Source organism: Nomascus leucogenys, chromosome 22a (assembly GCF_006542625.1).
Source record: "Nomascus leucogenys isolate Asia chromosome 22a, Asia_NLE_v1, whole genome shotgun sequence".
NCBI lineage: Eukaryota > Metazoa > Chordata > Mammalia > Primates > Hylobatidae > Nomascus > Nomascus leucogenys.
Window position 1 is genome coordinate 96,960,176 of NC_044402.1, and position 102,514 is coordinate 97,062,689.

The 102,514-nt window shown below is 38.2% G+C and overlaps 1 protein-coding gene, 1 non-coding gene and 1 pseudogene across 2 annotated transcripts; 2 read left to right on the forward strand and 1 right to left on the reverse strand.

Annotated features, from left to right (window-relative positions):
- Positions 1-578: 578 nt before the first annotated feature.
- On the forward strand, positions 579-10,842 carry LOC115832292 (annotated as a pseudogene).
- A 5,528-nt stretch (positions 10,843-16,370) lies between these two features.
- Positions 16,371-69,209, forward strand: LOC100580749 (coiled-coil domain-containing protein 150). The gene is given in 20 exon segments (XM_012510794.2): positions 16,371-16,403; positions 18,184-18,291; positions 20,113-20,237; positions 20,524-20,701; positions 21,263-21,331; positions 36,531-36,644; positions 42,632-42,715; positions 49,788-49,895; positions 53,863-53,991; positions 54,863-55,032; positions 55,943-56,036; positions 56,878-57,047; positions 61,290-61,416; positions 65,666-65,860; positions 66,266-66,334; positions 66,430-66,591; positions 67,335-67,421; positions 68,487-68,606; positions 68,898-68,967; positions 68,970-69,209. Coding segments are annotated over 20 exon segments (2,256 nt in total). The 3' UTR covers positions 69,014-69,209.
- LOC115832670 lies at positions 30,094-30,276 on the reverse strand. Its single transcript, XR_004028189.1, has one exon.
- Positions 69,210-102,514: the final 33,305 nt, after the last annotated feature.

Below are 102,514 nucleotides of genomic sequence, written 5' to 3' on the forward strand. Positions count from 1 at the left end.
TGTTTGTCAGCCCAGTTAATTCCCTGATGCAGGCCTGTATGAAGCTCAACTGGTAACAGCAGCAGTTGACAGAGTACATTGGCAACCCCTTCCAGGCAGAAACTGGGAGCTTTGAGTTGTAGGCCCTTCTCTACCCTGATCCTGGGGGATGAAGCCTCTGTAAGTGCTTACACACCCATGTATAATCACCTCTTTGTTCTGTGGTCTAGGGAGACTTGTGTATGCCTAATCCCTTCTGCTTCTAGAGGCAGGTGAATTAAAAGCCACACTGTGGGGAATCTTGGAGTTAGGGTGCTAAATATGAGGTCCAAACCCTTCTCTCCTCAGAGACAGGATAGGTGTTGGGGATACCTTCTTAACTGGATGGCACAGTGCCTGGGGTGGGGTTTGGACCTGAGTGTGCCTCAGCTTCTCCTACCTAGTCAATGTGGGTATTTTCTCGGTTGCCAGATACAGAAGAGTCTCTCAACTTGTTTGTGACTTTCTCTCAGAGGGAATTGATCTGTGTGTCAATTAATCAATTCTCAGAGGGAATTGATTAGTGTGTCCCTATGTGGAGGAAGAGTCAGAAGCCTGCCATGTTGGTGATGTCACTCTGCAATTATTATTCTTACTGGAAATGTTATATTGACTCAGTTTTTGGGATTACCGTAGTAGAAATTGCATTGCATAAAATTGTTATATTGCTGTCTTTGTCCAGAGGCTATTTGGAAGCTCCAAACTGTTTAGAAGACCTGGACAGCCAGAAAGTCATTAGTCCTATCCAAAATGAAGCAATTTGTGCAGGAAAAACAGATATTTTATGGAAGAACTGTGAGTTTCTGGTAAATCGAATGTGCCGTCTTGAAAGCCTCATTCAGTCCTTGAAGATGAACATCTTTCGGCTGCAAACTGAAAAGGATTTGAATCCTCAGAAAACAAGTATAGAGATAAGAATCATCAGAAATGTGGTCCTGTATAGGTGCTTGATTTTCTTTACTGACCTTCTTTCTGCTGCTTGATGCCCCTCCTGTGCGGTCTGGTAGCTTTTCTGAAAGATCGACTGAATACAATACAGAAAGACCATTCTAAGGACCTGAAGCTGTTGCATCTCGAAGTTATGAATTTGCGCCAGCAACTGAGAGCTGTAAAAGAGGAAGAAGACAAGGCACAAGATGAGGTGCAAAGGTTGACTGCCACTCTGGAGACTGCCTCGCAAACAAAGGTTTGAGTCTAAGTTCTGAAGTATAAACACACTGTTATGTGTTAGCTGGAGGAGGCAACAGACCTATGACACTGACTTTTAAAAATAGGTGATGTTGATATGAGGATTCTTGGCATTTGACATTTGGCGTGTTGATTTGAGGATTCTTGGCCTATGACATTTGCACTGATAACCTAAACCACTGTGTGCTATCCGTGATTGATTATTTGTACAACCCTTACCCCATACAAGTGATGGTGTGGGTCCAGAGGTATGAGACAGAGCCTGTGCTCTTCAGGAATTCAGATGCTAGTTGGGAGAATAAGCTACAGCATGAGAAATTAAATAAGGAAAAAATAAGAATATAGGAAATGTTGCAGGGTAGTATAGGACAAAAAATGAATATTGCCGAGTAAGGGCTTTGTGTTCAGACATGTTTGAGAGGGTGAGGATGCGCTATCTAGAATAGATTAGGCAGGCTTCAGGGAAGGGATAGGACCTTTAGAAGCAAAGTGTAGGGCTGAGGACATTTCAAGGAGCACACGCAGAGGCAGCAAAGAATATGGACTACTTGGAAAAGAAACTAACAATGTTGTTCTCCCTTCATGGGCTAGGCAATGTAATAGATGTTGAACGTGTTATTTTGTTTAATCTTTGCAAAATCTTGTGAAGTAGGATATTACTATCCCCATTTTTTAACAATGATAATACTGGGTCCCTGGGATAAATCACTTGTCCAAGATCACACATACCTGTTGTCTTCTTGTTACCCAGGTTTGAACCTGGATCTTTCTACTGGGTACAGCTAGGAGAAATATGTAAACTAGAGTTACAAGAGTGAGGATTTGTTTGTGGGAAATAAGTTGGATATTAGCTAGCAATGACATTATAGAGCATCTGAAAATCAGGAATAATTAGTAGTTGGGATTGATCCTATGGGGAGTGATTGAGATTTTTGATATGGAAGTGACATAATGAAAACAGGAAAACAAATTTAGCAGTATTATGGGGTATTGAAAATAGGGAGAGAAGTTGGAGGCAGGGAAACCAATTAGGAATCTATTGCATTATTTGAGTCATGAGTCAGATTAGGTCTGATCTAGGGTTGTGGCATTTTGAAAGGAAAGAGGAATGTTCTGTAAAAAAAAAAAAGATATGCTTGAATATGGTACTGGGAGGGACTGAAGGCAGTAAAGAAGGGAAAGATGGCGCTGAGGTTTTACATCTGAGATTGTGGTGCCATTTATCATAATAAGAAAGAGAATAGGGAAAGCTGTGTTTTTCATCCTCAACTTGTAAGCATGAATAATATTTGAAGCTGGGAAAAATAGAGTTCTTTAAAAAATTAAGAATATACCCTGTTAATAAAATGTCTGTCAATTACCAGATTGACCTCTAATTATTAAATTTTATATAGGAGGTGAGTGCAATTAATCAGTTTATGATATAAAAGAGGAAATTATAGAAATCATGTATCAAAGTAATAAAATAACTTTCCTGTTAAGTAACTCCTGGTATTAATTACTTCAGACTTAAGGAGTATTTATAACCATATTAAAAATAGCATTTATAGGTTGCCAGAAAAAAACCTGATTTGATCTGATATACCTATAGATAATTTCTTCCTGTCATTTTAGATTATTTAGAATCTTTTCTCCTACTTTTAGAAGAATGCAGCCATTATTGAAGAGGAACTGAAGACCACAAAACATAAAATGAACCTTAAAATTTAAGAGGTAAGACAAAAAGATGGAGGGTGGAGGAGGTGTTGGAATTGCAGAGGGGAAATCAAGAAAGCAGAAAGAATGAAAAGAAACCTTTGAAGAAGAAAATATGTGACTATGTAGTAGGAAGACTTTAAAAATATGCCACATTGAATTCAAGTGAAAGTTCCTGCCCTTACATGACATTAAGACTTCCTTTTACCTCAATACTGGCATAAAACTAGAAATAAAAAATAAATGCTTTGTGAGCCAGGAAGGAATAGTTACCACTCTTGGCTGCCCATAAACTATAGTTAAGTGGACACTTTCTTGCAAAGTCCTTTTAATCTAAAGTTGTGTTTAAAATAAAAAGCTATTAATAAGTCTGTTCATCTAATTTTACCTTAAACTTTCATTTCAGCTTGTTTTAGTAGATAGCAGATTGGGAAATATGAAGTAGGTGGCTGCTAAAAGCTGTTGGACTAAAAATTTGCAGCTGAAAACAGTGGAAGAATCAGTAGAATTGCTAACTCAATATACTCTGGCAGTGGCCTGAAACCTCAATATTCCCTGACGTAATAGTGTTAATAATTGATAGTTCAAATCTAATGGGTCAAATTATATTTAAAAGATTCTGTTAATACAAAATAGAGAAGTAGACGTACTTTTTAGGAAAATTCTTAGGCAAAACTATTTTTAAGATTATAAATTTTAGTGCTTAGGTGGTAAGCATAGGTATTTGGAAAATTGTCTTATATTGAGTACTTCATTTGCCAGTAATTACTGATAAAAGCTTGATTGCTCATAGTTAGAATGTATTCAGTTTATTTTTAAGATATTGTACTAGACTATTTTTAGGGCAGTTTTAGGTTTACAGAAAAATTATGCAGAAAACACAGAGTCCTGTATACCTCTCTCTCCACTCCTGCAGTTTCACTATTATTAACGTCTTGCATTAGTATGATACTTTTGTAACATTTGATGAGCCAATATTGAGCCATCATTTAGTGAAATAAGATTCACTATTCATCATGCTGTAAAGGTCTGTGGGTTTGACAAATGCATAATGCCATGTATTTATCATTACAGGATCACACAGAATAGTTGCCCTGCCCTAAAAATGCCCTGTGCTCCACCTACCCATCCCTCCTCATGTCTTCCCCTGAGCCCCTGACAACCACTGATCTTTTTATTGTCTCTCTAGTTCTGTTATTGTTGGAATCATAGAGTATGTATGTAGTCTTTTTGTACTGGCTTCTTTAATAGCATATGCGCTTAAAGTTCATTTCTTTATATAGCTGAACAATATTGTATGTACCACAATTTGTTTATCCATTCACCTATTGAAGGACATATTGGTTGCTTCCAATTTTTGGCAATTATGAATAAAGCTGCTATAAACATTGTGTGCAGGTTCTTACATAGACATACGTTGCCAACTCATTTGGGTAAATATAATACATAGGAGTGCAATTGCTGGTTCATCTGGTAAGCCTATATTTAGCTTTGTATGAAGCTGCCAACCTGTCTTGCAAAATGACTGTATCGCTTGCATGCCCATCAGCAAGGAATAAGAGTTATGGTTGCTGCACATCCTCACCAGCATTTGGTCTTATCAGTGTTTTGAATTTTTGCCATTCCAATGGGTGTGTAGTGGTATCCTGTTTTGATTTGCAATCCCTAATGATATAATGACACTGAGAATCTTCTCATGTGTTTATTTGCCATCTGTATATCTCCTTTGGTGAGTTATCTGTTAGACTTTTACCCCATTTTGTAACTGGGTTATTTCTTATTGTTATGTTTTAAGACTTCTTTGTATATTTTGAATACCAGTCCTTTATCAAAGATGTGTTATGCAATTATTTTCTCCTGCTCTATAGCTTATCTTTTTATGCTCTTAGCTGTCTTTCACAGAGAAGGAACTTTTAATGAAGTCCAATATATCAATTTTTTTCTTTCATGGATTGTAATGTTAGAATTACATCTAAAAAGTTGACAAACCCAAGTCACTAAGATTTTCTCTTGCATCATTTTCTAAGAGATTTTATAGGTTTTCATTTTACATTTAGGTCTTTGATCTATTTTGAGCTAATTTTCATGAAAGGTATGAGATCTGTATCTAGATGAATTTCTTCTTGGCATGTGGATGTCCAGTGTTTCCAGCACCACTTGTTGAAAAGACAATCCTTTCTCCTTTGGATTGCCATTTAACATTATTTTTTACTGGGGAAGTTTTATTCTTAATTCTTGTTCTATGGTAAAGTCTTGAATTTTGATTAAGCTCTGTCAAAGACTTGCAGAAGTACTATGCTAGTCAAACATGGGCATTCTGAGGGTATGTGAAAGAGAAAGGGTGTATTAGTTTGCCGGGCTGCCATAACAAAATCCTAAAGACTTGGTGGTATAAACAGAAATGTATTTGTTGAAGTTCCGGAGGCATGAAGTCCAAGATCAAGTTGTTAGCAGATTTTGTGTCTTCTGAGGCCTTTCTCCTTGGCTTGCAGGTATGTCTGCCTTCTAACTGGGTCCTCACATGCTCTTTTATTTGTGTGTACCCATCCCTGGTGTCTCTGTGTGTCCAAATCTCTTCTAATCAGGATATAGTCAGATTGCATTAGGGCCCACCCCAATGGCTTCATTTTAATTTAATCACCTGTTGAAAGGCCCTGTCTCCAAATAGAGTCTCATTGTGAGGCAGCAGATGTTGAGCCTCAGCATAAGAATTTTGGAAGACAATTCAGCCTATGACAGAGGGTTATATACAGATAGAAGAAGTGTAGTATTTATCTTCCTAAGAGATAATAAATATATATAAAATAGATACAAAGTCTGGATGTGATAAACATTAAATGGCTTAACTGATTGCCCTTAATAGTACTTTAGAAACAAATACTTCATTAGTAAAGGATTCTCTTTGTAATGTGCTTTTGTACAGCACATTGTAGGTATATCATGTATAAAAGAGGAAAATGTCTCTTTTTAAAAGTGGCCGTTCTTTTAAAAGGTGGCCAGCTGAATGTTTTCAAGCCTACATAATGGGGGTGATTAAAACAATTTAAAAGAGTGAAATATTTAATTCTGAATGAACTAGAGATTGAATCACATTTGACAGTGATGCAACTAAAATTTAAATGAGATGATTTCCTGGGTATTTTGAAACTTTCAAGGAATAAATTATATGTTGAACAAATTATAGTACCTAATTTGATACAAAGTTTAGAAAACTATATTAAGCTACTCTATATGATAAAGTAATTATAATCTGATACTAAAATCTGAAAAAAAAACCCACAAATAAAATGGCTCATTCTTACATAAGATTGTAATATTTAACTTATCATTGGATAAGTAAGCAATTTCTAAGCTTAAAAAGAACAAAATTATAAAATGGTCAATAGATTTGACCACATAAGAATACTTCTATATATAAAAAGCAAAACTAATAAAGCAGCAGTCCCTAACCTTTTTGGCATTAGGGACCAGTTTCTTGGAAGACAGTTTTTCCATGGGGTTGTGAGGGTTGAGGGGAATGGTTTTGGGATGAAACCGTTCCACCTCAAATCATCAGGCGTTAGTTAGATTCTCGTAAGAAGCGCGCAACCTAGATCCCTTGCATGCATAGTTCACAATAGGGTTCACGGTCCTATGAGAATCTAATGCTGCCACTAATCTGACAGGAGGCGGAGTTCACCAGCTGCCCACCTCCTGCTCTGTGGCCTGGTTCCTAACAAGCCATGGAGTAGTACCAGTCTGTGGCCCCAGGGGTCGGCGACCCCTGTAATAAGGTATTATAACACAAATAGGCAAAGTGTTAATAATTTTCCCTTTTAAAGAATTTAACAGTCTGGGCAACATGGCAAAACCCCATTTCTTAAAAAAAAAAAAAAAAAAAAGAAAAGAAAAGAAAAAAAGCCAGGCACAGTGGTGTACACCTGTGGTCCCAGCTACTTAGGAGGCTGAGGTGGGAGGATCACTTGAGCCTGGGAGGTCGATGCTGCAGTGATCATGCCACTGCAATCCAGCCTGGGCCACAGAGTGAGATCCTGTCTCCAAAACCCACCCCACAAAAACTTAAAACTTCCAGGCACGGTGGCTCATACCTGTAATCTCAGCACTTTAGGAGGCTGAGGCAAGAGGATTGCCTGAGCTCAGGAGTTTGAGACCAGCCTTGGTAACAAAGCGAAACCCTGGCTCGACAACAAATTTTTTAAATTAGCTGGGCATGGTGGCACACTCCTTTAGTACCAGGTACTCAGGAGGCTGAGGCGGGAGGATCACTTGAGTCGGGGGAGGTCAAGACTGCAGTGAGCCATGGTTGCACCATTGCACTCAGCCCGGCTGACACAGTGAGACCCAGTCTGAAAAACAAAAACAAAAAAACATAAAATTGTCTAAAAATGCCCAAAAAACAATGGACAAAGGATAAGTATGACAGTTTATTACATAAATATATATAGAGTTGATAACTATATTAGAAGATATTTAATCTCACAGTAACCAAAGAAATCCAAAATTATTAAGATGTTAGTTTTCATTTATTAGATCAGAAGAGATTTAAGAAAATTTTAATACATAGTACTGATGAGATTTATTCAAATACTATTGATAAGAAGGTAATAATTGGAAAATTATGAAGGTAATGATTGGAAGAAAATGATTCTTATAGAATTTGTCTTAATGAAATAATCAGAAATGTAAGGAAAGATCTACTCACAAGTATGTTCAGGAGAGCAGTATTTACAATAGTGAAAAATTGGAAAAACTCTCATGTCAAATATCAAGGATATGATTTAAAAAGTTATAGAGCATTTCCAAAATGAGCAATCTTGTAACAGTTATATCCCAACACATTTTTTACCTCTTTTAACCTTTAAAAAATGTTTTAAAAATTATAAATATATTATCCATAGAGAAAAAAATGTGTACAATTTAGAAAACAGGGATAGTGTACTCTTAATGTCATCTACACTGGGGTTTTAAAATAGAATTTCTTTCAGTTTCACATCACTTCTTAAAAGGAATAGCATTCTCTGCAATTCCCATTTCAATTGGAAAGGATCTCTTAATAATAAAAGAGACTTTTACCTAATAATAAAAGAGACTCTTATTATTGGAAGGGATCTCTTTACCTAATAATAAAAGAGAGTCTTAACCTTCTTTATATTTTATGTGATTCTTTTTATAGTCACTTATTGACAGAAATAAGGTCAGTGTGCCTCCAAAACAGGGAAGAAAAAAAAAATGTGTTTTTCTACTCTCACATACCTCGCAGCAGAACACTTCTGACACCCGACGACACACCAAGAAATTCTGTTCTTCAGTGGACACCAGTTGAGTGTCCTGTAATTCAATTCAATCCTGACACTATCTACCTGAAGACAGGTGAGGACTCAGTCTCACAAGATTGCCCCCCACTTTAGACGCCAGTTGCAAGCCCCAAGTTGTCCTTCTGACTGACTTGCAAAAAATCAGTGTTACCATGATGCCGCTCTGCAAGTTTAAATAATTTGCTAGAACAGCTCAGAGAATTCAGAGAAACACATCACTTGCATTTACCCATTTGTTATAGAGGATATTACAAAAGATACACTTGAGCAGCCAGATGGAAGAGATGCATAGGGCAAGGCATGTGGGAAGGGGTGCAGGCCCTTTCTGGGGCTCACCACTTTCCAAGCACCTCCATGTGTTCAGCTGTCTAGAAGCACTCTGAATGAACCCAGTTCTTTTGGATTTTTATGGAGGCCTCATTACATAGGCATGACTAAATCATTTGCCATTGATGATCAACTTACCTTCTAGCCCTTCTCCCCTCATTAGAGGTTGAGAGGAGGGGCTAGAAGTCCCAGTCCTCTAGTCATGCCTTGATCTTTCTGGGGACCAGCCCCCATCCACAGCTACCTACCTTCCCCCACCCCCAGCCAATCAGTCATTAGCACACAAAAGATACTCTTATGAGGTGATTCCAAGTTTTTTATGAGCTATGTGCCAGGAACCAGGGTCAGAGATGAAATATGTATTTCTTATTATATCACAATAGCACAGTACCCAAATTCTTTGAGTGTCGGTTTGGTCTGCTGCTTAATGGTTACTTCATTATTTGTTTAGACCTCTAAATTCCAAAATAGAATGAAAACAGTTTTCAGAGTGATGTGTATAATACTGCAGGATAAAAAATATATAGATAAATCAAAATACAGGAAAACGAGTTGAAAATAAAGTCAGAAAATACACACTAAGGTAAAATACCAGTGGTTTTCGAACTTTTTTTGGCAATCCATTGTTGGACATATATTTTACACTGCAACACACATACATATACACAAACATTTCCCAAAGCAGCCCTTACCTTTACTACTTGCGTACACTCTGATATTTTCTTTCTACTCTTTTATTTTTTCCTTTTTCTGAGTGCTTCTTTCAATTTACTAAGGGATTTTGACCTCCAGTTTAGAAAACAGACCTAAATTATAGGAGGATGGGTGCAATAAATTTGATCTACATTCCTTAGGAGGTAATCCTAGGCAATCTAGGGAGATACAAACGCATGTTTCTGAGTAGTCATAAATGAATTAAGACTGTTTGGGGGTGAGATGGCATGTCTGATAAACTTCTCAGGTAACTGATCTTTGTTAAACTAGTAGGATGTTCAATTGGCCTTGCCTAACTGCAGTGTTGCTTTGTAGCTAAGGAGACAACTGGCTCAGGAGAAGTACCTTAGGGAATCTTTAGAGAAATCAGCATCAGCCATGCTCCTCAAAATACAAGAAATGGGATCAACAGTGGAGGTAGAACGAAAACAGGTAGAAAGATTTCTTCTCCTTATGTGGTTTGGGAAGTGAAACCAAACAAAAACTGATATTTTACTTATAAACTTAAAATTTTACTAATTTCCTCTAGATTTATTAAAATACTTACTTTTTGTTAGCAATATGTTAACAATCTTACTACAGTTTTTTTTTTAAGTTAGTGCAAAATAAGAAAGACCCTAATGTCATTATTCAACACTCTTAATTTATGAATCAGAGAGCTAAGGACTGGAGAGGTTAATTTACCTCAGGCTTCATAGAAGTGAACTCTTAGCTCCTAAGAGAAAGATAAAGTATTTTTCCCTTATACCATACAATCTCTGTCATAGACATTGATTTTGGAAGGCATTGCCCTGGTCTCATGCTATGTATGTCTGACTTGGATAGAAAATAAAGTCTAAAGCGATCTAACACTGGAAGCATATCAATAAGTAAAACAATCAGGACCATATTTACACTGCTGTTTTCAATTATCATTATTTTAACATGATATTTTGCCTTCATATTTGTTATTTGAAGTACCTACAAATAATTTAGAATACTTTAAATTCTAACCAAGTCAATTCATATTTTCATATTTTAATATAATTGGATGACATAATCTTAACCAATGGAAAAAGTTTCCCTTCATAACTGAATTATAACAAGGATTCTACTTTAGGAATTTGCAAATGATCCTTTGTTGCTGTAACTTGCACTGCCAATATGGTAGCCATTAGCCACATATGGCTATTTAAATTAGTTAAATAAAAGATTTATTTCTTCACACACTAGCCACATTCAAGTGCTCAGTAGCCACTTGTGGCTAGTGGATTGTTGCATTGGAGAGTGCACAGAAGGTTCTATTGGATGGCACTGCCCCAAGACCACATTCTGTTGAGATTTTAACTGTAACATAGACTAACTTCTCGTTGCTTCTCCGTGACATTAAGGTTGGAATGTTGCCTTATACATGTGCTGTAAGGCAGCTTATTTGAAGTCTTTATCTTACAGAAAAGGGTTTTTTCTTATACAATTTCAGGTGCACATTTGCAGCAAAACTGTGTTGCTCTACGTGATTCTATACAGAGCACTCAACTACTGGCCTAGGAACAAAAAAATAAAGAAGAGTTGGAGGTTGCTACTTCACAGCTCAAATCTGATCTAAGTATGAAAATAGATGCTAGAAATCACCCTCTTGTTAGTTTTTTGAGATTTCATGGAAAAACTCTTAAGATCCCAAATTCTTGAAGTGGCCAGTGTTACTGGTATTTCCCACAGTGCTGTATGTAAAAAATTGCAGATTTCCCTTCTACCTATAGTACTGAGACAGAGAAGGAATGTTGTTAATAATATATTTGACCCTCTTAATTGTAAACTATTCCTTATTTGTTTTTCTCCAGCTTGTTTGTGGACCTGGGAATATTTGGTTTCTAGACATCTGGCTTGAATATTGGGCAAAAAAGTAAAACAATAGATTGAATATTTGATAATAAAATATTAGTAAGGAAGTAAGGCCATGAATCCTTGATAACTTATGGATTCTGTCAGTTCATCATGTCAGATTCTCCATTCTTCATGTTATCAATCTATTTTGGATAACCTATATTTGTAGAGATGGATAGTTGTAAGGTACCTTAAAGAGAGTTTAGCTTAATCTCCTCTTTTTATAGGTGAGTCCTCAAAGATGACAGGGCTAGGAAATGAAAGAGCCTAGACTTGATCCCAAGGTGTTCGGTCATATTTCTTCTAACCCATCAGCCTTTTATCATACTACTGTTGCTAGTACTTCATTATAAAGCAGTTTCCAGATAGTCTCAATGACAGAGGTCACAGAGTTACAGGGCAGTGCTTTGTGTGATTAATACATCATGGTTTACAACGAACTTTCACATAAATTATTTCATTCAATACTCCAAGCTATTCTTCCAGAGTTACAAAAGGAAAAAATGGCAAAGTAAGACCTAGACCTGGATCTTCTAACTCCAAGCCCAGTTCACCTTTTGCCCTCTGTGGCTGTAATAGGGGCAGAGAATACCAAAAAGGAAATGGAAATTATAAAAAATATAGAGCAAGAGTAATCTATTCAATGTTTTGACTTACTGCTTTTAGCAGAAAGTATTCCCTTTTCTTATAGTAGTGAATTACTCTGTGAAGTTCTCACCGACAATGCCCTTGGATAATTTTCTGTCTTTCTGTAATTGTGTGCCTACAAAAATACATGTATATTTTATGGTGCTGCCACATTATCTCATTTGAGCACTGCAACAACCTGTCAGAAAGATAAGAAAATACACACATTCTATAGAAGACACAAAAGGGGCTGGATGCGGTGGCTCACGCCTGTAATTCCAGCACTTGGGGAGGCCAAGGCAGGCGGATCATGAGGTCAGGAGATCGAGACCATCCTGGCTAACACGGTGAAACCCCATCTCTACTGAAAATACAAAAAATTAGCCAAGTGTGGTGGCATGCGCCTGTAGTCCCAGCTACTTGGGAGGCTGAAGCAGAGAATCGCTGGAACCCAGGAGGCTGAGGTTGCAGTGAGCTGAGATCATGCCATTGCACTCCAGCCTGGGTGACAGAGCAAGACTCCATCTACCAAAAAAAAAAAAAAAAGAAGATATAAAAGGATCCACACTGACTATACCCAAAGACCCACAGCAAGTAGAATAGCTGGGCCTAAACAGGTATCTATTATATTGGTTGGCCCTCTGAATTTTTGTTACTTTCTTGTTGGATTAATGCTGTATTTTTGAATTATTAAAGAGTTTGTGCAACACTATTAAAAAATGAAGATTAAAACAACAATAATTCAAACTGACGTGAGGAAAAGGAAGCCTGTCTGAATGCCAACTAGGTGCATAATATTGAATTATAGACTTGACATATATGCAATTTTATTACTTTAAGGTACAAGTAGTTGTTCGGGCTACATTAATAAAAGGAATGCCTTTAAATATTTGCTTCAATGAATTAAAACATGTAATTGTTTATCAACAATAAGCATTTATATACAGATTTATAGTACTTAAGATGAGTAAATTGTTCTTCAAAGTAAGATAAACACTCCCCTTTCATTCTTAACTTTGATTAGTAGAATTTTCCCAAAGTCATATAGTTTATCTTTTTTACCTTTCATGTATTTTAAATTAGAGTTTATTCTGATGAACTGTGGATTCATATGTTCAAAAAGTATAGTTTTTCTAAGGTATATCCTATATAAAATATCAGTTTTTATGTGTTTTATAATTTCTGGCTTTAGAATATTTAAGTGAAACAAGACTGATAGATTGCTATGAATTTTTCTGTGAAGGCAAAACATCACTCTCAGATAAGTTTACACTTTATGGCTACTAGTATATAATGCCAGACTGTTCCACAATTTTCTTTCTTTGGTTTTCTTTTCACTGTACATGCTCTGAGTGGTTTCAAATCTTTTTTTCCATACAAAATCATCCTCCTGAGTTCTAGACCAGTATCTTACTGTGAACTAAATATCTACATTTGCATGCCTTGCAGATATGTCAACACACATAGAAAACTTAAGTGTTTCACTCATTCTATCCCCGAAACCTTCTCCATGCTCTGTATTCCCTATTTAGCCGAAGAGTCCACTGTTCACCCTGCTGCCCAAGTCTGAATGCCAGATGTTCTCCTTGTCTCATCTGTTGTTTTACCCCACCAGTAAGCCACCAAGTCCAAAAGTGCTCTCTGTTTACTGTTTCACACATCTGTTTTTCCTCTGTGTCTCTGTTGTCATGACCAGTGAGAGTCGGTCCTCATTGTCATTACTTTATTGAATTGTCATTTACTCATATGTCAGTTACTTTAACAGCTACTAAATTCATCTCCTTGCCTTTATTGTACCTTTGTTAGAGTGATCTCTGTAACAAAAATCTTTTGATCATGCCCCTCCTCAGCTTAAAATCCTTCAGAGACCTCATTTACCATTGCAAATGACTGTGGATAGTTTCTTGATAATTCCATAACAGTTTCTAGTCTATAAAAATATAGAAATAGTTGGGTTCTCCTTATCTCTACAAAAAATAGACATAAAATATTTAAAGCTTCTCACTATGTGATTTTAATGTAGCAAGTTACTATTATCATAGTTATGTGGAATTTTTGTTTTTAGCTTCTGGAGATGACCTCATTTCCAAGTTGGTTGAAGAAAATAAGGTGAGTTTTGAAGTTGTGGAGTACAGAGGTGGTCTTTCCTCTCTTCACTAAGTCCTATTTCCTCTTCCATGTTGGCTTACAGTGGTTCTTATTCTCATAAAAGTTTTATTAAAAAAGTTTCATGTAAATGAGTAGTAAATTTAGGATAATAGTATTAGGAACTAATCATTTCGTGAAGGTTATTAGAGTTTGAAAAATGTCATTTGGCAAAAATAATAACACTTATTTGTGTTTTTTGCCTACTGCAAACTAATTGTTATAAAACAATGAAATGTAAGAAATATAACTACTTTTTGGCATTGGTGGTTGCACAACAGTGTGAATGTGTTTAATGACACTATACACTTACAGTGGTTTGAATGATAAATTTTGTCATGTATATTTTGCCACCATTTTTAAAATTAAAAACATAATGACTTTATATCTTACTACATTTCTAAGTCTCTTGATGTGTGGATTCTATTTCTTTTGGATGCTGTCTCATCCTGTGTTATATGATGCTTGTTTTTCTTGAGATGCTTCTCCTGGGAAAATAGAAGCGTCGTTCTTCCTCTGTAGGAAGAAGATTTATATTTTGTCCTTCCCCATTCTACTAAGTACCTTTTAGGGAAAGCCCCACCTACAATGCACATCTGTATCACTTCTCTCAAAGAAAACTAGCTTTTTTTTTTTTTTTTCTATAATCGCAGAACAAAGGTGTTTTCTTCTGCTCCACCCTTGGGTCCTTGTTTTTGAAAATATCTTCACTTATAACTTTAAAAAATCCTTGAATGTGTTCCTTTGAAGTCATAAGATCTTACTGCTAATAGGAAAAAATGTGTATGTATAATAATATAACAAATATTTAATCTTAGGGAGTAGAACTGTGATATAAAGATACTAGGTATATTTAGGTTATGGTTTTAGGCAAATTCTAACTGGTATCTCAATATAAGAATAGATTTAATAAACAGTTTTCAAAAAATAGGCTTTATTTTTAAAAGCAGTTTTAAGTTCACAACAAAATTGAACAGAAGGTAAAGAGATTTCCCGAATACTCTCTGCCCCTATTCATGCATAGCTTTCCTCATTAGCCATTTGATGGATGTCCATTTAAAAAATTGATGCACCATTTTACATCCCCCACCAGAGTGGTACATTATTACAGTTGATGAACCTATATTGACACATTATCACTCAGAGTCCATAGTTTACATTAGGGTTCACTCTTGGTGTTGTGCATTCTGTGGATTTAAACAAACGTATAATGACATATATCTACCATTATAGTAGATATGTTTTATAGTATCATTCAGAGTAGTTTCATTGCTCTAAAAATCTTCTGTGCTTTGCCTATTCATCCTTCCCTCCGCTTCTAATCCCTGGCAACCATTGATCTTTTTACTGTCTCTATAGATTTGCCTTTTCCAGAATGCCATATAGTTGGAATCATATAGTCTATAGCCTTTCAGACTGGCTTCTTTCACTTAGTAATAAGTATTTGTTTCCTCCATGTCTTTTCATGGCTTGATAGCACATTTTTCTTTCTTTCCTCTTTTTTTTTTTTTTTTTTTTTTTTTGAGACGGAGCCTCTCTCTGTCACCCAGGCTGGAGTGCATTGGCACTATCAGCTCACTGCAACCTCCACCTCCTGGGTTCAAGCGATTCTCCTGTCTCAGCCTCCCAAGTAGTTGGGATTACAAGTGCCCTCCACCATGCCTGGCTAATTTTTGTATTTTTAGTAGAGATGGGGTTTCACCATGTTAGCCAGCTGGTCTCAAACTCCTGACCTCAGGTGATCTGCCTGCCTCAGCCTACCAAAGTGCTGGGATTACAGGGATGAGCCATTGTGCCTGGCTGAAAGCTCATTTATTTTTAGTGCTGAATAATATTCCTTTGTCTGGATATACCACAAGTTATCCATTCACTTACTCATGGACATCTTCATTGCTCTAAGCTTTGGCAATTATGATTAAAGCTGCTATAAGTATCTGTGTGCAGATTTTTGTCTGGGCATAGGTATTCAGCTCCTTTGGGTAAATCCCAAGGAGCATGATTACTGGATCATATGGTAAGAATATGTTTAGTTTTGTAAGAAATCACCAAACTGTCTTCCAAAGTGGCTGTACCGTTTTACATTCCCACCAGCAATGAATGAGAGTCCCTGTTGCTCCACATCCTTGACACCAGTTGGTGTTGTCAGTGTTCTAGATTTTGGCCATTGTAATAGGTGTGTAGTGGTATCTCATTATTGTTTTAAATAAACAGTTTTGATAAATAGTTTTGAAATAAACAGAAGTTTAGGAGTTGAAGATACCAATATTTTTATACATTCTTTATAAGACATTTATAAAGTTCCAGTGTATGTCATTGGAACTTGAACTTGTACTGGCTGAAATACAAAACAGTTATTTTTATAGAGGTGCACATAGTATCTCTTATATGTGAAAAAGAGAGTAATTTTTTTTCTTATAGAACCTGCAGATATCTTTCAACAAGGAACATGAAGAAAATGCATATTTGAGGTCCGAAATAATGTCTCTTCTTGAAGCATCAGAAAAAGCACAAGTAAATGCTCATGATTTTGCTAGTTTTTAGATGTTATTTGATTTTGTTCAGTTAAATAACCAAGAAACAAAATTAGTCTTGATTATATAAATTCATACCATCTCCATCACCCAACTTTTCATTTCCATAAGATTTATTTCATCTTTGAAACATTATCAAATTAACTAAATTTCTCATTTCACTCTCCAAATTCCTATGATATATAAGTATACAAGATGTACCACTAAAATTATGCACTAGTTTACACTTTGCCTTTGCTTGCTTTCTAATTTGCTCATTAAATATATGTATTTCCGCCTCCAAAGTGAACTTCTGAATAATTCCATGGCAAGGGCTATGTCTTATACTTTCTTTGTATCTTCTATAGTAAATAATTATACAGTAGGAACCTAACAAGTGCTTGCTGGATTTTGAAGTTAGATGTAATCATTTCTGGGATGGTGATTCCCAAATTTAGCTGACGTTTTATATATATGTGCATCTGCAACAAGAAGTCACCAGATTTGCAGGCAAATTGGAGTTACTTATCACAGAGCCGAAAGAAATGTTTATCATTTAAAATAACTTTTCTCTTGGTACAATTTGATTGTCTCAATATTAGGATCATAGTGTTGCTGGGGTCTCTGTATAATAAAAATAATAAAGTACAAAATGAATGTGTTTTTAAATATAACATCAACTACTATTACTCTTCCTATACTAATAGTAGGTAACATTTTTACTGAGCCCATTCCACATTCCAGGCACCTTATATTAGTAACAAGTTGTAATCCTCACAATAGCCCTATGAAATGGAAACTATTATTCACATTTTAAAGATAAGGAAGCTGATGTACAGAGAAGTTCAGGAACATAGATAATAGGTGGCAGAGTTGGAATTTGAACTCAGGTAACCTGGCTCCAAAGAAAAGTAGCTATTTCTTTTCAAAGAGCAAGGGTTGTCTGATTTGTCCCCAGGTATTCTTTGATGAATAGCTTGTACATCTGCATCTGGTGTGACTTTATGCCCCTGAATTTGTTTCTAACTACTGTACTGCCCATACCACTTGTGATGTTTGCCAGATAATCTTTTATTTATCTTTTACTCCATTTTATTTTTTTGTGTTTTTTTCCTAGTGCCCCTTCAAAGTTGCTTGTTCTTGAAGAACTTGTTTAAAACATAAGATCTTTGCCAAATCTACCTTGCAAAAATAACTGATAATTGGGATAAATGTTTTTCTCAATAATACAAATTTCAAATTATGAAAAGAGAATTATTAACTACCTCCATATATGATAGATCTGTGTAGCTCAAATGATTTTTGTTTTATTTTGAAAGATTAATCTCGTGATGGTAAAATCATCTATATTTTGCTTTTATGAATATTGTCAGCTGGTGGTGAAAGAGCTTAGATATTTTGTGTTACCAGCTAAATAATTCTGAATGCTCATGGATTTCTATAATATTGGCTAGGTACTGACATTGTAAATTCCATTTTGCAGATGTCTTGCTCTAATGAACCAGTGTTCAAAGTTGTGAAGAATAGAAGATCAGTAAAATGCCATATGCTTCAGTTGCTCTACCAAATCAACAAGTCTCTTAATTTAGAATTATTTAGGGTATAGACTTTTAATATTTGAAAGTATTTTTTAAACTAATGACATGTGAATTGAGGATAGGTTAAATAGATTAGGTTCGTATATAAAGTGAGATACTATGCAGTCATTAAAAATAATAATACATAAGTAAAAATAATTCTTTATTGGAGAGACCAATGACTTGCTGTGTGTGTTTTCTTAGGTTTTGAATGACCAATTGACTAAAAAGTCTTCAGAGTTGAGCTGCATGCTTCAGACTGTTATTATGGAAAAAGCCAGAATCATTGCTGACCATCAGACCATTCTGCAGGTATTCGTTTAACACTAGTGAATGTGTCAAATTTAATAGAGTTCACCAGGTGGCAGAAAGCCAGCCTGGTTGATAGATAGGAAATGTTTATGGCCAACTGGAGAAATAAAATATTTTAACAATAAATTTCAAAAAATCTACTGAATTATCTTATTTCTATTAGTGCTTTTCAATTTTCATCAGAGGGGTGATTTGGCCTTACACTCAGGGCTTTTCATGATTTCTTCTCAAATATCATCACTTGAGGAAAAATAATTATTTGTCCCATTGTTTATAGAATCATGGAGAACATGTATGACTAACCCTAAAGTACTTAACCTTTTCCTCAAACACCTTGCGATTTCTCATTTTGCTTATGCCATTTTCTCTGCTGAAAATGCTTTTTACTTCATCTTCAATATCTGAAATTCTGTTTATTTTTTAAGAGTCACTTTCATCAGGCAGCTTGATCATCCCAACAAGAAGGGATAAGTTTTCCCTTTCAACTTCTATTCCTGGGACACTAAACAGACCATCATAATAACAGATCACTTTCTCTTTTTGTAAGCATACTTACTATATATACCAAGCATTGTGCTAAGGATTTTACACATATTACCTCCTTTAATTGTAGCAGCCATTATGGAAATTTATTATCCTCATTTTACAAATAAGAAAATGAGGGTTGGAGAAGTTCACTTGCCCAAATTCACCTAACTAGTAAGAAGTAGAGTTGCGTTTTAACCTAGGGTGACTCCAGAGTCAATGTATATAATCATTATGTTATGCTGCATCCCTATTCTGCATTCTCTAGTAGTAATTTATGTGCTGGTTCATTTCCTGGATTACACTATGAGCTCTCTAGAGGCAAGGACATTATCTTATATATCTTTATTTTTCACAGTGCTAAGCATGCTTTTCACATAACATATACTCAATAAATATTTAGTTTTTAACTCTGTGCAAGTATAATGCTATATCTAGATAGGATTATAGTGGTGAACAAGACAAAATTCCTACTTTCATGGACTTATAATTCAGTGGACTGAATATATAGTGAAATATTTATTACAAATATTTCAAAATTTTGGAATATAACCCAATTGGGATCTCATTACCAGTGTGAAGACTTGCTTTGCAATCAAATATTGTTAAAATAGAAGTTTTTAAAAAAGTATTTATAAAACTAATTGTCGATATGTACTATATTTGCAAAAACTTTATGGATTATGTGTAGGGGTATATGGTACATAAAAATGTCATGTTTTGATAATTCCAAAATGGTGAGCCAAAGAAAATAAATTATGTAAAACAGTTATAGTGCTTCTGCTGTAACATTATCTGAGTGCAATTTAAGATAGTCTCAAAAGAATTCACAGCAAACTGTTAAACATGATAATCCTTAGAATGTGGGATTATTTGGAGGGGAAGTGCAGATAGAGAGGAAAGGATCTTTTCACTTTATATACATTTATATTGTTTTACTTTTAAAAATAAAGTACCATATTGAAATTTTAAAATACCAAAAATACTTGTAATATAATTTTCTATATTTAAAAATTTGTTGGTATTAGGAGTTTTATAATTTTTCAGCAGGCTGGGTAAATAATGCATCTTGATTATTGGCTAGTAGAGCTATAAAGAGATAGAACTGTAGTCAACTCAGAGGAGGACAAAGAGAAACTGGGCATTGAAATAAATTGTTTTAAAAAGAGGTTTTATTTATGTAAATAAAACTTGTTTTTTTAAGTTAGTTCAGTGTTTTTGATCAGTTACTCCAAATGATACCCTATCAAAAGACTTTCTGGAGCTTCAACTTCTAATATTGCTTTTAACACTCAGGTAGAGCAGAAAATGATAACGCAGACATTTCAAGAATAAAACTTATTGCTGGATGCAGCCCATGCCAATATCACAAGTGAACTACAGACTGTTCAGAATGAGAAAACCCAACTCCAAGCACATCTGTAAGTAAATTATGGGCAACTTCTTATACATCTTTTGTTCTTGCATTTGTGTTTCTTATCATGAGTCTGTCTCAGTCTTATCGTCAATGAAAACATTTGATTCTGCATTTTTTGGGCCAGCCACAGAGCTAAAATAAAGACTCTGCCCTCAAGAAACTAGTTTTGTTAGAACATTTTGGTAACTACTCTCAGTCAGGAAATATGTTCTATAAGAACATTTAATTGCTCTTTCTGTTAAATTAGAACTCTCATTTAGCTTTCATATGTTCTTGTTCTCTTCCTGCAGGGATCATTTAATCCTTGAGCATAACCAGTGTATCCAGAAAGCACAGGATGCTGAAAAGAGAACAGCTGTGCAAAAAGAGCTGCTAGAATCAACTATTGCAAGATTGCGAGGTGAATTGGAAGCATCAATGCAAGAGAAGAAGTCTCTGCTAGAGGAGAAAGAAAGATTTCAGAGGGAGGTAGGTAGAAGCAAGTTTACATTATCTTCTCGTTGTGGTGTGATGATGTTTTAAAATTGCATTCTAAATGCAAAAGACAAGAAAAGAAATAAAACCCAGATGCAGTTTGTCTGAGTTGCCCAATAAAGAATCTTTAGGTGGCTAACCTATGCCTTTTAGCATGTGAAGTAGTCTGTGCCAAATAGAACAGTATATCCTTATCCAGCATTAGTGAATGTTAACTAGTAATTCACACATTCTTGTGTTAGTTAAGGGGTCAGATTTTAAAAATTGATTTCCCCTGAAGGAGTGGGACAGTGAAGGTTAAGGGGGAACAGCCCTGTCTTCCTACTTAGGAAGGAACCAGCAGAGTCTGACATGCAGATGTGTCTTTCTAATTTCAGGGCTATTTGTGAAGTCTGCTCTGCCTCAGAGACTCCCTGATTGGCCCCTTTTCTGAGAGGATGTGCTATCTCTGCAGTGTAGGTATTAATTGACATGCAGGATATGTCTGCTACAGTGGAGCCTGTCAGCTGCTATAAAATTGACCTATTTCTTTTTTTTCCCATCCCCCTTGGGTAGGTTAATAAAACAGAAAAAGAAAGAGTGCAAGAAAGATGCAATTTGGAAAAGGAATTAGCTAAAAACCAGGTATTCTACATTTTACTTACTGATATTTCACTGTATTTCCTTCTGTATTGCTGACTACTGTATCAGCCTGTCTTAATGAGGAGATGGGTGATGAATACCAAGCTGCAGGGAAAGGAGAGCTATGAAGCTGGATGCCACTCAGAGCACACCAGTCACTGCAGCAGAAGGTTGTTTCTGGGGAGCATTTTCTTATTGAGCATCTGATGTTTGCCAGTGAGTCATCACTGCCTCTGGCCCTAGTGTTAACTGAGGATTCTAGCCAAGAAGTCACCTGAGAGTTAGCTAATGGGCCTGTGAGAGGCAAAGAGATGATTGCTGACTAGGCTGTTTTTAAATAAAAAACTAATGACTGGGCGAGGTGGCTCGCGCCTGTAATCCCAGCACTTTGGGAGCCCAAGATGGGTGGATCATTTGAGGTCAGGAGTTCGAGACCAGCTCGACCTACATAGTGAAACCCCATCTCTACTAAAATACAAAAATTAGCTGGGCGTGGTGGTGGGTGCCTGTAATCCCAGCTACTCGGGAGGCTGAGGCAGGAGAATCGCCTGAACCCAGGAGGCAGAGGTTGCAGTGAGCTGAGGTGATTGCGCCACCGCACTCCATCCTGGGCGACAGAGCAAGACTCCCTCTCAAAAAAAAAAAAAAACTAAGGCTGCCAAGTACCTATCAGCACCTGCCACTTTATCTTCGAGGTACCATTTTCTGGGTTCTAAAACAGTAGAATGTCCAGAGAAACAAATGAAATCCTTATTAAAATTAAACAAGAACCAATCTTTAAAACATTGCTGTTTGCGTTTCAAATTTTGAAGAGAGTAAAGCTTACATATCACTGTCATCTAGAGAATATATCTGGAGCAGCAAGGAGTATTAGCTTACTTAGACAAGAAATCCAGCAATAGGTATTGGGTATAGTCGTCAAGCCTTGACTGTTTCTTTGCTTCTGGTTTGCCCAAGTAGCATTTGTATTACCATATATACATGTAAACTTTTAATTTAAGGATTGGAGAGAGGAGAAATGCTAGAGTTTCAGCCTGAGCTCAAATGCGGTTACCACCAAGCTAGCAGGTACCTTCTCTGGTTCTAGTGATATGAAAATAGTCCACCCTAAAAATCCTCAAATGAGGCTGACTTCCTGTGGCACGGACTTTGGTGGTATCAATTTGATCTCAACCATGCTTTCTAAAATTGGGAAAATTGGTGACTACTATTAAATTCAGTAATGCTTTTTGCTTAAAAATGTTCGTGAATGAGGGCAGGCATGGTGGCTCACACCTGTAATCCCAGCACTTTGGGAGGCTGAGGTGGGCAGATCACTTGAGGCCAGGAGTTTGAGACCAGCCTGGCCAACAAGGCAAAACCCTGTGTCTGCTAAAAATACAAAAAAACCAGGTGCAGTGGCGCACACCTGTAATCCCAGCTACTCGGGTGACTGAGGCATGAGAATTGCTTGAACCTCATAGGTGGAGGTTGCAGTGAGCCAAGATTGCACCACTGTATTTCAGCCTGGGTGACAGAGTGAGACTCTGTCTCATAAAAAAGTTAGTGAATGTTACATGGCCAGGGTAAATGCTGTGAATATGTTTGGGATAAAAACAGCATTATTATTTTGCTTGTCTGATTTCATTCGTCTTAATGTAGACTAAGTGTAAGTTCATGGTGCTGAGAGATACTTGCTCATTAGAGACATTCTATGAAGCCAAATGATAATGCTTATAGAGAATCTCATTTTGTGGTATAAATTGTTTTTTTTTTTTTGAGACAGAGTCTCACTCTGTCGCCCAGGCTGGAATGCAGTGGCGCAATCTCCGCTCACTGCAAGCTCCACCTCCCGGGTTCACGCCATTCTCCTGCCTCAGCCTCCCGAGTAGCTGGGACTACAGGCACCCGCCACCACGCCCGGCTAATTTTTTTGCATTTTTAGTAGAGAGGGGGCTTCACCGTGATCTCGATCTCCTGACCTCGTGATCCACCCGCCTTGGCCTCCCAAAGTGCTGGGATTACAAGCGTGAGCCACCGCGCCCAGCCGAATTGATTTTTAAAATATGTGTTCTTTTAATGCTATGCTTTTTTAAAAAGTCAGGTTAATTGTTATAATTTACATACAGTGAAATTCACCCTTTTTTAGTGTATAGTTCTATGAATTTTGACACATACAATCATGTAACCACCACCACAGTCAAAATATAGAACATTTTTGTCACCCTGAGAAAGTTCCCTTGTGCCCTTTTGTAATCAATGCCTTCTTCCACCTCCTTCCCCTGGCAACCACAGATCTGCTTTTTTGTCCCGAGAGTTATAAATTATCCAGAGTGTCATATAAATAGAATCATACAGTATGTAGCATTTTAAATTTAGTTTCTTTCATTTAGCATAAGGCATTTGAGATTAATCCATGTTGTGTGTCAGTAATCTGCTCCATTGCCTGGATGTATCAGTTTCTTTATCCATTCACCAGCTGAAGGACATTTGGGTTGTTTCCTGATTTTGGCAATTAATAAAGCCTCTATAAATATTCAAATATGCACATATGTATTTCTGTTGGGTAAATATCAAGAGTTGGATTTCTGGTTCCTATGATAAATATATGTTTAACATAATAACAAACTGCTCAACTGTTTTTCAAACAATCTGTACCATCTTACATTTCTATCAGTAATTCATGAGTTCCAGTTTCTCTACATTCTCACCAGCACTTGGTTGTCAGTTTTTTAGTTTTATCTATTAGAATTTGTGTGTAGCAGCGTATCACTGTGGTTGTAATTTGCATTTCTCCAATGACTAATAATACTGAGCTTCTTTTCATGCACTTATTTGCCATTACAAATTGAAGTATCTCATCAAATCTTTTAACCATTTTAAATTCAGTTGTTTTTCTGGAGTTTTCAGAGGTTTTAAAATATATTCTTATAATCTTAAAAATATTTTTACTGTTTGTATATATACAAGTCTTTTGTCAGATATGTGTTTTACAGATCTCTTCTTCCATTTTATGACTTGTCTTTTCATTTTCTTTCAAAGAGCAGAAGTTTTAAATTTTAATGAAGACTAATGATCAATTTTAAAAATTTTGTGAATCATACTTTTTGAATTTTTGCCTAACCTAGGATCACCACAATTTTCTTTTTTGTTGTCCTCTAGAAGTCTTAGAGTTTTAGGTTTTATAGTAAGTCTATGATCCATTTCAAGTTAATTTTTAAGTATCATGCAAGGTATTGTTCAGGGTTCATTTCATTTTTTTTTTTTTTCAGGGTCTCACTTTGTCACCCAGGCTGCAGGACGGTGACACAATCACAGCTCACTGCAGCCTCGACCTCCCCAGGCTCAGGTGATCCTCCCACCCACCTCAGCCTCCTGAGTAGCTGGGACTGCAGACGCATGCCACCATACTCAACTATTTTTTTTATTTTTTGTAGAGACGGAGTTTTGTTATGTTGCCTGGCCACTCTCGAACTCCTGGGCTCAAGCAATCTGCCCAGATATCTCAGCCTCCCAAATTGCTGGGATTACAGTCGTGAGCCACCATGCCCAGCCTAGTACCTTTTTAAATTTCTCCATTGGTGGGCTTTCAGGTTGTTTCAACTTTTTGGGTATTAATGATTCTGTGAGCATTTGTATACAATTTTTTTGTGTAAACATATGTTTTCAATTGTCTGAGGTATAACCTAGGAGTGGAACTACTGGGTCATATGATTACTCCATGTTTATAATTTTGAGAAACTGCCAAACTCTTTTCCAAAGTGGCTACACCATTTTACAATCCCACCGGCAATGTTTGAGAGTTCCAGTGTCTCCACATCCTTACTAACACTTGTTCACATTTTAAAAATACCCATCCTAGTGGGTGTGAAATATCTCACTGTTGTTTTTTAATTGAGGTGAAATTCACATAATATAAAATTAGCCAGTTTAAAGTGAACAATTCAGTGGTATTCAGTACATTTGCAGTGTGGTGCCACCACCGCCTCTGTCTAGATTCAAAATATTTTCATCACCCCAAAAGGAAACCCTGTACTAGTTAAGCAGTCACTCCCCATTCCCTCCTTCTCCCAGCCCCTGACAACCACTAATCGGCATTCTGTCTCTATGGATTTACCTATTCTGAATATTTTATGTAAATATAATCATACAGTATTTGATCTTTTGTGTGTGGCTTCTTTTACTTAGCATGATGCTTTTGGGGTTCTTCAACATTGTAGTATGTATCAGTACTTCATTTTATGGCTGAGTAGTGGTGATTGTATGTATATATGTGCACGCACACACACACACACTCACACACCAAATTTGTTTATCTGTCCATCTGTCAAAGAACATTTGCACTGTTTTTACCTTTTGGCTATTGTGACTAGTGCTGCTATGAACCTGTATATATGTATATTTCAGTACCTCTTTTCAATTCTTTGTGATATATATATCTAACAGTGGAATTTCTGGGTCACATGGTAATTTTACGTTTAACTCTGAGGAATCACCAGTTTTCCACAGCACTAAACCATTTTACATTCTCACCAGCGATGTACAAAAGTTCCAGTTTCTCCACATCCTCACAAACACTTATTTTGTGTTTGATTATAGCCATCCTAATGGGTGTGAAGTGGTACCTCATTATGGTTTTGATTTGCATTTCCATAATAACTAATGATGTTAAGCATCTTCTTGTGTGCTTACTGGCCATTTGTATATCTTCTTTGGAGAAATGTCTATTCAGATCCTTTGCCTATTTTTAAAAAGGATTATCTTTTAATTATCAACTTATACGAGTTCTTTACACATTCTAGATGCTACACCCTTATCAGATAAGTGATTTGCAGGTATTTTCTCCCATTCCGTGGGTTGTATTTTTACATTGATAATGTGCTTTGATGCATAAAAGTTTAAAAAATTTTAAGTTTGGTTTATCTGTGTTTCCTTGGATTGTTTGTGTTTGAGTATTATATTTGAGAAATTCTTGCCTAACTCAAGATCATATAGATTTATACCTATTTTATATTTTAAAATTTTTTATAGTTTTATGTATTAATTTAGGTCTTTGATCCACTTTGAGTTAATTTTATATGTGCTGTGAGGTAAGCGTTTGACTTCATTATTTTGGCTATAGATATATAATTGTCCCAGTACCGTTCATTGAAAAGATCATTCATTCTTTCTATGGAATAGTTTTCACTCCCCTGTCAAAAATCAATTAATCATAGATATGTAAGTTTATTTGTAGACTCTTAATTCTCTTGCATTGATCTATATGTCTATCGTTATGCCAATACCACACAGTCTTGATTACTATTGTTGGAAGTTTTGATGTCTAAATGTGAATCTTACAACTTTTGTTGTTGTTGTTGTTGTTGTTTTTTAAAGATTGTTTTAGCCATTCTGGGTCATTGCATTTCTATATGAATTTTAGGACCAGACTTTCCATTTCTGTAAAAAAGAACAGCTGGAATTTTGGTAAGGTTTACATTGAATCTGTAGATCAATTTGAAGAGTATTACAATCTCAGTAATACAATTTGTTGTATATTTTTTGTATAAAGTTATGTCCTCACTTAATGTCATCAATAGGTTCTTAGGTTTCAACTTCAAGTGAAACGACATACAGCAGGTCTTTGAATAACATCATTTCATTCAATGTTGTGTTATGATGTTGATAAGAAAAAAATGGATTTTGTTATACGTTATCATTTCACTTAAAGTTGCAGTCTCCAAGAACCTATCAATGACAGTGAGGACTACTGTATAAGATAGTGTCATCTCTATAACTATCTCTATAAACTATATCTCTCTTTGTAATAGAGATAGTTATTTTTTGTAGAGACGGAGTTTTGTTCTGTTGCCTGGCTGGTCTTGAACTCCTGGGCTCTCTATTTGCTATGTCTGTTTGTAATAGAGATAGTTTCACTTCTTCCTTTCCAATTTGGCTGCCTTTTATTTCGTTTTCGTATATAATTGCCTGATAGAATCTCCAGTGCAATATTGAATAGAATTGGTGAGAGCAGACATCTCTGTCTTGTTTCTGATCTTCGGGGGAAAGCTTTTAGTTTGTCCCCATTAAGTATGATGTCAAATGTGGGGTTTTTTCAATGCTCTTCATCAGGATTAGAAAATTCCCTTCTATTCCTAGTTTGTTGGGAATTTTTGTCATGAAAATATGTTGAATTTTGTTAAATGCTTTTGCTATATGCTTTTGCTATGTCTATTGAGATGATCTTGGGGGTTTTGTTCTTTGTTCTATTACTGTGGTGTATTACAGTGATTGACTTCAAATGCAAAACTAAGCTTGCATTCCTTGGATAAATTTTACTTGGTCATGTTGTCCTTTATATGTTGTTGCATTAGGCTTGCTAGTATTTTGTTAAGATTTTTTGCATCTATATTCATAAGGGATACTGTTCTGTAGTTGTATTTTCTTGTAATCTTTTTGGTTTTGGTATCAAGATAATATTGGTCTCTTAAAATGATTTGGTAAGTATTCCCTCCATTTCTGTTGTTGGGAAGAGTTTGTGAGGGATTGGGGTTAATTCTTCTTTAAATATTTTGTAGCATTTACCAGTGAAGCCATCTGGTTCTGGGCTTTCTTGTATGTAGAAGGTTTTGTTTCTTTGTTTGGTTTATTATTTTTATTCTTATAGGTCTATGCAGATTTTCTACCTTTATTTGAGTCAGTTTCAGTAGTTTGGTTCTTTCTAGGAATTTGCCCATTTCATCTAGGATATCTAATTTGTTAGCATACTATTTTCAGAGTAGCCCCTTGTCTTTCTTTCTGTAAGGTCAGTAGCAGAGTTCTCTCTTTGATTCCTAATTTTAATTATTTGTGTCTCTTGTATTTTGTTCTTGTTTAGTCCAGCTAAATGTTTGTCAGTTTTGTTGATCTTTCTAGAGAACCAACTTGTGGAAGTTTTTTATAGATTTTTCTCTATTATTTTTCTCTATCTCATTTCTGTGTGAATCCTTACTGTTATCTTCTTTATGTTTGCTTGGGGTTTAATTTGCTTTTCTTTGTCTAGTTTCTAAAGATAAGCTTAGGTTATTGATTGAGAAATATTTCATTTTTTAAATGTAAGTGCCTATAGGAGTCACTCTGAACCTATTCTGGTTCAGGGGAGTGCCCATAAAAAAATAAAAAAGTGTCTGCAGCTATAAATTTCCCTCTCTGCACTGCTTTAGCTGCATATAGGATGTTTTGTTATTTTGTGTTTTCATTTTTGTTTATCTCAAACTGTTCTTTAATTTCCCTTGAGATTTCTTTTTTGACGCATTGGTTGTTTAGAAGTGACATGTTTAGTTTATTCACATATGTGAATTCCCCAAATATTGTTTTATTGATTTCTAATTTTATTCCATTGTAGTTGGAGAACATACTTTGCATGATATCAGTCCTTTCAGATTTACTGAGAGTTGTTTTATGGTATAACAGGGATATACCCTGAAGAATGTTCCATGTGCACTTGAGAAAAATGTGTATTTTGCTATTATTGGAAGGATTGTTCTATAGGTGTCCGTTAGGTCTACTTGGTTTATAGTGTTGTTCATGTCTTCTGTTTCCTCATTAATCTTCTGTCCAGTTGTTCTGTTGATTAATGAAAATGGGGTATTGAAGTTCCAACTATTACTGTTAAATTATTTATTTGTTCCTTCAATACTGTCATTTTTTGCTTCATATATTTGTGGCCTCTGTTAGGTGCATATATATTTATAAATGATACATCTTCTTGATGGGTAAACACTTTTTCAATGTGTAATGCTCTTTATCTCACCAGTTTTTTCTTAATGTCTATTTTATCTAATATTAGTACAGTCATTCTAGCTCTTTTTAGATTACTGTTTAATTTATATGGTATATATTTTCCATCCTTTTGCTTTCAACCCCATTTGTGCCTTTGGATCTAAAGTGTACATTTTATAAACAGCATACAGTTGGTTTTTTAAAAACTAATTTTGCCTATCTCTGCTTTGTAATTGCAGTGGTTTAATCTATTTGTATTTAATATAATTACTGTTAAGGTAGGATTTATATCTGCCATTTTGCTTTTTTTTTGTTTCGTTTTTTGCTTTTTCTTCCTCTATTTCTCAATTAGTGCCACCTTTTATGTTTAATATATATTTCTAGTTCACCATTTTAACTCCCTTATCATTTCTTTTATTCTATATTTTGGTTTATAGGTAACAAAAATAATTACAAACAAAAATATATACTACCTTTTATATATACCTATGTTGCTACCTTTACTGTTACCTTTTATTTCTTATGTGGATTCCAGATATTGTCTAGTGCCTTTTTATTTTAGCCTAAAGAACTTCCTTTAGTATTTCTTACAGCGTATGCTTTCTAGCTTCACAATCCAAACCCCACCAAAAATGGGGACCTGGAGAAATTATTCCACATTTTAGGTGAAGTCTGAAGAACCACATTCTCAAGAGTGTGTTTAAACTAGAAGAAAAGTTCTTGTATGAATTATTTCAGTTTTTATTTATCTGGGAATGTCTTAATTTCTTTGTTGTTTTTGAAGGATAGGTTTGCTGAATTTAGAATTCATGGTTGAGTGTTTTTCTTTCAGCATTTTGAATATGTCATCCCACTGCCTTCTGGCCTCAACTTTCTGATGAGAAATCAGCTGTTAATCTTGTTGAGATTGTCTTGTACATCAGGAGCCACTCCTCTCTTGATACTTTGAAGATTTTGTGTCTCTTGCTCTCAACAGTTTACTTATGTATGTATGTTTTGGGGCATGTCTTTTACGCTCATTCCCACAGTTGGCAACTCTCTAGCTTTCATTTCTGATTTCACATGACCAACAAACTGCTGCTAGAATGCTCACACCTGTTACTGCAAATTCAAAACCCAGGAAAGACTTCTTCTGGGAATTTACTTTATGTCAGGCTTGGGCTGCCCAGTACATGGCTGCACCCACAACTGGGCAAGTTCAACAACACAGGAGCCTTTCCACAGACTGTGATTATTGTAGCTTTATAAGAAATCATGAAATTAGGTAGAGTCCTCCAACAGTGTTATTTTCCTAAAGTGTTTTAGCTATTTTAGTTCGTTTGCTTTTTCATGTATGTTTTAGAATGACCTTAATGATGTTTTATGGGGATTTCAAATGAGAGTTAACATCTCAGCAATATTGAATCTTCTAATACAGTTAGGTTGTCACTTAATGATGGAGATACATTCTCAGAAATGCATCTCTGGGCAGTTTTGTTGTTGTACAATAGAGAGTACTTACACAAACCTCAGTGGTCACACCTAGGTTATTTTTTTTAAGTTCACTGTACATGTGCAGGTTTGTTACATAGGTAAATGTGTGTTACGGGGATTTGTTATGCAGATTATTTCATCACCCTGATATTATTTTTCGTGATCCTCTCCCTCCACCCACCCTCCACCCTCTGACACACCCAGTATGTGTTGTTCTCCTCTATGTGTCCATATATTCTCATCATTTAGCTCCCACTTATGAGAGAACACGCAACATTTGGTTTTCTGTTCCAGTGTTAGTTTGCTAAGGATAATGGCCCCCAGCTCCATCCATGATCACAAGGACATGATCTCATTCTTTTTTATGGCTGCATAGTATTCCATGGTGTATATGTACCACATTTGCTTTATCCAGTCTATCATTGATGAGCATTTAGGTTGATTCCATGTATTTGCTGTTGTGAATAGTGCTCCAGTGAACATACACACATGCATGTGTCTTTATAATAGAATGATGTATATTCCTTTGGGTATATACCCAGTAATGCGATTGCTGGGTCAAATGGTATTTCTGTCTTCAGGACTTTGAGGAATCGCCACACTGTCTTCCACAAGGGTTGAACTAATTTACACTCCCACCAACAGTGTGCAAGTATTCCTTTTTCTCCACAACCTCACCAGCGTCTGTTACTTTTTGATTTTTTGACTTTTTAATAGTAGTCATTCTGACTGGTGTGAGATGGTATCTCATCATGGTTTTGATTTACATTTCTCTAATGTTCAGTGATGTTGAGCTTTCTTCATATGATTGTTGGCCACATTTGTGTCTTCTTTTAAGAAGTGTCTGTTTATGCTTTTTGCCCACTGTTTAATGAGGTTGTCTTTTTCTTGTAAATTTAAGTTCCTTATAGATGCTGGATATTAGACCTTTGTCAGATGCATAGTCTTCCATTCTGTAGACTGTCTGTTTACTCTGTTGATAGTTTCTTTTGCTATGCAGAAGCTCTTTAGTTTAATTAGACCCTATTTGTCAATTTTTGCTTTTGTTGCGATTGCTTTTGACGTCTTTGTCATGAAATCTTTGCTCATGCCTATGTTCTGAATAGTATTACCTAGGTTGTCTTCCAGGGTTTTTATAGTTTTGGGTTTTATATTTAAGTCCTTAATCTATTTTGAGTTAATTTTTGTATATGGTATAGGGAAGGGGTCCAGTTTCCATCTTCTGCATATAGCCAGCCAGTTATCCCAGTCCCATTTATTTAACAGGGAATCCTTTCACCATTGCTTGTTTTTGTCAGGTTTGTCGAAGGTCAGATTGCTGAAGGTGTGTGGTCTTATTTCTCGGTTCTCTATTCTGTTCCATTGGTCTATGTGTCTGTTCTTGTACCAGTACCATGCATGCTGTTTTGGTTACTGTAGTCCTGTAGTATAATTTGAAGTTGTGTAGCATGGTACCTCCAGCTTTGTTCTTTTTGGTTAGGATTTTCTTAGCTGTTCAGGCTCTTTTTTGGTTCCATATAAATTTTAAAATAGTTTTTTCTAGTTCTGTGAAGAATGTCAATGGTAGTTTAATGGGAATAGCATTGAATCTGTAAATTGCTTTGGGCATTATGGCCATTTTAATGACATGATTCTTCTTATCCATGAGCATGGAATGTTTTTCCATTTGTTAGTGTCATCTCTCATTTCTTTGAGCAGTGTTTTGTAGTTCTTCTTGTAGAGACCTTTCACCTACCTAGTTAGCTGTATTCCTAGGTATTTTATTCTTTTTGTGGCAACTGCAAATGGGAGTTCATTCATGATTTGGCTCTCAGCTTTACTGTTGTTGGTGTATGGGAATGCTAACGATTTTTGCATATTGATTTTGTATCCTGAGACTGCTGAAGTTGCTTATCAGCTTAAGAAGCTTTGGGGCTGAGGTTATAGGGTTTTTGAGATATAGGATCACGTCATCTGCAAACAGGGATAGTTTGACTTCCTCTTTTTCTGTTTGAATGCCCTTCATTTCTTTCTCTTTCCTTATTGCTTTGGCCAGAACTTCCAATATTATGTTGAATAGGAGTAGTGAGAGAGGGCATGCTTGTCTTGTGCCGGTTTTCAAGGGAAATGGTTCTACCTTTTGCCAATTCAGTATGATGTTGGCTGTGAGTTTGTCATAGATGGCTCTTACTATTTTGTGGTATGTTCCTTCAATACCTAGTTTATTGAGAGTTTTTAACATGAAAGGATGTTGAATTTTATTGAAGGCCTTTTCTGCATCTATTGAGAAATCGTGGTTTTTCTCTTTAGTTCTGTTTATGTGATGAATCACATTTATTGATTTGCATATGTTGAACTAACCTTGCATCCCAGGGATGTAGCCTACTTGATCATGGCAGATAAGCTTTTCGATATGCTGCTGGATTCAGTTTGCCAGTATTTCATTGAGGATTTTTGCATCAATGTTCATCAAGGATATTGGCCTGAAGTTTTCTTTTTTTGTTGTTGTATCTCCACCAGATTTTGGTATCAGGATGCTGCTGGCCTCATAGAATAAGTTAGAGAGTAGTCACTCCTTTTCAATTTTTTGGAATCATTTCAGTAGAAATGGTACCAGCTCTTCTTTGTACCTATGATAGAATTCATCTGTGAATCTGTCTGATGCTGGGCTTTTTCTGGTTGCTAGGCTATTTATTACTGCCTCAACTTCTGAACTCGTTATTAGTCTGTTCAGGGATTCAATTTCTTCTTCCTGGTTAAGTCTTGGGAGGCTGTATATATCTAGGAATTTGTCTGTTTCTTCTATATTTTCTAGTTTGTGTGCATAGAGATGTTTTTAATATTCTCTGATGGTTGTTTGTATTTCTGTGGGGTCAGTGGTAATATCTCCCTTATCATTTCTGATCCTGTTTATTTGAAACTTCTCTCTTTTCTTCCTTATTAGTCTAGCTAGAAGTCTATTTTATTTTATTTTTTTTTAAAACAGCTCCTGGGCTGGGCACGGTGTCTCACGCCTGTAATCCCAGCACTTTGGGAGGCCAAGGCGGGTGGATCACGAGGTCTGGAGTTCGAGATCAGCCTGGCCAAAATGGTGAAACCTCGTCCTACTAAAAATACAAAAATTAGCCAGGTGTGGTGGCACGGGCCTGTAGTCCCAGCTACTTGGGAGACTGAGGCAGAAGAATTGCTTGAACCTGGGAGGTGGAGGTTGTAGTGAGCTGAGATCGCGCCGCTGTACTCCAGCCTGAGCAACAGAGCAAGACTCCATCTCAAAAACAAAACAAAACAAAAACAGCTCCTGGATTTGTTGATCTCTTGAATGGTTTTTGTGTCTCTATCTCCTTCAGTTCACCTCTGATTTTGATTATTTCTTGTCTTCTGCTAGCTTTGTTTGCTCTTTGTTCTCTAGTTCCTTTAGTTGTGAAGTTAGGTTGTAAACTTGAGATCTGATTTTTTGATGTGGGCATTTAGTGCTATACATTTTCCTCTTCATAGTGCCTTAGCTGTGTCCCAGAGATTCAGGTATGCTATCTCTTTTTTCTCATTAGTTTCAAATAACTTACTGAATTTTGCCTTAATGTCATTATTTACCCAGGAGTCATTCAGGAGCAGGTTGTTCAATTTCCATGTAGTTGTGTGGTTTTGAATGAATTTCTTAGTCTTGAATTCTGATTTGGTTGTGTCGTGGTCCGAGAGACTGTTATAATTTCAGTTCTTTTACATTTGCTGAGGAGTGTTTTGCTTCCAATTATGTGATCAATTTTAGAGTAAGTGCCATGTGGCAATAAGAAGAATGTATGTTTGTTGTTTTGGGGTGGGGAGATCTGTAAATATCTGTCAGTTCCATTTGATCTAGTGCTGAGTTCAGATCCTGAATATCTTTGTTACTTTTGTGTCTCCATGATCTAATATTGTCAGTGGAATGCTAAAATCTCCCACTGTTATTGTGTGGGAGTCTAAGTCTCTTTGAAGGTCTCTAAGAACTTGCTTTGTGAATCTGGGTGCTCCTATGTTGGGTGCATATATATTTAAGATATAATGTTGAACCCTCTACCATTATGTAATACCCTTCTTTGTCTTTTTTTGTCTTTATTGGTTTAAAGTCTGTTTTTTCAGAAACTAGGATTGCAACCCCTGCTTTTTTCTGTTTTCCATTTGCTTGGTAGATTCTCCTTCATCCCTTTATTTTGAGCCTGTGACATGCCTAGGTTATATGGTGTAGCTTGTTGCTACAACCATTGTTGTATATGTGGTCCGTCATTGATTGAAACATTGTTATGCAACACATTTCGGTACATGAACATGATGTATCTCTCTGTTTTATTTTGGTTTTTTATTTCTCTCAGTATTTCATAATTTTCAGCACATCATACCTTAGACATATTTTGTTAGATTTGTACTTAAAGAATTTCATAGTATTAGTACTGTTTTAAATGGCATTTTAATGAAACGTGAATTTCCAATTGTGCATTGTTAATATATAGAAATACAATAGATTTGCCCTTATATCCTTCAGCCTTGACACACTCACTTATTCTAGCATCTTTCTTGGAGGTTCTTTGGGATTTCCTTTTTGACAATCATATGTCTCAAGTAGAGACAGTTTTATTTCTCCTTTTCCAATCTTAATGCCTTTTATTATGTTTTCTTGCCTTACTGCACCAGCTATGGCCTCTTATATGATGTGGAATAGGAGCAGTGAAAGTGGATACCTTTGCCTTTTCCCAGTTTTAGGGGGAAAGTTTTTTCACTATTAATATTGACATTAGTGGTAGAATTTTTATATATACATTTTTAATCAACTAGAGGTGGTTCCCTTTCATTTCTAGTTTGCTGAGTTTTTATAATGAATTGATGTTGAATTTTATGAAATTCTTTTACTGTGAGTATTAAGATGGTTATATGGGTTTTCCTCTATAGTCTTTTGAAATGGTGCATTATACTGATTTATTTTGAATGTTCAACAAGCTTTGCATTACTGAGATAAGCTTCACTTAGTCCTAATTTGTTATCTTTTTATATATTGCTGGGCTAATATTTTGTGGAAGATTTTTTTTTTTTTTTGAGATGGAGTTTCGCTCTTGTTACCCAGGCTGAAGTGCAGTGGTGTGATCTTAGCTCACCGCAACCTCTGCCTCCCGAGTTCAAGTGATTCTCCTGCCTCAGCCTCCCAAGTAGCTGGGATTATAGGCATGTGCCACCACACCCGGCTAATTTTGTATTTTTAGTAGTGATGAGGTTTCTCCATGTTGGTCAGGCTGGTCTTGAACTCTTGACCTCAGGTGATCCACCTGCCTTGGCCTCCCAAAGTGCTGGGATTACAGGCGTGAGCCACTGCTCCTGGCCGGAAGATTTTTGCATCTGTATTCATAAGCTTGAATTGACTTTGAGTAAATACCAGAAGGACTTTAACTTATAGTAAAGGGGAACTATGTAATTTACAATATCCCTTTTGCTGAGGGCAGCTAGAAAAACTCAAAAAATGGAAAAGAGAGAAAAAGGGTTCTTTTTAAAAAAATTTTTAGACCCACAAACCACACAGAGAAAAGGGTTCTTAAAAACATAGAGCAGCTGGACGCTGTGGCTCATGTCTGTAATCCCAGCACTTTGCAGGGCTGAGGCGGGCAGATCACAAGGTCAGGAGTTCGAGACCAGTCTGACCAACATGATGAAACCCCGTTTCGACTAAAAATACAAAAATTAGCCAGGCATGGTGATGCATGCCTGTAATCCTAGCTACTCAGGAGGCTGAGGCAGGAGAATCGTTTGAACCCGGGAGGCAGAGGTTGCAGTGAGCCGAGATCACACCACTGCACTCCAGCCTGGGTGACAGAGCGAGACTCTGTCTCAAAAAAGTAAAAAATAAAATATCATAGAGCTATCAGACTGATTGGTCATATCTCCACATTTAGAGGCAAGGAAACATGGAAGATATTGTCCATTTTACAGTTGGAATTGTCATTTTAAAAATAAGATAATACTTTTTGGATCTGGTGTAAATAGTTTCTTTTTTACTTTTGTTTCTTTAAAGGTAGACATAAATACATTAACTCATAACCTGCAGACTCTTGAAGAAGAGAATAAGCACCTGGCAGATCAAATGGCTTCGCTAGAAATTCAGCAAGTCACTTCTGATTACCATGGGGTGGGTATAAAAAGGTCAGTCTAAATAGCAATTAATGACTAATGAGTTCAGAAATAACAACAACCAGAGGTCAGGAGATGGGTTTTCTTTGTGTTTTCATAATTATTAAAAATCTTGAATAATTCGGAATAAATATAGCAGAGATTCTTACAGTATTCAAACAATAGTGATTTGAGAAACCAAGAATTTAAGGGATTTATTAAACATTTGCCTTCACAAATAATCTGTGTTACTGAAAAGTACAAATATATCTGATGTTTTAAAATAGTTCCTCTTCCATAAATTATGAGGAAGAAACTTGTATTTTTTTCTCATCAGACAGTTTCCTCCATTAGGCAATCAGTAATAAGTCTGATTTCTGAAGGCTATTTGACAAGGTCAGTGCATTACAAATAAATGGTACAGTTCTTAAAATATCTTCTCTAGGCGGGGCACGGTGGCTCACACCTGTAATCCCAGCACTTTGGGAGGCCGAGGCAGGCGGATCACGAGGAAAGGAGATTGAGACCATCCTGGCTAACATGGTGAAACCCTGTCACTACTAAAAATAGAAAAAATTAGCCGGGCATGGTGGCGGATGCCTGCAGTTCCAGCTACTCAGGAGGTGGAACTTGCAGTGAGCCAAGATCACGCCACTGCACTCCAGCCTGGGCAACAGAGCGAGACTCTGTCTCAAAAAAAAAAAAAAAAAAAAAAATCTTCTCCAAGTAAAGGGGATTTAAAGATAAGGTCATTCTGTTAAGTAGCTAATAATTTTCCTGTGTGCTTTCAAATACATGAAAAAGTATTACTGCTTTTAAGCATGCAAATAATCTTTGAAAATTCCTAGAAGACCCCGACGTGAGTCTGTTTTAACCTGAGCTAAAGTCTTTCAAACTGTTATAAGCTGCTCATTACTTCAACTATGAAAAATTATACAGACTAAGTCTAAATCTTCTTATATGGTCATGGTTTTCAAGCCAGATTTCCTACTTTTCAGTTTTGGCTGTGACCTCAGGTATGATCCTTAACTTCTCTGAGCCTCAGTTTCTTAATCTGTCAAAATGAGGATAATAATGCTATAACTGTGTGGATGTTTGAGCTTAAGTAAATTAATACACACAGAACGTTTAGCAGATAGCTAACATTTATTGAATTCTTAGTATCTGAACTGTCTCAGAGAAAAAAAAAAAAAAGCCTGTAAGTGCCTGTTGGAATGACAAGATCCATTAGCTGTAATCCCTGGTACCATTTCAGACCAGCCCTCTCTCTCCACAGAATTAAAGATTCAGCCATGTCCTTCGCTGGTTGGCCAGCCTTAGCTGGGTTCCTTTGGGAGACCACATTCTCAGTCTGACTGATTCTTTCCTGAATCCATTGCCAGTGAGCAGGCCTAGCCTTACCCTATTAATGACTTTGACAGATCTTGCCAGTGATTTGGTCAGTGTTGATTTTTGCCTGCCTACCATGTCTTGATTACAGGTTCTCAGTGATAACTCATAGATAACGCAATTCTAGCTTGCAGTTCTGTCTCCACCCAGAAGCGTCTCTGACCATGCTTGCCTGAAAATGCTTCGGTTGGCTATATGAGTTTGAGGAATGAGCTAGGGATTTCAGGATTTGTTTTTGAATCTTAGCAATATCATTAAATCTATTGTCATTCAATGCTGGCAGTGTATTTTTGTTCTTTGAGAGTTAAAACTTGAAATTCTTTATAAAGAGTACCATCTGGTCTAACCCCTCATTGATTTTTGGAGATGCACATGACTGTGTTGTGTGTGTAACATCACAAACTTGAATTCAGATAGACCTGGTTTCAACCTCCATTTACTGTGTGACCTGGGCAGGTTCTTAACCTCTCATGGCCTGCAATGCCAAGAGGATCTCTCCTAGTGTAGGTATCCCACAGTATACTCTGCACACCCATATCAGAATAATTACTACATTGATTAGAAATTGACCTGTTTATGCATCTGCATTCACTCTCTTCTAATGCAAGAACAGTAGTTACTCATCTTTATATTCTCTTGCCTAGCATAATGCTTAATACATAATAGGTGCTTTAAAAACATTGATTGACTAGAGTACAAAGAAGGTCATGTCTGTTTTGCCAGGCAATAAGGATTAATGTCATATTGCAATAATAATATTCTCTCTGCTATTTCTTTCATATTTCCTAATTTCAGGGTTTTTTTTTTGTTTTGTTTTGTTTTGTTTTTGCCATTTTAGCCTGTAGTGATAGTGCAATTTAATTCCATTACCACTGGCAGTCATGCAGGGAACCACGGTGAGAAAAGATCCAAATGTAGGAAGGTTACCATGCCTGAGTTCAGTTTGAATGATTTTCCTCTCCACTTCTCTTTTGGGGTTTAAACATATATTTTAAAATTGTAGCACCAGACAGAAATATAATTCCCTGTACAACTGGGACTTTAATGACTTGAAATTTAAAAATGAACTAAAATATATTATTTCTTAAAACCAGGATGACGTTGTCAGTGTACACTCATGCAGATGTCTAAGTTGGTTTGATTTGCTGGGGCTCATGTCATACTGTTGTTAAATATTTTGAATAAAAAATTCAAAATAATCAAAAACTTTAAAAAATGCCCACAATCTGCTTATAAAATAGCTTTACCAAGATGCCAGTATCCTACTGGTTTTGTGTATTCTTCTAACAGCTTCTGCTAACTTGTACAGCTCACCTAGATTTAAAAAATGATTTTAGAAATAATTTTGTGGCTTACCGTTGATCTTTGGCAACCTGTCTTTCATATCTTAAGATAATTCTTCCTATTTTTACTTCCTGCTTTTCCAAAGAGTGGTATCTTTGTGTTTCTGAGTTAAAATGGATATTCTAATGTTTGGTATCTTTCTCTGTATGATGTTTCTCAAGTGATTCCCCAGTTTCTGTTTTGCTCTGTATGCTAATAATGTTTATAGTATATTACCAAGCGTATTTAAGCAAAAGTTAATTTCAATTCAGTCTTCTATAACTCAGAACCTGAGATATTCACTCATTTAAGTGGTTTCTAATTTCTTGTCTCCTGTTGATGAAAGTACAGGGCCTATTTAAATCTGTAAACAGTAATTTAAGTAACTGCCTTAACATCCAGTTTCCCTTAGCAACTTGGAACAATTATTTTTTGTGTGTGTCATAATATTTAAATAAGTGACCATTTGTCAAATATTATCACATTTTGATTTTGCCCAATTTTCATTTAGTACATTAGCATTCTCTTTGGTGGCAAAATGGGAAAATTATTGTTTTAAAAGTATATTTAAAAGATTAATGGAATTTCTTTATGCCTTTGCCTGAAAGAGGGAATTGTATTGATAGGGAAAAAGAGCCATTATGTTTTAAATTTCTGGTCACTTTTTATAGAAGACCCAGATAATTTAAGTTATTCTTTAAAAAAAACTCTCCCCATTTCAAGAAGATAGTTATATTTGAGTGTTTAGTATTTGTTAGAGCTAGCATATTTTAGGTTAACTCTGGTTCTTGGTTTTTTATATGTTCTTACCTATGCTTTACAGCACACTGAGACATCTTAATTTGTAAAAGTTTGAATCGAATTTTAAATAATTAAGCTTTTATTTTTTTATCATACTTTAAGTTTTAGGGTACATGTACACAACATGCAGGTTTGTTACATATGTATACGTGTGCCACGTTGGTGTACTGCACCCATTAACTCGTCATTTAACATTAGGTATGTCTCCTAATGCTATCCCTCCCCGCTCTCCCCACTCCACAACAGGCCCCGGTGTGTGATGTTCCCCTTCCTGTGTCCATGTGTTCTCATTGTTCAATTCTTGTAGCTTTGCTTTCGTGGTATTATTGACCATCCTTACAATTTATTTGCTGCTGAAGACTTTGTCAACATAATCCTAAATTGTAATGTTACATTCATGGAATGATTTTGTATCATAGTTCCCAAAATAGATAATATTTTGGCAAAGAGCACTGTGTTTTCCACAAAAATTAATCGATGATGAACTAATTTTGTGATATTTATCATCATGAGTTTCCTATTTATTGATAGCAGTATACATTTTCCTCAGGTTATTTTGAAACCAATACTCTACTGGTCTAAATGCTTTTTAAAACATATTTTCCTTTGCCTTAGTGGGAGCAACACAGTGATTTTTAAAACTTTTAAAAACTGAATTATGAATATGTATAATAATGTATGAAATAAATATTAATTCTGACAGGAAAAATACTTGGTCTAATAGTTAATAATCCACCGAAGCTAATATTGGGTATAAGTTTTTATATTAAAGGTGTATGATTTTGCGGTAGGTGGTATACAAGGGCTTTTCCATAGATTTTTATCAAGTGTTGAACGTCAAAAATGAAAATTCTTCTAGCCAAGGCAACTACTAAAGAGAAAACAATGCTCCAGACTACTGTGCCTTTTTTTTTTTTCTTTTTTTTTTTGAAATGGGGGTCTTGCTCTGTCTTCCAGACTAGAGTGCAATGGCATCATCACGGCTCACTGTAGCCTCGACCAGCTGGGTTCAAGCAATTCTCCTGCCTCAGCCTCTCAAGTAACTAGGACTACAGGCATGCACCACTATGCCCAGCTAATTTTTTAATTTTTTGTAGAGACAGGGTCTTGCTATGTTGACCAGACTGGTCTTGAATTCCTGGCCTCAAGTGATTCTCCCACCTCAGCCACCTAAAGTGCTGGGATTACAGGTGTGAGCCACTGTGCCCAGCTTAGTGTGCCTTCTCATAGAAAATATTTTGAACAGAGGAAAATACGAGTTACAGATTACAGTAATCTAGTTTGGAATGTGTTTTTGCTTTTATTTAGAAGCAGGTGTGGTAGGTTCACACACTTAAAGGATATTACAAAGTGGTGACTAAAGAATAGCTGTAATCATGTTGGAGATAGTGAGGAATATCTCTTATGTAAATTAGTACATGGGTTTTATCTTTATCAGCTCCTAAAATTGAACATAAAACAAAAGTCTAAAATTCTGTGGCTTAAAATGCCTAAAAGGCACTCTGTTCTGTTATTCACAGAATAAGCAAATATAAACCAGAAATAGTGAATAATGTCAATATGAGATACTTACCAACATTAATAAGACTTTGAACTTAAGATTTACTGCAAATGATCCACAGTGCAGCCAGTTAGCTTGTGAGTGATTAAGAGTTTGTGTCTTCAGTCACATTTGCTTTGTGTGCATTATCTCCACATTTGGTTTATGAAGATGATTTTGACATATGGCAATATTTCCTGTTATGAAGATGTAACACTGGCATTGATTGTGAAGAGTGAAAATTTCCGTGTTCAATTACTTAATGGTGCTCCTCATATAAAGAAAATACCAATATGCCCCAAAATTTAAATTTTATACTTATTTTTTCTGATATAGTCTGAGAACAACAGGATATGAAAAAATAACTCATTATTAAAGGCTGTTTGAATAATGAAAATATGTAATTTCGTGAAATATGAAACCTTTGGTAATATTTGCCCCAGATAATACTGTGTTGAGTATTTGATCAAACAGTGAGTTTGAGTCTCCAATAAACATTTATTTTGTTTTTGAGATTTTTCTAAACTGCTTTTTACCGTGGTAAGTGAGGTGCCTTCTGCTGTCAGTGGTCCTGGTCATTTGCAGCTGCTGTTTCCGTAAAGAACTGTGTAATGCTCCACAGACTACCTGCAGTCACTGATACAACCACACCACATCCGTGTTGGATCACAACTACAAAGGAATAACTGACATAACAAAAAAAGTTCATATACAAAACCAAAAAACTCTGGTACTCTTAAGGCTTCATGCTTTTATTAGCAGTCTCTGTACATGTTGCATATTAGCCCTGTGATCAACTATGTAGGGAAAGACTAAAAGCAGCAGTAGCAAATAAATAGGAATCTTGATCTTATGATGATAGAAATGGTAAGGATGTAAATACTTGTTTAAAAATGAAAATGGTTGTTCCTTTCTATGCCTAGAGGTTCTGATGCCTGTGTTTGCCTTATCAGCTTGCCCAACAGCAGGTGGAAAAAGTCTTGGGAAAAATTACTGAAAGTAAAAATAAACTGGCCTATGAAAAGGGAAAACTCCAGGTATGAGATTCATTTTCTGATTTTTCTTGTCTGAATTTTAAAAATACCAATTATCAAATTAAATATTTCTAGATTTTGAGAATACCTAACTCTGTTATTTACTAGTCTATAGTCTCTGAACATCCTTAAGTTTGTGGCCTCATTAATAGCCAGGTGACTTCTATTTACACACCGTAGTTGCTGAAACCTAAAATTGTGAAGCCAAAACCCATTCTGTAACTATTTGAAACTTTATTATAATCATTTTATGCATGGTCATTCACTGAGAATGTAGAAAGCCTATGCCTCTTTTTGCTGAATTTTTATAACACATTTCTAAAAAGAAATAAATCTGGAAACATACTCAGAGGCAATTGAGTGAATGTGATACTGTTCTTTTGCTGCCTGTGGGTTTTGTCTCTGTGGTACCCCAGAGCAGGAAGCCTGCAACTGATATAGGTAAGCCTGACTTAAACTAACTCCAGTGGAAACACTGAAATCCAAATCAGTGGTGCTAAGTCTTAGCTACACATTAGAATCACTGGGCAGTTTTTAAAATTCCTCATGCTGGGAAGTGTATGATATCTGCCATTTACTTTGAAATGCAGCATAGAAAAAATAGGTTGATGGATGGATAGAGGAAATGATAAATGGATAGATATGTGATAAGCAAATAAAAGAATATTAATGGTAGAATTTTGATGGGATGGTTGGTGTATGCATGTCACAGTAAAATTCTTGCCGTTTTTCTATACATTTAAAACATTTTATAAAATGTTGGGGGAGGCTGTGCATGGTGGTTCATACCTAATCCCAACACTTTGGGAGGCTGAGGCAGGAGAATGGCTTGAGGCCAAGAGTTTGAGACCAGCCTGGGCAATATAGCAAGACTCTGTCTCTACAAAAAATTAAATAAATAAAAATTAGGCAAGCATGATGGCAAGCCCCTGTAATCCTAGCTACTTGGGAGGCTCAGGTGGGAGCCCCAAGTGGGAGGATCACTTCAGCCCAGGAGTTGGAGCCTATGGTGAGTTATGATCATGCCATTGCATTCCTGCCTAGGTGATAGAGTGAGACCCTGTCTCTAGAAAAAAATGTAGGGGGAAAATTCTCATGACTAGAATTGCATCCCAGAGCAATTAAATCAAAATCTCTGGGGATAGTTCCTCGACTGAAGTGCTGTGTTTGTGTGTGTGTGTGTGTGTGTGTGTGTGTGTGTGTGTGTGGGATGAGGTCTCACTCTGTCATCCAGGCTGGAGTGCAGTGGTGCAATATCTGGGCTTGCTGCAGCCTCCACCTTCCAGGCTCAAATGTTCCTCCCACCTCAGTCACTCAAGTAGCTGGGATTCAGGTGTGCAGCACCATACCCAGCTAAGTTTTTTCATATTTTTGGTTTTTCCGTGGAGATAGGGTTTCTCCATGGAGATAGGGTTTCTCCATGTAGCCCAGGCTGGTCTCGAACTCCTGAGCTCAAGCAATCTGCCTGCCTTGGCCACTCAAAGTGCTGGGATTACAAGAGACTTCAGTACTTTTTAAAGCTCCTCAGATGATTCCAATGTTGCAACCATAGTTGAGGCCCACTAGACTAAATAGTATGGAGTGAAGCCCAGTTAGGCTTGGCAACTGTCTTAGTCTGTTTTCTGTTGCTGTAACAGAGTATCTGAGACTGGGTAATTGGTAAATTAAAGAAGTTTATTTGGCTCATGATTCTGGAGGCTGGGAAGTCCAGGATCATACAACCTATCTGTGAACACCTCATGCTGCCTCATGTCATGGCAGAAAGCAGATGCGAGAGTGGGTGTTTGCAAAGAGACCAAACACAAGAGGCAGCCTCACTTTATAACAACCCAAGAGCAAGAACTTATTCACCCCTGTAAGACTGCATTAACCCTTCATGAGAGCAGATCCCTCATTACCCAAATACCTCTTAAAGGTCCCACTATCTCTCAACATTTAATTACATCAACAGTTAAATTGCAGCATGAGTTTTGGCAGGGTCAAATCACATCCAAACCATAGCAGCAACTATGGAGCTGATTTGATAAGTAATCTCACTAGAGGCTTGCCAAACACATCAGCATTAACCTCATCCTCATCTACTCAAAGGGTTTACCATAGGGTTAGCAGACAGGATGGGGCCCAGAAATAGGCCATCTAAAAGGTAGTCGATAAGCCATGCTTGCAGAACAGTACATTACTAGAACAATACAAAGACCTACAATAAAAAGAATTACTAGAACACCTATTAATATTAATATTTTGCAGAGGTAGTGATGCATTTAAATATTATCTACATTTGTGTGACCGTGGAAAGCTCTTAATTTTCTTGAGTTTCATCTTAATCATCTATAAAATGAGGAGGATAAGCACAGCTCTCTTACCTACTTCTCATAGGGAAAAATAGGCTACATTACAGGCTAGGTGTATACATCTTTACAGGCATAAAATAACTTTCCCCTTTCTGAAATGAATGATCTCATAAGAGGCTATGACCCATGACTTTAACCTTTTTTTAGTTTTTCCAAGAAAAATGAAATATATTATGAAATATATAAGACAAATCCCAGGCCCTCATGACAGACTTAAAGCCAAATTTTGACTGGGAATGAAATATATTTTATAATTTATGAATGGGTCTGATGTTATCTGTCTGACCTTTTAAACCTCAAATATGCAATCTTAGAAATTATCCAGATTCTGTGTAATCATAAAGGAAATACGTGCCTTTCTGCTGTTCATATTCCTATAATAAGAGTTTAAGATTTTTGATAGTTTTTGAAGAAACACTTTTTGAACTATTGTGAACTATCGATTCATTGGTGCTTTTATGTCAGGTCTTGGGCCGCCACATTCCAAAAGCACTGACTTCATCAGCTCTAGGGAAAGTGCTCTTGGAGCACATAACTCCTACAAGACAATTTAAAGGAAGAGCTCTATGCTAAACATAGTCAAAACAGTAGTCTGCTTTGTGTTCTCTCTCAACTGGATTAGAATGGATTAAAAATATACATAGGAATTGTATTTGGTAAAAGACTACATTTTCAGAATCAACTTGTTAATGAATGATATACATACTGGATTTTGTGTGTTAATGTAAACTGTATTGGAAACTGCTGCCTCATGTTCAAACATGGTTTGAACTTCCTTTTCAGTGCTGTATAGTATTCCATTATGTAAATATGCCACAATGTATTTATTCTTCTGTTGATGGATAATCAGCTAGTTCTTAAGTGCTTGCAAACAATAACAATGATGATATGATGAATTTTTGTACCTGTCTCCTTATATACAGAAGATTCTCTCAGCTAAATATAATTCTTAGGAGTAGAATTACTGGGTTTTAGGATGTGCATATCCTAAATTTTACTAGATTTTGTTATATTTCCCCTTACTAAAAGTAGTTATGCCAGTTTTAAAATCAGTATTTTTTTTATTATACTTTAAGCTCTAGGGTACATGTGCACAACACGCAGGTTTGTTACATAGGTGTACATGTGCCATGTTGGTTTGCTGCACCCATTAACTCATCATTTACATTAGGTATTTCTCCTAATGCTATCCCTCCCCCTACTCCCCACCCCACGACAGGCCCCGGGGTGTGATGTTCCCTGCCCTGTGTCCAGGTGTTCATGTTGTTCAAGTCCCACCTATGAGTGAGAACATGGGGTGTTTGGTTTTCTGTCCTTGGGGTAGTTTGCTGAGAATGATGGTTTCCAGCTGTATCCATGTCCCTGCAAAGGACATGAACTCATCATTTTTTATGGCTGCATAGTATTGAATGGTGTATATGTGCCACATTTTCTTAATCCAGTCTATCATCTGTGAACATTTTGGGTTGGTTGCAAGTCTTTGCTATTGTGAATAGTGCCACAATAAACATACATGTGCATGTGTCTTTATAGTAGCATGATTTATAATCCACTGGGTATATACCCAGTAATGGGATAGCTGGGTCAAATGGTATTTCTAGTTCTAGATCCTTGAGGAATCACCACACTGTCTTCCACAATGGTTGAACTAGTTTACACTTCCACCAACAGTGTAAAAGCATTTCTGTTTCTCCACATCCTCTCCAGCATCTGCTGTTTCCTGACGTTTTAATGATCCCCATTCTAACTGGTGTGAGATGGTATCTCATTGTGGTTTTGATTTGCATTTCTCTGATGGCCAGTGATGATGAGCATTTTTTCATGTGTCTATTGGCTGCATAAATGTCTTCTTTTGAAAAGTGTCTGTTCATATCCTTTGCCCACTTTTTGATGGGGTTGTTGTTTTCTTGTAAATTTGTTTAAGTTCTTTGTAGATTCAGGATATTAGCCCTTTGTCAGATGAGTAGATTGCAAAATTTTTCTCCCATTCTGCAGGTTGCCTCTTCACTCTGATGGTAGTTTCTTTTGCTGTGCAGAAGCTCTTTAGTTTAATTAGATCCCATTTGTCTATTTTGGCTTTTGTTGCCATTGCTTTTGGTGTTTTAGTCATGAAGTCCTTGCCCAGGCTCATGTCCTGAATGGTATTGCTTAGGTTTTCTTCTAAGGCTTTTATGGTTTTAGGTCTAACATTTAAGTCTTTAATCCATCTTGAATTAATTTTTCTATAAGGTGTAAGGAAGGGATCCAGTTTCAGCTTTCTACATATGGCTAGCCAGTTTTCCCAGCACCATTTATTAAATAGCAAATCCTTTCCCCATTGCTTGTTTTTGTCAGGTTTGTCAAAGATCAGATGGTTGTAGATGTGTTGTGTTATTTCTGAGGGCTCTGTTCTGTTCCATTGGTCTGTATATCTGTTTTGGTGCCAGTACCATGCTGTTTTGGTTACTGCAGCCTTGTAGTATAGTTTGAAGTCAGGTAGCATGATGCCTCCAGCTTTGTTCTTTTGGCTTAGGATTGACTTGACGATGTGGGCTCCTTTTTGGTTCCATATGAACTTTAAAGTAGTTTTTTCCAATTCCGTTAAGAAAGTCGTTGGTAGTTTGATGGGGATGGCCTTGAATCTATAAATTACCTTGGGCAATATGGCCATATGGCATTATGGAAGAACAAATGTTCTTCCATTTGTTTGTGTCCTCTTTTATTTTGTTGAGCAGTGGTTTGTAGTTCTCCTTGAAGAGGTCCTTCACATCCCTTGTAAGTTGGATTCCTAGGTATTTTATTCTCTTTGAAGCAATTGTGAATGGGAGTTCACTCATGATTTGGCTGTTTGTCTGTTATTGGTGTATAGGAATGCTTGCGATTTTTGCACATTGATTTTGTATCCTGAGATTTTGCTGAAGTAGCTTATCAGCTTAAGGAGATTTTGGGCTGAGACGATGGGGTTTTCTAAATATACAGTCATGTCATCTGCAAACAGGGACAATTTGACTTCCTCTTTTCCTAATTGAATACCCTTTATTTCTTTCTCTTGCCTGATTGCCCTGGCTAGAACTTACAATACTATGTTGAATAGGAGTGGTAAGAGAGGGCATCCCTGTCTTATGCCAGTTTTCAAAGGAAATACTTCCAGTTTTTGCCCATTCAGTATGATATTGGCTGTGAGTTTTTCATAAATAGCTCTTAATATTTTGAGATAACATTCCATCATTACCTAGCTTATCGAGAGTTTTTAGCATGAAGGTTGTTGAATTTTGTCAAAGGCCTTTTGTGCATCTATTGAGATAATCATGTGGTTTTTTCGTTGGTTCTGTTTATGTGATGAATTATGTTTATTGGTTTGCATATGTTGAACCAGTCTTGCATCCCAGAGATGAAGCTGACTTGACTGTGGTGGATAAGCTTTTGATGTGCTGCTGGATTTGGTTTGCCAATATTTTATTGAGGATTTTCACATTAATTTTCATCAGGGATATTGGTCTAAAATTCTCCTTTTTGGTTGTGTCTCTGCCAGGCTTTGGTATCAGGACGATGCTGGCCTCATAAAATGAGTTAGGGAGGATTCCCTCTTTTTCTATTGATTGGGATAGTTTCAGCTCCTCTTTGTACCTCTAGTAGAATTTGCCTGTGAATCTGTCTGGTCCTGGACACTTTTTGGTTGGTAGGCTATTATTGCCTCAATTTCAGAGCCTGTTATTGGTCTATTTAGAGATTCAACTTCTTCCTCGTTTAGTCTTGGGAGAGTGTATGTGTCCAGCAATTTATCCATTTCTTCTTTTTTTTTTTTATTATACTTTTAGGGTACATGTGCACAATGTGCAGGTTTGTTACATATGTATCCATGTGCCATGTTGGTGTGCTGCACCCATTCACTCGTCATTTAGCATTAGATATATCTCCTAATGCTGTCCCTCCCCCCTCCCCCAACCCCACAACAGTCCCCAGAGTGTGATGTTCCCCTTCCTGTGTCCATGAGTTCTCATTGTTCAATTCCCACCTATGAGTGAGAACATGCGGTGTTTGGCTTTTTGTCCTGGCGATAGTTTACTGAGAATGATGTTTTCCAGTTTCATCCATGTCCCTACAAAGGACATGAACTCATCATTTTTTATGGCTGCATAGTATTCCATGGTGTATATGTGCCACATTTTCTTAATCCAGTCTATCGTTGTTGGACATTTGGGTTGGTTCCAACTCTTTGCTATTGTGAATAGTGCCGCAGTAAACATACGTGTGCATGTATCTTTATAGCAGCATGATTTATAGTCCTTTGGGTATATACCCAGTAATGGGATGGCTGGGTCAAATGGTATTTCTAGTTCTAGATCCCTGAGGAATCGCCACACTGACTTCTACAATGGTTGAACTAGTTTACAGTCTCACCAACAGTGTAAAAGTGTTCCTATTTCTCCACATCCTCTCCAGCACCTGTTGTTTCCTGACTTTTTAATGATGGCCATTCTAACTGGTGTGAGATGGTGTCTCACTGTGGTTTTGATTTGCATTTCTCTGATGGCCAGTGATGATGAGCATTTTTTCATGTGTTTTTTGGCTGCATAAATGTCTTCTTTTGAGAAGTGTCTGTTCATGTCCTTCTGCCACTTTTTGATGGGGTTATTTTTTTCTTGTAAATTTGTTTGAGTTCATTGTAGATTCTGGATATTAGCCCTTTGTCAGATGAGTCTTTATTTTTAAAAAATTTTTTTGTATTTTTGTTTTTCCTCTAGATAAAAGTTAAACAGCTAGAGGAACAAGTACAATCTTTCACTGACACCAGCTTACAGAATGATCATCTATGCAAGATGAATAAGTCTCTACAGACTAAATATGCTCAGGTGTGATTAATATCTATGAAAGCAGATTGCTGCTATATTTCGTTTTTAAGAAATTGTTTGATGTCTTTTTCCCCACTTTACCATACAATCCCAGAAAGATAAATATGCTGTCACTTGACTCAATTCAACAAACTTTTTTTCAAGCACCTAGTACATACAAGGTTCTGCTAAGCCTCAGAAATTGTAAAGGTACCTGAAGCAGGATTGAGACATTCAACTTGCTTATTATAGTTAGGAAATGTACTCCATAAACTTTATTAGAGAATAGAAAGTTATGCTTTTCCGAAAAATAGATTGTATTACTGAACATTCATAGGGAGCATTATTATGAGTGGAAGCAGTGAGAAATGCTTTCATAAAGGCAGTGCTTTTTAAACTTGAGCCTTACAAATTTTGGCAGTTGTGAGGAACAAATATCTTTGTTTTTTGAATTAAAGGCAAACTCAGAACTCAGTGCCAAGAGGGTACACCTGCAACAGGCAGATACTCACCTGAAAGAAGTATTGGTAATGAAAGTGCTTACTTGTCAGCATGGTGGCTCTTGAAGCTAAAAAACCTTTCATAGGTCACATAATATTTTAACGAATGAATAGAAAAAGTTAAGCAAGATAACAAAAACATTTAGTGAAGAACATACCCCAGGAAGGTGTTACCAGAAGAAAGTGACTCATTTCAATTGTTTACAAATTTAGCATGCATATCATTAGGTTATTTTTTAAATTGTTAACTCTTAATAAAAGCATATGTAACTTCTGTGTCTATGATATTTGTGTATCTATACCCCTGGTAACCAAGGAACTAAAATATGTTTTCAAATGGAATACTCATAGAGTTCTAACCACTTGACTCTGCTGATGAGTGATGAGGTCACAGAGTTGTTAAAGGATGCCTCATTAGATGCGCTCTCTGACAGGGAAGTTGGCATAAGGTCTGTTTCTTTGCTGGGTCATATTTTACAGTGTGATCTCTTCACTCTGAAAGCAAAGAAACACATTTTCAATATATTTTCCATTACGGCTCCTTCTAGAACACTGTGTTGTTTCTCCTAGTAAAGGGGCTATTCCTTGAAAAATAACTCTAGGTTTAGCTGATTTTATTGTTTTTATTAATAACTGATGATGCCTCTAAGAAAAAGGAAATCTCCAGAGAGGCCTACATCTTCAAAATCCCCCGAAATCTCTAGGCGCCATGTAAACTGTATAAAGGAAAGAACATCATCAGTTGGTTTGCCTAGTGTTATTCCAAACGCTACACGCCATGTGAGCTTTGCACCTAACCTGCCTTGTAGGAAAACATCTCAGGATATTGAAGACTCTAGGATCTCTCTAAAGACTCTTTTGAATGCTATTAAAACCACGGAGGGAAGACTGGAAGGCAAACTAGAATCAAGACCTTTAATAAATGATGAATCACCAAATTTTCTTAAACGGGACTCGGTAAGTGAAGACCACAAATGAAATCTTAAGGAAGTTTTAAATTTATACAAGAATGAAGTATTAATCCAGAAAGATAATGCTTGAAGATACGAGTAACAAGGAAATAAGGTTCGTCACAAATAGAAAAAAGACTAATATAGATTGAAACCATTATCCTAGCCATCACATAATTAGTTTTAGACATAGAACTAACTTCCTTCCTTGCTTCCTTCCTTCCTTCCTTCCTTTCTGTCTTTCTTTCTTCTTTTCCCTCTGTGGCCACGCTGCAATCTACTCGGCTCACTGCTGCCCCTCACCATGGACTGCCTCGGACTGCCGCCGCGCGCCACCACCGCTGCCTGCTTTTTCTCGGTTTCGCCATCTTGGCCACACTGCTCTCCAGCTCCTGATCCCGAGTGCTCTGCCCGCCTCGGCCTCCCGAGGTGCTGGGACTGCAGACGGACGCTCACTCGGTGCTCGGTGTTGCACGGGCTGGAGTGCGGTGGCGTGGTCTTGGCTCGCGGCAGCCTCCGCCTCCCAACTGCCTGCCTTGGCCTACCAGGGTGCTGGGATTGCAGCCCCTGCCCGGCCGCCGCCCCGTCTGGGAGGTGGGGAGCGTCTCTGCTCGGCCGCCCCTCTGCCCGGCCTCCCCATCTGGGAAGTGAGGAGCGCCTCTGCCCTGCCGCCCCGTCTGGGAGGTGAGGAGCGCCTCTGCCCGGCCGCCCCGTCCGGGAAGAAGTGAGGAGTGCCTCTGCCCGGCCGCCCCGTCCGGGAAGAAGTGAGGAGCGCCTCTGCCTGGCCACCCATCGTCTGGGAAGTGAGGAGCGCCTCTGCCCGGCCACCCATCGTCTGGGAAGTGAGGAGCGCCTCTGCCCGGCCCCCCATCGTCTGGGAAGTGAGGAGCGCCTCTGCCCGGCCGCCCCGTCTGGGAAGTGAATAACATTTTTTTTTTTGAGACAGAGAGTCTCGCTGTGTCACCAGGCTGGAGTACAGTGGCGCGATCTCGGCTCAGCTCACTGCAACCTCTGCCTCCTGGGTTCAAGCGATTCTCGTGCCTCAGCCTCCCAAGTGGCTGGGATTACAGGCACCCGCCACCACGCCCAGCTAATTTATTTTTTATTTTTATTTATTTTTTTTTTTGTATTTTTAGTAGAGACGAGGTTTCACCACGTTGGCTAGGATGGTCTCCATCTCCTGACCTCATGATCCACCTGCCTTGGACTCCCAAAGTGCTGGGATTACAGGGGTGAGCCACCACGCCCAGCCTAAAGTAACATTCTTGACAGAACTGTAGAAATAGAGAACAAATTACTGTACATCAGTGTAGTATGGGAAAGAAAAGAGAACAAATCAGTGGTTGCCAGAGGACAGGATGAATTTTTGGAGGGAAGAGCAAATACAGAGATAGCACAAGGGAATTCTTTTCTGGTGATGGAAGTTTTGTGTCTTGACTGTGGTGGTGGCAGTCATGTGAATATGTAAATAGGATCAAATTGCATGGAACTGTGTGCATGCATATATACACATGCATACACACATAGATGAATGAAGGTTGAAAAAAATGGCAAAAATGTAGTAAATTAATCTAGTTAACAATAATGTATGCATGTCAATTTTCTGGTTTTGATGTTGAACTATAGCAATATAAGATGTCAGCAAAAGAAGCAGGATGAAGGGACCGGGCGAGGTTGCTCACGCCTATAATCCCATCACTTTGGGAGGCCAAGGCGGGCAGATCACCTGAGGTTAGGAGTTCGAGACCAGCCTGACAAACATGGTGAAACCCCTTCTCTACTAACTACAAAAATTAGCTTGGTGTTGATGGTGCACACCTGTAATCCCAGCTACTTGGGAGGCTGAGGCAGGAGAATCGCTTGATCCCGGGAGGCGGAGGTTGCAGTGAGCCCAGATCATGCCATTGCACTCCAGCCTGGATGACAGAGCGAAATTCAGTCTCCAAAAAAAAAAAAAAAAAAAAAAAAGGATGAAGGGTACATCGGACTCTGCACTATTTTTGCAACATCCTGTGAGCCTAAAATTATGAAGTAAAAAGTTTAAAAAGAGTAATATTTAAAATAGTATGATTATCTGAACTGATGGTGTGGCTCTACCAAAACTTTCAAGGATATGAGGTTCTAATACTGTACTTCTAATTAGGATTCATTCTGCTGTAACACTGTTTTCTTGACCTATTTAGTATTTATACATCTTTGCTTTTATAATATTAATTTGTGCATTTTTAAAATATTTTCAAAAGGAAGCTAGTCTCATAATAATTTCTCTCCCATTTTACATCTCAGCTTCATAGATAGTCTTATTCTCCCTATTCTTGTGTTTTCATGGAGATTAATGTATTAAATTTGTCTATGTTTATTAATACAGATATTTTTGTTGTTTAAAGGAATAAGCAGCTAATAAAGATGGGTTTTATTTATAGTAGTGAATAAATATATTTAAACATTTAAAATTTGGTTTCTAAATTTCTAAATTTCTATGTCTTATTCTAATCACTGATTTGTAATGTTATTTATTGTTTCTTTTTCCCTACTTAGGTGAAATCTATTCTTGAAAGAAGTAAAGAGGCGCTGTCCCAAACAGTGAAGTATCATGATGCGGCCCTGAAGGAGAGTCAGAAGTTGAAAGAAAACCTCAAGGCTGTGGAGGACAGGGAAAACAAGAAGGCAAGGAATCAGTCCCTCCTGACCGTCTGTCACTGAGAAGAAGCACTTAGGAAATCTTTCATGAGCCATATGTTTCGCTTTCTTGCTTCCATTAGTAAGAATAAGGATGGATCGGGGGGAGGATTTCTTTTTCCAGAGAAAAGATAATTTTAGAATAGTTTAAAATTTTTCCCTTAAAAATACATTATATATATATAACTCCCAGTGTTTTTTTTTTTAACTTTCTGTCTTAAATACTCAAAAGAGAAAGTTCTAATTTTTTCTGTTGAAACACATCTGATCTTGGTAATAATAACCTTTATAGTTATGTTTTATTAATGTGATAGAAGATTTCTGTGATGCTTTCTCCTTAACAGTGTGTGTGTGCTTAGTGGGAATAGAGGTCACATCCCAAACTTCTCTTTGTCAGCAAGTGCTAGATTTTGTCTCTCTGAGGAGGGCTGTGAGTTACCTCATTCTTCAGCAGCTTCCACTTTCTCTTACAGTCTTTTTTTCTCAGATAATTCTAATGCATTTCAGATGTATTATTCTCATCTGACCCCATCAGAAGACAGCTGAGAGGCCAGCCTGGCACCACCTCTGGACGCAGGTTGTGCTGAGTCAGGCCTCTCTGGTTAATGTGTATGCTGTAACATGACCACAGTTGGGAAGCTGCAGAGTTTACCATAGGATCTGGGGGTCAGCTTTTCTTTTTCTCAACAATAACTTAAGAAACCACCTAAAAATAAAATATACTTTAATTATTCCCGCTAGCATCCTACTGTGTCTGCTTGTCTGCTTTCCATACTCTTTCCTGGGAGTAATGAGATCCACAAGCAGAAGAGTAACCAGAAAGGATCAAATGTCTTTGTGTTGTTTCATTTTCTGTTAGGTGGGAAACTTTCAGCAACAATTGGCAGAAGCTAAAGAAGACAACTGCAAAGTCACAGTCATGTTGGAGAATGTGCTGGCTTCTCACATTAAGATGCAAGGTGCTCTGGAGAAAGTACAAATAGAGCTTGGGCGGAGGGATTCAGAGATTGCAGGCCTCAAGAAAGAAAGGTACCTGTGGTTTTTTTTTCCTGTCATTGGTATTGCTGCATTGTACTAAGGAGCAGTGTCAAGTCAATAAATGAAGTCACTTTATGTAGCTTCTTTAAAAAAAAAAAAAAAATTGTAAAATGATACGTTTAAGGAATTCCTAAGTTAGAGAAAATTTAGAATTAGAAATAAATATTATTTCCAAAAATTCAAAATGCCCCTGTTGTGTAGTGATGTGAAGGAATTTCTAGACTATATATCCTAGAAATTCATTAGCTGTACTGTTGTTTTACCCTTGCTTTCTGCACCATGTAAACCTAATTCTTTCCTTGCTTCTACAGAATAGTAATTGTCAAGATAATTGAAACTAAGTACACACTTTAGTTTGAATTAATTATCCATTTATTACTATCCTGTTTCAAGATTAATAATTATTTTAGGTGAATCATTCTGAGAACCGCTTCTAGCCATGTTTTATAAGTAAGTTCCTTCATAGAATGTTTCAAAAATTAAATAAAATTTCCTTTTAGGTTAAAGAATAAATGGTCTGAGTTTAATAGGGCATATTCCCTCTATGTTATGAGAGAACAAGTGAGTTTTCTTTTTTCTTTTTTTACATTACATATTGTTTATCTTTTTTACATAGTATGAAAGTATATTGCCTTTGCATTTTTAAAAGGTCAAGGGAATGGTATTAAAAATATTATTCACAATAAATTTATCAGTGGCTGTTATATGTAGATGCAGAAATCTCAACAGCAAGTCAATCTTTGTAAAGGCAATATATTTTTTACTAGTGATATTTACTAGTGATATATAAGTATGATGCTATTTGAGCTTCTTAGAAGAAAAGTGTTCTGTAACTCCCAAATGGTATCATTCCTACGTGATTCTTTTCTGTAGTCACTCTTTTTGTGCTTTTTATTTTTAGGGATCTCAATCAACAGTGGATACAGAAACTGGAAGCTGAAGTGGACCAGTGGCAGGCCAGGATGCTTGTCATGGAGGACCAGCACAGCAGTGAGGTTGGGGCCAGGCTTTAAAAAATGATAACATTGATATTTTTAGTTTTATTGGGATATTACTGTTTTGGGGAAAATGAAGTGAAACTATCAGGTAAATGTTTTTTTCAATCAAGTCTGAGTTTTGGACAGTGACATATCTACAAATGGGAAATTGACCTATCTTACAATGAGTCACTTATTGGCAAACCAGCACCACAATAATGATTAATCTCTTTGTCTTATATGGTCTTATATGGTCTACATTTTTATTCATTTATTAATGCACAAAAAATTTCAGAAGTTAATAGGCTTAGAAAATACAGTCTGTCAGAAACAGCTGGAGTGATCCCACTATTAATAAGGAGTCACCTACACACACATGTGCTCACAGGTATATATGTACTTACATGCATACGTGTGTATATGCACATATATAAAATACGGATATTTCATAAATGAGGTTTTGTTTCAGTAACAGTCTATAAGGAACAGTGGACAGGTTTTTTTCTTCAAGGGAATGAGACCAGAAGGTCATAGGATCAGGAAGGGGAATTTAGTTTAAAATTTTAAAAATTAGGATAAATTAAGCTGGGTCTGTTTTCCAAAGCTCTCTTGTGACCAGTGGAGCATGCCCTTCCCATTGCCTTCTAAGTGTTTCCTGAGCAATGTCTCTAATGAATTCTCATTCATATATGTATATATATTCATTCCAGGCACCTGGAATCTTTGCTTCTGGTTCCAACTAATTATTGTTTCAGTGGCACTTGATGATAGAATGTGAGGAGTGATTGATTACACAGTGTTATGGACTTCTTGCATCTGTCCATTACAGTGGAATTGAAAATATGCTTCTCTCTTTTAGATTGAAGCTCTACAAAAAGCTCTAGATGTAGCTAGAGAAGACAACAGGAAACTTGCTATGAGTCTGCAACAAGCTCTGCAGACAAATAATCATCTGCAAACAAAGCTAGATCACATTCAAGAGCAACTGGAAAGCAAAGAACTTGAGCGACGGAATTTGGAAACCTTCAAGTAAGAGCATTATAGTCGCAGTAAAATTAGGGAAGCGCCTCTGGAGGAGTAAGTCACATTCACATAAATGGCTCATTCACATAAATCAGTTAAACTCTTCTCCTACTTTGCCCTAGTACTTCCAGCAGAGCCATGTTAAGAACCAGGCATAGCTGAGCACCAGCAGGGAATAGCTGGCTAGAGCATGATCATTTGACTGTCCTTCTCAGCTCTTCCTTTATCCACTATCTAGCTGCTGCTTTACTCAAAGGTTAAATCAAAACTTAAAGAATATTTATTAGAAGGGACATTCGCATGTTTCTATGAAGGCTTTTCTATTAATAGCTTATATGTCCTTTAAAGGCAGATTTAGACAAGAAAAAACATCAGCCTGGGTGGAATGACTCCATCTAAGCAGATGTTAAGCCGTTAAATGTTTTCAGTTTTGACCTGAGATTACTTAGATCAGACCTATCCAGTTCATGTCAAATGACTAAAGTTTTGCCTTAAATTATACCCAGGTAAATATTTAGATGATAATAGCATCCCATGAAAATTTATACTTAAGGGAAATGCAGTGTGCACGTAGATCTTTATTCTTTTTATTTATTTATTTATCTGAGACTGGGTCTCACCCTGTTGCCCAGGCTGGAGTTCAGTGGTGTGATCATGGCTCACTGCAGCCTCTACTTCCTGGGCTCATGCAGTTCTCCCACCTGAGCCTCCTGAGTAGCTGGAACTACAGGCATGCATCACCACACCTGGCTAATTTTTTTTTTTTTTTAAGAGATAGGGTTTCTCCATGTTTCCCAGGCTGGTCTCAAACTCCTGGGCTCAAACAATCCACCTGCCTCCGCCTCCCAAAGTGCTGGGATTAAAGGCATGAACCACTGTTCTCAGCCTAGATATTTATTATTTTCAATTAGTGAGCATGCTGATACATGGAAAGAGGTACAAGCTAAAGCAGAGATGGTATTTTCCAGATACATGATCTCTGCAAATTTTATATTCAGCTGAAATGTTACTGCCTTAAGACTGTTCCATATTGTGTTTATGTAGTCGTTGGCAGCAACATTTAAAACTCTCCAATGTCAGTTTAGGTAATTATGATTTAAAGGGCTAGTAATTGTTTCAAAGCCTGAAAATTTTTAAAATGTAGTTCCTGCCACTACTGCTTAAAACAAACAAACAAAACCAAAGGAAAAAAAAAATGGTTAGGTCACTTACAGGAAAAGGATGAGGTGAGAGTTAGAGGTCTCCTTGCAGCATTTGCTTCAGGATTTACCCTTATGCCACTGCTTATGATAATAGTTTGTATTTTCATCAAAGGTGAATCAACCTTCTTTTGAGATATTTGAACCTCCTGAAATCATATGCAGAACTGTATTTATCAGTGCACATGGTTAGGAAGACAGAGCAGGTTTTGGAGAACTTGTTGGGTTTCAGGTACAGTTACTTAATTTAGACTTAGAAATGCAGGCTTAGTTCTAAGAAGAGGCTACTAGTTGGAATTCATCTCCATAAAGGTAAAAGCTAAACGCCAGGCACGGTGGCTCACATCTCTAATCCCAGTACTTTGGGAGGCCAAGGTGGGCGGATCACGAGGTCAGGAGATCGAGACCATCCTGGCCAACATGGTGAAACCCCATCTCTACTAAAAATACAAACCTGGGTGTGGTGGTGTGTGCCTGTAGTCCCAGCTACTCAGGAGGCTAAGGCAGGAGAATCGCTTGAACCTGGGAGGCAGAGGTTGCAGTGAGCCGAGATCACGCCACTGCACTCCAGCCTGGGTGACAGAGTGAGACTCCATCTCAAAAAAATAAAAAGATAAATGCTAAAGCTTTGGTGTGGGTTAGACTGCCATGGGAAGAGTATAGAGAGAGAACCAAGGTCAGAACTTGGAGATGTGCTGCATTTCAGGTAGAAGGCGAACAGAGGCCACAGAAGGATCCAGAGAAGGAGCATTTAGTGGAGGTAAGGAAAGAGTTGGTAGAATGTAGTATCACCAGAGTCAAACACAAGTGAGTCAGATGCTGCAGAGTCAAAGAGACCAGAGAGGAAGCCACTTGGTTTTGCAACAGGTATCTACCAATCATCCTCCAGATGGCCAGTTTCTGTAGATATAGAAGATCACAAAGAGTAAGTGATTGATGAGGAAAGGCAGGCAAAGAGGACAATGGTGAAGACAAAGAAGATCAGATAGCAGCTCAAGAGCATAACATGAAGAAAAGTTATTCTGCTGCTGTCCTGTTTTTAGAATGGGAGGAACTGGACCATGATTAAAGATTATGGGAAAGAACTCAATCGAACTGGAGAAAAACAAGAGAGAGTATAAGCGGAAGGGTTATCTTTAAAGATGAGGTTGGACATTTCTTGCTTTGGGACTAGAGGGAAGCAGAAGCTGGGTGAGTCTTCAGAAGACTGTTAAGGAGGCTGATTGGTAGATGGTCTGCGATTTTCCTTAGAAGAAAAAAGAGCAAGATGAATACATTCTAGAGATCTGCTATATAACATAGGGCTATAATGAACAACACTATATTGTATGCTTAAAATTTGTTAAGAGGGTAGATCTCATGTTAAATGTTCTTACCTCAGTAAAAAGAAAGTAAGAGTTGAAGTTGAAGTGCTATGTAGGGGCTCAGGGCAGAGGTAGAGACTTGAGATAAATTTTAAAATTAAAAATTAAAGTTAATAAAAAATCTAAAATTTAGAATTTGAATTTTTAGAGCTAGATGATGATGATGACAGTAGCTAACATTTGTTACATGCTCATGATATGTTGGGTAATATGCTAAGGGCTTCACATGCATTATTTCCTTTAGTACAAACTATTATCCTATGATGGTGGTTACTGTTATTATTCCCATTTTGAAGATAAGGAAACAAGCAGGAGAAGGTGGTGTACGATACTCAAGGTCAGACATCATCTTACTAGAGCTGGGATTAGATCCAGGCAGCAGCAGGCTGACCCCAAAACTTATCGTCTTAATCATTTTGATATAATCACAATAAATTTAAAGGCAATTTAGAAAGTTATAAGAAAATCAAAATACAGCACTGTAAAAATGATGGTTTTCTCTTTCTATATCTCCATGAATTTTTTGCTCATTTTTCAGATTGAGGTGGGTATGGGGAGGAGTGTGGGAATATAAGAAATAACCATAATTATATCCAATAACTTCAGGATCTCCATCCCTTTATGCTGTGCCTTGAGGACAAGTGTCAGCAACTTTTTAGATGTGATGTACCAAAGTATATTGATACATTCCTGCCTGGGGTACTGGAGGGACAGTTGCAGTTACCACCTGCAAGTCTCATGTATAGACTAAGCCACTGAATGCTGCCAGGTGGAGAAACTGAATCCATTAGTAGATGTGCTTTTAGAGACACGTGGAGAACATAGATATATTATACAAATAAGAGCAAGAGATGGTCAGGAGGAAAGAGAGGGAAAATAAAGATGATTTCATGGCAGGGCAGGCTCCTCCTATCCTTTGAGAAAGAACCAATAACTCGAGTAATCATACAGTAAGTCATTATCAGCTAGATCAGAGAATGTTAAAGCTGGAATAAGCCTAGTAATTGTTTAAATCAATTCAGTCCTTTTTGGAGTCACTTATCCTTTTAAAAGTCAGAAGCTATGGACTCAGCTACACTCCCTCACACACACACATTTTGCATATTATTTCAGGGAATTCCAGCATCCTCAGAAGATTAATCATGGGTCTTGACCAAGGAGTTCAAGTTAGGAATGCTGATCTAATTTAAGGCTCTCAGTTTAAAGATAAGGAAACAATATTATTACAAGTTAAAACTTAAGTAGTAAATAGCTGCTGGCAAAAAGACATCATCTTACTAGAGCTGAGATTACCATCCAGGCAGCAGCAGGCTGACTCCAAAACCCATAGTCTTAATCACTTTGCTATAATAATAGTTTTGTTTGAAAAGACAAAGGCAAGAAAAAAGGCAAAAGCAAATATCTCTTAAAGTGTTTCTTCCTCCAGTATTTTTCTTCGATGTGAGTTTTTTACTCGTTTGGTTGGATCTCTTTATATAGAATTAATGTTTTTTAATGCTACAGGTAAATTCACTTCTTTTTTCTTCTGTAATGAGCTCCAAATTAGTGAGGTTCACAAGGCTACTGATAGGCTGCTTGTTTATAAATCACACACCTTTTGGAGAGTTGCACACTCCCCTCCAAAACTTTCTTACCTCCTAAAATGATTTCTAAAGGTGACTTATCACCTCTCTTCTTCAAAACAGAGACCGGATGACTGAAGAGTCCAAAGTGGAAGCAGAATTCCATGTTGAACACATAGAAGCTCTAAGAAAGCAGTTTCAAACCGAGAGAGAAACTGCAAAGAAAGTGGCACAACGGGAAGTGGCTGAGGTATAGAGTCATGAGAAAAGTTTCTCTTTTGGTAAATGCCTCTTACGATAAGCAGCTCAAGGATTTCAGAGAATGGCTACAGTTGTTCTTTGACTCCTCTCGTCCCCCTTTGATCAGCAGGCCAGATGTAATTAAGACCTCTCTGTAAAGCAACACACAAGAAAAAAGTTTCTGACATAATTCTCTGCCCAACAAATGTGTGCCTTGATGGGAGATTTTCCATCAGAGAGTGATAAGCAAGAGGGATAGAGGAATAAGGAGACTGCCATTTGATAGACAGAAGAGAAATCATCTGTCTTCTCAGTTCACTTAACTGGCACCTATTCTGCATCTACCATTTCCTGAGAGACACAGAGAAAACAGTAGAAGATATGGTCCATGCCCTAGTGTGTGCCAAATGACCCGTGTTTAGGATCTCCACTCCGGACATGAGACATACAGGGAAAACATCAGAGAACTTTCTTGGGTAGCAGAGGCTGTGTACAACTTTGAAGAAATTCAGAGTAAGAGAAAGTGTATTTTAGGACATTTGGTTGATAGAAGAAGGGAAGCTTAATGAGAGTACAGGATTGAGACTAGCAGAAATGGCAGGGCTGGACACCTTATGAAACAGCATAGGCCAAGCTTACTTACAAAAATGAACAGGATGTGAGCAGATGAAAAGTAGCCTCTCTTGATTAGAGCAGACTTTGGAAAATGTTAGAGAAAGAGTGTTCGCTTAAATGGGACCACCTGATGGATGGCCTTAGTTATAGAAATGTTGGATGTGAACTCTTAGGTAGAAACGGAGCACTATGGGTTTCTGAGCAGGAGGTGGTATGATAGAAGCATAAGTTTAGGAAGGTTAATGTAACAGCAGAGGACAGTAGAGGATAATGAAGAGAAACTGGAGGCATGGAGGCTTGAGAAAACTATAACAGTTACTTTGAGTGTTAGATGATTTTTTTTATTATTATACTTTTTTAGGGTACATGTGCACAATGTGCAGGTTTGTTACATATGTATCCATGTGCCATGTTGGTGTGCTGCACCCATTAACTCGTCATTTAGCATTAGGTATATCTTCCTAAAGCTGTCCCTCCCCCCTCCCCCCACCGCAAAACAGTCCCAGGAGTGTGATGTTCCCCTTCCTGTGTCCATGTGTTCTCATTGCTCAATTCCCACCTATGAGTGAGAACATGCGGTGTTTGGTTTTTTGTCCTTGCGATAGTTTACTGAGAATGATGGTTTCCAGTTTCATCCATGTCCCTACAAAGGACGTGAACTCATCATTTTTTATGGCTGCATAGTATTCCATGGTGTATATGTGTCACATTTTCTTAATCCAGTCTATCGTTGTTGGACATTTGGGTTGGTTACAAGTCTTTGTTATTGTGAATAGTGCTGCAATAAACATACGTGTGCATGTGTCTTTATAGCAGCATGATTTATAGTCCTTTGGGTATATACCCAGTAATGGGATGGCTGGGTCCAATGGTATTTCTAGTTCTAGATCCCTGAGGAATCGCCACACTGACTTCCACAATGGTTGAACTAGTTTACAGTCCCACCAACAGTGTAAAAGTGTTCCTATTTCTCCACATCCTCTCCAGCACCTGTTGTTTCCTGACTTTTTAATGATGGCCATTCTAACTGGTGTGAGATGGTATCTCATTGTGGTTTTGATTTGCATTTCTCTGATGGCCAGTGATGATGAGCATTTTTTCATGTGTTTTTTGGCTGCATAAATGTCTTCTTTTGAGAAGTATCTGTTCATGTCCTTCGCCCACTTCTTGATGGGGTTGTTTGTTTTTTCTTGTAAATTTGTTTGAGTTCATTGTAGATTCTGGATATTAGCCCTTTGTCAGATGAGTAGGTTGTGAAAATTTTCTCCCATTTTGTAGGTTGCCTCTTCACTCTGATGGTAGTTTCTTTTAGGGCCAAGCAAAGTAGTTCAGTTGAAAATAGAAAACATAGGGTTGTCCTGAGATGTGAATGAGATAGTGCACATTTAAAATGTGCAATAAATTATGTATGTTCAGTAAATTAAAAAAAAAAATAGAAAATAGAAAACAAGTCAGCCCATTTTAATAGAAAAATCATCAAACAGGCTGGGCGAGGTGGCTTATGCTTGTAATCCCAGCACTTTGGGAGGCTGAGGCAGGTGGATCACCTGAGATCAGAAGTTTGAGGCCAGTCTGGCCAACATGGTGAAACTCCATCTCTACTAAAAATACAAAAATTAGCTGGGTATGGTGGCGGGCGCCCGTAATCCCAGCTATTCAGGAGGCTGAGGCACAAAAATCGCTTGAACCTGGGAGGCAGAGAGCTTGCAGTGAGCCGAGATGGCGCCACTGCACTCCAGCCTGGGCGACAGAGTGAGACTCCATCTCAAAAAAAAAGAAAAAAATTATCAGACAGACATTAAATGTTGTATGCTGGAGAGGGAGGGATTAAAATAATTCCCTGGTTGGCATGGCTGGTCTGTGTTTCACCAAATTTGTTACATTTAGTAGTTGCAATTGACAGACCATTCACAAAATCAAACTCAAATAATGGTATATAAAACAATTTTGTGAATTGCAAAGCACTATATAAATACAAATGTTATAAAAAGCAAATTCTGCTTTTTATAGAAGAATTAGGAAACATAAAGGTGTGCTAAATGTAGAAATGTACCTTTAGTTGGAGATCATTGTTAAGAATACTTACAGCCAAGCTTAGTGGCTCACGCCTGTAATCCCAGCACTTTGGGAGGCTGAGGCAGGGGTATCAGGAGGTCAGGAGATCGAGACCATCCTGGCTAACCAGTGAAACCCTGTCTCTACTAAAAATACAAAAAATTAGCCGGGGGTGGTGGTGGGTGCCTGTAATCCCAGCTACTCGGAGGCTGAGGCAGGAGAGTGGCATGAACCCAGGAGGCGGAGCTTGCAGTGAGCTGAGATCATGCCACTGCACTCTAGCCTGGGCTATAGAGCACGACTCTGTCTTAAAAAAGAAAAAAAAGAATACTTACAAAATGAAATCCTTTGAAGAAGGATCAGTGACAGTGGAGAACAGTGAGAGAGTGACAGCAGTGAGAAGTTGGCAGCAGCAATGGGCTCAGGGAGCACTGCCTGAGTCCCAGCTCTGCCTCTTATTAGCTACGTGTTAATTTACTAAGTAAGTGACTTAATTTCTGAGTTTCAGTTTCCTCAGTCATAAAATGGAAACCATCACAACTACTTTTCAAGTTTGTCTTGAGAATTAAATTGGAAAGCATTTGTAAAGTAATTATCACAGTGCCCGAACATAATAATCAGTACAAAGTAAATGATAGTTGTTAGTGCTTATCCAGTTTTAGAAAGGCTGTGATTGAGGTAACTGGAATATCTAACAGGAAGTTAGTTGGGTAGTAATAAAAGACTGTAGTGTAAAGTTAGGATCTAAAAGAAGGAACTAGTATAGAGAGAAAAGGTACAGATATCCTTGACTTCACTCTTTGCTGTGTTAAACGCTACCATCCGTAGAGAATACCACCTTCCTGTCTTCTCCATTCTCAGCTACCTCCTCCTCTTAAAGTTTTCAAGTGGCAATGGTTTAAGGGCATATTAGAAGGCGTGAACTCTGTAAAATTATTTAAGTAACTACTATGCAGTTTTTTTTCACGAGAGAAGTTTATTAAAATCCTTAAGAACAAAAAGCAAAATTATAAAAATATATGCCATGGCAGTCAATACCTGACAGATATTTATATAAACTGCCATATAATTCATTTTCATTTCTTCAGACATGAGGTTGCAAGTGACAGAGAAGAGCTTATAGCACGATAATCACAGAGTAATTGTGTGTGCCAGACTCTACTTCTTTCTCTATATGATCTTATTTAATTTAATCGTTATTTGTATTCTGTGAAGTAGGCTATACACACACTGTTCAGATGATGAACCTGAGGCTTAAGGTAGTTAATTGCCCCAGATCATTTAGCTAGTAAGTGCTGAAGCTGATACTTTGACAGAGGCCTGACTCCAAAGTCATGCTCTTAAAATGCAAATGATGAATATACATTTGCATTCTTTATTCCAAGAAAGATTTTGTTCTTTAGTGATAAAAATTATGAAAACCACTTGGTCTATTGCTCCATAAATCTGCTTAATCAGACATTATTATTGCCTCACTAACTCTCCTTTTTAAAAGAAGATCCAAAGATAACAAAATATAAGGACAAAACTAAGTAAGCTTCTCTTAATGGAAAGTAAAAATGTTTCAATTTTCTCCCTTGTGTTTTAAGCTGAAGAAAGCCCTTGATGAAGCTAACTTCAGATCAGTGGAAGTGTCCCGGACCAACCGAGAGCTGCGACAGAAACTTGCAGAGCTAGAAAAAATACTAGAAAGTAACAAGGAGAAAATAAAGAATCAAAAGACCCAAATTAAGCTCCACTTGTCAGCTAAGGCGAATAATGCTCAGAATATAGAAAGGATGAAGGTTGTATGAGAAACCTTTTCTCACTTCCTGGATACCCTGTGAGGATGTAGTCAGTCAATGGTGTCTGGGGAAGACAGGTTTTAGAACCCTACCAGCCCCATGTATTCTCTGGGAATTATAGCCAGTTGTCTTTGGGGAGACTTTTGCAGTGGAGACGCTGCTGTGTAAATGTTTGATTTCTCATTTGCTGCCAGTGTCACATTCTGGCTCCCCATCTGTCCCTTCCGTGTTGATTGTACTGGACTTTGCCCTTTTGGGATCAGTGGGCTAGATGGGAAAGAAAGCTCAGCAGGAACTGGTAACTTTGGGTCTCATATTGGATTCTTTCTGTCATCCTATAGGCAAAAAGAGCAAGCCAGTTTTTCCACTGATCATCTTTTTATGTTATTTTCCAATTACTTTTAGCAAATAGAAAAAGAATTGAAGCAACTAGAGCTAATTAAGGATCAATATCAGAAAAAAAACTATGAACAGGTAGATGATTTCCATACACTCTGTGTTTACCTTTCATGCAAAATCTCAAACTTGGAGGGGGTTCACCAAATGTCTCTGTCTTTGTATCCTTCCAGTCTTTGAGTATCCAGAGATTTGTGTGTGAAATGACTAACCTGAAGAAAGAGATGCAGATGTTGGCCAAGAGCCAATATGATGCCTCAGTGTGGAATAAACAGCAAGAGCTGCAATTAGAAGCAGAGCGGAAAACAAGGCAGGAGCTAAAGAATCGGTGCCAGGTAAAAGGTTTCCTAAGATTCATCTTAAAGATGGTCAGCAAATGACATGTGCCAAAGCCCAGCAGTATTGCCCCTAGACTTTCTAGAGTCTACAGAAGACAACACACATTTACAAATTGTTTATCTTAGCTAAGTCCTTAGAATAATAGTATCTAGGAAGAAGGCTGTAGTTTGAATATGGCAAATGTTCTCCATTTTCAGTTTAATAAAGGTAATGTCAATTTTTAAAGAACATCTAGAGCTTACATATGCAAAGTATCAGTTACTAAGTAAGGCTTCTGAACTGAATTTCATAGCCTTTCAGGAACTTTGTACACCTCGTTTCTTCTCCTAGCACAGATACACCTGTTGCTGTTACAGGACTCTTAGGTATTCCTAAATGAATAAAAAGCATAACGTCTTATCACTGAAAAGGGACTTCAAGAGATCACTGAGCTCTTGTCTTTCAGTCGGGTTTGTCATGAGAAGTATCTCTCCTGTTCTGAAAAGAGATATTAATCACTTTCCTCAACAGACTCCATAAATAAAAAATCAAAATGTGTAATCATATCCACATATGTAGATATGTAGACTATAGGTTAAGCTGAAAATAACAGTTTTTATCTCATATGTCGGTAGCACCTGAAGTTAGAAGGCACTCCATCCTATTTTCATATTTAGTTGCCCACTTATTATAACAGTGAAGCATTTGGTTTCTTATGGTATGTTGGAAGTTTATAAAAATCTTTGTATCACATTTTCAGGAATTGGAAGAAACTATCAGACACCTGAAGAAATATGAAGAGGCAACAGAGAATAAGCTGAAAGAAGCCAGTGTGGAATCAGAACAGGTGAGCCAGACCCATGGACATAAAGAATTAGATGTTTCCTTCAACGTAACAACCCTGAAGCAACCCAAGTCAATGTGAAATCCTTCATTAACATAGTTGTCAGGAATGCAGCAGGGAAGAACGAGTAACTTCCTAAGTGTGGTCTCTATTGTAGAGAAGAAGCGATTTTTAGATTGAGTCTGTGTCCAGATGACAGATGATATGTAACAGAATGCTAAAATATTAAACCTGAAGTCCAAATCTCCCTACTAAATATAAGGAAAGACCAGCATGTGTGTGGATTTTAATGCATTATTATTTGACATGACCCTACTGAAAGTGGATGCTCTTTGTTCAATCAATCAATAACTAAAAAAGTAATTTAACTAATTTGTGAATTTGCTTTCTCTATTCTAAACTTAAATTAGCCTTTTGGGGGGTATTTCAAATCATACTGGTTTTTTTTTTGTTTTTTTTTTCCGAGACAGGGTCTCACTCTGTCACCAGGCTGGAGTGCATGGCACAAACTCGGCTCACTGCAACCTCCACCTCCCAGGCTCAAACGATCCTCCCACCTGAGCCTCCTAAGTAGCCAAGTAGCTGGGCATGGTGGTGCACCATGCCCAGCTAATTTTTGGTAGAGATGAGGTTCCATTATGTTGCCAGGCTGGTCTCAAACTCCTGGACTCAAGTGATCTACCAGCCTTGGCCTCCCAAAGTGCTGTGATTCCAGGTGTGAACCACCACACCTGGCCCATGAACTGCTACATTCTTAAGAGTCATTTTCAAAGCCATCTTATACCTTCATTCTTAATTTTCTCCTGGGTCCTCTCTTACAGTACTTCACATCCAGGAGACATTAACAAATGCATGAAAAGCAGGAAGTCTGCACACATTCTTTAACCCCTCACTCAGAAATTACTCTCATGTATAGGATGTTAAGTATATTGTGCAAATAGGTTGCGAAGAACAAGCAGTCAGAATTTGGGTCTTTTAATTTCTAAGTAAAAAATCTCAGCAACTAATACACAAAAAAACTTGTAACTCTTTCTTTGTGTCTTTTAATGGTGATATTTATATGTTCAGCTAACAGCTAATCTGGAAGAAGCCCATCGCTGGTTTAAGCACAGGTTTGATGGTGTACAACTTAAGCTGACGGAAAACCGGTTGCAGAGGCCTTCTGGGGAAGACAGGTGGCAGGAAAAGGTAAGATTAAGACATGGATGTCTTAAGCAATTTTCTACTTGTTGCTTCTCAGATTTCTAATTACTGAAGTTCTCTCATCATCTTGATACTCTCTTTTAATCTTTAGTTTCTTTAGACTAATGCTAGGAAACCAATTAATTTCTTTTTCTTACAAAGTTCCACCTGTCACAAACTTTTTAGATTAGTATCACTTGTCTTCATGAATACATGACATGTATAGAGGCAAAACAGGTGCAGATTGCTGCAGTTAGCTCTGAACAGTCAGTGCTAGGTGTGTTTTCTTTGCAACAGGACCAAGATGTAAAACATGATGTCATGTCCAACCAATCTCTTCTGCATCGATGGGAGAAAAAACAGAATCTTGGCCCATGCCCAAGAAGTATCATTCTGAGGTACAGAGGAAGTGATGTCCTTGACAAGGGAGCTTCTTTATGTGTAGCTACACTCCATGATTCCAAAAACCCCAGCAGCCAGGGCTGGCCTGTTTCTGGAGTCATAAGAACATGAAGTCTTTGATGTGGGCTGAAGATTTTGGACCTGAGTTTATCACTTTATGAACTCTTATATCAGTACAAAACTACCCCTTTTTTTGTCCCTTTTCACATTTTCCACCCAATAAATTTATGTTAATTTGTTGTATGATAGGAGATGGTGTTGCATAATTCTTGTCTGTTTTTCTAATAAGTATATTTTATGAAAAAGCTTCTAGCAAGGTTCTAAATGATATTGCTACTAAACGATGTATTTTGTTTCAATGAAATGTCCTACTCTAACATGCAGTAGATAATCCCTGGTAATAGAATTGTGTGAAAAATGGTAAAGACTCCTCTACTGTCTTGTAAACTTACACACTTCTACGTTGGGTAATTACCAGCATATCTTTTAAAAGGCTAATATCTCTATTCTCAAGGCATTTCAGAGATTATATTTACAGCTTCCTTGGTCATTAAAAAAGTTATAGAATGCAGCAGTGTGTTCTCAGGGAGACTATGCCTGACCCACATAGCTCTTCCTTACTATAGTTAAGGAATAAGCTCATCTTCGTCTTTTTATTTCAGATGTTGAGTGGTGGATTAGGTAATCCAGATTTAACATACGTAAATGGCTGGCATAAGACCTGACTTAATACTCAAGTAATCATAGCTGCTGCTGATATTATCAGGACCTAAATCAAGTAAGCAATCATGAAATTGGAAATAATATCAAATATAAGGCTGTCAAAGGTTGATGAGCCTACTACTCAATATCTGATAGAAAAAAACAAAGCTGAATTTATCGCTTACTATGTAGTAAGGGAGAAGTGTTGTTCAGGCATAGTCCTCCTTGAGCAGAGCAAACTGTTAATCTCATGTAGGTTTTTGGGGAATACGAAATTCATATTGACACCTGTAGAACTGTAGTTACTGGAGTGAGACTATTGTTCATTGATTCACATTCAGAAGCATGTTAATTGGAGTGGGTCCATTTCTCTTTAACTTTAGGAATAAAGGACTCTTGCTAGTTTTCAGGCTTGTAAAAGCATGTACAAAAAGGCAAGTTGGCCGGGTGAGGTGGCTCATGCCTGTAATCCCAGCACTTTGGGAGGCCAAGGCAGGCAGATCACCTGAGGCCAGGAGTTCGAGACCAGCCTGGCCAACATGGGGAAACCCTATCTCTACCAAAAATACAAAAGTTAGCTGGGTGTAGTGGTACACACCTGTAGTCCCAGCTACTTGGGAGGCTGAGGCACAAGAATCGCTTGAACCCAGGAGGTGGAGGTGGTAGTGAGCCAAGATCATGCCACTGCACTCCAGCCTGGGCAACAGAGTGAAACTGTCTCAAAAAAAAAAAAAAAAAAAAAAAGTTGTCACTGAGCTAATGGACAAGTTAAAAACTGGTAAAAACTGGTAGTTAAAAACTAGCCACTTGTTCTTGTGGCTTCCAAACAATCAATCTCAATCTGTTTTTGGGAGGATGTAAACATTTTATTCTTTGTGTCCCCTTTTGGTCCTCTCTCATGTGTTAGGACAGTGGCTCTGTAGAAGCATTTGAGACTGAACAATAGACATCAACTATTTTGTTAACCCAGGTACAATATGAAGTATTAGCACTGGTGCACACACCTCTCTGGTTGGGAAAAGAAAATAATTCATTGCTATTTTATTACCTATAACTACTTTGGTTCTATGGTTTGAATGTGTCCCCTCCAAACTTCATGTTGAAACTTAATTCTTACTGTGGTAGTATTAAGTGGGGGGCCTTCAGGGCCTCGGGGGAAGTGATATTAAGTTGGGGCCTTTGGGGCTCTGCCCTCATGAATGGAGTAGTGCCTCATTAAAGGGCTGGAGGGAACTAGCTTGGGCCATTTTGCCCTTCTGCCTTCCACCATGTGAGGACACAGCATTCAGCCCCTCTGGAGGAAACAGCAACAAGGTGCCATCTTAGAAAAAGAGAACGGGGTCCTCACTTGACATAAAATCTGCAAGCACCTTGATCTTGGACTTCCCAGCCTCCCAAACTGTAAGAAGTAGATGTCTGTTCTTTATAAATTATTCAGTCTCAACTGGTTTGTTATAGCAGCAGAAACAGACTAAGAAGACGCCTGGTTATGAAAAATTTAAGTTGTTTGCTGTGTCTCCAAGGGTTGGGCTGTGTTATTTACTGGGTCAGCTAAAGTAAAAGAACACATTTTTTATGGTCTCCTCAAGTTGTCAAACTCCTATGGGATAGGTCACTATCCATAGGAGTTGATATGGTTTGGCTCTGTGTGCCCACCCAAATCTCATGTTGAATTGTAATTCCCAGTGTTGGAGGAGGAGGGGCTTAGTGGAAGGTGATTGGATTATGGGGGCAGTTTTCCCCCTTGCTGTTCTTATGATAGTGAGTGACTTCTCACAAGATCTGGTTGTTTAAAAGTGTGTAGTATCTCCCTGCTCACTTGCTCTCTCCTGCTGCCATGTGAAGATGTGCTTGCTTCCCCTTTGCCCTTCCGCCATGATTATAAGTTTCCTGAGGCCTCCCCAGCCATGCCTACTGTACAGCCTGTGGAACTGTGAGGCAATTAAGCCTCTTTATAAATTACCCAGTCTCAGGTAGTTCTGTATAGCAGTGTGAGAATGGACTAACACAGGAGTCTCCCCAAAAAGGGATTCACCCCTTTGGGCTCTTTATAAAGATATGTAGTCAATTGAGGGTATTGGGGAATTATAACCTTAAAACAGCCTAACAAGAAGCCCCCCAGAATAATTAACCTTGATCCAGGGTTGGCACTGAAAACTTCGGTGCTGAATTCCACAAAGGAAAAAGATCCCAGTTACTACACAAGGGAGATGATCAACCTTAACGGATTGTAAATGTATGACCGCTTATGTTGTCATGACAGTCACAGTTATATGCCAAGAATATTTATATCCTCCTTTTCCAGAACAAGGACGTTTTTCTTCACTTGTGTATTGTCCTCAAAGGGTATCATTATTGATAAAGTTAATATAACATACCTTTATGTTATTTTTATATTGGCTATACTAGATTGGGAGAAAGACGTAGTTAGATTGATGATCATTTCTAGTAAAGCTTATATTTGTTATAAGAGGCATATGATAGCTAAATCACAACTATATAAGCTTAAACCAGTAAAGAGAGGAGTATGATCAACAGAATAACAGACAAAGGTATGTTAAGAGAATGTGACAAAAGAATCTTGTTTGGATGGTCTTAGGCCGAAGCTGCCTGTTTTGTGTGGTTATCTGCTTGTTCTGAGGCTTTTAGGTTGGCAGTCAATTTCTGCAGATCATTTGCTTCTGAAAGCCCTTCAGAGAACTTTGGAATCTCTAATGGGTATAACTTTCTGATTCTATTAAGACCTTTTCTGTTTTTCCAGAGGATTGAAGTGATATGAGCAATAAAAAGCAAAGCTTGTATAATTCAAATCATGAAAAACCATTCCAGCTTAATGTGTCCCTGTATTATTAGATAGATGTAATATCCTTGGTGGGAAACACAAACTCGAATCCTTTTTTAGCCATTTTAAGTGCTAGCTTTTTGACAAAGGAATGTTTCCACTCATCCAGAAAATAAATATACCATTATTACTATATATAACACACATAGAATCAAGTAGTTATATACAATCCATTTGGATGTACTCAAAGAGTCTTTTAGGGTATGGTTCTAGTTCATACCCCACCTTTATAATTTTTCCAAATTAATTTCATTACAGTTGAAACATTATCTGTCTGGCCACATCCTTTGCCATGCTAAAAAAGTTTCTATCAGTGATTAATATTGTGGCAATTTTTTTCGTTCTGTGATAGGTTGTTTTATAGAGGATTTTAGCAAGTGTCTATTTGAAGGTGTTTTTTTTGTCTCTTATTTTAAGTTCGGGGGTACATGTGCAGAGTGTGCAGGTTTGTTAACATAGGTAAACATGTGCCATGGTGGTTTGCTGCACAGATCATCCCATCACCTAGGTATTAAGCCCAGCATCCATGAGCTATTCTTCCCTGATGCTGTTTCTGCCCCCTATAGGTCCCAGTGTGTGTTGTTGCCACTCATGTGTCTATGTGTTCTTATCATTCAGCTCCCACTTATAAGTGAGAACACATGGTGTTTGGTTTTCTGTTTCTGTGTCAGTTTGCCGAGGATAATGGCTTCCAACTTCATCCGTGTCCCCACAAAGGACATGATCTTATTCCTTTTCATGGCTGCATAGTATTCCATGGTGTATATGTACCACATTTTCTTTATAGTATAGATTGGCTATACTAGATTGGGAGAGAGACATAATTAGATTGATGATCATTTCTAGTAAAGCTTATATTTGTTATAAGAGGCATATGATAGCTAAATCACAACCATATAAGCTTAAACCAGTAAAGAGAGGAGTTTACTCCTCTCTTTGATGGGCATTTAGGGTTAATTCCATGTATTTGATATTGTGAATAGTGTTGCAGTGAACATACATGTGCATGAATCTTTATGACAGAATGATTTATATTCCTTTAGATATGTTTCCAGTAATGGGATTGCTGGGTCAAATGGTATTTCTGCCTCTAGGTCTTTAAGGAATTGCCACACTCTCTTCCACAGTGGTTGAACTATTTACATTCCCACCAACAGTGTAAATGCTTTCCTTTTTCTCCACCACCTTGCCAGCATCTGTTGTTGTTTTTTTTTTTTTGACTTTTTCATAATAGCCATTCTGACTGGCATGAGATGATATCTCATTGTAGTCTGGATTTCCTTTTTTTTTTTTTGAGATGGAGTCTCGCTTTGTGGCCCAGGCTGGAGTGCAGTGGCGCAAACTTGGCTCACTGCAGGCTCCACCTCCCGGGTTCATGCCATTCTCCTGCCTCAGCCTCCCGAGTAGCTGGGACTACAGGTGCCCGCCACCACGCCTGGCTAATTTTTTTGTATTTTTTTAGTAGAGACGGGGTTTCACTGTGTTAGCCAGGATGGTCTCAATCTTCTGACCTCATGGTCTGCCCGCCTCAGCCTCCCAATTCATTTCTTTAATGATCAGTGATGTTGAGCTTTTTTTCATACATTTGTTGGCCACATGTATGTCTTCTTTTGAAGTGTCTGTTCATGTCCTTTGCCCACTTTTTAATGGGGTTGTTTGTGTTTTTTCTTGTAAATTTAAGTTCCTTGTAGACTCTGGATATTAAACCTTTGTTAGAAGGATTAGACAGTAAAAATTTTCTCCCATTCTGTAGATTGTCTGTTCACTCTGATGATAGTTTCTTTTGCTGTGCAAAAGCTCTTTGGTTTAATTAGATCCCATTTGTTAATTTTTGCTTTTGTTGCAGTTGCTTTTGGCGTTTTTGTTATGAAAACTTTGCCCATGCCTGTGTCCTAAACAATAATTGCCCAGATTTTCTGCTAGAATTTTTATAGTTTTGGGCTTTACATTTAAGTCTTTAATCCATTATGAGTTAATTTTGGTATATGGCTTAAGGAAGGGGTCCAGTTTCTGTTTTTTACATATGGCTAGCCAGTTATCCCAGCACCATTTATTGAATAGGGAATCCTTTCCCCATTGCTTGTTTTTGTCAGGTTTGTCAAAGATCAAATGGTTATAGGTGTGCGGTCTTACTTCTGAGTTCTCTATTCTATTCTATTGGTCTATGTGTCTGTTCTGGTACCAGTACCATGCTGTTTTGATTACTGTAACTTTGCAGTATAGATGGAAGTTAGGTAGTGTGATGGTCCAGCATTGTTGTTGTTGCTTAGGATTATCTTGGCTATTCAGGCTCTTTTTTTGGTCCCATATGAATTTTAAAATAGTTTTTTCTAATTCTGTGAAGACCATCAATGGTAGTTTAATGAGCATAGCATTGAATCTATAAATTACTTTGGGCAGTATGGCCATTTTCACAATGTTGATTCTTCCTATCCATGAGCATGGAATGTTTTTCTGTTTGTGTCTTCTCTGATTTCTTTGAGCAGTGGTTTGTAGTTCTACTTGAAGAGGTCCTTCACTTCCCTTGTCAGCAGTATTCCTAGGTATTTTATTCCTTTTATAGCAATTGTGAATGGGAGTTTATTCATGATTTGGCTCTCTGCCTGCCTGTTGGTGGGGTATAGGAATCCTAGTGATTTTTGCACATTAATTTTGTATTCTGAGACTGCTGATGTTGCTTATCAGCTTAAAAAGCTTTTGGGCTGAGACGATGGGGTTTTCTAGATATAGAATCATGTCATCTTCAAACAAAGATAATTTGACTTCCTCTCTTCGTATTTCTTTCTCTTGCCTGATTGCCCTGGCCACAACTTCCAACATTGTGTGGAATGGGGGTGGTAAGAGAGGGCATTCCTGTCTTGTGGCAGTTTTCAAGGGGAATTCTTCCAGCTTCTGCCCATTCACTATCATGTTGCCTGTGGGTTTGTCATAGATGGCTCTTATTATTTCAAGATGTGTTCCTTCAATACCTTGTTTATTGAGGGTTTTTAACATGAAGCAATGTTGAATTTCATTGAAGGCCATTTCTGCATCAATTTTTTTTAAGATGTGCATATAACTCTTCCTTTTATTATTATACTTTAAGTTTTAGGGTACATGTGCACAATGTGCAGGTTTGTTACATATGTATCCATGTGCCATGTTGGTGTGCTGCACCCATTAACTCGTCATGTAGCATTAGGTATATCTTCCTAAAGCTGTCCCTCCCCCCTCCTCCCACCCCACAACAGTCCCCAGAGTGTGATGTTCCCCTTCCTGTGTCCATGTGTTCTCATTGTTCAATTCCCACCTATGAGTGAGAACATGCGGTGTTTGGTTTTTTGTCCTTGCGATAGTTTACTGAGAATGATGGTTTCCAGTTTCATCCATGTCCCTACAAAGGACATGAACTCATCATTTTTTATGGCTGCATAGTATTCCATGGTGTATATGTGCCACATTTTCTTAATCCAGTCTATCGTTGTTGGACATTTGGGTTGGTTCCAAGTCTTTGCTATTGTGAATAGTGCCACAATAAACATACATGAGCATGTGTCTTTATAGCAGCATGATTTATAGTCCTTTGGGTATATACCCAGTAATGGGATGGCTGGGTCAAATGGTATTTCTAGTTCTAGATCCCTGAGGAATCACCACACTGACTTCTACAATGGTTGAACTAGTTTACAGTCCCACCAACAGTGTAAAAGTGTTCCTATTTCTCCACATCCTCTCCAGCACCTGTTGTTCCCTGACTTTTTAATGATGGCCATTCTAACTGGTGTGAGATGGTATCTCATTGTGGTTTTGATTTGCATTTCTCTGATGGCCAGTGATGATGAGCATTTTTTCATGTGTTTTTTTGGCTGCATAAATGTCTTCTTTTGAGAAGTATCTGTTCATGTACTTCGCCCACTTCTTGATGGGGTTGTTTGTTTTTTTCTTGTAAATTTGTTTGAGTTCATTGTAGATTCTGGATATTAGCCCTTTGTCAGATGAGTAGGTTGTGAAAATTTTCTCCCATTTTGTAGGTTGCCTCTTCACTCTGATGGTAGTTTCTTTTGCTGTGCAGAAGCTCTTTAGTTTAATTAGATCCCATTTGTCAATTTTGGCTTTTGTTGCCATTGCTTTTGGTGTTTTAGACATGAAGTCCTTGCCCATGCCTATGTCCTGAGTGGTATTGCCTAGGTTTTCTTCTAGGGTTCTTATGGTTTTAGGTCTAACATGTAAGTCTTTAATCCATCTTGAATTAATTTTTGTGTAAGGTGTAAGGAAGGGATCCAGTTTCAGCTTTCTACATATGGCTAGCCAGTTTTCCCAGCACCATTTATTAAATAGGGAATCCTTATCCCATTCCTTGTTTTTGTCAGGTTTGTCAAAGATCAGATAGTTGTAGATATGTGGCATTATTTCTGAGCCCTCTGTTCTGTTCCATTGATCTATCTCTCTGTTTTGGTACCAGTACCAAGCTGTTTTGGTTACTGTAGCCTTGTAGTATAGTTTGAAGTCAGGTAGCGTGATGCCTCCAGCTTTGTTCTTTTGGCTTAGGATTGACTTGGCGATGCGGGCTCTTTTTTGATTCCATATGAACTTTAAAGTAGTTTTTTCCAATTCTGTGAAGAAAGTCATTGGTAGCTTGATGGGGATGGCATTGAATCTATAAATTACCTTGGGCAGTATGGCCATTTTCATGATATTGATTCTTCCAACCCATGAGCATGGAATGTTCTTCCATTTGTTTGTATCCTCTTTTATTTCCTTGAGCAGTGGTTTGTAGTTCTCCTTGAAGAGGTCCTTCACATCCCTTGTAAGTTGGATTCCTAGGTATTTTATTCTCTTTGAAGCAATTGTGAATGGGAGTTCACTCATGATTTGGCTCTCTGTTTGTCTGTGATTGGTGTACAAGAATGCTTGTGATTTTTGCACATTGATTTTGTATCCTGAGACTTTGCTGAAGTTGCTTATCAGCTTAAGGAGATTTTGGGCTGAGACAATGGGGTTTTCTAGATATACAATCATGTCATCTGCAAACAGGGACAATTTGATTTCCTCTTTTCCTAATTGAATACCTTTATTTCCTTCTCCTGTCTGATTGCCCTGGCCAGAACTTCCAACACTATGTTGAATAGGAGTGGTGAGAGAGGGCATCCCTGTCTTGTGCCAGTTTTCAAAGGGAATGCTTCCAGTTTTTGCCCATTCAGTATGATATTGGCTGTGGGTTTGTCATAGATAGCTCTTACTATTTTGAGATACATCCCATCAATACCTAATTTATTGGGAGTTTTTAGCGTGAAGGTTGTTGAATTTTGTCAAAGGCCTTTTCTGCATCTATTGAGATAATCATGTGGTTTTTGTCTTTGGTTCTGTTTATATGCTGGATTACATTTATTGATTTGTGTATGTTGAACCAGCCTTGCATCCCAGGGATGAAGCCCACGTGATCATGGTGGATAAGCTTTTTGATGTGCTGCTGGATTCGGTTTGCCAGTATTTTATTGAGGATTTTTGCATCAATGTTCATCAAGGATATTGGTCTAAAATTCTCTTTTTTGGTTGTGTCTCTGCCAGACTTTGGTATCAGGATGATGCTGGCCTCATAAAATGTGTTAGGGAGGATTCCCTCTTTTTCTTTCAATTGGAATAGTTTCAGAAGGAATGGTACCAGTTCCTCCTTGTACCTCTGGTAGAATTCGGCTGTGAATCCATGAGGTCCTGGACTCTTTTTGGTTGGTAAGCTATTGATTATTGCCAAAATTTCAGAGCCTGTTATTGGTGTATTCAGAGATTCAACTTCTTCCTGGTTTAGTCTTGGGAGGGTGTATGTGTCCAGGAATTTATCCATTTCTTCTAGATTTTCTAGTTTATTTGCATAGAGGTGTTTGTAGTATTCTCTGATGGTAGTTTGTATTTCTGTGGGATCAGTGGTGATATCCTCTTTATCATTTTTTATTGCATCTATTTGATTCTTCTCTCTTTTCTTCTTTATTAGTCTTGCTAGCGGTCTATCAATTGTGTTGATCTTTTCAAAAAACCAGCTCCTGGATTCATTAATTTTTTGAAGGGTTTTTTGTGTCTCTATTTCCTTCAGTTCTGCTCTGATTTTAGTTATTTCTAGCCTTCTGCTAGCTTTTGAATGTGTTTGCTCTTGCTTTTCTAGTTCTTTTAATTGTGATGTTAGGGTGTCAATTTTGGATTTTTCCTGCTTTCTCTTGTGGGCATTTAGTGCTATAGATTTCCCTCTACACACTGCTTTAATGTGTCCCAGAGATTCTGGTACATTGTGTCTTTGTTCTCATTGGTTTCAAAGAACATCTTTATTTCCGCCTTCATTTCGTTATGTCCCCAATAGTCATTCAGGAGCAGGTTGTTCAGTTTCCATGTAGTTGAGCGGTTTTGAGTGAGTTTCTTAATCCTGAGTTCTAGTTTGATTGCCCTGTGGTCTGAGAGACAGTTTGTTATAATTTCTGTTCTTTTACATTTGCTGAGGAGAGCTTTACTTCCAACTATGTGGTCAGTTTTGGAATAGGTGTGGTGTGGTGCTGAAAAAAATGTATATTCTGTTGATTTGGGGTGGAGAGTTCTGTAGATGTCTATTAGATCTGCTTGGTGCAGAGCTGAGTTCATTTCCTGGGTATCCTTGTTAACTTTCTGTCTTGTTGATCTGTCTAATGTTGACAGTGGGGTGTTAAAATCTCCCATTATTATTGTGTGGGAGTCTAAGTCTCTTTGTAGGTCACTCAGGACTTGCTTTATGAATCTGGGTGCTCCTGTGTTGGGTGCATATATATTTAAGATAGTTACCGCTTCTTGTTGAATTGATCCCTTTACCATTATGTAATGGCCTTCTTTGTCTCTTTTGACCTTTGTTGGTTTAAAGTCTATTTTATCAGAGACTAGGATTGCAACCCCTGCCTTTTTTTGTTTTCCATTTGCTTGGTAGATCTTCCTCCATCCCTTTATTTTGAGTCTATGTGTGTCTCTGCACGTGAGATGGGTTTCCTGAATACAGCACACTGATGGGTCTTGACTCCTTATCCAGTTTGCCAGTCTGTGTCTTTTATTTGGAGCATTTAGCCCATTTACATTTAAAGTTAATATTGTTATGTGTGAATTTGATCCTGTCATTATGATGTTAGCTGGTTATTTTGCTCGTTAGTTGATGCAGTTTCTTCCTAGCCTCGATGGTCTCTACAACTTGGCATGTTTTTGCAGTAGCTGGCACCGGTTTTTCCTTTCCATGTTTAGTGCTTCCTTCAGGAGCTCTTTTAGGGCAGGCCTGGTGGTGACAAAATCTCTCAGCATTTGCTTGTCTGTAAAGGATTTTATTTCTCCTGCACTTATGGAGCTTAGTTTGGCTGGATATGAAATTCTGGGTTGAAAATTCTTTTCTTTAAGAATGTTGAGTGTCGGCCCCCACTCTCTTCTGGCTTGTAGAGTTTCTGCCGAGAGATCTGCTGTTAGTCTGATGGGCTTCCCTTTGTGGGTAACCCGACCTTTCTCTCTGGCCGCCCTTAACATTTTTTCCTTCATTTCAACTTTGGTGAATCTGACAATTATCTGTCTTGGGGTTGCCCTTCTCAAGGAGTATCTTTGTGGCGTTCTCTGTATTTCCTGAATCTGAATGTTGGCCTGCCTTGGTAGATTGGGGAAGTTCTCCTGGATAATATCTTGCAGAGTGTTTTCCAACTTGGTTCCATTCTCCCCATCACTTTCAAGTACACCAATCAGACGTAGGTTTGGTCTTTTCACATAGTCCCATGTTTCTTGGAGGCTTTGTTCATTTCTTTTTATTCTTTTTTCTCTGAACTTCCCTTCTTGCTTCATTTCATTCATTTCATCTTCCATCACTGATACCCTTTCTTCCAGTTGATTACATCGGCTACTGAGGCTTCTGCAATCTTCGCGGAAGATTGGCTTTCAGCTCTATCAGCTCCTTTAAGCACTTCTCTGTATTGGTCTTTTTAGTTATACATTCGTCTACTTTTTTTTTTCAAAGTTTTTAACTTCTTTGCCAATGGTTTGAATTTCCTCCTGTAGCTCGGAGTAGTTTGATTGTCTGAAGCCTTCTTCTCTCAACTCTTCAAAGTCATTCTCCATCCAGCTTTGTTCCGTTGCTGGTGAGGAACTGCGTTCCTTTGGAGGAGGAGAGGTGCTCTGCTTTTTAGAGTTTCCAGTTTTTCTGCTTTGTTTTTTCCCCATCTTTGTAGTTTTTTCTACTTTTGGTCTTTGATGATGGTGATGTACAGATGGGTTTTTGGTGTGGGTGTCCTTTCTGTTTGTTAGTTTTCCTTCTACCAGACAGGACCCTCAGCTGCAGGTTTGTTGGAGTTTGCTAGAGGTCCACTCCAGACCCTATTTGCCTGGGTGTCAGCAGCCATGGCTGCAGAACAGCGTATTTTCACAAACCACAAATTCAGCTGTCTGATCATTCCTCTGGGAGTTTTGTCTCAGAGGAATACCCGGCCGAGTGAGGTGTCAGTCTGTCCCTACTGGGGGGTGCCTCCCAGTTAGGCTGCTCAGGGGTCAGGACCCACTTTAGGAGGCAGTCTGTCCGTTCTCAGATCTCCAGCTGCGTGCTGGGAGAACCACTACTCTCTTCAAAGCTGTCAGACAGGGACATTTAAGTCTGCAGAGGTTCCTGCTGAGTTTTTGTTTGTCTGTGCCCTGCCCCCAGAGGTGGAGCCTACAGAGGCAGGCAGGCCTCCTTGAGCTGTGGTGGGCTCCTCCCAGTTCGAGCTTCCTGGCTGTTTTGTTTACCTAAGCAAGCCTGGGCAATGGCGGGCACCCCTCCCCCAGCCTCGCTGCTGCCTTTCAGTTTGATCTCAGACTGCTGGGCTAGCAATCAGCGAGACTCTGTGGGCATAGGACCCTCGAGCCAGGTGCGGGACACAATCTCCTGGTGTGCCATTTTCCAAGCCTGTTGGAAAAGCGCAGTATTAGGGTGGGACTGACCCGATTTTCCAGGTGCCATCTGTCACCCCTTTCTTTGACTAGGAAAGGGAACTCCCTGACCCCTTGCACTTCCCGAGTGAGACAGTGCCTCGCCCTGCTTCGGCTCGGCTCACGCACAGTGCGCTAAACCGACTGTCCTGCACCCACTGTTGGGCACTCCCTAGTGAGATGAACCCAGTATCTCAGATGGAAATGCAGAAATCACCCGTCTTCTGTGTCGCTCACGCTGGGAGCTGTAGACCAGAGCTGTTCCTGTTCAGCCGGCTTGGCTCCATCCCTGCATCTATTGAGATAATGTGATTTTTGTCTTTAGTTCTGTTTATGTGATGAATCACATTTATTGATTTGCATGTATTGAACCAACCTTGCATCCCAGGGATGAAGCCAACTTGATCGTGGTAGATAAGCTTTTCGATGTGCTACTGGATTTGGTTTGCCAGTGTTTTCTTCAGGATTTTTTCATTGATGTTCATCAAGGATATTGGCTTGGAGTTTTCTTTTTTTGTTGTATCTCTGCCAGGTTTCGGTATCAGAATTATGCTGGCCTCATTTTATGAGTTAGGGAGGAGTCCCTCCTTTTCAATTTTCGGGAATCATTTCAGTAGAAATCATAGCAGCTCTTCTTTGTACCTTTGGTAGAATTCACTGTGAATCTATCTGGTCCTGGGCTTTTTTTCATTGGTAGGCTATTTATTACTGCCTCAATTTCAGAACTTGTTATTGGTCTGTTCAAGAATTCAATTTCTTCCTGGTTCAATCTTGGGAAGGTGTGTATGTCCAGGAATTTATCTGTTTCTTCTAGATTTTCTAGTTTATATGCATAGAAATGTTTATAGTATTCTCTGATGGTTGTTGGTATTTCTGTGGGGTCAGTGGTAATATCCTCCTTACCATTTCTGATTGTATTTATTTGATTCTTCTCTCTTTTCTTCTTCTTTACTCTAACCAGCAGTCTATTTTTTCAAAAAACCAGCTCCTGGATTAATTGATTTTTTTTAAGGGTTTTTCATGTCTCTTTTCTCATTCAGTCAGCTCTGATCTTAGTTATTTCTTATCTTCTGCTAGCTTTTGGGTTTGTTTGCTCTTGGTTCTCCAGTTCTTTTAGTTGTGATGTTAGGCTATTAACTTGAGATCTTTTTAATTTTTTTGATGTGGGCATTTTAGTGCTATAAATTTCCCGCTTAACCTTGCTTTAGCTGAATCCCAGAGATTCTAGTATGTTGCATCTTTGTTCTCATTAGTTTCAAAGAACTTCTTGATTTCTGCCTTAATTTCATTATTTAGCCATAGTCATTCAGGAGCAGGTTGTTCAATATCCATATTGTTGTGTGGTTTTAGGGGAATTTCTTACCCTTGAGTTCTAATTTGATTTTGCTGGGGTCTGAGAGATTTTGTTATGATTTCAGTTCTTTTGCATTTGCTGAGAAGTGTTTTACTTCCAATTATGTGTTCAATTTTAGAGTAAGTACCATGTGGCGATGAGTAGAATGTGTATTCTGTTGGTTTTGGGTGGAGAGTTCTCTAGATATCTTTCAGGTCCATTTGATCCAGAACTGAGTTCAGGTCCTGAATATCTGTGTTAATTTTGTGTCCCAGTGATCTAATATTGTCAGTGGGATGTTAAAGTCTCCCACTATTATTTTGTGGGAGTCTAAGTCTCTTTGTAGGTCCCTAGGAACTTGCTTTATGAATCTGGGTGCTCCTGGATTGGGTGCATATATATTTTGGATAATTGGCTCTTCTTATTGAATTGAACCCTTTACTATTATATAATGCCCCTCTTTGTCTTTTTTGATCTTTGTTGGTTTAAAGTCTGTTTTGTCAGCAACTAGGGTTACGAACCCCACTGTTTTCCATTTGCTTGGTAAATTTTCCTCTGTCCCCTTATTTTGAACCTATGTGTGTTTGTTTGTTTTGAGTTTTTTGAGATGGAGTCTTGCTGTGTTGTCCAGGCTGGAGTGCAGTGGTATGATCTTAGCTCACTGCAACCTCCACCACCTGGGTTCAAGCGTTTCTCCTGCCTCAGCCTCCCAAGTAGCTGGGATTACAAGCACCTGCCACCATGCCCAGCTAAGTTTTTTGTATTTTTAGTAGAGATGAGGTTTCACCATGTTGGCCAGGCTGGTTTCAATCTCCTGACTTCAATCTATTTGTGTTTTTGAATGTGAGATGGGTCTGTTGAAGACAGCATACTAATGAGTCTTGGCTCATTATCTGGCTTGCCATTCTATGTCTTTAATTGGGGCATTTAGTCCATTTACATTTAAGATTATTATTGTTATGTGTGAATTTGATCCTGTCATCATGATGCTAGCTGGTTATTTTACAGACTTGTTTATGTTGTTGCTTCATAGTGTCACTGGTCTGTGCACTTCAGTGTGCTTTTTTACTGGCTGGTAATGATTCCTTTCCATATTTAATGCTTCCTTATGGAGCTTTTGCAAGGCAGGCCTGGTGGTGATGAATTCCCTCAGCATTTGCTTGTCTGAAAAGGATCTTATTTCTCCTTCACTTATAAAGCTTACTTTTGCAGGATATGAAATTCTGAGTTGGAAATTCTAAAGCCATTTATGCTGGAGGTTGCAAAATTTTTTTGTGAAAAATCAAACCTTGGCAATGACCTTGGCAATGAGCAGTAGGATATAAATAACTCCAACAAGCTTAGTGTTCCAGTAATGGAACACTAGGCATAAATGGGTTAAGAATGTTTCCTATTGGCCCCTAATCTCTTCTGGCTTGTAAGGCTTCCACTGAGAGGTCTGCTGTTAGTCTGATGGGCTTCCCTTTGTAGGTGATCTGGCCTTTCTGTCTGGCTGCCCTTAACTTTTTTTCCTTCATTTCAACCTTGGAGAATCTGATGATTATGTGTCTTGGGGTTAATCTCCTGAAGTATCTTACTGGGGTCCTCTACCGTTCCCAAATTTGAATGTTGGCCTGTTTTGTTCATTCCCTTTAATGATTTTTCTTTATTCTTGTCTGCCTGTCTCATTTCAGAAAGATAGTCTTCAAGCTCTGAGATTCTTTCCTTCACTTGGTCTGTTCTGCTGTTGATACTTGTGATTGCATTGTGAAGTTCTTGTGTTGTGTTTTTCAGCTCCATCAGGTCAGTTACGCTCCTCTCTAAACTGGCTATTCTGGCTGTCAGCTCTTGTATTGTTTTGTCATGATTCTTATCTTCTTCTTTTTTTTTTTTTTTTCCTTGTCTGACTTCTTTTTTTTTTTTTTCTTTTTTTTTTTTTTTTTAATTATACTTTAGGTTTTAGGGTACATGTGCACAATGTGCAGGTTTGTTACATATGTATCCACGTGCCATGTTGATTTCCTGCACCCATTAACTCGTCATTTAGCATTAGGTATATCTTCTAATGCTGTCCCTCCCCCGTCCCCCTACCCCACAACAGTCCCCCAGTCCCCGGAGTGTGATGTTCCCCTTCCTGTGTCCATGAGTTCTCATTGTTCAATTCCCACCTATGAGTGAGAACATGCGGTGTTTGGTTTTTTGTCCTTGCGATAGTTTACTGAGAATGATGGTTTCCAGTTTCATCCATGTCCCTACAAAGGACACGAACTCATCATTTTTTATGGCTGCATAGTATTCCATGGTGTATATGTGCCACATTTTCTTAATCCAGTCTATCGTTGTTGGACATTTGGGTTGGTTCCAACTCTTTGCTATTGTGAATAGTGCCGCAATAAACATACGTGTGCATGTGTCTTTATAGCAGCATGATTTATAGTCCTTTGGGTATATACCCAGTAATGGGATGGCTGGGTCAAATGGTATTTCTAGTTCTAGATCCCTGAGGAATCGCCACACTGACTTCCACAATGGTTGAACTAGTTTACAGTCCCACCAACAGTGTAAAAGTGTTCCTATTTCTCCACATCCTCTCCAGCACCTGTTGTTTCCTGATTTTTTAATGATGGCCATTCTAACTGGTGTGAGATGGTATCTCACTGTGGTTTTGATTTGCATTTCTCTGATGGCCAGTGATGATGAGCATTTCTTCATGTGTTTTTTGGCTGCATAAATGTCTTCTTTTGAGAAGTATCTGTTCATGTCCTTTGCCCACTTTTTGATGGGGTTGTTTGTTTAATAAATGGTGCTGGGAAAACTGGCTAGCCATATGTAGAAAGCTGAAACTGGATCCCTTCCTTACACCTTATACAAAAATTAATTCAAGATGGATTAAAGACTTAAATGTTAGACCTAAAACCATTAAAATCCTACAAGAAAACCTAGGCAATACCATTCAGGACATAGGCGTGGGCAAGGACTTCATGTCTAAAACACCAAAAGCAATGGCAAGAAAAGCCAAAGTTGACAAATGGGATCTAATTAAACTAAAGAGCTTCTGCACAGCAAAAGAAACTATCATCAGAGTGAACAGGCAACCTACAGAATGGGAGAAAATTTTTGCAACCTACTCATCTGACAAAGGGCCAATATCCAGAATCTACAATGAACTCAAACAAATTTACAAGATTCTTATCTTCTTTGCATTGTATTAGAACAAGCTCCTTTAGCTCAGCGAACTTTGTTATTACTCACCTTCTGACGACTACTTCCGTCAATTCAACCATTTCATCCTCAGCCCAGTTCTGTGCCCTTGCTGGAGAGGTGTTGCAGCCATTTGAGGGGGACAAGGCACTCTGGCTTTTTGAGTTTTCAGTGTTTTTGTGTTGATTCTTTCTCATCTTTGTGGGCTTATCTACCTTCGATCTTTGAGGTTGCTAAACTTTGAATTGGGTTTTTGTGGGGTCTTTTGTTGTCATTGTTGTTTTCTGTTCCTTTTTTCTTTTAACAGTCAGTCTACTCTTCCATAGGGCTGAGCCATGGCCACTGAATTAAGGGATAGGCAGTGCTTCTGCTAAGTGTGTGGTTTTGTTCAATTAACACCCCTAGAGCATGGCCTAACATTTTCATGTTTGTACAAAAACAGATTTATGAAAATCTAGGAAGAATCCATCTGTACTGTAATTGACTTTGCTCCAGTTAATCTGTCTGTGGAGTCTTTTGCCCTTGTACCATAGCTATTTCTCTGGTAGTTGCTTGAGGTATTCAGTGAGATTAGTGGTGTATTCTAATGTCAGCTATACTCTGATCATATGTAAGAGCTGGAGTATATATTATGAAATCTGTAGGTGTCACAGAGAATATAAGGATATTGTCCTGACAGTGATCCCAAAGTATCAGCTACAGATTGGGACTTAGTATTGTAATTTCTCATTTTTTTATTGGTTTTAGGAAACCAAAGCAAATAAAGTTCATTTCCTCTCAAGCTTCTATAATCGTTATGCATTTAATTCACCTTTTATCTTTTTCTATTATCTATTATCTGTCATAAACAGTTGATTTTAAGACAAAATCTTTCATAAGTCAGTTTGCCTTTTTGCATTTTGGACAACTTTAAAATTTCTCTCTGAAGGATCCAATGTTCCATAATGGTGGGATTACTTGTAGATGACACTAAGATCAACAAGAATACTATATTGTTCTACTTGGGAGTGTAGAGAAAGGAGAAGGAGTTGTTGTGAACTAATGTCTCCCTTGGAGTGGCATCATTAGGCAGGTTTTGGATAGGTATCCTTCAGTTTCTGAGCCAGTATTAGACCATTGTTCTTTCAGTGATCCTTTTACTTACACTATCTTCTGGTTTCTTCAATAGTCTTTCAATTCTTAACAGGAGACTTTCTGGTCAGTTTTATGTCAGAGGTCAGTTTCATATAAGGAACCATAAGTCGTATTGATTTCTAGCTTGTATACTTTTTAAGGCTACCCAAAAACATTTGTTCACATATTAGATATTTTCTAAAATAGTTCAGTGTTTCAATTTACTTTTTTTCTTATGACACTCTGAAATTTAGATTTAGGCCCATTAATAAAAAGAGAGGATAAGGCTTTCTTTACTTAATCTGTTGGGTCTACCCCAGAATACTATATGAAAGAAGGGCAAAACTGCCAAGACATTTGCCAACTATTTAACATTTGGCATCGCTCTTCTCAAGAGCATTTATTCTTGCTCTTATCTGGTGATCAGTCATGTCATTGAGCAAAAGGGCTTAAGTTGGCACTGTACCATGTGATCCTGTGTTCCCTGCCTTGGACTTCTTTAGACAATAGAGACTTTATAAATCACTTTCTAATTGTAAGCCCTTTTATAAATGGTCAGAAACAATGTACAGTGTATAGCAGACTAAAATAGACTATGGAATATTTTCTGTTTACCAACCTCAACAGAAAGACAGCTTTGCTTTTTTTTTTTTTTTTTTTTTTTTTGTAGTTCTAGTAATATTGAATGTCATTGGACTGGTCATATGCCTACTGTCAACCAATCACTGTGACTTGAAAGATGGATTATGCACTGATGCTGGGTCTGGGTGCCATGTTCCATCTCTGAAACTGAGGATGGTTTTCCAAAGCAAATCAAGGTGATGTTCTCATAAGAAAGGGGAAATGGTGTTAGGTCAGACCAAAACCAAAGATGTCCAACAGTCAAAAGACTGTAAGTAGAGAAAATACACCAAGGTGGTCACTACTGAATTTTATTAATGCTGCAGCCAGAGAGCTCTGAGCTTGTGCTGGGTTCTTCTCTTATACTGACACCCCTTTTCCTTTAGAGCATTTATATAAGATACCCACAAGCTGTCAAGTTCTTCCTGAAGTTTTTAAAAACTGATTCTTTAATAACCTAAATATAGGAACCTCCAGGTAGCTAGACAATGGCAGCTGCATAGCTACCTACCTCTCAGTATTTCCGCCACCAGCAATATGCAACAAGACAGGAAAAGTCAGTTCTGCATAAAAACCACACCCTCAGCATAATTTGAAGATGGACAGTGCCAAATCTTCAAAATATCCAAGTAAAAAGAAAAATCACCAAACCCTTCTCCACACTCTCTCATATGAGTACTTCTGCCCAACCCTCACCTCACCACAAAGTAGCAAACAAAGGCAGAGCAAGAAAAACTGTAGGGACTACAGAAAAAGGAAGCTAGTGCCGGGGTCCAAGGCTGATCCGAAACTACGACTACAAAGACTAAATGCACCCTAAGTCTGGAAAAAAAAAAAGTGTCCAGGCAGATGACAGCGTGAACTACAGGGAAGGAACTTTAGGATACATACGATTTAAAGATGCAGGCATGTTTAAAGGCAAAGGGCATAGCTTCTGAAAAGTCAAAAAGAAAGGGAGAAAGCCCTTTTTGGCAATTGGATTGTTAAAGGGAAAGGGAAAAAAAAGGAAAGGAAAAGAGGGCTTAGCAAGAAAAAAGAGAAGCATAAAATCAAAGGACTCATAACCCTTCCCACAATCACCAACACTCTCTCTCTCTCTCTCTCTCTCTCTCTCTCTCTCTCTCACCTGGAAAAACACCTGGACTTTGCACACACCTGTACTTTGCTACATTCACAGAAGAGGACATGACAAACTAGAAATATTGATAAAGAGCCCGATACCACAAACAGGAGCAAGAGGAAAGTTCATACAGAGCTACTGCCCAAAATCAAGAAATGAAATTCCCTTATATCAAGTTAGGAAAAAATTCCCCAATAAACAATTACAAAGGAGAAGAAACTGAAAGTGAACATTTCAAACAAATATATTCAGACAAACTTTGAGGATATGAAAAAACATTGTGAAACAAATTCAAAAACAGGATAGAAGTGGACAGAAATCAGAGATAAAAGCAAGAGTCATTAAAAAAGCCAGGAAAACAACCAAGAAAATGAAAATGACAAAACAAGAAATAAAAAAGAGAAAAAGTAATGGAATGGAAAACTGCAATATTTGTGTTACTGAGGAAGAAAATTAAAACAAGTTAACAGAGGTTGTGTTTAAAACTATAATCCAAGAGCACTTTCAAAACTAGAAGAAAAAATCAATCTATAAACTTAAAGTGTTTAACAAGTATTAGGTTGGGGTGCAAAAGTAGTTGCAGTTTTGCAATTAAAAGTAATGGCAGGCTGGCACAGTGGCTCACGCCTGTAATCCCAGCATTTTGGGAGGCTGAGGCAGGCGGATCATCTGAGGTCGGGAGTTTGAGACTAACCTGACCAATATGGTGAAACCCTGTCTCTACTAAAAATACAAAAAAGTAGCCGGGCGTGGTGGCAGGCGCCTGTAGTCCCAGCTACTCAGGAGGCTGAGACAGGAGAACTGCTTGAACCCAGGAGGTGGAGGCTGCAGTGAGCTGAGATCATGCCACTGCACTCCAGCCTGGGTGACAAAGAGGGACTCCGTCTCAAAAAAAAAAAGTAATGGCAAAAACTGCAATTACTTTTGCACCAACCTAATACTTGGGAAAAATTGAATGATCAACTTTGAGACATATTCTAATAAAAGTATTAAATTTCAAAGACAAAATATCCTCAAGGTCAGAAGGCCAAAAGATCAAAAGAATTTACAAAGGCAAAAGACTGTCAGACATTAAGAAACCAATACAGTTAGCAAGGTGACAAGGAAATGGTGTGATTGGCAGGATTCTAAGAGAGGCCCCAGGATTCTATGCCCACTGGTGAACATGCCTGCATCATCCCTAAGAGTGTGAAAGTGATGGATTTTACTCCCGTAATTAGGTTGTATGTCACAGTTAATTTTTGGTGGGCCTGACCTAATCCCTTTAAAAGCAATTTTCTCCAGATGCTTGCAGAAGAGAAAGAGATTTAAAGCACAAGAAGGCCCTTGCTGGCTTGAAGAGGAAGAAGCCGTGTATGCAGGTGGCCTCTAGGAGCTGAGAGTGGCCCCTGACTGAAAGTCAGCAAGAAAGCAGAGACCTCAGTCCCAAAACTGCATCCACCGGAAGGAGCTTGGCAGCACGTTCCTTCCCTGAAGTTGCTTTAGGGCTTGGAGCCAAGTGGAGACGGAGCTGAATGTTGAGGAGAGTTGACCTGGCTCAGTCTGGGCCACCAGCCCATTTCCTGACAGCCCCTCAGCACTTCTGTACCTTTTCCAGCACCCAAAGAGGGTGCCTTCGGGCAGGTAGAATCTACCACCAATAATAATGATTCCTGTCAAAGGAAACCCAAATAGGATTTCTCTCTCACCCTAGGTGAGGCTTGTAAGTTTCTGATTTCTACTACCTTTAATGTAGGTGCCAGCACCTCTTCTCACACCTTTAAAATCACTGCTGCCTCTACTGCTCCGTGGCATTGAAGTAGCTGAACAGAGCTATCCTATGTTGTTTCCTCTGATTCTCTAAAGTCTCAGCTTTGCCTCCTTCCATTAGAATCAAGAATCATCGTTTCTTTTGCCTCTTGAGCTGCCTGAAATGGCCTGCAGATGGCAGCACTCTTGACTCTTCTCCGCCTCCAGGGCTTTTCTAATTAAGTTCTTGACGAGCCCTAGCGGACACAAAGTGAGAAGACTTCTGGCTTCCTGATGAGACTAGGTTCATTTTTGTTTAAGGGAAAGCCAAAAGCTTGCTATAAAGCTTAGCCAAGCCCACAGGCCGTGTACTCTTTTTGTACTTCTAATCCTGAAGTAATCTCGGAGGGCTTTGTAAATCCTTCACAATCCACCTCTGTCTCTTAGCCTCTGAGGCGCCCCCAGCTCCTACTTTCCCTGTTAGCTTTCCACATCGGCTATTTCAGTGGTCCTGTTTGTTCTCTATTTTGTTGGTCAGATGTAGATGGGGCTGGTCTGCTTTCTTCTGGGATCCTCCTAAGAACTCCACTCGACTTTCCTAGATCTTCCTTACTTTTCTAAACACAATCCAACTTTATTTTGAAGTTTCATGTTGGCCATAAAAGGGGAAAAAATTGATAAACTTGATGATACTAAAATCTAAAACTTGAGTCTTAAAAACACCACAAATAAAGTGAAAAGTGACAAAGGCTTAATACTAGAATAAGAATGCCTATGATTCAGTAAGAAATATGACCCAATTTTTAAAAAATTGGCAGAGAATCTCAAAAGCAATCCAGAGAAGAAAGAAAAATCCAAAAGGTTTATAAATACATGAAAAGATAGATTTCAACTTAACCAGTATGCAAATGAAACAATTATTTTTCACTTATCTGTTGGGACAAAAATACGAAGTTTGAAGCAAGCATGGGGAACCAGGTATCCTCACACAACTGGTACAGCCATTTGGGAGGGCATCCTGGCAGCACGTACTGTGTTCAAATGCATGTACCCTGCAATCCAGGAATTATGGCTGTGTACACAACGAGGCACGCAGTTTTTTTCTTTCTCCCCTGGAGAGGCTAACTTGGTTCCTACAGGTCCTGTGCATCCTAGGAGGAAAACTTTAGGCCTTTCCATGTAAATTAGCTGCAAGACAGACACACCTTTATATTGTTAACATTGACTGACACTTGCAGCAGAACTTCAATGTGTTAACGCCTTACCATCTCTTTTCTCTCAGGCTTACCAAAGACACCCTCTAGGAAAAGAATGGGAATAGGAAGAGAAAAGATATTGAGGAGAGGGGAAAAAAAACCTATCCTGTTATTTAGCAGCCGAAATTATCAAGATATTTTTGGCCTTTAAAAATCTCCTAGAGATAGAGTTAATGTGAATTGTTTTTCACTCATTCCAAAGCTGGCTTTAGTCTGCAACTCGAAGGTAATGCTTTTCAACCTTTTTCATTTTGTGGCACACAGAATACACAGCACTATATGTAGGGTATGCTGAGATGAATGGTAAAGGCTGCTCTGGGATTTGCTGGCTTCCCCAAGGCCTGACAGGTGATCACACTTGCTCCCAGCACAAAGTTGGAGCACTGTTTTTTTTTTTTAGTACTTTAAGTTCTGGGGCACATGTGCAGAACATGCAGGTTTGTTACATAGGTATACATGTGCCATGGTGGTTTGCTGCACCCATCGACCCATCATCTACATTAGGTATTTCTCCTAATACTATCCCTCCCCTAGCCCCCTACCCCCCAACAGACCCAGATGTGTGATGTTTCCCTCCATGTGTCCATATGTTCTCATTGTTCAACTCCCACCTATGAGTGAGAACATGCAGTGTTTGGTTTTCTGTCCCTGTGATAGTTTGCTGAGAATGATGGTTTCCAGCTTCATCCATGTCCCTGCAAAGGACATGAACTCATTTTTTATGACTGCATAGTATTCCATGGTGTATATGTGCCACATTTTCTTTATCCAGTCTATCATTGATGGGCATTTGGGTTGGTTCCAAGTCTTTGCTATTGCAAACAGTGCCACAGTAAACATGAGTGTGTATGTGTCTTTATAGTAGAATGATTTATAATCCTTTGGGCACCTACCCAGTAATGGGATTGCTGGGTCAAATGGTATTTCTGGTTCTAGATCCTTGAAGGATCACCACACTGTCTTCCACAATGGTTGAACTAATTTACATTCCCACCAACAGCATAAAAGTGTTACTATTTCTCCACATCCTCTCCAGCATCTGTTCTTTCCTGACTTTTTAATGATGGCTATTCTAACTGGCATGAGATGGTATCTCATTGTGGTTTTGATTTGCATTTCTCTAATAATGGTGATGACGAGCATTTTTTCATATGTTTGTTGGCTGCATAAATGCCTTCTTTTCAGAAGTGTCTGTTCATATCCTTCACCCAGGTTTTGATGGGGTTCTTTTTTCTTGTAAATTTGTTTAAGTTCTTTGTAGATATTAGTGCTTTGTCAGATGGATAGATTGCAAAAATTTTCTCCCATTCTGTAGGTTGCCTGTTCACTCTGATGATAGTTTTTTTTCTGTGCAGAAGCTCTTTAGTGTAATTAGATCCCATTTGTCAATTTTGGCTTTTGTTGCCATTGCTTTTGGTGTTTTAACATTAAGTGTTTGCCCATGCCTGTGTCCTGAGTGGTATTGCCTAGGTTTTCTTCTAGGGTTTTTATGGTTTTAGGTCATACGTTTAAGTCTTTAATCCATCTTGAGTTAATTTTTGTATAAGATGTAAGGAAGGGATCCAGTTTCAGCTTTCTGCATATGGCTAGCCAGTTTTCCCAAAACCATTATATTAAATAGGGAATCCTCTCCCCATTGCTTGTTTTTGTCATGTTTGTCAAAGATCATATGGTTGTAGATGTGTGATGTTATTTCTGAGGTCTCTGTTCTGTTCCATTGGTCTATATGTCTGTTTTGGTACCAGTACCATGCTGTATTGATTACTGTAGCCTTGTAGTATAGTTTGAAGTCAGGTAGCATGACGCCTCCAGCTTTGTTCTTTTGGCTTAGGATTGTCTTGGCAATGCGGGCTCTTTTTTGGTTCCATATGAAATTTAAAGTAGTTGTTTCCAATTCTGTGAAGAAAGTCAATGGTAGCTTGACAGGGATAGCGTTGAATCTATAAATTACTTTGGGAAGTATGACCATTTTCATGATATTGACTCTTCCTGTCCATGAGCATGGAATGTTTTTCTATTTGTTTGTGTCCTCTCTTATTTCCTTGAGCAGTGGTTGGTAGTTCTCCTTGAAGAGGTCCTTCATATCCCTTATAAGTTGTATTCCTAGGTATTTTATTCTCTTTGAAGCAATTGTGAATGGGAGTTCACTCATGATTTGGCTCACTGTTTGTCTATTATTGGTGTATAAGAATGCTTGTGATTTTTGCACATTGATTTTGTATCCTGAGTCTTTGCTGAAGTAGCTTATCAGCTTAAGGAGATTTTGGGCTGAGATGATAGGGTTTTCTAAGTATACAATCTTGTCATCTACAAACAGAGACAATTTGACTTCCTCTTTTCCTAATTGAATACCCTTTATTTCCTTCTCTTGCCTGATTGCCCTGGCCAGAACTTCCAATACTATGTTGAATAGGAGTGGTGAGAGAGGGCATCCTTGTCTTGTGCCGGTTTTCAAAGGGAATGCTTCCAGTTTTTGCCCATTCAGCATGATATTGGCTGTGGGTTTTTCATGAATAGCTCTTATTATTTTGAGATACGTTCCATCAATACCTAGTTTATTTAGAGTAAATAAACTAGGGCTGTTGAATTTTGTCAAAGGCCTTTTCTGCATCTGTTGAGATAATCATGTTGTGGTTTTTGTCATTGGTTCTGTTTATGTGATGGATTACATTTATTGAATTGCGTATGTTGAACCAGCCTTGCATCCCAGGGATGAAGCCAACTTGATTGTGGTGGATAAGCTTTTTGATGTGCTGCTGGATTCGGTTTGCCAGTATTTTATTGAAGATTTTCACATAGACGTTCATCAGGGATATTGGCCTAAAATTTTCTTTTTTTGTTGTGTCTCTGCCAGGTTTTGGTATCAGGATGATGCTGGCCTCATAAAATGAGTTAGGGAGGATTCCCTCTTTTTCTATTGATTGGGATAGTTTCAGAAGGAATGGTACCAGCTCCTCTTTGTACCTCGGGGAGAATTCGGCTGTGAATCTGACTGGTCCTGGACTTCTTTTTATTGGTAGTCTCTTAATTACTGCCTCAATTTCAGAACTTGTTATTGGTCTATTTAGGGATTCGACATCTTCTTGTTTAGTCTTGGGAGGGTGTGTGCGTCCAGGAATTTATCCATTTCTTCTAGATTTTCTAGTTTATTTGCATAGAGATGTTTATAGTATTCTCTCATGGTAGTTTGTATTTCTGTGAGATCAGTGGTGATATCCCCTTTACCATTTTTTATTGTGTCTGTTTGATTCTTCTCTCTTCTCTTCTTTATTAGTCTGGCTAGCGGTCTATTTTGTTAATCTTTTCAAAAAAACAGCTCCTGGATTCATTGATTTTTTTGAAGGGTTTTTTGTGTCACTATCTCCTTCGGTTCTGCTCTGATCTTAGTTATTTCTTGCCTTCTGCTAGCTTTTGAATTTGTTTGCTCTTGCTTCTCTAGTTCTTTTAATTGTGATGTTAGGGTGTTGATTCTAGATCTTTCCTGCTTTCTCTTGTGGGCATTTAGTGCTATAAATTTCCCTCTACACACTGCTTTAAATGTGTCCCAGAGATTCTGCTATGTTGTGTCTTTGTTCTCATTGGTTTCAAAGAACATCTTTATTTCTGCCTTAGTTTTGTTATTTACCCAGTAGTCATTCAGGAGCAGCAGGTTGTTTGGTTTCCATGTAGTTGTGCAGTTTTAAGTGAGTTTCTTAATCCTGAGTTCTAATTTGATTGCACTGTGGTCTGAGAGACTGTTATGATTTCCGTTCTTTTGCATTTGCTGAGGAATGTCTTCCAATTATGTAGTCAATTTTAGAGTAAGTGTGATGTGGTGCTGAGAAGAATGTATATTCTGTTCATTTGGAGTGGAGAGTACCGTAGATGTCTATTTAGGTCCGCTTGGTCCAGAGCTCAGTTCGAGTCCTGGGTGTCTGTCTTGTCAATCTGTCTAATATTCACAGGGGAGTGTTAAAGTCTCCCACTATTATTATGTGGGAGTCTAAGTCTCTTTATAGGTCTCTAAGAACTTGCTTTATGAATCTGGGTGCTCCTGTATTGGGTACGTAGATATTTAGGATAGTTAGCTCTTCTTGTTACATTGATCCCTTTACCATTATGTAATGCCCTTCTTTGTCTCTTTTGATCTTTGTTGATTTAAGGTCTATATTTTCAGAGACTGGGACTGCAACCTCTGCTTTTTTTGCTTTCCATTTGCTTGGTAAATATTCCTCCATCCCTTTATTTTGAGCCTATTTGTGTCTTTGCATATGAGATGGGTCTCCTGAATACAACACACTGATGGGTCTTGACTCTTTATCCAATTTGCCAGTCTGTGTCTTTTAATTGGGGCATTTGGCCTGTTTACATTTAAGGTTAACATTGTTATGTGTGAATTTGGTCCTGTCATTATGGTGCTAGCTGGTTATTTTGCCTGTTAGTTTATGCAGTTTCTTCTTAGTGTTGATGGTCTTTACAATTTGGCATGTTTTTGCAGTGGCTGCTACCGGTTGTTCTTTTCCATGTTTAGTGCTTCCTTCAGGAGCTCTTTTAGGGCAGGCCTGGTGGTGACAAAATCTCTCAGCATTTGCTTGTCTGTAAAGGATTTTATTTCTCCTTCGCTTATGAAGCTTAGTTTGGCTGGATATGAAATTCTGGGTTGAAAATTCTTTTCTTTAAGAATGTTGAATATTGGCCCCCACTCTTTTCTGGTTTCTGCCAAGAGATCCACTGTTAGTCTGATGGGCTTTCCTTTGAGGGTAACCTGGCTTTTCTCTCTGGCTGCCCTTAACATTTTTTCCTTCATTTCAACCTTGGTGAATCTGACAATTATGTGTCTTGGGGTTGTTATTCTCGAGGAGTATCTTTGTGGTGGTCTCTGTATTTCCTGAATTTGAATGTTGGCCTGCTTTGCTAGGTTGGAGAAGTTTTCCTGGATAATATCCTGCAGTGTTTTCCAACTTGGTTCCATTCTCCCCATCACTTTCAGGTACACCAATCAAATGTAGATTTGGTCTTTTCACATAGTCCCATATTTCTTGGAGGTTTTGTTCGTTTGTTTTCACTCTTTTTTCTCTAATCTTGTCTTCTCGCTTTATTTCATTGAGTTGATCTTCAGTCTCTGATATCCTTTCTTCCGCTTGATTGATTCAGGTATTGATACTTGTGTATGCTTCAAGAAGTTCTTGTGCTGTGTTTTTCAGCTCCATCAGGTCATTTATGTTCTTCTCTACACTGGTTATTCTAGTTGGCAATTCGTCTAACCTTTTTTCTAGGTTCTTAACTTGCTTGCATTGGGTTAGAACATGCTCCTTTAGCTTGGAGGAGTTTGTTATTACCCACCTTCTGAAGCCTACTTCTGTCAATTCGTCAGACTCATTCTCCATCCACTTTTGTTCCCTTGCTGGCGAGGAGTTGTGATCCTTGGAGGAGAAAAGGCATTCTGGTTTTTGGAATTTTCAGCCTTTTTGCGCTGGTTTCTCCTCATCTTTGTGGATTTATCTACCTTTGGTCTTTGACGTTGGTGACCTTTGGATAGGGTCTCTGAGGGGACGTCCTTTTTGTTAATGTTAATGCTATTCCTTTCTGTTTGTTAGTTTTCCTACTAACAGTCCCCTCTGCTGCAGGTCTGCTGGAGTTTGCTGGAGGTCCACTCTAGACCCTGTTTGCCTGGGTATCACTAGCAGGGGCTGCAGAACGGCAAACATTGCTGCCTGTTCCTTCCTCTGGATGCTTAGTTCCAGAGGGGCACACACCAGATGCCAGCCAGAGCTCTCCTGTATGAGGCATCTGTCAGTCCCTACTGGGCGGTGTCTCCCAGTCAGGATACAGTGGAGTCAGAAACCCACTTGAGGAGGCAGTCTGTCCCTTATCAGAGCTTGAACGCTGTGCTGGGAGATCTGCTGGCTCTCTTCAGAGCTGTCAGGCAGGGACATTTAAGTTTGCTGAAGCTGTGCCCACAGCCACCCCTTCCCCCAGGTGTTCTGTCCCAGGGAGATGGAGGTTTTATCTGTAAGTCCTTGACTGGGGCTGCTTTTTTTTTTCTTTTTTTTCCAGAGATGCCCTGCCCAGAGAGGAGGAATCTTGTACTTGGTTTTTTGGCATGGTGGTGCATGCCTATAATACTAGCTACTTGGGAGGCTGAGGTGGGAGGATGACCTGAGCCGGGGAGGACTAGGTTGCATTGCGCTGTGATTGCACCACTGCATTCCAGCCTGGGCAACAGAGCAAAACCCCATCTCTTAAAAAAAAAAAAAAAAAAAAAAGAGTCTTGGCATCCTTAGAACTAGTTATAACAGAATTGAATATTGCTTGTCCTCTTTTATGCAGTTGCAGCTCATTGGGCCAGAGGTATCTGTTTATTGGCTTTCCCTTTCTCCTCTGCACTTGCCTGAACTCCCTGAATAGAAACACCTGTGTACTAAAATGCCAAGTGGTCCTGCTAACTCTCACTCTTCACATTAGCGTACTTATCCTGAACTGCAAACAGGATAAATTTCGGGTATGATCTTCAGGGTTATGATTAGACTTTTCATGCTTCATCTGGTTGCCCTGATACCTGCTAGACTTGTTTAGGTTAAGGCTGAAAAATGGGCAGCAAGAAACACATACTAGGGTCCAGCTGCCCTTCTTTCAATGCTGATGGGAGCCACACAAACAGAGCTTATGGATCTGATTGCTCAAATGTGGAGGGCGAGACTGAGATTTTTTTCTATTGAAATGTTAAAAGACAAAACATATTAAGACAATTAAATTTTATGGAATACAGTCCTAAATGTATAGAAATGTACTGCCATCTACTGCATATAAAAATTCATTGCAGGCTATGTTCCTCCCGCTGGAATTATTTATAATCAAGCAGTCACACACATTGAAATGTACATGAATTTATAAGATATGGCAACTGCCACAAAGAACTCATTTAGACTTTTATAACCTTTTATTTTCTTATCTGAAATGTTCTCAATTTTCTATTTTGTCTCTTTAAATTCTATTTTCGTATTTTCATTGAATTAATTTTTGCAATTACATTTTAAATCTCATAATGTTCTCATTCTTTGAATTCCTTCTTTAATAGCATCCTCTTGTTTCATGTGTATGGTATTTTCTTAGCTGGGGATATGAACTGCATTTTGTTTTTCTACTTCCTGCATGAGTTCTGTTCCCTTTGCGTTCCTTCCTCCCCTCCCATGGCTTATATGGATCTCTCCCACTCCTGAAGCGTTCCTCAGTAGTCTGATGATCTTGAGCTGTCCACTAATGCTGCTAGCAAGGTGCCAGCAAGCTGACAGCCATTGGAGGAGTTTGTTCACAGGCAGGCTTCTCTGGCCAGGATGGGCTGTTTCATTGAGAACCCTCAAACTGCCAGTATATATAAGCATTTTTTTCTTGGACAGGATTTCTCAGAAAGGAACCCTTTAACTTCCTGCTTAGAGGATGTTAAATGCCAGTTTTCTAGGAGCTTAGGAGAAGGCAGCTGGGCATCTTGCTGCTCAGTGTGTAGACGTCCACTTAATCCTCTGCTTTCAGTATAACACTCTGGCCTTCATCTCTGCCTGGTATTCCCGAATCCAGAGGTCCTGATTCCACAACTCCAGAAAACAGACCACCAGTGTTCCATGCGGGAGTGGGACAGTTTCCTTAGGTGAAAAGGGTAACTAGGAGGGTCTCACTGTGGCTTAACAGACTTTCCACTGCTCCCGTTTTTGACCACACTTCACCTGCCTTTGGAGGAACCTAGTGGACGAGCTTTAACGTCTTGAATCAGCTTGCTTCTGCCTCTCTCCCCACCACGTCCTGTGGGCGCTTAGCTTTCATTTTTCTGTAGTTTATTTTGTTACCAATTGCCCATTTGCTTCCTAGTTTCTAAAAATTATTTTATCGTCTCTCTTTTATCTCTTAATTCTTTCTGGCCTGGAGTTTATACTGTCTTTTTTGTTTGCTGTGTTTTGTTGGTTTTTGGATTTTGGAGGTAAAAGTAACTGTGTTACTTTTGAGATGGAACAGGGACCCCTCTTAGGGGCCTGCAGCCTGTCCCCGCACCAAATAAATTTTTTTTTAAATCTTGAATTCCTTCAAAAAAAATTCCAGATACCTAACTAGCCCTAAAAAATAAAGTAATAAACAAAAAGATAATAACTTAATAGCCAAAAAAATTAGTCACTGGATGGTTTGGGTCTCTATAAAAACTAAAAACAGCATCTTATAACATGTCCCTAAGTTGTTTTTCAAAAAACCAGACCCGCCACCAAGTGGATCCACTGACACATAAACCTCTAGTAAGGGAGAACTGAAGATTAAATGCTGCCACTTCTTGCTCTGAATTTCTTCCTGAAGGGTCTAAAAGAAGTCATGCCCACAAGCCAGGGCTAACATTCTTTTCTGATGACCCCAAACTTTTAAATAAAGCTTCTCTTCCGTAACCAATTACAAATCAAAAAAATCTTTACATCTGTTACCTATAAGCCCCCACTTCAAGATATCCTACCCTTTTAGGCCAAACCAATGTATTATAGAACCTCCATGTATTAATTTGCAATTTTGCCTATAACTCTTGCTTTCTTAAAATGTACCCCTGCCTTTAAAAACCCTTCCTTATGAGCCATTGGAGAGGTAAGGTCCTAAGCATAAACTGCCCAATTCTCCTTGCTTCAAGGTGCCTACAAATAAATGCCCCCCTTTCTCCTGCTGAAAACCTTGGTATAGATGTTTGGCTTTACTATGCTGGGCAAGCAGACCCCAGTTCAGTTTAATAACATTGTTGAGATTTTTCATTAATTCATTAGTATTGGTATTTATGATAACTTCTAGTTTCCCTCCATGCAAATTTGACCACTCCTTATATTGTCACCTAAGTCGTTAACGAACATGGTGACATGTCATTTGCAGTTTCCCTCCAGTCTACATCAGTCTGTCAACATGCATTCTTTGAGTTCGGTCATTCTACCAGCTGAAGAACCAGCCACACTTTCCCATTCAATCCACAAGCATATCACAGCAGTCTTCCTCACAGACTCTGCTAAAACCCAGATACATAAAATCTAAGACAGTCCTCAGAACTACCAGTCTAGTACCAAGCAAAAAGAGTGTATCTCCTAAAAGATTGAAGTGGAAGTTATTATAGAATCAAGGATATCTTGATCAAAGAATCAAAGAATCTATCTGGATTCTAGAATGAATCCAAGGGTGAGAAGGCAGCTGGCCTTTTTGCTTGCAAAAAAAGAGTAAGTATCCTAAGGAACATCACTTCAAAGAACACACAGATGGCTGGAATCATGCCAGGACTAACATGCCCAAGTGCTTTCCAGAATCCACCTTTTGCCCACTTAAAAGATTCAGTTCATTTGATCATTTTCTTCTGAGAATGCCTCAAAATTATAATTTGCAGTTTCACAGCATAGCCATTAGTATAGGGATGGGCCTGGAGATGCAGTTCATTTCTAGTCCCCCCTTACCCATATCCTCACCCAATATCTTGGCCATTAACTCCTTTCCTACCCTGTTCAGTATTATGTTGGAGTATATGTTCTTTCAATATGAACTATAGTATTATACTATTAGCTTTACAACACCACAGCAGGAACATTCTTCCTGTTCTTGCTCTGAACGACTTCGAAAAGCCTGTTTATTGTGGATTAGACTTTGTGACACTACTTGTAATTCAGCAACAAATTTTTATATTCATTTGTTTGCTTTATACTTTGTTCCTATGAAAATAGCTAGAAAGCAGTAATGCTAAAAGAAAGATGGAATGGTGGTCGATCAGTTCAAAATTTTTTGTGTGTGCATTTAACAGAAAAACCCAAGCTGGTGTAAATATTAAAGTGGAAACTATAACAGAATCAAGGCTATCTCCTAGAACGAATCCAAGGGTAGGAAGGCAGCTGGCCTTAGGATAGAACTGAAAACTGGAAATCTCTGGGACTTCAGAGAGAACTCTCTCCTTCGCTCATCTTTACTTCTCTTAATGCAGACACCTCACTTTTTTTTCTTTTTTTTTTCAAGAGAAAGCGTTAACTGCTAGTTGGCCTCATTTTTCTGAAGTTCTGGCCCCACATGAAGGCTCTATTTCAAGTCTGAAATTCCCAGGGAAGGAGGGAGGAAACTCCTGATTGGCCCAGGTTGGTTCAGGAGCAGACTCCCTCCTCGATCAACTGTGATCATGCAGGAGCAGCAGAATCTCAGTGCATAAAACAGGTACCAGGACCGCACTGCTAAGGTGAGGATGGGAGGTAAGAGAATATGAGCTTTTAAAAAGATACCCCAAAAGATGTTTTTATACAGGGGCTTTGATTGGCTGAAGGCCTGGAAGACAGAAACACTGCCAATGTCTTTTTTCTTTCTAAAATAAACTTATGCTTGGCTGGGTGCAGTGGCTCACACCTGTAATCCCAGCACTTTGGGAAGCCGAGGCGGGCGAATCACGAGGTCAAGAGATCGAGACCATCTTGGCCAACATGGTGAAACCCTGTCTCTACTAAAAATACAAAAATTAGCTGGAGGCGGTGGCGGGCACCTGTAGTCCCAGCTACTCGGGAGGCTGAGGCAGGAGAATCACTTGAACCTGGGAGGCAGAGGTGGCAGTGAGCAGAGACTGTGCCACTGGACTCCAGCCTGGAGACAGAGCAAGACTCCGTCTCAAAAGAAAAAAAAAAAAACAAAAAAACTTATGCTTAATGTTTGTTGTTACTCCAAACTACAGCAACTATGTTCTTCTGA